The sequence below is a fragment of the Hibiscus syriacus genome, unplaced genomic scaffold (genome assembly GCF_006381635.1).
Source record: "Hibiscus syriacus cultivar Baekdansim isolate YM2019G1 unplaced genomic scaffold, ASM638163v2 tig00110402_pilon, whole genome shotgun sequence".
In the NCBI taxonomy this organism is placed as follows: Eukaryota; Viridiplantae; Streptophyta; class Magnoliopsida; order Malvales; family Malvaceae; genus Hibiscus; species Hibiscus syriacus.
Genome location: NW_024062722.1, coordinates 215,558 through 356,459, shown reverse-complemented (window position 1 = coordinate 356,459; position 140,902 = coordinate 215,558). Strand labels below are relative to the sequence as shown.

The 140,902-nt window shown below is 32.9% G+C and overlaps 13 protein-coding genes across 15 annotated transcripts; 5 read left to right on the top strand and 8 right to left on the bottom strand.

Moving 5' to 3' along the window:
- Nucleotides 1-25,334: 25,334 nt before the first annotated feature.
- Nucleotides 25,335-25,899, top strand: LOC120123674 (cyclin-dependent protein kinase inhibitor SMR6-like). Its single transcript, XM_039142513.1, has one exon. The coding sequence runs from the start codon at nucleotides 25,470-25,472 to the stop codon at nucleotides 25,785-25,787; it is 318 nt and encodes a 105-aa protein (XP_038998444.1). The 5' UTR covers nucleotides 25,335-25,469; the 3' UTR covers nucleotides 25,788-25,899.
- A 3,648-nt stretch (nucleotides 25,900-29,547) lies between these two features.
- On the bottom strand, nucleotides 29,548-30,191 carry LOC120123649 (40S ribosomal protein S17). The gene has a single exon (XM_039142491.1). It carries the CDS (start codon nucleotides 30,111-30,113, stop codon nucleotides 29,685-29,687), a length of 429 nt encoding a protein of 142 aa, XP_038998422.1. The 5' UTR covers nucleotides 30,114-30,191; the 3' UTR covers nucleotides 29,548-29,684.
- A 5,577-nt stretch (nucleotides 30,192-35,768) lies between these two features.
- On the top strand, nucleotides 35,769-36,882 carry LOC120123686 (LOB domain-containing protein 25-like). Its single transcript, XM_039142521.1, has 2 exons — nucleotides 35,769-35,900; nucleotides 36,407-36,882. Exon 2 carries the CDS (start codon nucleotides 36,409-36,411, stop codon nucleotides 36,880-36,882), a length of 474 nt encoding a protein of 157 aa, XP_038998452.1. The 5' UTR covers nucleotides 35,769-35,900; nucleotides 36,407-36,408.
- A 19,724-nt stretch (nucleotides 36,883-56,606) lies between these two features.
- On the top strand, nucleotides 56,607-57,234 carry LOC120123635 (oleosin 16.4 kDa-like). The gene has a single exon (XM_039142482.1). It carries the CDS (start codon nucleotides 56,643-56,645, stop codon nucleotides 57,165-57,167), a length of 525 nt encoding a protein of 174 aa, XP_038998413.1. The 5' UTR covers nucleotides 56,607-56,642; the 3' UTR covers nucleotides 57,168-57,234.
- A 727-nt stretch (nucleotides 57,235-57,961) lies between these two features.
- LOC120123685 (protein RST1-like) lies at nucleotides 57,962-59,877 on the top strand. The gene is made up of 5 exons (XM_039142520.1): nucleotides 57,962-58,303; nucleotides 58,363-58,776; nucleotides 58,862-59,006; nucleotides 59,111-59,220; nucleotides 59,515-59,877. The coding sequence occupies exons 1-5, from the start codon at nucleotides 57,962-57,964 to the stop codon at nucleotides 59,875-59,877; spliced, it is 1,374 nt and encodes a 457-aa protein (XP_038998451.1).
- A 2,102-nt stretch (nucleotides 59,878-61,979) lies between these two features.
- On the bottom strand, nucleotides 61,980-67,741 carry LOC120123562 (zinc finger CCCH domain-containing protein 41-like). 2 transcript variants are annotated; one of them, XM_039142414.1, is made up of 6 exons: nucleotides 67,497-67,741; nucleotides 67,073-67,184; nucleotides 65,263-66,148; nucleotides 63,556-64,800; nucleotides 62,844-63,203; nucleotides 61,980-62,628 (listed from the first exon to the last, which is right to left on the bottom strand). In XM_039142414.1, exons 3-6 carry the CDS (start codon nucleotides 66,034-66,036, stop codon nucleotides 62,164-62,166), a joined length of 2,844 nt encoding a protein of 947 aa, XP_038998345.1. In that variant the 5' UTR covers nucleotides 66,037-66,148; nucleotides 67,073-67,184; nucleotides 67,497-67,741; the 3' UTR covers nucleotides 61,980-62,163. The 2 variants fall into 2 exon arrangements, with proteins under 2 accessions (XP_038998345.1, XP_038998344.1); XM_039142413.1 differs by lacking the exon at nucleotides 67,073-67,184 and having other exon boundaries at nucleotides 65,263-66,121.
- Nucleotides 67,742-70,167: 2,426 nt separating this feature from the next.
- Nucleotides 70,168-76,005, bottom strand: LOC120123668 (DNA (cytosine-5)-methyltransferase DRM1-like). Its single transcript, XM_039142508.1, has 12 exons — nucleotides 75,897-76,005; nucleotides 73,906-73,949; nucleotides 73,683-73,820; nucleotides 73,072-73,171; nucleotides 72,944-72,990; nucleotides 72,699-72,798; nucleotides 72,578-72,624; nucleotides 72,264-72,377; nucleotides 72,085-72,184; nucleotides 71,679-71,770; nucleotides 70,813-71,547; nucleotides 70,168-70,691 (listed from the first exon to the last, which is right to left on the bottom strand). The coding sequence occupies exons 2-12, from the start codon at nucleotides 73,906-73,908 to the stop codon at nucleotides 70,260-70,262; spliced, it is 1,908 nt and encodes a 635-aa protein (XP_038998439.1). The 5' UTR covers nucleotides 73,909-73,949; nucleotides 75,897-76,005; the 3' UTR covers nucleotides 70,168-70,259.
- A 5,034-nt stretch (nucleotides 76,006-81,039) lies between these two features.
- On the bottom strand, nucleotides 81,040-81,579 carry LOC120123684 (serine/threonine-protein kinase BLUS1-like). The gene is made up of 2 exons (XM_039142519.1): nucleotides 81,374-81,579; nucleotides 81,040-81,243 (listed from the first exon to the last, which is right to left on the bottom strand). The coding sequence occupies exons 1-2, from the start codon at nucleotides 81,539-81,541 to the stop codon at nucleotides 81,040-81,042; spliced, it is 372 nt and encodes a 123-aa protein (XP_038998450.1). The 5' UTR covers nucleotides 81,542-81,579.
- Nucleotides 81,580-85,728: 4,149 nt separating this feature from the next.
- Nucleotides 85,729-90,260, top strand: LOC120123561 (carbonic anhydrase 2-like). Its single transcript, XM_039142412.1, has 10 exons — nucleotides 85,729-85,957; nucleotides 86,492-86,553; nucleotides 87,546-87,692; nucleotides 87,778-87,826; nucleotides 88,463-88,579; nucleotides 88,701-88,754; nucleotides 88,952-89,037; nucleotides 89,120-89,225; nucleotides 89,675-89,833; nucleotides 90,068-90,260. The coding sequence occupies exons 1-10, from the start codon at nucleotides 85,772-85,774 to the stop codon at nucleotides 90,107-90,109; spliced, it is 1,008 nt and encodes a 335-aa protein (XP_038998343.1). The 5' UTR covers nucleotides 85,729-85,771; the 3' UTR covers nucleotides 90,110-90,260.
- Nucleotides 90,261-91,244: 984 nt separating this feature from the next.
- Nucleotides 91,245-93,940, bottom strand: LOC120123560 (protein KINESIN LIGHT CHAIN-RELATED 2-like). 2 transcript variants are annotated; one of them, XM_039142410.1, is made up of 2 exons: nucleotides 91,752-93,736; nucleotides 91,245-91,645 (listed from the first exon to the last, which is right to left on the bottom strand). In XM_039142410.1, the coding sequence occupies exons 1-2, from the start codon at nucleotides 93,728-93,730 to the stop codon at nucleotides 91,429-91,431; spliced, it is 2,196 nt and encodes a 731-aa protein (XP_038998341.1). In that variant the 5' UTR covers nucleotides 93,731-93,736; the 3' UTR covers nucleotides 91,245-91,428. The 2 variants fall into 2 exon arrangements, with proteins under 2 accessions (XP_038998341.1, XP_038998342.1); XM_039142411.1 differs by lacking the exon at nucleotides 91,245-91,645 and adding an exon at nucleotides 93,904-93,940 and having other exon boundaries at nucleotides 91,748-93,736.
- A 5,785-nt stretch (nucleotides 93,941-99,725) lies between these two features.
- On the bottom strand, nucleotides 99,726-103,298 carry LOC120123646 (2-methylene-furan-3-one reductase-like). The gene is made up of 4 exons (XM_039142488.1): nucleotides 103,083-103,298; nucleotides 101,548-101,877; nucleotides 100,274-100,433; nucleotides 99,726-99,970 (listed from the first exon to the last, which is right to left on the bottom strand). Exons 1-4 carry the CDS (start codon nucleotides 103,296-103,298, stop codon nucleotides 99,756-99,758), a joined length of 921 nt encoding a protein of 306 aa, XP_038998419.1. The 3' UTR covers nucleotides 99,726-99,755.
- A 9,860-nt stretch (nucleotides 103,299-113,158) lies between these two features.
- On the bottom strand, nucleotides 113,159-117,986 carry LOC120123643 (protein farnesyltransferase subunit beta-like). The gene is made up of 14 exons (XM_039142486.1): nucleotides 117,746-117,986; nucleotides 117,584-117,670; nucleotides 117,381-117,486; nucleotides 116,600-116,635; nucleotides 116,294-116,376; nucleotides 116,167-116,220; nucleotides 115,852-115,903; nucleotides 115,599-115,663; nucleotides 114,976-115,032; nucleotides 114,730-114,802; nucleotides 114,572-114,658; nucleotides 114,321-114,495; nucleotides 114,106-114,233; nucleotides 113,159-113,635 (listed from the first exon to the last, which is right to left on the bottom strand). The coding sequence occupies exons 1-14, from the start codon at nucleotides 117,859-117,861 to the stop codon at nucleotides 113,399-113,401; spliced, it is 1,356 nt and encodes a 451-aa protein (XP_038998417.1). The 5' UTR covers nucleotides 117,862-117,986; the 3' UTR covers nucleotides 113,159-113,398.
- A 2,095-nt stretch (nucleotides 117,987-120,081) lies between these two features.
- Nucleotides 120,082-133,432, bottom strand: LOC120123559 (methyl-CpG-binding domain-containing protein 9-like). The gene is made up of 10 exons (XM_039142409.1): nucleotides 132,894-133,432; nucleotides 130,350-131,064; nucleotides 129,113-130,207; nucleotides 128,294-128,986; nucleotides 127,341-127,646; nucleotides 126,308-126,646; nucleotides 125,513-125,611; nucleotides 124,355-124,786; nucleotides 121,292-123,514; nucleotides 120,082-120,876 (listed from the first exon to the last, which is right to left on the bottom strand). The coding sequence occupies exons 1-10, from the start codon at nucleotides 133,373-133,375 to the stop codon at nucleotides 120,577-120,579; spliced, it is 6,684 nt and encodes a 2,227-aa protein (XP_038998340.1). The 5' UTR covers nucleotides 133,376-133,432; the 3' UTR covers nucleotides 120,082-120,576.
- Nucleotides 133,433-140,902: the final 7,470 nt, after the last annotated feature.

Genomic DNA, 140,902 nt, shown 5'->3' with positions numbered 1-140,902 from the left:
AAATGACATTAATTGAAAGTAAACGAAAATGAAATAACACAAACTGAGATTTCAGAAACTACAATTACATTGTGTTGCTCAACGGTTACTTGATGATAGAAAATATAGACATTTTTTCCTATTGTGGCCTAGGTTTCTACAATGCTCACATCTTTTGTTTTCTTTGGACGTCTCTCAAATATCCATATCACAATGAATTCGAGTGGATTTTGGACGACCTCCCTCCCTCAATAAGGACATATATGGTACAAGCAGAAGTCAATTCTGAACCTCATTTGGTTATTTCTCATTATCTAACGGGGAAACTCAAAGTCATATACCTTAAATACGATTATAAGTCAGTATACAAGATCCACAAAATAGATATAGTCTTGACGGGTATAAGAGCAAGCTACAATGACATGGGAGCATGGATACTTCAGAGCTTGAAAAAACCCACAATCACACCACCTGTCTTGTAGATTAACTCTGAATGAGTTAGCTTCAATCCCTTGAAGAGGTTGTGGCATTTATGAAACACAAAATAATTCATTGGTTTGAGAAAAACTTTTTACAGACATTCTATTTTGATGCAGAAATCCTTTTTTGTAGATCATCAACTAATCTTGGGTGATAAACATGGTTGTTTTGCATCCAAGTTTGAGCTTGTCCCCCGAACATAGCAAAAAGTACTCCCAAACAAAAATACGTCGTTTTAACCAAAATTGTTACTTGTAAATGACGCGCCCCCTTTAAGGTCGAATTGATAGTCTTATCCAAGTTGATTATCATATATCCATATCGATATTCACCATCGTATGCATTTGTCCACATTTCTTTGTTGATGAGGCTGATGTAATTGTATCATTGCTCATTTTTCCTTGCAAATCTTGAGTTATTGACTCAAACGTTTGAGCTAATAGTTCGTATCATGTACGTCAAATGTAGTACTTACTGTTAAGTTCCCATAAAAAATGAAATTGATTGAGAAATGAAATTAGTCATTGTGACACACCCATGCGCACGAGTAATTGACGTTCATCATTCTTCTTAAATTTTCCATGATAGTTTGCGGTAATATGTTGGATACAATACTGATGTTGTACGTGGGATGGTTGCCACATTGGACTCAAAGAGTTCATTGCTACTTTGATCCCAACTCCATGTTCTGAACTGATGCAGATTTTTCCCCTCATGACAACATGTAAGCGCAAGTTTATGAGAAAAAAAGCCCAAGAATATGTATATTCTCCTTCAACAAGGGTAAAAGAATCTGGAAGAATGTTGCGATTATCATATTGGACAACTGCCAATAGTAAAACTTGTTTGTATTTTCAATACAAGAATGTCCCATCAATTTAGACCACGGACTTGCAGTATTTCATAGCACTAATGCATTGTGGGTAAGTCCAAAAAAGCCGGTATAATTAGCATCGATCGTGAAGTACTCGAATGCATGGCAAGTTTCAAAGTCAACTATTGTCCCAAGATTCAATCTATACACTATCCTAAACCAACTTGGTAGCTTGTTGTTAGATGAATCTCACTCGCTGTGAAGTTTTTTAATGTCATTCTACTTTGTCTTCCATGTTTTCCTATAGGAGACGATATACCCATATTGAAACTGTATAGCTGAAATCAACACTACAATAGCTATATGGGAGCTTGCTTTGACCATGAACATGATGGTTTCACAGATAATGTCGGAGTCCAAGTTGTGATGGTCTTGGTTGATCCCTCTAGCACAACATGTATAAGGACTGTTGTATATTATTAGTTCTCATATGTTGTTTTTCATCTTCCTTTTCGATACATGAACCATTTAGTTACATATGTTATCACGTTGGACACTATGACATATATATTTTTTGGTGGTGGATCAGTCGATTATGGAGTGAACAGAATTACGAATGTTGTAATTCTTAATTGCAATCATCACTTCTTATTTGGATGAAAACTCCATTCTGATATATAACTCACCATCATTGACTGATGAGTTAAATCCGTAGTCACCAACATTAGGCATATACGTAAATTCTGGCTCGTACATTGCATCATAGTCATCTTCATATATGTGTGTTGGAGGTTCAGTGTGTACCATATTCTTGGGAACTTCATCTACATCACCATCATCAAAGTACATGTTGAACTGAGGTGATTTTGGCTCAACGAATAGTCCAGTCTCAGTATCATCCGCACCTGACTCACGAAGAGGTTATTCTGAAGGAGATGGGGTTCCTCTGTGATGCTGATATTTAGGTCAAATAAAATGGTAATTGAATGTCTTCTCCTTGAACTTGAAGGCATCGTGCCATACGGGTTTTGAACTGAGTGTTGTGTCGCATACATCTCCACATTTAGGTCGAAGTAGCTCGCAGTTGAATGCCTCCCCCTGAAACTTGAAGGCATCGTGTCAAATGGGTACTGAACAGATTATTGTATTGAGGGCATCTCCATATTGAGGTCAAATAAATTGACATATCTTCCCCTTGAACTGGAAGTGATGTTGCCATACGGATTGTTAGTGGAGCCACCTTGGTAGAGATCGTAATAAGTTATTGATAAATGTCTCCTCATTGAACTTGATGGGATGGTACCAGGATGTGGATTTCCTATTAACGAGTTAAAATCATTACACATTACTTGAGTTGAGTTGTCAACTTAATCATCTTGTTGAGCCAATTCATAGTGAGAGCATAATGACATACCACGAACCGCAAACACTTCAACAAATATGGCATACATTTGTGTAACAACATCTGAATTTTGATTATGAGCATCAACCATCATAGCAACATCGACATCGTTGGAGAGTTTGAATGTTGTATAAGTTAACGAAAATAGTGCAATTGGAAATCTGTATTGAAGTGAGAATAATTTTCTAGTACTTCCAACATGAACCTTCCTTGAAATTTTAGTAATCAATTTCTCAAGAGTGATGTTTATTTTGAAGGATAAGGTGAGAGAATAATTTGATGCGAAGATTAGTTTCATCTTCCCGAATTTCTCAATCATAGTAAATAATATATGAAATACGCCTCATTTTGAGAGTTTGAAAGATTGAAAGTCTTATATCTACAAAAACGAATAATTGTTTCTAATACATGATTATTCTCCTAATTAAATAAATAATATATGAATTAAAATATAAACTAATACTAAAAAAATTAAAAAATATTCACAATAATTTAAATACTCAATTTAATATTGTTACCTTATCAAAAAAATGTCTCGACATATGACCCCGCCTTCCATATTATAACCGTAAAAAGTAATAAAAAATAATTAGTACAATAAAATTTGGTCAAATAAATTAAATGTGAAATAAATATAATATAATTTTAAAAATTGTAATAAATATACTTGATAGAAGAAATTTATAGAAGGAATAATGTGAATGCAATTTTGGTGTGGTTTGATATTTGAATTCGAGGGTATTTATAGGGGAGAGGGATGATTCGTTCAGGATTTAAGCCAGTTGTGGTAATAATATAAGGGGCAATAAGTGAGGGGGAATAATCGAAGACATGTTTCATGATTCGCACCTCCCTAACATGTTAGAAAACCCCGAGAAGGCGCATATTACAACCCGCACTTTTCTACCGTGGTGCCAGCTCGAACAGAACCCCAGGAAGGCGCGCTTCATGATCTGCACCTTCCGCCCATGTCTGCAAGGCGCGTATCCTGAAACGCGTTTTATTATCACCTTGTCAGAATGGATGCTAGATCGATAATATTTAAAGAAAATATGCCTGAAAGATAATTATTGATTGTTTTAGTGATTTTTGAGTAAAAACGTAAACATAACAAGGAAAGGTTTAAAGATTCTCTATTTTGGATTGTTCAGTGTTGCCACCTAAGAAACTCAAGTATCAACCAAAATAAATATAAATAAATGAATGGGTAAACTACGTATTTAGTGTCTAAACTAACAATTTTTAAACCATGCCTAACATAGTTTTTGTTTTGTTTTAGTATCTCATTAAAAACTTAACGGTTAAATTTTTAAAAAATTAAAAGTTTGGGTACTAAAACGGACAAATTGATAATTCAGGTACTAAACGCGTTAAGTTTTCACGACGAAATATTAAAATAAAACAAAAACTAAACGTTAGGTATGATTTTAAAAAAAATATGAAAATTTAAGTGCTAAAACAAATCAAAACTGATATTTTAAATACTAAACACATAATTTACCCTATATGAATCAATAAACAAAAAAAAAGTTTCTTGCTTTAATTCTTGTCTATGCTTTGCTTGGCTGCCCCAACTTTTTTTCTTGTTCTTGTTTTTATAAAAATAAATAAAAAATGGTACAAATGGAAATAAATTTTTTTTATCGCTTATCAGTTAATTTAATAGGATAAAATGAGTTAATTGTTTAAATCTTAATATTATTTATAAAATAAATTGAGTTAAAAAAAGTCATGTTCATAATAAATTTTTGTTACACTCAATATAAAATAATCAGTCAACTATTTAAGTACGAATAATTATAAAAAATTAAATTTTAGACCATTTAAACTTTTTGTATAAACTCCTCTTATAATCATATAAGCTTGGCTTAATATATAAATTAGTTCTTGAAAGTTTGACAATTTTTAGTAACTTTTTATTTCAATTTTTATTTAATAAAATTAGTATATAAATATTAAAAAATTAAAAAATTGAGTTCAGTAAGTGTCATGTTTTAATTTGATTGGTTGTTATAATTTTTTTATTAAAAAATTAACATTGTGTACTTAAAAATAATAAATATATTTTCAATAGGATGAAATTAGAATAGCTCTTTAAAATTAAATTATAATTTTTTTTAGAGAAACTAAATTGAAAATTAGCAATTCTCCAAAGATTTGTCATGGAGAAAGAGGATCAAAACTGAAAGCTTTTTAAATTAGGAAAATTTAATAATCATCTTAAAAATTAGATTAAAAATGAGAAAATTTATCAAATTCAAATATTAATATAAAAAATTAAAGAACAAATTAAAAAAATATGTCATATATAGAATTAAAAGTTGTTTTTATCACTTTAAAAAGTTAAAAAAAACTCCATTAATTATATATTTTGGTAAAGGAACTTGGTCTACCTCAAATTATTATTAATTAATTTTGAAGAAATAAAAGATATTATTATATTAAAAATTAGTATATTGTAACAAGGTATAGAATAATTAAATGTCAATCAATGTAGTCAAGAATAAGATTCTTTCTAAGACAAAAAAATCAAAGGGTAAATTACACGCTTACTCACTGAACTTTACTCTCTCTCCTATTTCACTCATCGTACTTTCAATTTTTTCAATTTGCTCACTGAACTTTAGACATTGAACGTTTTTTGTCACTCGGCCCGTTTACTCAGTAACAGTGTGCCCACGTGGCTTATTTTAATAATAAAACATGCACACGTTTACTCACTGAATTTTACTCTCTATCCTATTTCACTCACTGTACTTTTAATTTTTTTTCAATTTTAATTTAACAACATTATAAATTTAGCGGTCGATTGACAAAAAAATTCAATGTCCAAAGTTCAGTGAGCAAATTAAAAAAAGTAAAAGTACGGTGAGTGAAATAGGAGAGAGAGAGTAAATTTCAGTTAGTAAGCGTGTAATTTACCCAAAATCAAATGTATATTTTATTTATTTAAGTTTTATATTCTTTTATTATATTTAAATAAACACATAATGATAAAATAAACCCTAACATTATCGAGATGATTATTTTAATATTTATTTTTAGAATAATTAACAATTAACGTTTCATTTTAAGACCAAAAAAGTTTCTCTATAAATGTAAATCATTAGCTGACAAATGACTAAAACTCCAAAATAATATTCTTTTTATCTTAAAATGAATCGTTAAGAACTAAAATGCTATAAAAAAAGAATAAGGGTCAAACTGACTATTTGATCTAATATTATGGGCCTTTTTTCTTCAAAATAAAATATCGAAGTTCAAAATACTTAAAAAAAATGTGAACTAAAATAATATTTTGATAAATTGTAAATTTTAAAACTTTTGAGTTTATAATCTCTCTGTAAAATTTTATATGTTTACTCGTATAGGTAACTTTTAAGAGTAAACTACACATTTAGTAAATAAACTATCAGTTTTAATCCTTTTTATTACTTAATCTTTCATTTTTTTTCATAATCATACATAATGTTTAATTTTTGTTTCATTTTAGTACTCCACCGTTTAAAAGTTAAAGTGTTTAGTAACTAAACTATCAATTTTGGTCCGTTTTAGTATCTAAACTTTCATTTTTTTTAAATATTGACATTAAATTTTGAACGGGTATTAAAATAAAACAAAAAGCTAAAATAGATCAAAACTGATAGTTTAAGTACTAAACGCATAATATACCCTAATTTTGGGTAAATTACATTTTTAGTACCTAAACTATCGATTTTGGTCTATTTTAGTACCTAAATTTCCAAAATCATACCTAAAGTTTAGTTTTTGTTTCATTTTAGTACCCTTGTTCAAGTTCAACATTAATTTTTGAGGAAAAAATAGAAGTCTAGGTGCCAAAATGGATAAAAACTAATAGTTTATATACTAAATGCTTTAAGTTTTTAATGACAGGGTACTGAATTGAAACAAAAACTAAACAGTAGATATGATTTTGAAAAAATTAAAAGTTAATCAACCAATAGGTTAAATACTAATAACTAATTTAAAAGATCATTTAATCTAGGAGGGTGAAAAATTAAATGTAATCACATGGGAATTTCACTAAGATTTATGGTTTCTTTTTATTTATTTATTTATTTATGGGAAGGATGAAAACTATTCACATGTTGGCACATGGAGTAGCTGTCATGATATTCCCGTGTACCCCAAGGGTGACATAATCAACACTACCCAAATTATTTTAGGGGCACCCCCTCTCAGTACTTAATTAACGCCCTTAATTAACGGGGGTAAAATAGTATTTTCGTAACTCACCCAAATCCCTTTATTGAAAAAAGGTGATGGAAATCAATACCCTAATCTTTTTGATACCTTAAGATACGTGGGCCCACCCTTCCACGCTGGAGGGTCCCATAATGCTTTTGTAAGGGCATGTGTGGGACCTGATTTGTGGACCTTTCCTGGAATTTTGCTGGGGTATAGGTGGGTATTTAATTATCTAAAGTTAAGTTAGGGTAAATTACCCTATTGGCCACCGAACTATTAAAATAAAGTTAATCTTCTAATCGAACAGTTATACGTGACATGACTCGTGATACCAATGACACGTGATATAATTTCATTGAAAAATTAAATTTATTTTAATTTATTAAAAGTAAGACTAAATTGAGAGAATATGTAAATAATATAAATCAAATATGAGATTATACCAAAGTAGTTAACCGCAGTTAACTCATGGGAATCACAATTAAATAAAAACAAATGCGAGCATATATTATATTTTTTGAAATCAATAAGAAAAATTAGATAAAACACAAACATAAATGATCAATCATGTAGTTAACCCAATATTTTTTTTACAAAATCATCATTAATATACGAATAATAATAATAATAATAATTAACTTCTAAAATTTTATATTCTAATTTATTGATTTTTTTATATTTATCTATTTTATTAATTTTTTCTCTGAATTTTTATCTGTGTCTATCCATATGAAAATTTTGAATCATTAATATATTTATATTCATTTTTAAAAATATTTCTAAATCCACCGTTAAACGTGTTATCATTTTTGTTCTTTTAAATCTTGGAACTATTGTTTAATGGGATAGAATCCGTCGTTTCTTTATTGTAATCCTTTTTCGATAAAATATCTAAATTTTAAGGATTAAAACTGTTATTATACCACACCACAATATCATCTTTATTAAAATTTTAACCGTCAATAATCAAAAGCGAGAAAATGCAATATTAATAACGATCTTATATAGAAGATGATGGCCAAAATATCAAGGGATAACAATATGATGACCAATAAACTAATTTACTCACTAAGTTATACCGGACGTAATGTTATGTATTTATAATTTTATTTGTAAATTATATTAATTATTTTTTAATTATATTCATATAAATGTATTACTTGTAATCATGGTTGTAATGTAAATAATCATTACTTGTTATTAAACAATACATTTTAAGATTATATATTATTTTTTATTCAATGTGTGAATAAATTTTAATTTTATGTAATTATATATAAAATTTATATTTTAGTCCAACTTTATAAAACTGACGTGGATTCTTGGTCATTCACATTTAAATTTTATTATGCATAAATATTATTTTATGTGTTTTTTATTTAAATTTATTCTGATTTAAATTCATATATTTTTAATAATTTATTCTGATTCTAAGTGTATATATAAATTAGCTGACCCTCATTCTCATATGTAATGGGGTAAGGAGGAGGTAGGATAGTAGACTGCCCCTCCGTAGGAGACCTCCGAATTATGAAATACCCTCTGTGGGACTCGATCCCACGACCCTAAGGTTAAGAGCGTTATGCTCTACCAACTGAGCTGGATGGTCATTTCAAAGTGTATAAATATATTAATTATATATATAGTTCTATTTATAAAAGTATTAGTTATATTTACAATTCTAATTGTAAGAACAAAAAATACTTATTTGAACTCTAAAATTATGTATAGTGTTGTCTAATAACTACTTTAATTAATATATTTAAGATATTAATTTATTAAATTTTAAAAAATAATTCATTAATTATATATACTTTTGGGTAAACTATATGGTGATAATATTTCAAAATGAGTCGTTGAATTTAAAAAAAAAATTATAAAATATCATCAATTAATTGATTGTTACAAACATATCATTTTGTGTAAAACGAATATTAATTTTTTTTTAAATTGAAAAGTGGAAGCTACAAAACTATTGCAACAAAGGAGAAGCAACGAAGTCTTGTTCCAACAGGGAAATCACTTCGACTGAAGGAAGGGATTGGCAAATCAGCTCCAGGGCGAATATTAGGGGATGATTCGATTGGGGTTTTTACATGAAAATGTCGGATTGCTCAAATCAATTATCCGATATCATAATTGGTTAATAAAAATGGTAGGATTATTATTAGAGACCTCATTTAGGTTTAGTCCTTTAAGTTCTTTAATTTCATAATTTGACACTTTTAGACTAGAAATCCTTTAATAAACTCACCTAGTAAAAATTAGGATTATAATTGATTGACTGATTGATTGCATATATTTTTAAATATAAGAAAATGTTTACTTATTTAGGGAATCAATAGTATAGTACCCGTCATTACTCTGGGTGCAACCACTGGTGATTCATGTAATAGGTCAACATCCTTTTCAAAACCATTCATTCTTTTAAATCTTGAGATAATGTCCGGTTATTGGGCACAATAATTGATCCCCTACATTTATGCTCGGGGTTAAATATTTTTGGCTTAAATAAACGAACATCATCTTCAAACTTTATATCCATAGTGACTTTTAAATTAAATAAAGTTTGAACTCAAAATTTCCAAATTTCAAAATAGGGTAATTAACTAGGTACCAATTTATGGGCGTTGTGGGGGTACTAACCCTTCCCCACCCGTAACCGACTCCCGAGCCTGATTTCTGGATTTTCGAAGACCCCAAAACTCAGTATTTTGGTAAAATAAAATGTTTTATTATAATCACCCGATTTTTTATGGCGTTACAATCGCACCTTAAATGGTTGGTGGTGACTACTCACATTTCAAAATATTTTCAAAGAAAAACCACTAAGTCGAATTGGTTCAAAAATTTGTGACGACAAAAATTTAAAAGTTTAAGTACCAAAACAAACCAAAACTGATAGATTATGTATTAAATGCATAGTTTACCCCAATTTGTTTGTAACTTTTTGTAACTCATTAACCCATTGGTAGTCTTATTGATAATTTGACTAATTGAGCAACTTTTAGTATATTTTTATCTTATAATTTTAAATATTTTTCTTAATTAGTGTAAATGATTTTCACTTACTTGAATAAAAGTAATTAGGGACAAAATCCATTTTTTGGTTTAAGGGTCAGTTTTACCCCTGTAATAGATCAAATTTATCATTCTCTCATATTGTATCTTTGTATCAATTTAATCATTGAAGTTGCTCAATTGCATCATTCTATAACTCTACCCCTAACTTAAAATCATAAGTTATAATTCTTATAATTTAGGGTTTTAAGTTAGGGGAGGACATAAAATGATACAATTGAACAACTTTGAGTAGGGGTGTTCAAAACCAAGTACCTGGAATTTTCGGGTACTAAAATGTCGGCTCGTGTCCCGGCCCATGACATCTAGGTACCTGTAAGTCGGGTACCTGTAAAACCTGGGTACCTGTATTTTCGGGTCATGGGTACCCGGTTCATAATTTTTTTATATTTAAATTATTATATATATATATATATATATTCTAAAATTTAAAGTTATATAATATCTAATTCACACAAAAAATTAAAAAAAATATATTGCATAATTGAAAAAATATTAAATAAAAAAAAAATATAATTAAATTTCAAATGTTTTGAAGTTAAAATAAATATTTTAAAAAATAGTTTCGAATGTTATTGTGAAATAATTTAATAAATTAAAAATTTAAAACGTTATGGTAACAAATTTTAAGAAATTAAGAATTTATAATGTTAAAGTGAAATAATTTGAAAATTATAAATAAACATTTAATATAAAATAAAAATAATATATATATATATATATATATATAATAAATCAGGTATCGGGTCGACGGATACCCGATTAAGTAATATTTTGTGACCCAGGCCCGACCCGAAAACCCAAAAAATTTAACAGGTCAGGTACTCGACCCGAAAATTTGGGTATTTTCAAAAAAAAATACTTGATATTTTTCAACCGGGTCGATGGATAGTCGAATCGGATATTTTTTAACATTCCTATCTTTCATGACTAGATTAATATTAAAATAAGATAAAGTCAAAATTAATAAATTAGATCAGGACAAAAGTTATCTTTTACAATTTTTTTCATCTTGTAAGGACATCTTGAATTGGGCCCCATTACAGAAATTTATGAAGATCCGACGGTGACAATGGAATTTGGGAAGGGGGTGTTTTGATCATGGCAACCGTCGTCTCGGTCACGATTCCTGATGAAGCCACGTGTAATAATTAGTTGGTCAATGGGACCCAGTGTTGAAGGACATGTTTACAAGTATCATTTTGAGTGTGCAATTTATGCAATCATTCTCTTTCACCTCCCATTCTTTCTAGTAACTTGTGCATTTAGTATTAAACTATCAGTTTTTATCTGTTTCAGTATCTAAATTTTAAATTTTTTAAAATTATACCTAAAGTTTAGTTATTATTTCATTTTAGTACCTATATTCAAAATTTAACGTTAAGTTTTGAAAAATAATTGAAAGATTAAGTTCTAAAACAGACCAAAAATGATAGTTTAGATATTAGACGCGTTAAGTTTTTAATAGCGATGTATTAAAATAAAACAAAAACTAAACATTAAGTATGATTTTGAAATATTGAAAGTTTAGATACTAAGATGGACCAAAACTAATAGTTTAGGTATTAAATGCATAATTTACCCTTGTTTCTATTTACCTCAACAATAGGGATCGATACTAGACCTGAATCATTGGGTTCCGACCAAACCCTATCGGGTCATATTTTTTAAAAATAATTTAGGTTAGGGTCTGGTCGGGTTCGATTTTAAGGTAAAAATTATCCGAACAGACTCGAGCCAAAAATATAATGTTACCTTATATATTTAGGGATAATTGTAACAAGATCCCTCGATATATTAATTTTTCAATTAAATTTATATTTTTATTGAATAGAAGTAATACTTTTTTTTATAAATATATTATTTCAGTTTGGGTTCGATTTTTATCTCAAAAGGACATGTCAAATTGAAGCTGTATAACTTTCGAGTTGGTTCGAATCAAATGTAAGGTATATAATTTTTGGGTCGAGTTGAATTAACTGAAAACTCGATCCAACCTGACCTATGCCCATCATACTCAATAGCCAATGGGAAAAATGTTTTGTATTGATATTACCAGTTGCCCAGTTTATAAAAAAGGGGCAAATTATTGACATGATCACTTTTATTTCATAAATGTTCACTATTAGTCATTAAATTTAAAAGTTAATATTTCGATCACATATAATAATAATTTATAATATTTTGATCAGTAATATTAAATATTATTAATTTGAAGATACGACATATTAATAAATAATTTCAGAAAAGTTATCTTCCCACACAATAATTAATATGACAAGGGACTAGATAACCATGCACTATTAGTCATTGTATGATTTTGTTTTTACATATGCTATAAGATAATGATAATAATCATGCCAATTAAACCATATGTAAATACTTAAGATTTTTATTTTCACGTTGTACGATTGAATCTAGATACGTGATTTTACATTCGTAGATAATTTTTCGATGTTTGAATCTAATTTGTAGTTCTCGATGATCTTTCAATAACTTAATCTTTCATTCGAGTTTTTTGTTGAGATTTTAACCTTTTTCACATATGGTCCTTGATCTAAAATCACTAGTTTTAATGTTATAAGAAAATGTCAAAATTATGTTATTTATTTCACGATAGTTTAAAAAAATTAGGTACTAAAATAGGCCAAACTGGTAGTTTAAGTACTAAATTGTTAAGTTTTTAACGACGTGATACTAGAATAAAACAAAAGCTAACATTAGGTATAATTTTTTTTAAAAAATTAAAAATTTAGATACTAAAATGGGCCAAAACTGATAATTTATATATTAAAATATAATTTACCCAAATCAAATTATAATTCGTTAATAAAAAAGAAAAGGATAAACTACACTTTAGTATCTAAACTGTCAATTTTGATATATTTTAAGGGTCTGTTTGTTTGGTTGTAATTGGTTTTATACAAATTGAATTATGGAAAATGAATTAAATTTCTGGAAAACGTTTTCTAGAAAATGTTTTCCGTAAAATGAATTACATTTTTCTGAAAAACATCTGGAAAACGTTTTACGATGTTTGGAAGATGTTGTTTAAACATTTTTTGCACTAGTTGATGAGTTTTTTAAAAATTATTTATTACAAATATTAAATACAATAAATAATATTATTTATCATAAAATTTAATATTATTATTTTTAAAATATTAAAATAATTTATTTATTATTAAATATTATTTTTATAATTTTATTAATAAAAATATTAATATTGGTATATTTTATTGAAATAAAATATTATAAAATATATTAATTATTTAATAAAGTAATAGTGTTATATTATATTTTAAAAATATTAATTAGTATATTTTAAATATCTTTATTAAAATATTATTAGATTATTAGATTAATATTAAATATATAAATAATATTATTCATTATTAATAATTTAATATTATTATTTCTATGAAATTAATAAATAATATAAATTTTATTAATAATTTATTATATATTATTAAAATAAAAATATAATATCTTATATTATATTATTATAATATAATTGATTATTTTATTATAATATTAAAAATATAATATTATATTATTAGAAATATTAATAAATATATTATAAATATTTTAATATTTAATATTTTGATTAAAATGATATTAAAATATTTTATTAATATTAAATTCATAAAATAAAATTATTTTGAGTATTTTATTATTTGAAGTGAAAAGTTCAAAAAATGACTTACAGAAAATCAGACCGTAAGTCATTTTCCAGAAAACACAAAGGAAATTATGTTGACCAGGAAAATGTTTTACGTTGACCAACCAGATTTTCTCTAACCAAACACTAGAAAACATTTTTCGGAGATCGAATTACGTAAAACAAACAAACCGACATATAGTCCGACTTCTGTGGACGATTGTCAATTGATACTCGCACAAGAGCTCTACCATATGTCATTGCCTTCAAGCAAAACATTTGAATAAATGTATTACTTTAGGTTGTAAATCGTAAGTAAAATACAATAGAAATTGCTTGAGTAGTCACCCTAACTAGTGAATTAATTTCAAGAGATCAACAGGCCTTAAGGTGAATCATATCAGTATCACCATTATGGTTTACAGAGACTACAGCAGGAGAATCAATTTCAGCATAGTGGAGATTAACGTTGGATGCCTCATACAAGGGATTTCCTGGGAAAATACAAAATCACAAGTGTTTGGTGGGCCGGGAATCCCATTTCCGGTAATGTTTTATTATCAATAGTAGATTTTTTGAGGTATATTATCGGGAATGTCATTACCTCCCTTCTTTTAGGTATTGTAACATTACCGGCGTTTTGGATTAAAATACCCTTAAATTTTTATTTTTTTTCAAAAATATCCTTATTCTGTCATTGAATAATAAAAATTCTACGAAGGTTAAATTACAAATTTATCCTTAAATTATTTTAGATTTACAAAAAAAAATCTATAATTAAAATTTTATATGAAGTTCAGGGATTAATTTTTTTTTACCCTTTCATTAAACCTTTTTTATATTTTTAATTTTGTAAAAAAAAATTATATAAATATTATGAATTTAATTTTTTAAAGAAAATATATAAATATTTTACAATTTGTAATATTATACAAATATATAAATAAGGACAATTTGGTCAAATATACATTCCAATAATCTTTTATTCCTTTAACCAAACACGGTAATCTTACATTCCAGCTAAACCAACCAAACACAAAATACAGCATTCCCTGGTAATCTTACATTCCGTGAACCAAACGCACCCTAAGAGTATATTATGTTAACTAATTGCTACATATGTTAGTTCTTGAGCAGGAGATAACAAAAGGTTGTACAAATACCTCAGCAACCCGGAGACAAGAAGCGATCTCTGGCTTGAATGCAAGCAAGATTGTTGCTCTCTTGTGCTTTTATTTTGTCACCATCAATAGAAACAGCATGCTGCGAAACTTCTGTTGCTTCTTCATAATTTCTTAACAAGGAATATATTATGCTTCCTTTGCGGCTCTGACTATCTTTTTGCCCGTGTGACTCTGTCGATGAGGGCAAGATGCTGGATGTGGTGTAGTGGGGAGGAAGAACCCATGTAATTGGAGCTCCGAGTGCCAGTGGAAGATCAGACACCACCAACGGGGGGAGAGACGCATCGTAAGTCCTTGCCTCCATGTGTGTACCAGAAGAAATAAAGTCGCATGAAAATGAAACTGCAATAGTTGTCCTACCAGGAGACCTGGACAAGAGAGATAATTACTCAGTTGAAGAGCAAGTGTAACTAATTAGTTTGGTCGTATAACAAAGATTCTGCTTGCCAGCATAGATTTATAATCACTTCTAGACTAGGAATTTGAATTAAAGTCATGCCAAAATCCATAATTTCCCTAAGCCTTAGATCTTTGCTTTTACCATCAGACATTGATCAAGTAATGATTAAGGGAAAACCAAGAGTGGATGCAAATCATGTCAAAATCAAGCCTTAGATTTATTTTTTGCTTTTACCACCAGACACTGCTATAGCAGTGTTAAAGTGGGAGTACCACCATCAGCAGTGTTAAAAGTGTGGTTTGTCAGGCACATAGCAGACGCTCCAATTGGATGGATTTGGTTTTGTGCTGAATGGAGACATTTTCTTGTGGGTGGACAGGGCCGTGGCTGGGTTTTCGGGGGTCCTGTACAATTTCTTATAAAGGGTCCCTATTTTCTAGATATATTCGATTTCGGGGGAACAATAGTGGCGTTTTTTGACAAACGCCGTGATAGATCCATCTATAATAGCGTTTTATCAATAAATCCGTAATAATAGTGGCGTTTTTTTATAACGTCGCAATAGATCCATCTGTAGTGACGTTTATTGGAGAAACGTCACTATATATATATACTTTTTTGAGGCTTTTTTGGGGCCTGCGTGGTCGCGCAGTTCGTGCCGCCTCAGCCACGGCCATGTGGGCGGATGCTGTTGAATGTTTATATTAACATTTTTTTAATCAGTTGCTCTTACAAGAGCATACATTTGGGTAACTAATATATCATTTATCTGCTGTTCATGGTCATATTAATAGGGTTTAGCCAAAATGGATTCATTGTATTTCGACAGTGGCTTGCATTAGTTCTTTTGGTGAATTTTATCAGTTAAAATTCTATCAAGGTTAAAGCTTAAGGCCGGCTTGCTTTGTCACTGAAACAGTGAAATTTCAGCGTTTGGTTTTCCCGTTCACGGAATGTAAGATTACCAGGGAATAGAATTAATAGGAATGTTGTATTTTGTGTTTGGTTGGTTTAGCAGGAATGTAAAATTACCGTGTATGGTTAAAGGAATAAAAGATTATTGGAATGTATATTTGACCAAATTGTCCTTATTATATATATTTGTATAATATTACAAATTGTAAAATATTTATATATTTTCTTTAAAAAATTAAATTCATAATATTTATATAATTTTTTTACAAAAATTAAAAAATATAAAAAATGTTTAATGAAAGGGTAAAATTTTATTTTAACCCCTGAACTTCATATAAAATTTTAATTATAGACTTTTTTTTTTGTAAATCTAAAATAGTTTAAGGATAAATTTGTAATTTAACATTCGTAGAATTTTTATTATTCAATGACAAAAAAATGATATTTTTGGGAAAAAAAGGGGCATTTTAGTCCAAAACATCGGTAATCCAATAATACTTAATAAAAGGGAGTTAATAACATTCCCGGTAATATACCCAAAAAATTCACTATTAGTAAAATGAGATTCACAGCTAACCAAATGAGGGAATGTAGATTCCATTCCTATGGGAATCTCACATTCCCCCATCCAAACGCCTCCTATTGATTGAGTAATCGCAAACTCTTGTGATGCCAAGATGTTTTGCCCTGCTTTTGAAATTCTGCACACTACATATCCACCACCAGGGCGCTTGAGAAATCATCCTTATCTACAAGTTCCACTATATCATCATCAATGTGCACATGGATATTCATGTAAGCATACTGCAAAGAAGAAGCCCATCAATAGAAAGAATGTGAAAACATGGGTTATACATGGATACATGAGCATACACATCAGAAACCTTTAGAAAACAGGATAAACTGGCGTGTACAAAGATTTATTTTTAAAGCAACACAGTGTCATTTGTTGTCAAAATAGTTTGTGACTTCGTGTGCAGATCTTGTACTTCTAAGATAACCATTAGGCCATTATAAAAAGATCCCACGCATAGGAGGACAAAGATACGCATAAGGAAGCATGTGTCCAATCTTCAGTTGCACTTAGCTTGGCATTTTCATTTTGAAAACGGAGTAAGAGATTACCACGGCAGAAGCCACAAGATTAGGCTTAAGCCCAATACCATAAACTGTCACAACGGCAGTTCCCAGGCCTTTCGGTGATAAAATCAGTTGTAAGCATTGTAAACCAGGTGGTGACTGAGTAACTTCAACTACTGGAGAATCATTCACAACAGCTTCCAAGAAACAGCTCCCTCCAGTTATTGACAAGTTTGCCTAATGGATACAATGATTAAGCACATTATATAAAAATTATAAATGGCCAAAATTCCCAGAAGAAAGAATAAATTGGGAGTAGTTATGCTGGAAAACAAAATCAAACCAACAGGGTTACGTTGAAAATAAATTAGGTACCATTAAACAGCTCCCTCTGCACATTGAGGTACCATTAAACATCACAGTGAGACACAGTCACCAAACATGGTAATAATACTTTAATCTAAAATCTAATTTGCATAATCAACAAATAACGAGGAGCTTGAACAAGGCTCCACATTCTAATAGCCTGAGAAAGAGTGCCATGGCAATTACATAAATGTTGTTAGTAGCACTGTAGACTCTGGCTATTTGACTGATTAGTATGGTAAATGATGAACGAAAAAGAGGCTGATATACTGGGAATCAGGCAGGATGAGATTGCTAATATTAGCAATAATATTACAATAAAGCAAAGATGAAAATTATTTTATACAAAAGTAATTGCCAGTTTGAAGCCTCAGCTATCCATTCCTTTACACCCTTATTGAAGGCCTTGAGAGCAAGCACTGCCCAAGACATTATTTTTTTAAATTACAAAAGTAGCAATGAGCCAATGAGCAAGGGAAACATGGTATCACTCCAACCCAAGGTATTCACTAGTCAGTCATTAGATATGCAAAACCAGAATCCTTGTGTAGCAACTAGCAAGTAGAACATATCGACATATTAATGCAAGTGAATAATTAAATTTACAAAGATGTAAAGTCCAGAAAATGCAAAACCAAGATAGCCGCTGTTACCATGTTGTTACTTGTTAGAGAAATAAAGTATAAGGCAAAAACATAAATTTATTTGCGAGTGATTCATGCTCTTCATTCATCAGACTCCATAACATATATATAAACTATGGGCAAAAATGCATCGAATTTTCTCCAGAAACGCATATCATAATGAGAATGATCAAATCAGCTTCAAAAGCAATGCATACCACATCAATTTCATCAAACTTGTTTCATAATAGTAATGCACATTCAATTGAAATCACCAAATGAATAAAGTGGAGTGATGCTATATTTTTACCTTAACATTAGGATTGATATATAACAAATTGAATTCCGGAGTCACTCTTAGAGTAGAAACAAGCTGCAAAGATTAACATGGCAAAATATTAGAGTAAACTTTTTATACCATGTCAACCCCCCCCCCCCAAACACAAAAAAAAAGCAAGAAAATAACATTTTTCAAAGAAAGGAAGAACCAAGGAGAGCAAGCAAAGCGTGTTTTAGTAGATCATTCACAGCAGGAAAAACGGCAGATAAGTGTTTAATGAATTTTATGTCGACCGTGCAGCTTCTGTAAGAAAATTCTCTGAATGTTCTGGCAATTCAGAATAATAACGATCAGCCGTGGAACTACCAGAGAATCCAGTAACAGTGGCACGGACAATACACTGATACAAAAGCAATTGAAATCTCATTTTGTCCCAACTTAACACATCATGAGAAGAAAGAAATTGCACCAAGTATTGAATGGTTAAGGAATATAAACAAATAGAAGGCTGACCATGTAAATAGTATAAAAGTTCTAAAATAGCAATGATAACACAGACCAGTATTTAACTGTAAACAACGTCTACTGATATATTACAAATACAACAATGAGAAGACTTGAAGCCATGTTAGGAATAATTCGTTAGGCACCAAGAGTACATAATTATCACATGATTGAGGATAAGACACAGAGGATGGAAAAAAACTGAATGAGAAGCAGATGCAAGCTCTGCAGTTAGGTAGTCACCTATTTCTCTAGTTATTCTATGACCTAATATGGAAGAAAGATGCCTCTGACCCGATTCTTGATCAACTGAAGCCAATATTAGATACTTAAATGCTGCAAAAATGTCTTTATCTATATCATCGGCTTCTACTTGAAGCCAGTTTAAATCCATATGCACTTTTTCATGCTAAACAACTTCAAGATATTATAGCAGAGAGATACTACTAATACTTTTTTAGCTGTGGCATCTTTGTATAGTTTAAAGAGTATTATCACAGTTGCCCTACTCGCTTTTTGCTAAACCTCCCCTCCCATTTTGATTGAGACCTGTCACCCCCTTGGCATTTAATCGTCAGATGGCTTTCTACTGTCAACTCATGACAAAGATATTGCTAAACATAACAAAAAAACCTGAGCTAGAAAGTAACAGATCAACATCCGGCAGTACCGATCCCGATTCGTTTCGCAGGACAAGGAACCCAGGCCCATCCCTGAGCATGGGCAAAAGGGACGCTCCCCCAGGCCCCCTCTTGTCCGGGGCCCAAAATTATAAATTCACATATAATTAAAAGATGATAAATTATTTATTTATTACTCATCTATTATTTTATTTATGTTTTGGTCATTTAATTATTTTTTTTTTAAATCATACTTAACGTTACATTTTTTTCTTTTTTTACTATCCACCATTAAAAAAATTAACGGCGAAGTTGATGGAACATTTTTAACTTTTTTTTTACTTTCCACTTAATTATTCTTTTGTTGTTTTTTTTTGACAATATGAAGAATATTACAATCTAACATGTACCCTTTTAAAAGATGACCATATTTGTTTTATGTGAGTAGTTGGGTGTTTAATAAATTTTTTTGATGTTTTCTATTTAAAATTTAATTAATTTATTAAATAGTTTATTAAACGTAATATAAAAACAATTTACAAGTAAATTTATTTAGTTTTTTTGTTCTTACAATTCAATTTTTCTATACTTGTTATTAGGGGCCTAATTTCTATTTTCGCCCCAGGCCACTAAAATTTTAGAAACGGGCATGCAGGAACCTCTCCCAACTAGAATTCGTACCAGTACGATCTAGAATTTACATGCATCAGATGCGTACCAATCGGACAATATCTGGATATTTACAAAGGAAGATCGTCGTAATGCTAGAGTAACTCGGGTGTCATAGTCGTTTCCCGAGCATCAAACAAAGGCAAATTCACCCTATCTTGCTTGATTTCTAGATGAGAATTGAGTTAATATGTTTGTTTTCACTTGTATTTAATACTTATAGCTTATACGAACTTAAAACACATCAGTCCAAACACCCATACCAATTTACAAAAATTGCCCAAAAATCACCGGTATCTATATTGGGCCATCAATATGGATACTCACCCCTTGTGTATCGATACTCAGGTGAGTATCGATACCAAAATCAGATTCGATGTTTTGAAAATTTTCTCGGTACCGACATTCCTATAGGGGTATCGATACTCCCATGAATATCGATACTGGACCCCAATCGAGTATCAATACCCCTTGGTGCCCTTACAAATTGCTTGATTTTTTTCCTTTCACGAAGAACGATATCGGTATTGTTCTTCCAGTATCGATACTGACGAACATGGATGCTCTGTTTTGAGCACGAAATCATGCCCAAAACTCACCCATTGACTCCCCTAAATCCATTAAACATTTTTAGAGTCTTATTTGATGTCTTATAGGTCAAAATGTATCAACTTTCATGCTTGCAAACCACAAATATGAATCTTGTCATGGAAATTATTCTAACATGCACTAAACAAACCATAATGCAAATACAATAAACTACATGTAGTATGGACAAGTCAGAATTGTGTTACTTTGAGCTTAGGTAACTGAAAACGTTCTCAAATCACCTATGGACTAACTTTCCTTGCCTATAGCCTTTGAGTTCTCCCTTGCTCTTGCACTAATTAAGACATAAAAAATGAGTTATAAACTCATTGAAATGCTTGGAACAAAGCTAAAAACTTCTCCTTACCACTCAAACTCCATAACTTGCTAGAACTCAAAGTTCCTTAAATCCCCAATAAAATCCATTTTTGGTTAACTCACCCAAACCTTGCAAATAAGAGCTCAAATCGATCCTTAGGAGGTGTAGGATGTTGTTCTTACCTTAGAATTCACAATGGATACTTAGGTTTCTTAAAACTCCAAGCTTTAGCTTGGCTTGGAAAGGAAAAGGATGAAGAAGAAGAGAGGAAGAAGACAAAGCATGGGATGAAAAAGAGATATGAGAAAAACAGACGTGATATCATCCCATTAATTGGGAAATCAACTTTAATTTGAATTAAGGGATTATTAACCATCCTAGTCCTTCCACATCTTGGTCCAGATTAAAAACACCCTTTTTATGATTTTTTGGGCTCATCACAAGCCCAAATAAAAAGTCACTTGGGTTAAACTCTTCTTGGGTTAAGAGGATTATTCTAAAGTCTAAATCAAATACACCTGAAACTCTTAATCTGTATTTTGGGGTATTACACTACGTTTATAGTGGAGTATTGTTTATCTCGCCCGTGGAGGTAAGTAAGGCTGAACCACGTTAAATATTGTTTTTGTGCATATCTTATTTTATGTTGATATCGTTTTGATTATTTTTTTACTCTCTAATTTTTAACAACATTCCATAATTATTGATATCACTCAACGAGTTCATCTCAAATATCATATTTTGATTGTCCACTTTAGATATATGTCCTATTTCATGAGAAATGAAAGAAACATAAGAATAAAAACATTTTGGTTGTTTCAAAATAATAAGAAAATTCATGAATGAACCTAACATATTAAAATATTAAATATAACTAAGAGTTGTCGTAACATAATGATCGAGAGATTTCAATTATTCACACGGTATCAATAATTACAAGAATAATTATTATTTTTAAAGGTTTTAAGTTCGAACACCAATGACTGCATAAAGTATTTTAACACTCATCGTCAAATTATTTAGAATATTTAAAATATATACTATCGTATGTAAGCACCATAAATTAATTAAAAAAAAATTCAATTATTCATGTACCCGATAAACATGACCCACTATCTTCTTACTCCTATATTTGGTCACTAAAATTTAATTTAATTACTTAACTTTACAATTACTCTTATTTTAATCACTCTAACTTTTAAATTTATTTTTTAATTATATATTAATAAAATAATAATAAAAATGTCATGCCACAAAATTGTTAATAAAATAATTTAAAATGATTAAAATATAAGCAATTTGAAAGTTGAGTAGTTAAATTAAAAAAATTTAAACTTTAACACCAAAATATGAGTGAGAAGATAGTTGAGAGATGAATGATGTAACTTATCCATAAAAATGCGTTGCGGTTAAGTTTTTAATTGTGAGATACTAAAATGAAACAAAAACTAAATATTAGGTATGGTTTTGAAAAATTAAAAGTTTAAGTACTTAAATAAATAAAAGCTGATAGTTTATATACTAATTACGTAATTTATAGTAAATTTTTAAATCCCTTCCGACTAGAGAGGAAACCCTAAAATTCGTATATTTAGAGCCAATTTTCCCGCCAATAAAGAGCCCCCGGGCAGAGCCACCCAAAAAGAGCGGCGGTGAAATCAAAACCGCGTTGAACTTGAAAAAGAAATGTGATGATTGGTCCGTGAAATAAGTAGGGAACAGGCCAGTCACTATTATTTTTATTGGTTTATCGAATCTTCTTGTTCTTAGGGCTCCTTTACACTTTTATGCACATTGGATTCTTTTTTCATCAACTTTGGTTTTTGGACCAAATTTTTCATTTTCTTTTTGTACATTAATTATCTGAATTGTTTGAATGAAGAAAATTTCAAAATCTTGTGAAGTGGTCAACTAATTATTATTATGAATGACAATGGGTAGGGTTAGAGTCGATTTTTGATCAACCGACCCGAAAATTGGATCATCCACTTGAATCCGATTCGATCTTAAAATTTTATATCCTTCATCTGACTCAATATGATTCTATTCGACCCGAAAAATATATATCATCCACCTAAAATCGACCCGACCCGAATTTTTAGAGTATAATATGACTCGATCCAATATAAAATAAAGACTTAATTAATTTTTTTTAAAGAAAATTACATTATTATCCTCGAATTGGGTCGAGTCAGAGTTTTTTCACCCTCTCTGAACCCACATGACCTCACCCCTTAAAAATATGACCCGATCCGACCCGATCCAAACCCAATTTTTTTTTTATGAAGAATCGATCATATTGGATTGGATTAGGTAAGACATCATTAAAAAAATTAAAGGTAATGTTGATGTGTCACCATAAAATAATGCCACGACATTATTGAAAAAACCATGTTAGTAATTCTGTTAATTTTTTAACGATGGGAGATCAAAATAAAACTAAAACTAAACTTTATGTACGATTTTGAAAAAAAAATATTAGGTGACCAAAATAAAACAAAAGTGATAGTTGGATATTAAACATGTAGTTTATCCAACAATTATTAAACTTCTCAAACGATTATAAGATGAGTATCTAATTTATTGAAGAATTATAAAATTTCCTTTAAATTTTATCAAACCATTATAACAATATTACATAAAATTATTAAAATTTATTTATATTTTCACATTGTTGGGGAGCATTTTATAACAATTTAAGAAGTTCAATTGTCAATTAATAACATTTGTTAAATTTGAAATTTATTTATACTTCTATATGGTTATTGATTTAGTGCCATTGTTTGTTTAAAGTGAGGTCTATTTTCGGCATATTTCTTTTGACCGATGTTGGCACCTTGCTCGTTATTCGAGTTTGTGCAGTTACGTTTGATGGTCTATCTACTTTATTATGATTCGTGTTCTTATGTTCTACATTGATTGTATTTAGGGATAGGTATGAGTCGAGTTGGGTCGGGATTTTGGTCCACCCGACCTGACCCGAGAACAATAAATCCTCCACCCGAGATCCGATCCGACCAAAACAAGATTTCACCAGACCCGAACCCGATTCGATATATAACTTAAAAACTCGATCCGACCCAACTTGAAATAATAATAAAAAAAAATATTCAATAAAAACAATGACTTAATTGAAAAAAATTAATATATAGAGAGATATTATTGTAATTATTCCTAAATATATAATTAAAATTATATATTTTTCGGGTCTGGTCGGGTTGGATATTTTTTACCCTAAACCCGACCCGAACATCACATTGGAAAAAACCGATCCGACTCGAACCCGATTTTTTTTTATAAAAAATGTTGGGTTGGGTCGGAACTCGTCGGGTTCAGATCTCATGCCCATCCCTAATTGTATTACATTCTTTGCCAGTCTTGACACGATAGTCGGATTTGCGAGTTCTTTCTGTTTATTGTCGGGTCGGGTCGGAACTCGTCGGGTTCGAATCCCTTGCCCATCCCTAATTGTATTACATTCTTCGCCAGTCTCGTCACGATAGCCGGATTTGCAAGTTCTTTATGTTCATATGTGTGCATGATTTTGCATTGATTTTATCCATGATTGTTTTGATTTGATCTCAAATTTTATTATTGTTAACGTAATATTCCGTTTAGAGAATATAATTTTAACTCGAATAACGACTCCGACCCGATCCGACCCATACATGTGTACGGAACGTCGCCGTGATTGCGCCCTTTATGCCATTACGCCGGTGATTGTGCCCTGACCGTGAGACCAGAAAAATCAATCGTCCAAACAAAAGAAGGGCAAAATCGTAAACTTCCACAAATCTCGGCGGGAAAAAGAGCCGTTGCTCATCAGCCTACCCAAATTTGGCGCCAAAAATAAATAATATTTCCCCTCGGGGTGCCCGTAAATATCCGGGCAGCCACCATTTCTCCCCCTTTAAGAAATCAAAAGCTTGGCTACAATCATCTCTTTCTTGTTTTCCCTCAGTTTTTAAACCTCTTTCCCCAGAAAAGTTTTCTGTTGATTCCCTTGAGAGAAAAAAAAGTCAATCTTTGGGCTCACTTTATTCATACAAAACACCTTTCCCCTTGTTTTTGATCTGTTTTGAGCCATCTTCAGGCTTGGGTTCCGAGAAAAAAACTCAAATCTTCGGGCTCATTTTATTCTTGTTTTTTATCTGTTTCGAGCCATCTTCAAGCTTGAGTTCTGAGAAAAAAACTCAATCTTTGGCTCATTTTATTCGAACAAAACTCCTTTCCCCTTGCTCTGCCTCTGTTTTGAGCCATCTTCAAGCTTGGGTCCTTTTGTTTTTGCATAAAAAATGGGGGTTTCCCAGAAACAGCAGCTGGATGGAGTATTGGATTCCGAAGGGAAGAAATGGATGATCGCCGGAATATCGTTACTAACTTCGTTGAGGCCAATAAACACGAAGCCGAGATCGAAAGAAAGCGAAGAAGAAGACGAAGAAGAAGAGACTTGTTCAACAACTCCGACTTCGAAAGAAGCAAAGATACCAGCGAAATTGGCGTGCCCTTTAGCTCCGAGTAAGCGTAGGCCTACCCTAAGATGCCATTACAATGGAGTTAGGGAGTTCTTCACCCCTCCTGATTTGGAATCTGTATTCAATCTCCGTCTCTGAGTTTGAAGAAATTTGGGGTTTCGTAGGTTAGCCAAAATAGCAGACAAGAGCTCAAGGTGTATAACGATATGATATTTTGTATGATATGGGTAGTGTAGTTTTTCTTTTTCTTTTTATTTAGGGTTCATCAAAATTTCTTGACTATCATACAATCTGAAAGTTTCTTGATTTAGTTCATTGTGTAATGGATTTATGTAACTTGTTTGTGATGCTTGAAGTTTATGAGATTATTGGGTGTATGTTCAAATGAACAAATTTCGTCACTTTTTGAAGGTTACACCTTTAGTAAAACGAAGAATTAACATTAAAAAATTCAAATTTCAGATGAAGTAAAACGAATAATTAACATTAAAAAATCCGAATTTCAAGGTATAAACGTTTCTATCTTGAGTTCTAATTACTTCCGACATTGAATTTTGAAGTCTCTCAAGTCTTTATTGCCATACATAATTTCAATATTGTCAAAGAATCTTTATTGCGATAGAAACTTTGAACTTATTCCAATTTTCTTTCATCTCTCCTTTTGTGACTGTACACAAAAAATACACACACGTCTAGTATACAAAAAGTCTTAAAGTTGCCCAACTATAATGTGAAGTCTGCCTTTGGACATACTAATTTAAAACTAAAGAAAGACAACTTAAAATATAAAAAAAAAAATTACAGGGTAAAGTGTACAAATAGTCTCCAAACTTTTAAGACGCTTATATATTTAGTAATTTAGCTTTTGAAACTTGCAATACAATCATCGAACTTTTCACTAACTTATATTCCTCCACCCAAGCCACGAACTTATCCTCTTCCACCCACGCAGTTCAGAGAACGGTAAAAGAAAAACGTAAGGTTTCATCTGATGATCAAAACGAAAACTGTCTTGGATTTGTAAACCTAACAATTATGAGTACAAAAAGATCATATAATTTCGGGATTTAATCCTTCGTCTGCCGTGAAAACCTTGGGTCCGGCATCAACTCCCGGCGTAATCTCCGGTACTTGTTGCTGCTTTCACTTCTGTACATTTTCGGCTTGTTAATGTGTGTTGGTCCGTTTTCTGGGCTTTTGGGCTATGCTACTGTTCCTGAATCAGTGTACCGTAGCTATGAGAATGACATTGGGATGATATTCGCTTTGATAATTCTTCTGCTCTTCAGGTCTTCTTCTTCTCCTGCATCTTGCTACCTTTTCCTTTACTAGTGAGGTTACTGCTAGTTTTTACTCTAGAAATGGTAGAGATGGTTGCTAGATTTTGGATAAAGGTTAAAGGATCTTAATTTTCATGTTAATGTTGTGTTTTTATGTTAAGTAAAAACTGGGTTTTCTTTCACAATTTTGGCTTATAGTTAGAATGGGTGTTTTTTAAGTCATAATTCTTTTAACTTAAGGGTTGTAATTTGCGTTATTCGATCGGTTTGTCTCTAGTCCTTATTTGGGTGTTCTGTTTTCTAATTGGTTGCTAAGTAGAAATAAGACAGTTTATTTTAAAATTAATTTGCTTCTTGGACAGTCAAAACTGGTACCATATGGAAATTGGTCATGGAATGAGAAAGCAAAGAAGCTTGATGGGGATAAGAAAAGATTTAGAAGCTTGATGGAATGAGAAAGCAAAGAATCTTGATGGAGATAAGAAATTGGTCATGGAAGTTGATTTAGTAAGAAGAAGAAAAAGCTGTCACGTCGAACAGAGAGTTAACGAAGGTAACTATGGGAGGTAACGACAGAAACCTTACTGAAAATGATCTAAAAGTTTGATGATTGTATTGCAAATTTCAAAAGTTAGGTGATCAAAATGCAAGTGCCCCAAAAGTTCGGGAACAATTTATAAACTTTACCCAAAATTATAATATTTTTGATTAAGTGCAATCCAAAATGTCAAACTTTTTAACATTTTTTATTGAATCGGAAATATTATAAATAAGATGAACATTTTCGTTTGTCAATCGAAAATGATATAATGAAGGTTTTACAATTGAAAAATATTAAAAAAATTAACATTTTAGATTGCTCTAATTGAAAATATTATTTTTTTATAACATTTTCGATTGTGTATTTCTTAGACTTTCCCTTTTCCCAGGCTGTTAAATATTCCTATCATATTCATGGATGCCTACGTACATACATACATAAGAAATTTCGATATAGCATTTCAAGTTTACGGTTCATATTCAAACAATTACTTCCATCCATACATGCATGCCTACATACATAAGAAATTTCGATATAGCATTTCAAGTTTATGGTCAAACACAACAGCATAGGACAGACCTGATCCAACACTTGCACCCAAGTACAAGTAACACAAGGTGAAATATGCTTTTGCTAATCTACCAATGCCAGTTCCGGTCCAAGGCCATATAAACACAGAGATACTACACTAAACCACATAATAAATCTTGTAACAAACAATCAGGTTTCGGATCAAAAGTAAAGCGTACAATATTCTTAGCATTATAAGTTCATAATCACTCACACACATACATGCACACAAGATTGGCTTTAAATCGAAGACACATATAGACACACATATAGACACTTCATCTAAGGGCTCGTTTCCAACCTAAAATCTTTAGGGTTCTTCTAAGCACTGTAATCAAACACACACAAGATTAGCTTTAAATCAAAAGCATCTATATACACTATAGCAGACCAACAATGGTTTTCCTGAGCACTAATCTAAGATATATCTATTCAAGCTGCTGGCAAAATAGAATCAGTTTGCATTCTAACACTATTTATCTCATAAAAGACAAATAAGATTTCGGATCAAAGGTCAAGTATACAATTTCTTAGCATTATAAGTTTATAATCACTCACAAATGCATGCATACAAGATTGGCTTTAAATCGAAGATACATATCGACACTTTATTTAAGGGCTTGTTTTCAACCAAAAATCTTTAGGGTTCTCCTATGCATCGTAATCAAACACACACAAGATTAGCTTTAAAACAAAAGCATCTATATACACTATAGCAGACCAACAATGGTTTTCCTGAGCACTAATCTAAGATATATCTATTCAAGCTGCTGGCAAAATAGAATCGGTTTGCATTCTAACACTATTTATCTCATAAAAGACAAATAAGATTTCGGATCAAAGGTCGAGCATACAATTTCTTAGCATTATAAGCTTATAATCACTCACACAAATGCATGCACACAAGATTGGCTTTAAATCGAAGATACATATCGACACTTTATTTAAGGGCTTGTTTTCAACCAAAAATCTTTAGGGTTCTCCTATGCACCGTAATCAAACACACACAAGATTAGCTTTAAAACAAAAGAATCTATATAAACTATAGCAGACCAACAATGCTTTTCCTCAGCACTAATCTAAGATATATCTATTCAAACATCCGGCAGAATCGAATTGGTTTGCATTCTAAGTTCTAACAGCATTTATATACATATTCAAATCCAACCATGATCAAGTAATTCAAAGATCAAAGAAAATAGGATAAAGTATATTACATGTCAGTGTATTGTGTAAAAATGGTATTTTTTATCAACGACCTTCCGAATGTTTCAAAACGATCATTAAATTTATCAAACAGTTACAAAATGATCTTTCAACTTATCAAACTAATGCAAAATAATCCTTCAACTTAACAAAATTCATTGTTAATTTAATATTGCAAGAGGCATTGACAATTAGAAATCGGAATAATCAGAATTGGAAATTCACCATTGCAATCAATCAACAGCTAAATAATGGCAATTATCAAATCCAGAAACTAAAAGTTCCTCATTGCAAACACTTAAAAAATAAAAGTGCATATAAAACTTAATAAATTCCAGTACACTTTAACATAACTAACATTGTTCAACCAAAACAAAACATTAAATCAAAAAACCATAACATAATTAAGGACCCATTGAATTGATGAACACTAACCACTTAAAACCTCCTCCCGGGTCCACCACCACCGCGGCCGAACCCGATTTGGGGAGCAACAGCAACCGGGTCAACCTTAACAAGCCCAGGGATATCAGACATCCCAAGAACCGAAAGCATATCGAGTGTTTCCTTGTCGACCTCGATTTGGTCGACCTTGATAGCCGATTCATCGGGGACGAAATCCATGCGACGCTCACGCTCTTCCTCTTGGAGCTTGAGGGAAATGCCGCGAACGGGTCCCTTCTGGATCCGTTTCATCAGATGGGTGGAGAACCCGGCGATCTTGTTGCGGAGCCTTTTCGACGGGATGATGGCGACTTCTTCGATGATCTTCTTGTTGGTGTGGAAATCCAGGGTCATGCGCGAGTAGTAGCGCTCGATCACCTGACGGGACGATTTCTTCACTGTTTTGGTACGGACGCGGCCCATTGTTTCGGATCTGTTGACGGCTCTACTCGGTGGCTACTGGAGCTTTGCGGGAGTGGCAACAAAATGAAGAGTTAGGGTTTTCTGAGTGAGAAATTATATATATATATATATATATATATATATATATATATATATATATATGGACGAGTAAATTGTTGGGCCCTTTCTCAATTCTAGTGTTAGTGTCCATGGGCTTTGCTTGGAGCAATCAAAGTGTTCTTCCCTAAATGTTTAATATTTTTTAAGAACCCTAAATGTTTAATCTAAAGATAAATTGTGCATTTAGTATTTAAGCTATCAATTTTAGTATCTAAATTTTTACATTTTTTAAAATTATACCTAATTTTTAGTTTTTATTTTATTTTATTTTAGTGCCCCACCACTAAAAATTTACGCGTTTAGTACCTAAACTATCATTTTTGGTCAGTTTTAGTACCTAAGCTTTTTTTCTTTCAAAACTTAACGTTTAATTTTGAATGGGGATACTAAAATAAAATAAAACTAAACTTTAGGTATGATTTCAAAAAATTAAAAGTTTAACTACTAAAACGAACTAAAATTGATAGTTTATGTACTAAATGTATAATTTTCTCTTAATCTAAATATTTATTGATCTTCGTATCATTCTTAAAAATTAAATAAATATTCAAATTTTGTAAAAAAAATCAATTACATTTATTTATCAAATCGTCATCTATCGTAAATTATAATATCAGTATCGTAAATTATCACATCAACATTATAATGATTAATAACGATTTTTGTAGACTAAAGAGTAAGTCTTTTTCAGTGAGACTCATGTAAAACTTATAATAAATATATGTCAATTAAACCTACAAAAATCAACACACCACCCTGCGTCTTGGATGATAGTTCCAAGAGTTAGGTTTTGTTTAGAAATACCTCTCTAATGAGCTTTTCGAACGCAAAAGCATTGTTTTTTTAGCTTCTTAGTTTGAGTCAATAAGCCCGTTTGAAACGTGAATTTTTAATTAAAAATGATTTGTTTGGAATTGTTTATGCGTTTAAAAAAGATTTTTGGGTCAAAAGCACTTTCATAAGCAATCTCAAACGACTCCTCAAAAAATAATCTTCTATCCTCTCTCCCTATTAAAAATGGACTTCTCACCAAATCTCGATGAGGGGGTTATTCTTTTTCCCTAATAACTTACGTGGCGTTCGAATCTCTTAGGGTGTGTTTGGTTGGGGGAATGTGAGATTCTCATGAGAATGGAATCCACATTCCCCGTTTGGTTGGCTGGGAATGTCATTCCCGGTAATCTTACATTATCAATAGTGAATTTTTTTGGGTATATTATCGGGAATGTCATTACCTCCCCTTCCTTAGGTATTGTTGGATTACCGGCGTTTTGGACTAAAATGCCCATAATTTTTTTTTCTTTCAAAAATATTCTTATTCTGTCATTGAATAATAAAAATTCTACGAACGTTAAATTACAAATTTATCCTTAAACTATTTTAGATTTACATAAAAAAGTCTATAATTAAAATTTTATATGAAGTTCAGGGGTTAAAATAAAATTTTACCCTTTCATTAAACCTTTTTATATTTTCAATTTTGTAAAAAAATTATATAAATCTTATGAATTTAATTTTTTTTAAAGAAAATATATAAATATTTTTCAACTTGTTAAAAAAATATATATAATAAGGACAATCTGGTCAAATATATATTCCAATAATCTTTTATTCCTTTAACCAAACATGGTAATCTTACATTCCTGCTAAACCAACCAAACACAAAATACAACATTCCAGTAATCCTATTCCCTGGTAATCTTACATTCCGTGAACCAAACGCATCCTTATAATTAATAATTCTTCATCTAAATCGAAAAGAATGAATTGTAACTGACGCTTATAGTTATCATTCATCTTATTGATCATCAATAACTTGACAAAAAGGCTTGAATAATGCTTGAAGAAAATTTATTTTCCCAAATAGTGCACCCGCCAAATTATTTCTCAAAATAGGGTGAATTCTATAGTGATGCAAGTTTCACAGGTGGATGACGGTGATGCAACTTTGTGGGGGGGGGGAAGACGGGAAATGTGTTGAAGACGCATGGTAATCCTCGGGTCTTCAGTTCAAGTGCTCTTCTAAATACTATGAATCTTTTTTCTCTTAGAAAATCTAATGATTATTCCTTTGATTTAATCCTGAATCTTTCCTTCTATTAATGGCTCTTTTAAACATTCATTGTATATATTATGATTAAAAGAGAATATTATAGAGAAAAGTAGGGATAATATCCGATGTTCAATATAATCATCATGATCGTATATGATATTAGATTGTCACGCGTTAATTAGATTTTCATTATTGTTTGTATCATGATTCACGAGTCAACTCAAGCTACAACCTGTATTGAAATATGATTTAATGCTTACGTCATTTTTTGTACTTTCGATTTATTGTGATCTAGTCGTAAATTTAATTTTGGTGGGTGAATTTTTCAGTACGAATTTTCTGTATAAACAATGATTCGAACTCAAGATCTTACAACAACAACAACAACAAAACCCTATTCACATATGCAATGGAGTAAGGGGGAGGTAGGGTAGTAGGCTACCCCCAACGTCAGGATTGAGAGCAGCTTCCGTGGAAGACCTCCGACAGGAAGAAAATTAAAAATAAAGATAAAATACAATGCATGTATAAATAAATAAATAACTAAATACATAGTTGAAAAGTCTTCCTATGTAGTCTTCAATATGCTCGTCTGTAATGGGGAGTAATCCCTGCAAATAAATCCATGCGTAAAAATCTCGAGTTCATGATGCTCAAGATCTTACTTAACCGATATCAAACTACTTATCACTTGAATTCACCCTATAGGTTGTTTAAAGGATAGGTTTAAACATGATAAGCATCCTTATATTATTCTAATAAAATTTATATTAAATATAAATAATTTTAATTTTGATTTAAATATTAATTTATATATGTAGTATACAATAATTTTACGATATGTTTTCGGGGTTTGACCGGTGTAATGGTTGATCATGTTTTGATATCGATATGGTGTACTTTTTTTCCTCTATTAGGTGCAGTGAAGTTTTTCAATGAGGCTCATGTTGTTGTATTGTTTTATATGATTTGTTCGATTAATATCATACGAAACTCCTCCTTTCAAAAAAATAAAGTAAACTATACGTTTAGTACATAAATTATTATTTTTGTTCATTTTAGTACCTAAACTTTCATTTTTTTAAAATCATACCTAACATTTAGTTTATTTTAATATCTCATCGTTAAAATCTTAACGCGTTTAGTATCTAAACTATCAGTTTTGGTCCATTTTAGTACATAAACTTTCAATTTTTTTTTTCAAAACTTAACATTAAATGTTGAACAAGATACTAAAATAAAACAAAAACTAAAGTTTTTAACGGTTGGGTACTAAAATAAAACAAAAACTAAATTTTAGGTATGATTTTAAAAAAATTAAAAGTTTAGATACTAAAGTGAATCAAAATTGATAGTTTAGATACTAAACACAACTTAACCCAAAATAATAATAATAATGATCGTATTGATGTAAGTCTGGGCAAGTCCAATACCTTTCTTTCACAAATCAAATTCAACATGTTTGGTTATCAAATCTCGTATTGTTTATATATGATTTTTTTTAAGTAGTTAAAAATAAATTTTTAAACATACATTTATTGAGTTGTTGGAGACAATGTTTATACATGTGTCTTGTTAGGGATGGCATGGGTCGGGTTGGGTCGGATTTTTGGTCCACCCGAGAGAACAAGGAATTCTCCACCCGAGATCCGACCCTACCCGACTTGCCCAAAACAAGATTTCACCTGACCTAATATATAACTTAAAAACCTGATCCGACCTGCCCCAAATAATAATAAAAATATTATTTTTATTCAATAAAAACAATGAATTAATTGAAAAAAAATAATATATAGAGGTGTATTATTATAATTATTCCTAAATATAAGGTAAAAATATATTTTTTTTGGGGTCGGATCGGGTATTTTTCACCCTAAACCCGACCATACCCAAACATCACATTTAAAAAATCCGACCGACCCGAATCGAACCTGAATTTAAAAAACGATCCGATCGGGTCGGGTCGGGTTCGGGTCTCATACCCATCCCTATGTGTTGTTGTTGTTGCTCTGCCGAAACCGTGCTCATGCAAACACATTCCTTACAACTGCACATGCCACTTCTTTTTAATGAAATTTATACAATTTTCAATATTTTTTATATTATTTTTATTTCTTTCATTTTGATCCTTGATTACACAAATGTTAAAAATTTCATCCCAAAAATATGCCACATTAACAAAGACGTATCCTACAAAACGTGACTTTTGAAAAGCGCTTCCTATGTGACGCGGTTTAACTAAAAATGGTGATATTTTACTAAATAATTTTTTAGAGTACAAGACCTCGGTAGTAAATGAATTATTGTTATTCCTTGATGTCCTGGGTTTGAGCACCAGGAATGCCAGAGGTGTGAGCGTTCAATGTCAAATGGTTGATAATTATCTTGGAACAGATTGTAAATTATAATTTATCAATAAATTAACAATTTAAAGGTTAATTTAAATATGTTAAAACGTTATTGAATAATTTTAAAATTAGTGTGTATATTTTAGTGGAGATAATAGTAAGGTATAATACAATGAAAATTGAAGATCAATCTTTGGAGGCGATATTGTTGACAATGGTGCAATTAAAAATATGAGAAAATTAAATTATAAGTTTTTTAAATACAAAAATATAATTTCATTATTGTTTTAGCTTAACATTATATAATTGTTGATAACACATACAACCCCAAACATGTATTATAAAAATTCCATGCATAATTTAAACAACAAAATAAAAATATAATAATACATTTAAATTCTAAATCTTAAAATTTAAATCTAAACTCGAAATAATCTCAAACCTCAAAATCATTGAAATACTATACACAATTTAAATATAATAAAGTGCATAATATGAAATAAAAAGGTAATGATAAATTTAAATCTTAAACCCTAAATTTAAAATAACCCAAAACCTTAAAATCACTAACCTAAGGCTTTGTTTGGAGCGCAAAAGCACCGTTTTTCCAATTTATTGAGTCGATAATAACTTTTTAAACGTGAATATTTTTGTTAAAAATAACATGTTTACAAAATTAGCTGACCCTTATTCCCATATGTAATGGGGTAAGGGGATGTAGGATAGTAGGCTGCCCCTAACATCAGGTTGAGAGTAGCTTTCGTGGGAGACCTCCGAATTATGAATTGTCTTCCGTGAGACTCGATCCCACGACCACAAGATTAAAAGCCTTGTGCTCTACCAAATGAGTTGGACAGACAATTAAAAAATAACATGTTTACTATTACTTTTAAGTTTCAAATGAATTTTTCACTAAAAATAATGGATAATTATTCCCCGACAACTCCTAATACAAACAAAAACACATGTTAAACTAACCCTATAAGTACATAGCCAGGGTGATGCTTTTGGAGCCCCATTTATCACACCAATTTGTATCTTTTGCCTTTTTTTCTACTGCTTCCATTGTTTTTTGTCTGAGAGAGAAAATGCCCTTTGGGTCACTTTATTCCTTTTCTTTCCTTACCTTAGTCCTCCATCTTCCTGCAAATTAGGGTTTCCTCTTTAAAAACACCCTCTCCCTGTCATTAACAAACCCTAATCTAAAGGAACTTAATCCTTCTCTGGGTGCACAGTCTTTTTCATTGGGACAAACCTATCAAAGGGGTCAAAAAAACAAAAAAAGAGGTAAGCCGTAAGCCTTTCCCTTATATATAGTCTTTTTTTTCCACTTTAAGGTCTGATCAATCTTCTCCGCTACCAAGAATTTCAAGACAAAATCATTTTTTATTGTGTGTTTCACCTTTTTTGCATGAGAAAACAAAGATCTAACATGTTGGAAGATTGGGAAATTTTAATATATATATATATATATATATACACGAATAAAACTCTTTTTTATCACTGCGGTCCCTGGATAAATTACCGAAAAAGCTGCTTGGCAGGTCAGAGAAAAAGCTAAACTTGTTGAGAAACAAGATGACAGCAGATAGTGTTTTTCTCCAAGAAATTTTGATCTATTTCATAAAGACAATATATATATATACAGACACATATATATATATGTGTGTGTGTGTGTACACTTATAACTTCACAGTGAGAAACTATAATGCTTGATGGATTATGCAATTGATCTCTAGTGAGAAACTATAATGCTTGATGGATTATGCAATTGATCTCTTGTTGCAGAGAAGAAATGGCTTCTTCTTCAAGCTATTCAAGTTCGCCATGTGCAGCCTGCAAGTTCTTGAGGCGAAAATGCATGCCGGACTGTGTTTTCTCACCGTATTTCCCGCCGGAGGAGACTCAGAAATTCGTCAACGTCCACAAGGTGTTCGGTGCAAGCAATGTCAGCAAATTGCTCAACGAAGTCCCGACTTATCAAAGGGAAGACGCCGTGAACTCCCTCGCTTTCGAAGCCGAAGCGAGGCTGAAAGATCCGGTTTACGGCTGCGTGGGAGCGATCTCAGTGCTACAGAGGCAGGTCATTAGGCTCCAAAGGGAATTGGATGCTACCAATGCTAACTTAATCCGATACGTCTACAACGAGATGCCGCCACGGCCGCCACCGCCGCCGCCGGCTGATCAGCAGAGCTATGGGTTTTGTTATCCCTATCAGTGGACTGACCCTAACGAAGACAATGAGGGATCAAACGGTGGGAATATGTAAGCTTGTTGGGTTCATGTATAGTTCTAGTATGTAAACAAAAAAATGATTTGATTGCTCTAGGGTACCTTTTTTACTTTATGGGATTTTGATGACATATCATGGTATTTTATATGATATGTCATTATTCAAATAGCTGGTATTTACATGTTAGTCTCGCTTGTAGGTTATGCTTGGTTTGTTGGAGGTGTTATTTGTTCCTTCCAATCAGGTCTAATGTTATCTAGGGGAGGTCTGAAAGCTTTGTATTTTATAGCGTGATAGTCCCTCGGGGTGTCTTTGTTACCTAGTTAAGAGTACTCTTTTCCTCCACGTATGATTAGGGAGGTTTTTAACGAGGCTTTTAACTTAAATTTAATTCAATTAAAAATATTATTTCTGATAAAAAATAAGCCGGTTAATGTTTTAATATTTAGAAATAACTTCAATGATTTGTTCAAAAAAATAGTATTTAACTCTTGTCAATATTGCTCTTAGCATTTTATTACTTTTGTGTGAAAATGATATCTACATGTGTATATATATATATATAGTAGGATCCTATTACACAATGTAATTTTTTTTTTAGTTTTATACAGATTTAAGATCGTTGGATGAGTGAAAACGGATAATTGAGTTTAAAAGTAGGAAATGTGAAAATGTTTTTTTTCTCAGCAAAATATTTTATTAATAAAGAAAAGACCAAAGTTGTCATTAAAAACCTCCATAATCCTATATGAAGGAAAAAAGTAAAACACATGAAGATGTTTACCAGAGAAAAAAATGAGTTAATCTCAGTCAACTATTTTAACTTATCTAACAACGATCCTAAATCTGTGTAAAACTAAAGACCTATAAATATATATATATATATATATATATATATATATATATATGGTTTTGAATCTACTCACACTGTGTAAAATTCTTTTAGTTTTACATCTTTTTAGGACCGTTGGATTAGGGATGCACAAAGTCAGATTTAAATCCGATCCAGATCGGATAAAAACCGATCCTGTTTTTTCACCTAGCCAAAAAATCGAATTTTAAAAAATCGGTGTCGCAACCGTCTTTCGGTTGTGCCCGGGATTGGGCTTCGACTTAGAAAAATGTGGATTGGAGTCGCCACCGATCATTTATTTAAAAATAAATGGGTTGATCGGATACCCTATTTCTTACCTGATCTGCGTCTTACCAGAAATATATCGGGCTCAGGAGTCGGTTACGGTCAAGGAAGGATTAGCACCCTTGAACCGCCCTTTCGGTACTACGTAATTTCCAGTTGTCTTAATTAAGAAAAATAAAAAGTTAAATTAAAATGTAAAGTTTCGATCCTAATTACTTACCCTTGATTGATTTGAAAATATCCTTTAAAAAAATCGAGAAATGTGTTAGATAAACAAGGTAAAGAAAACAAATAAGATACAAGAGAAAAATAAAATAAATAAGTAAGATAAGAAAAAAAAATAGTAAAGTAATAATTATATATAGTAATATTAGATTTATAAGTAAAATATTAAAGAAATATATATATATATATAATAATAATAAAATATAGTAAAAAAATAAATGAAAATAATTTAATATATATATATATATATATACATATAATAATAATAATAACATGAATAATAAAAATAAATGAATAAAATATCCATATAATAAATAAAGGGACTAATATAGATTTTTAAAAAGTTCTTCCCCTCCTTTAACCGAAAATCAAACCGGTTTTTAAAAATAAGCCTCGGGGTAGATCTAGGTTCGAAACTTCGAAACCCCACCCATTTTGGTCATCGGCGCAACCCACGTTTTGGGTTATTCGAACCAAATCTCAAGAAAAATAACGTGCACATGCAAAGGAAAAAAAAAAGAAAATGCTACCTTTTATTTCCTTTTCGAATCCTTTACAATAGTTTTGCCTTTGTATCTTCCCGTGCTTTCCTCTATGGTTTGTGTGTAAATCGTCTGTAAATCGTGAGTTACAATGGCTATTTATAATGCTTGTGGATCCTATCTTTAGGAATTTAAATCTTAGTATAACTCTATCCTATTTTTAGGAGTTTGAATCCTAGCAAAATGTTATCCTATTTTTAGGAGTTTGAATCCTAAAATTCTATCCTATTTTTAGGAGTTTGAATCCTAGCAGGACGAAAAATGTGTGTTGACAGCTGCCCCTCTTTGCCCATAGTCGTGTAACGGGGATAGGGCAAAGATTAAAAGACACACTTTTCGTTCAATGGAGTTGAAAATTAACTCTGATGTTTCAATAACTCCCTGTCGAATTGAGTTACGGATGACTCCTCCATCGTGAAGTCGAGTTCATCTTGAAATGATATGAAATTAAAGTCGTCGTTCGGAATTTGAATCAGCACGTGGCTTCCCGTTACCCTTCGGTCTTCTTCTCGGTTTAAAGACCTTGGATCGAAATCGAACTCAGAAATCTTCATTGACAGATAGTTTTTTCTTGACTTAAGCTATGCTGTTTGAAAATGGTTGTTTGTCACTAAGGCACGGCTAACCCAGGTCCTCTTCTCGACTTGAAAACCTCGACTGTAACCAAAAAGTAGTGCGATTTATGTGTCATCGAGCTGAATGGAGTCGAACTCGACAATTTTGATGGCAGATAATCCTTCTTTGAGTTGGATATCCTTCGTCATGAAGTTGAAATCCAAGTAAGTAACATTGTTCCAAGTCTAATATCCTCCGTCGTGAAGTTGAAATTGGCTCTGGAACCGGGAAATTGTTTGTTGACAACCAGCCATCCCTTCGTTGTGAAGTTGAACTTGTGTTGTCTCGAGTCCAATATCCTTCGTTGTGAAGTTGAAATTGGCTCTGAGATTGGGAAGTTGTTGTTGACAAGCAGCGGTCCCTTCGTCGTGAAGTTGAACTTGCATTGTCTGGAGTCCAATATCCTTCGCTGTGAAGTTGAAATTGGCTCTGAAATTAGGAAGTTGTTGTTGACAAGCAGCGGTCCCTTCGTCGTGAAGTTGAACTTGCGTTGTCTGAAGTCCAATATCCTTCGTTGTGAAGTTGAAATTGGCTCTGAAATTGAGAAGTTGTTTGTTGACAACCAGCCGTCCCTTCATTGTGAAGTTGAACTTGTGTTGTCTCGAGTGCCACGATATCCTCCGTCGTGGAGCTGAAATCGCGGATGGCCCCTTCGTTGTGAAGTTGAGCCTTGACTTGAATATCCTTCGTCGTGAAGTTGAAATCCAAGTATTGTATGTTGCGGGTGGACACAATTCCCTTCGCCGTGAAGTTGAAACCGTGGAGACCCCTTTATTATAAAGTTTGGCTTCGAGCTAGATATCCTTCGTCGTGAAGTTGAAATCCACTCTCGAGCAAATTGTGTCACTTTGAGTTCAATATCCTTCGCCGCGAAGTTGAAATTGACTCTAGCTAAAACCTAAAAAAGTTATGCATATATGTGATGCTATGGATGCAATGCTCTTAGGTGTGCCTAAAATGCATATGCAACATATGTTATCTTGGGGCTCTGGAGAGACATCTCGATCTCCAGTTGTCTGTCTGGAATCTTGATTCTTGAATCTTCAAATTTTGATCCCTGATCTTGAATTCTTCAAATGTTCAAATCTGATGTGCACATTCTATTTTTGATTTGAGAAATGCTTCTCGACCATCTCAAGTATGTGCCTGAGCTGAGTGTAACGGTTCAGATGATGCTTCAAAAGAAGTTGTCTTGAAAGAGATATAATTCGTTTCAAGGGAAACGATCTCAAAGATATCTGTTGTTTCATGAGAAACGGTCTCAAGGGAAACAAAATTATGTTTTAAGGGAAATAAATTTGAAGATTTTGTGTTTCAAGAGTAACTGTCTCAAGGGAGACAAAATTTGTTTTAGGGGAAATAAATTCAAAGATTTTGTTTCAAGGGAAACTGTCTCAAGATAGACGAAATTTGTTTTAAGAGAAACTGTCTAAAGAGAGACAAAACTTAGTTCCAAAAGAAACTGTCTCAAGGGAGACGAAATTTATTTCAAAGAAAACATATTCAAATATTTTGTTTCAAGGGAAACTGTCTCAAGAGAGACAAAATTTATTTCAAGGGAAACTGTCTCAAGAGAGACAAAATTTTGTTTCAAGGGAAACTATCTCAAGAGAGACGAAATTTATTTCAAGGGAAATGTTTTCAATGTTTATGTTTCAAGAGAAACTGTCTCAAGGGAGACAAAATTTGTTTTAAAAAAGCAATCTCAAGTGAGATAATCATCTGTATTAAATGAGACTGTCTCAAGCGAGACAGAATTTATATTGGAAATGTCGAATCTGAAAATGAATGTCGATCTTTCTATCTGTTGAGTTGGTTGAAGTGTAGCTTCTTGTTGCTGAGCTAAGCAACCGACATCAATCTGTAAAGGTGCTTTTGAATCGAGTATCCTTCGTCTTAAAGTCAAACTTGACTCAAAAGCTGTAAAAATTATGTACGTGGAAAGAAAATGATAGATATGATGCTCTAAAATGTATGCATAAGATGCATGTAACATGAATTGGTTATATTTTATCTCCTGAAAAAGGTCTGATAATTCGCATTAGGATGTTGAATCCCCAAAGATGCCTCAATATCCAAAGATACCCCAAATGTTCCTCATTTCTTGCTTCATCATTGATTCTAAGCATGAGCTTTTTGTTTGAGAGTCACATGTCATTTACCAAGATCCACTCTAGAGAGACTGTCTTGTTTGAAAAAAAAATGTTTTTCTTTCTCTTTTATGAAAATATCAATTAAAAGAGTTTCAAAAAGTGTTTAATCTCAAGTTTTAAAAATATTGCCCCTATCACGGTTTTACAATTGAGACGAATCATAAAACTAGAGTTCATCGGATATCAAATAATTAATTACAATGTTAATCCCTTAATAAATTATAGCTATTCGACAACTGCCAAGATCCAAGCTATCTTTGGGAGATAGTCAAGTAAGGAAAGGATAAAAAGTCTCAGGTTATTGTGTTTGGTCAAAGGTTTGGCATTTGATGCTCAAAGGTTTGGCATTTGATGCTCAAATGTTTGATGGGATAGCCTGCATGCTCCTCTACTGGAAGTGTTCTTCGACTCCCAGTATTCGTGGTCACACTCGGATTGTGCGATATCTTATCAAGGAATTTGTGTGATCGCCTCAGTTGCACAATTTTTATATTCGAGTCGCCTTTTCAGGTTTTCAACTCGAACCCTCCTTTGGTTTCAAGACGCTATTAAGGATGTACGTCTTGAACCCCCCTTTGTTATTTTCCTCTACCATGCATTAATTACATTGTTTTTTGCAAACAAAGATTAATCCTGATGGGCGGGATGAAATCTGAAGATAGTCTCTTCTGTTTAAAAATTCATGTATGATTAGAAGGGACTTTTAAGGCACGTAATGTAGGCCAGAGTTCATGGTTATGAAATAAAAGGATAAATAGGCCCAAACAAGTGTTTCAGGGTGTTGAACCAAGGATCAATTCATTCTGACGCCTTCAATCCTATCTTGCTCAATTTGAATCTGCTCATATGTGTTTCTCTGGATTTTCTCTGGATGTTCCATGATCTTCGAGTAAAGTGATTCAGAGATTCGAGAATGATTGTGCTTGATCAATCTCATAATTTGAAGATTGATGTGCCATTTGTCTTTATGTGCTTTTTGTTTCTCTTTCTTTTTGATTCTTGTTTTTTCCTTTTTTCCTTTTGTTCTTGTTTCTCTTTTTTCTTTGTTTTTTGCTTATTTTCTTTTTTCTTCTTGATTGGATCTTTGCACTTGTCATTTGGTCCACCTCGTGGTATCTCCTTTGGATTGATGTATTCACTCATGTGAGCAGATTTCTTCTATATTGCCCCCCCAGTGTGGAGGGTGATCTTTGGTTAGGGTTGAATCAGAAGAAAAATACTATAGGCTCAAAAGGGGATACAATGAATATATTTTTTTCTCCTGTTGTGAAGGGATAAAGAAAGAAAGTCGTTCATCATTTCATATGTGGAAGTCCTCACAAAAGAGGTATCCCCAGGGGGATAGATTTGCAGGATTAATTCTATTCACATGAAAACAGTGTAATTAATGCATGATATGATTATTTCGAATGAATTGTTTTTTGTTGCTCCTTGCTCCCAACATGTCTCAATGTTCAGGCTCCCCGCGAGATGCCCCAAGTTGTGTCTTTAGAAGAATGCTCATATTCAAATGAACAACTCAATGCCTTGGGTTTTAATGGTAAGAAAAGGTTAATTTTGAGTCTAAAAAGACAATGGTGCGATCTTATTGACTCAAAGAAAGGTACATGCGTATCAAAAAGATAAAGGCAATGTTCAAGAATTTCAAAGGGATGTAATGTCAAAATTTGGTTTTTTGGTAATGGTCATGAGTTATTTTGGGTAAAAAAAATCGAGGTATTTTATTTTAGGGTTTGAGACAGGATAAGAAAGGTCTAATCTTGTCATATGTCAAAAATCTATAATTCTTAAAGAATTAAAAGAATCCTTAATTCATTTAATATTCGAAGAACTAAAGATTAAAATTTGTTCAATTGCTCCACCTTAGAAAGTAGCATAAATTCAATCGTTTAACAGATTAAGTGAAAGATCAAAGACGTGTTCAAACAAAACAATCCTCTAAGTGCAAATGGTATATGTCATGCCCCCTTCTTCGGCAAGTGCCTTACAGGTTTCAGAGGAATATTTGGGGCTTCTTACATGGTAACAGCTAGCAGCTTCAACATCGTGGCCCTTAGGATATGGGGATTCTTTTCTTAGATCATCCTGGCAAGCTTTGTCCTACAATCAGCTGATCAGGCTCCTACTGTTACAATCTTGTTTCCATGTGGTTAAATTCGCTTCATCGAGCCCTTCACGACTTAATTTCATGTTTGTGAAAATGCTTAAAATGTAGATGAAAATACAAAAAGGCAAAAATGCAAAAGCAATGAAATGTTCGAGGCATTGATCCAGAAAAGTGTCCATTATTATAAATAATCCTTATTCAGACAAAAATGTTTTATCTTGTAAGAGACATAAAAACAATAAAAGGTATGTTCGGACTAAATCTTCTAGACATCCATCCGAGATACTTTCTTCCATGACTCGACTGCTTCTTTGATCATCTTCTTATAACTGTCACCGTGATACATAAACTCTGATATAAATAATCCATATGTTGCTGGGACAAACTGATGTGCCCCATACTGTCTAAGTGCCAACAACGGAGCATACCCAACTGTACCTCAAAGTCCAAATAGGGTCATAGTGTCAGAATTCCCACACTTGAAAAGAACATCACTGAGGAACAACCAGGGGGCTCTCCAGGTAATATCCCGGTCCTGAAGATGAGTGAAGACTTTAATCCATTTCTCTTTTGAAGCGCCTTCATGTCCTGTCATGGTGATGAACTCTCTCAAAGGTGAATACGTAGTGCTAAATCTACAGTAGGCAACCCCATTAGTCTTCCAGAAGTGGATGTGAATCCAGACTTGAAGGAACTAAACACATCCAATGAATCTACCTCCGTCAGCTCTTCGGCAATGGTTGAGAGAGCAAAAGGTCTCGGCTGAGATGGTCGGTGCTGGGTTAACTCGTTTCGGAAGTTGCTCAAACAGTTCTACCACGGCTGCGTCAATGCATCCTAAAACCTTCGGAAAGATGATCAAGCCATACAGACCTAGTGCAAAAAGGTATATAGTCTTCCATCATCAGGGTGGTCCTTCATTAGTTCCCTTATGTGGATCCACTCAATCCTTGCCCTTACCTTTGTTTCGGAGTCGGTCAGTCACCCATTTTTCATCACTCCTGCAATCTTAGCCAGTCCGTTCTTGAAAGGCTGACTCTTGATGTGTTTGATGTAGGCTCGCTCCAGTTTAATGCTTTCACAGTGTAATAGTGTAGTATACTCCTCGATGGTAGGTACCATGTCCTCCTGGTTAAAAGTGAAGCAACTGTATCCCAGGTTCCAAAATTGAACCAAGACTCTGATTAAGGGCTCATCGGTCTTAACATGAAGCAAAAGTGCAATGTCACCATACCGCTGACTGAACTTCTGTTTCCGATCATTCTTCCAACTATCTCAGATGTCTCGAAGTTCTTGCACATTATTCTGTTTTAGGCTGATAGAGGCGTAGCTAACTAGCTCTGACATATAGCTTCCTTGAAGACTGTCTCCATTTTCCTTCTGAGTCTTCTCGGACTATAGTCGTACCTCGGGGTTTTTAATCTCTTGTATTACAACACCTTTGTCTATGGATTCAGATTATTCGAGTTTTAACAAACACGTTTTAGTGGATCAATGACCTCTTTTATGATGCAAGTGATAAAATAAAATAAATCTCTATCCCGCATGCTAATCTCAAACAAATCCTAACCGCATATTTGCCTAGTTCGCATGCTTTGAACAGAAAGTAAGGCATGAAATAAAATCAAAGCAGCCTAAGGTTTGGAATGAGGTTTTGGGGTGGGCTCTAATTCTCCATCGTCTCCCGGGTTAGGTTCTAAAAAAACGGTACCCGAGTTCTCCTTGCTGGTGCCCCCTTGGGCTTGCCAGACCCTTAGTCCTAAACCCATCACAAGTTTGTGTGGACTAAGTTAAACTCGAGAGGAAACATTCCCTTATGCCCACACGAAGAATAAATTCACACGAAGGCATAAGGTATATGTATCTCGAAGGCTACTTGCTAGGCCCACACGGTGAATAAATTCACACGAAGGCGTCGCTTTCACCCCCACTTAAAAGGAATTGGAGCTCGGGTATAGAGCCTTAGATGAAAAAAAACTTTGAAGGCTGAAATCACGAGAAAACGATTAGTCCAACTATTTACTCGAAAATATAATCAAAAGTAAGTAAAAAGGATCGGAATATTACCTTAAAATTTAAACTTACTCTTTTCGTTAAAAAGACAACTAGAAATTACCTTAGCCTGACTCACTTACCTGGTCCCCAGCGGAGTCACCAAGCTGTCGCAACCGTCTTTCGGTTATGCCCGGGATTGGGCTTCGACTTAGAAAAATGTGGATTGGAGTCGCCACCGATCATTTATTTAAAAATAAATAGGTTGATCGGATACCCTATTTCTTACCTGATCTGCGTCTTACCAGAAATATGTCGGGCTCGGGAGTCGGTTACGGTCAAGGAAGGATTAGCACCCTTGACTTACCCTTGATTGATTTGAAAATATCTTTAAAAAAATCGAGAAATGTGTTAGATAAACAAGGTAAAGAAAACAAATAAGATACAAGGGAAAAAATAAAAAAAAAATAAATAAGTAAGATAAGAAAAAAAATAGTAAAGTAATATTATATATAGTAATATTAGATTTATAAGTAAAATATTAAAGAATATATATATAATATATATATATAATAATAAAAATATAGTACAAAAATAAATGAAAATAATTTAATATATATATATACATAATAATAATAACATGATAATAAAAAAATAAATATAAATATCCATATAATAAATAAAAGGACTAATATAGATTTTAAAAAGCTCTTCCCCTCCTTAACCGAAAATCAAACCGGTTTTAAAAATAAGCCTCGGGGTAGATCTAGGTTCGAAACTTCGAAACCCCACCCATTTTGGTCATCGGTGCAACCCACATTTTGGGTTATTCGAACCAAATCTCAAGAAAAATAACGTGCACATGCAAAAGAAAAAAAAAGAAGAAAATGCTACCTTTTATTTCCTTTTCGAATCCTTTACAATAGTTTTGCCTTTGTATCTTCCCGTGCTTTCCTCTATGTTTTGTGTGTAAATCGTCTGTAAATCGTGAGTTACAATGGCTATTTATAGTGCTTGTGGATCCTATCTTTCGGAATTTAAATCTTAGTAGAACTCTATCCTATTTTTAGGAGTTTGAATCCTAGCAAAATGTTATCTTTTTTTTAGGAGTTTAAATCCTAAAATTCTATCCTATTTTTAGGAGTTTGAATCCTAGCAGGACGAAAAATGTGTGTTGACAATCGGTTTGGATTCTAATCGGTTTGGAGGGCCGGTTGGTGTAACCGGTTTCGGTTTGAAAATAATCGGTTTTTAAAAAAACTGGTTTTTAATCCGGTAAAAAATCCGCTCCATCCAAATAATCCTTCAAAGCTAGTTTTTTAAACCCCAAACCGGATTTTTTAAGGATAAAAAACCGATTTTTTATCCAATTTTTTTCAAACCGGTTTTTAATCCGGTAAAAAATCCGGTCGTCCAATTTTTTTCCAAACCGATTACACTATCTGGTTTTAAAATATCCGTTCCGGTTTAAAAAAAACCGGTTTTTCCCAAATCCGGTTTCGGATATTTTTTGCACAAAATCGGATATTCGGATTTTTTGTCCACCTCTACGTTGGATAGAGTGAAATCAAAGGCTAAGATTAACTCTTTTTTTCTAATTAATATCTTCTTATTTTTTACTGTTAATCTCAACTTTTAATTTCTCTCATCCTATAATCCTAAAAATGAACTCCCTCCGTCCCATTTTTAATTTCTCTCATCCTATAATCCTATAATCAAAGGCTAAGATAATTTTAAAATATAAATGAAACATTTTTAATGAGACATAAAGAGTATAAAATTAAAAGATTTTTACGTAGTAGAATTGAATCTTCAACAGAAATGAAGAATTCTTCTTTTTATGAAATTTTCAAATCAATTTTACTATCTAATAGCGGGAAATGATCACGTGTAACAGTCTTAATATGCGGTTAAAAAAATGTTATCGGTTTTGTTATTATTTAAATAAAAAAACCGATAAAAAATTATAAGAAATATTATTATTTCTACCGATTTTATTATTATTTGGTATTTTATCGGTTGTTTACAAAACCGATAAAACGCTACTAATTTTATTATTTTTTCTACTGATTTTGTTATTGTTATTTACTTTACCGTAAATATTAAAAAATATTGATGTTTTAGATAAAAATAATAATATTTTAGATAAAATTTTTTATCGATTTTATTATTTAAATAATAACAAATAAATAATACTTTTATTTAATTATATATTAAAGATATCACACCGTGTAAATTCTCCCTAATAACACCACATGAATATAATATGGCACTGTCATAATCTGCAAGCAGGGGTAGGGTACAAGAGGCAGCGCCTAGCCTTGTAGGAAGAGGGTAGGGGTTACTTTCCCGTGTGAGGGGTACGTGAACCTTAGATTGCATGAAAGATATTCTTTTTTAGGTTGGTTTTTGTTTTCCGGTATAACCTACTAATTTAACGTTAAAAAATATAAAAACGAGTATGATTAAAAAGCATAACATTTTAAGATACATCAAACCTAAAATGTGATTTCTCAATAAATATAAAAGGTGATTTTCTTCGTACTATTTTCGGTTCGTAATCGAAAATATTACCTTGTTCCTAACATTTAGATTTAGGTTCGGTGATTATAAAGTAGTATATGTTCTAAATACTCTCAACCATTTGCCAATGAACGCTCAATCACCCTACTGCAACTGTTGGTGCTCGAACCCATGACCTTTAGAAACAACAACGATTCCTTTAATCACATACGTAAATTGGTTCGTGCTTTAAAAAAGTTGGACCATTTCTATTAAAATGACTAAGATTCTTTTATTGACTTTAACAGAAAAATTTGAGTCATTTAAATTTGACCAATTTAGGCTCAAATTTTAGGATTAAAAGTTAGATTGATTTTGAGTTTAGAGAAAATTTGTCTCGCCTGTCTTTCCCTAAAGTAATTATATATATATTTTAAAAATTTATAATAATTTAGAGTGATTATCTTTTAAAATTTTCTTAATTTATTGATAAATTTTGCCGGTATTAATGATTGAATAACAATGCATTATCTATTCAAATATAACTCTCAACTATTCGACATTGAACGTCCATATCCCTGACATCTATGGTGCTCGAACCCGGATCCTCAAGGAATAACAACAATTTCTTTACCACGAATGTCACTTGGATCGTGCTAGTGAGATCAACATTTATTTTTACTATTTAGGCTATTTGATGGATTTATCTCAAAGTAATTATAAAAGCAACTTTTTTATGAATATATATATTATTATTATTAGGTTTTAATAAAAAAAATTAAAAATAGCATATAAGATACTAAAATCATGATATTAATTAAAATTTAACTTAATTTTATATTATTAAATTAAAAAATTATTAATTTTTTTCAACGAAAATATAAAAAATATAAAAATTAAATCATATCGAATCAAAGTTAAGTTTGTAATTTTTTTGACCAAATAAAAATATTTTTAAACTCAAGTAGAGTCGACGTCGTATTTGTGTCGGGCCAAATTTAATTAGATTATTAATAAAAAAAAAGTTCAATTCGATTAACAATCAATTTAGTTTATTAATGGACTAATATGAATCGGATATTGTAGAGCAACATAGACCCCTTATGACAATGACAGTTCTCAACTCAATTTACTCTATTCATAATATGAAATATGAGCACGAATCAAGTGATCTAAATGATTAAGGAATAGGCATGAGCACGAGTCGGGTCGGATTTTCGGTCAACCCGACCTGGAAATATATATCATTCACCCGAAATCTAACTCGACCCGAGTTTAAGAGTAACTTCACCCGACTTTTCGAGATAAACCCAAACCCGACCCAACCCAAAATTGATATATTTATAAAAAAAATACTATTTTTATTCAATAAAAAGAATAAAAATAGGAATCAAATTGATAAAATAATATATAGAAGATTATTATTGTAATTATTCCTAAATATATAATGTAATTTTAGATTATTTTTTAGATCGAAACAAGTAAATTTTACTCTAAATTCAAACCTCACCCGACCCGAACCTAATTTTTTTTAAAAAATTTAAGTCAATTAGATCGAATCAAAACTGATCAGATTTAAATCTCGTACCCATCCCTCGGAAGGACGAAGCATGCGGTGGGAAAGCCGCAAACTCGGAGAAAAGGCAGTAAAGGGGGGGATTGATGTGTATGTTAATAAAAGCAAAGACTAGGCCCAAAGGCTCAGTCTACACTCATCTTTTTCACTTATTAAATCATTCGTTTTCAAGTTAGAATGGGTCACCACACAACCGCCCAAAAAGAGCAAATTTTTTATCCAAGAAAAAGAGAACATAAAGCACGACCAAGAAACTGACCCAAGATGTCCAAAACCAACCTCATTTATGTATGACCAATCTCATTTCTTGATTGATTAGATTTATTAGTAATGAGGGCATTTCATGTCCCCACCTCCCTCTTAAAACATGTCGTATGAATAGGATCTTCATGTTTGTTTATTCTTCTTTTTTTTTTATCACATCTAGTTCCGGTGTTGTGTTATCGTACTGTAACAAAAAATTGTAAAAAGTGTTGGATTAAAATATATAATTATGAATTATAGTTACTATTAAAATTGTATTTATAATTTGATGAAGGACAGAGTCCGTGGTGGAGCCACAACTTGGTCTTTGATTAGTCACTTATTTTACTGATGATGCCCAAACTAAAATTTTCCGTACCCAACTTGAAATCTGAGTTTTCTTCGATTAATTACTTATTTTACTAACGGTGCCCACCCTGAAAAATATTTATGGATCATCCACTGGACAGAGTTGTAACTACATACAATAACGTATTCTTAAATCAGTTATATAAAGGGGTTATTGTCCCCAAGAAATATACAATCTTGTACTTAAGTTAAGGGAATTCTATCTTCTTGAAAGATTACAACCAAAGAAAGATTTAAAGATTTCAACCTATCAATTAGTTCATGTACGTTTCTGCATCGAATATTTTATTATTGATGATTTGACATGATAAGATCCTGGTTGTTTTCGTATTTATTATGATTTGGTTCTTACAAAAAGTTGTTGTTGCTACGAATGTTTCCTTTCGCGTAATTGGTTGCGAAGACACTGTATTATCTTTAGTTTCATCATCAATAGGATTTTCAATAACACTGGCTACAATTTCTTCTAAACTTTGGACCTCTGAACATGTATCATTTTCTACTCGGGTAATTCAGTAGGTTTTAAATTAACAAATTATTAATTTATCGATTAATTAGTACATATTTAAAATAGTAAAATTATGTGATCCCGACATTAATATATAAAGTAGGGTAAACTACGCGTTTAGTATCCAACCTATTAATTTTGGTTTGTTTTAGTGCATAAACTTTTAATTATTTTATAATTATCTATAACATTTAGTTTTTATTTCATTTTAGCACTAGTTGTTAAAAACTTAACGTGTTTAGTACCTAAACTATCAGTTTGGATCCGTTTTAATACTTAAACTTTCAAAAAAAAAATTCAAAACTTAACGTTAAGTTTCAAATATGAGTACTAAAATGAAACAAAAACTAAACGTTAAGCATGATTTTGAAAGAAAATGAAAGTTTATGTACTAAAACATACCAAAATTAATAGTTTAAATACTAAACATGTAGTTTACCCTATTAATTAAAATACTTGGGTTTTATTTTGAGTCCATCTTTATTCCGTTAGATTATTTATTTATTGTTATTTTTAAATAATTTACTGTGATTAAAAGATAATATTTGTTTTGAATCTCTTTTAATCATCGACAATATATATACACCCTACAGATACATTTACTCGTAAGGATTAAAAAATATTATAGGTGAGAGCGGCAATTCCTCCCCAAACTTTGTTGGCGTAATTACCTTTTAAGCAACTGATAGTTTTGAAACTATCGCAACTTAGCCCTTGCCCCTCTCACAATCTTTTGGTATAATTAATTTTTAGGACACTCCTGGTTTTAAAATTAATGAAATGAAACATGGGTCCTAACTTTTGTCTGGTTTGTTTACTTCTTAAGACCTTTGAGTTTTAAAATTTGTGAAATTACGTTTATGATCCTTTAATGTTTATGATTTAGTTACTTTTTAGATCCTATTTGTTTCGAAATTAAATAACTTGCCCCCTTTAGTTCAATCACGGTTTCATCTACGACTGTTCAGATCCAAAATCTCTAGAGAAATACTTCTTAATCACTATGAACTTATGTATACATTTTTTTTCTTTTACCACATATAATTCATTATTAATGATAAAGAAATAAGCTTTAGACCTGCAATAGAACAATAAGATAAACATAGAAAACTTAAAAAGATTAAAAAAGATAGACTTGAAAAGAAGGATAAAGAAAACAATAAGTTTTGATATGGAAGAGGGCCATGCATGATAGTAACCCTTATACTCCTTTTATAGGTTGATTGCAATGACAGACGTTAGAATTTATGTTACGAGGAAAAACTTAAGAAATTATATTAAAAATTTAAGAGTACGTACTTATAAAATTCTAGCAGTGTGAAATTAAATAATTTATGGTTGCTTTGGGATGGTAGGATGACAGTGCGTAGGATGATAGTAACCCTTATACTCCTTTTATAGGTTGATTGCGATAACAGACGTTAGAATTTATGTTACGAGGATAAACTTAAGAAATTATATTAAAAATTTAAGAGTACGTACTTATAAAATTCTAGCAGTGTGAAATTAAATAATTTATGGTTGCTTTGGGATGGTAGGATGACAGTGTGTAGGATGATAGTAACCCTTATACTCCTTTTATAGGTTGATTGCGATGACAAACGTTAAAATTTATGTTACGAGGATAAACTTAAGAAATTATATTAAAAATTTAAGAGTACGTAATTATAAAATTCTAGTTGTGTGAAATTAAATAATTTATGGTTGCTTTGGGATGGTAGGATGACAGTGTGTAGGATGATAGTAACCCTTATACTCCTTTTATAGGTTGATTGCAATGACAGACGTTAGAATTTATGTTACGAGGAAAAACTTAAGAAATTATATTAAAAATTTAAGAGTACGTACTTATAAAATTCTAGTAGTGTGAAATTAAATAATTTATGGTTGCTTTGGGATGGTAGGATGACAGTGTGTAGGATGATAGTAACCCTTATACTCCTTTTATAGGTTGATTGCAATGACAGACGTTAGAATTTATGTTACGAGGAAAAACTTAAGAAATTATATTAAAAATTTAAGAGTACGTACTTATAAAATTCTAGCAGTGTGAAATTAAATAATTTATGGTTGCTTTGGGATGGTAGGATGACAGTGTGTAGGATGATAGTAACCCTTATACTCCTTTTATAGGTTGATTGCGATGACAGACGTTAGAATTTATGTTACGAGGATAAATTTAAGAAATTATATTAAAAATTTAAGAGTACGTAATTATAAAATTCTAGCAGTGTGAAATTAAATAATTTGTATAAAATACAAGAAAAATATCTAAAATATAAGAGAATTTAAAATTTTCGACCATCTTGTTGATGGATAAAGGCAACCCCATAATATACCTTACTTTAAGGGAGTGTTTGGTTCAGGTAATATGGGATTACCGGAGGAATGAAATGTCATTCCCCCGTTTAGGTGGCCAATAATCCTATTTCCCGGTAATCTTTTATTCTCAACAGTGGTATTTTTGGGGTATATTACCGGGAATGTAATTACCCCATTCCCTTAGGTATTGTTATATTACCGACGTTTTGGATAAAAATATACTTAATTTTTTTTCCCAAAAATTTCCTTTTTCTTTCGTTGAATAATAAAAATTCTACGAATGATAAATTATAAATTTATCCTTAAATTATTTTAGATTTACAAAAAAATCCATAATTAGAATTTTATATGAAGTCCAGGGTTAAAATAAAAATTTTACCCTTTCATTAAACCTATTTATCTTTTCAATTTTTTTATAAAAATTATATAAATTTTATGAATTTAAAATTTTTAAAGAAAATATATAAATTAATTATAGTAATATTATAGTAGAATTCAACTTGTTTAAAAAATAAATATATAATAAGGACAATTTGGTAAAATATATATTTCAGTAATCTTTTATTCCTTTAACCAAACACTGTAATCTTACATTCATGCTAAACGAACCAAGCGCAAAATACAACATTCTCAGTAATCTTATTCCCGCCGGTAATCCTATTCCCACTGATAATCTTACATTCCGTGAACCAAACGCAACCTAAAATTCTAAATTTTAAATAAAAATATAATAAAATTGATTCAATTTTTCTAATAAACTTAAACTCTTAGCTTCGATTGTCTTAACCTCTAATTATTTGAAATTCGAAGAAATAAAAGAAATTTAAATTCCCCTATTTAGACCAAGGTAAATCCGACCAAGACAAATAGATTTGCTATCGTATCGTAGGGATAGAGCCAAAATCAAATATTCGAACAGATAAGGTACTTAATTTCAAAATAATAAGCATTTATTATGTATTTAATCTAAAAGTGTAGGGAGACAAAAGTCTAAATTTACTTAAATTTAAATTGATAAAGACCTAAAATGCGATTAAACCAAAACTTTTGAGAGGGGTAACAGTCCCTCCCACTCCACTTATAGCTCCGTCTTTGTGTACCATCACATTCAATCTGAACTTGAATTCCTTTGACTTTGATCTTGTATATTGGTGGTCTATTATTCCCGTCGTATTTAAAAGGATTCGATCTCAAATCCGAAACATCAAACGGAGAAACATAGTCATACCAAAGTAAGAATTCACATTAACATCGATTCAACTGTTCGAACTAATAATCTCAAGATTTTATCGAACACGTCTATTAGGCCACCAATTTTAGGGTGTCAAGTGTCAAAAAAATATAATAATCAGATCAATGAATTTCAATCCCACATCAGACTTGATCATCTGATTTGACTCACTCATTTGACCATGACTCGACCCATTTGACCCAAGTTGTTTGACTCAAATCAAAGAAACCATAAGCCTGCAAGAGAAGGTCATAGAGACTAAGGCCCAATATACTCAATCCAACGTAGAGGCCTGGTAACTTGGATTAATATATCAATTAGGCCCTAAATTTAGTAATTGTTTTTGGTAAAGTACACTAGAGGTCCTTAAATTATGCTCAAATAGTTTCTTAGTTATTCAACTTTTAAAAGTTACAAAGTGAATATTAATTTTTGTCGAACTATTATAAAATAATTATTAAATTTGTCAAATTGTTATAAAATAATCATTGTATTTTATTGGACTTTATAAAATGATCAAATTATTACAAAATAGTCATTAAATGTATCAAATTTCATGATCATTAAAAATATCACGATGGTCGTTTTATAATAATTTAATAATAATTTTATAAAATTTAAAAAGTTAATGATTATTAAAATGTAAGACATTAATAATCTCCTGACTATATGACATTATTTTATCGAGTTTTGCAATTATTAAAAGTTATAAAATAGTCTATTGACTATAGGACGATGCTTTGTTTAGTCTCTCGACTATTAAAAGTTACAAAATGACCACTCAACTATTCATATGTTTCAAACTTATCATTTTTTGTTTAAAAATTGATAACAATTTAAGTTGGACGTTAATTTATTGGTTGATATATGATAATCGATAGAAATTTTGGGATCATATTTTGTCATATGACCTTCAGCAAGTTAACGTGCAACTCAGACTGTCATCAAATTTTGAACATAAAATGACGATTTTAGAACATATAAATAATCGAGTGATTATTTTGTAAAATTTAATAGTCAGGGCTCAACAAAGCAATGCCATATAATTAAGGGATCATTTAGTAACTTTTAATAATCATAGGACTCAACAAAGTAATATCTTCATGCAGGCTATCAATTTGAATTCGAATACGTAAACTCGGTTCATTTAATAATACGAAAACAAAACATAAGATTTTACGTAAATGTAGTGACTGATCTAGAAATTTTTTTAGGGTTGGCATACATATTGTAACAATATAAATTTTTTAAATGAGATTAGTACAAATAAATTTTTAAATGGGATACCGTCTATAAAATAAGTAATTAATATAACAAAGCTTAGATTTCAGGATAGACGCCGTCAGTAATATAAGTAACTAATCGAAGAAAATTCAGATTTCAATGTCTACCCTCATCGATCTGTGCTCCGCCACTGTGTAAAAGGATAAAATTTATTTTAAATTATATGATGTTTAAAATATATAAAATTATAAAATTTAATAAAAATATATAAATTATACAAAAAATTAAATATTTTAAAAGAATACATTCTGTCGTGAATTCAGATATTATAGAATTTTGTAAATTCCCTGTTGTTGTCTTCCCAACCGCAACGTAGTTACGTACGAAAGGAGAAGCGGTGAGATTTCGGTGGGGGAAAAGAAGACCATTGCTATGGATGAAATAAATTTTAATCCATTAATTTGGTAAGTTTTTTAATTTAATCCCTGATTTTTTTTCATATTAGTCATGAACTTATCAATCTTCTTCCTTTTTAGTCATTTTTGGGTTGTGATTAGCAGTAATGGATCGAGGGGACGATGAAGACAGCCGCCCTCTTGAAATTTTAAAATTACCATATATTTTAGATTTTTTATATATTTTTTTATTAAAAATCTATTTTCAGACCCCTGAAATTTTATAAGCTCTTCATTTTTTTAAAATTTTAGAAATTCATCACGAACATAAAATTTTACGTCTGACCCTGATGATCAATATTATACTAAATGCCAGCTGATTAAAGAATATTAAAGACCAAATTGAGAAAATCATAAATCACAGTGTCTAAAAGTTAGTTTATCCCATGTTTTTCCCCCTTGTGTTTTTGTGCAGGAATCAAAAGTGAAACTTGTCTCTCATGCAGAGCCTCAGGTCTCGAAGTCATCCTCCCACGTGTCTCCACAATGCACCTTCGCTTCCATTATAAAATCCCACATCGACCCCATTCTTCCCTCAGTCTATCTTCTACCCTTCATTTGTCGCTTAAAAGACCCTAAAACAAAATTTCATCAATGGCTGACCGTGACCGTGACCGCTCTATCCAGGCCCAAATCCACCCACAGCACCGGTTCGACCAGGTCGTTCGCGGCGGCAATTACTATCAATCCGGCGGAGGACCCTCAACAAGCAAAGTCCTAGCAGCCCTCACCCTCCTTCCCGTAGGTGGAACCCTCCTTGCATTAGCCGGCTTAACCCTAACCGGCACCGTCATCGGCCTAACCGTGGCGACGCCGCTCTTCGTCATCTTCAGCCCGGTTCTCGTCCCGGCCGCCCTCACGATCACAATGGCGGTGTTCGGTTTCTTGTCGTCGGGCGCCCTGGGAGTGATCGGGCTGTCGTCGCTCTCTTACGTGTTTAAACGTTTGAGGCCGGGTACAGGGGGCGAGCAGGTTGACATGGATTGGGCCAAGAGGGGCATGCAAGACCTGGTGGGGTATGCAGGGCAGAAGACCAAGGAAGCCGGGCAGAAGACGAAGGAAGTCGGGCAGAACATCGAGAACAACTACAAGAGCCATGATCAGGGCGTCAGGGCTTAGTGCTTGCATGTAGTAGAATGCACTTAATTACTGTTGTTTTTCATTTTCAAGGGTCAGTTTGTTGTCTTTGTTAATTTGGTGCACGTTGAATCTAGCCTTTGTACCAGGTGTGACATAATGGGTAATAAATAATACTCCTATATGTTATGTATTGTGCTATTTCTTGTGCACTTTCAGAGCTTATATAATTTAAAGACTTTATTTTTAAAAAAAATAGTTAGATAAATATAAAAACAAAAAAACAAAATTTCACGTGAATTTTATTTTATTTTCGATTAACTGTTGTTTACAAGTGGTAGTTTTTGTTTAAAAATAGTTGAAGTTTCACTGAATGAGTGACCTGTCGACGCCGGCCCTGCCGGCGGTTTCTATTCCACCATCTCTTGAACAGTCGGGCTCTCCTCTACCGGCTGAGAGTGTGAGGGCCTCAAAGAAGGGCGAGAATTTGACCAAAGCGCAAAAAACTTCGTTTCATTGGATGGGAACTCCTCGGCAACGGGAGATGTGATTATGGGTGATAATGAGACCAGTGTGGCTGGAGGATCTCGGTTGGGGCAAACGGATGGACAAACTTTGTCATTCGCCGAAGCCCTACTGGGGAAACAGTTGGGACCTCAACATTCTTTTTCAGCCATAGAGGACTTTGATGTGAGTCTCCAGGGAGGGGACGTGGAAGTTGATCGCACGGGCCCTTACCCCACGGTGAAGTTCTCAGATAGGGTTCATGTTGCAATCGATACTACTGTAAATCCCTGTTTCGTTTGATAGCGGCTGAGATTGGCAAAGTTATTAAAATGGATTATAATACAACAGCGGGGGAAAGGGGAAGGTTTGCTCGCCTGGCTGTTACTGTGGATCTTAATAAGCCGCTACTGCCATTTATAAGCATTGACAGCTTTGTCCAAGCAATTAAATATGAAGGACTTGAGAACATATGCTTCCATTGTGGGGTCTATGGCCACTCTCAAAACTTGTGTGGGTTCAGGCAACAAAGTGGAATGGAGAAGAGCGCTGAAAGTTCTGAAGGTCAGGTCCAAATGCCGAATGAATCGGGTTGCAAGGAAGACCTATTTGGACCTTGGATGGTGGCACCGTCGCACAAAAGAAGGCCAAGGAAATCGAGTAATACCGATCAGGTTGGCGAGAAAGAACCAAGAACGAAGATTATTTGCTTTGAACCAAGAACAAAGTGAAGGTGTCTGACATTCCTCGGTTCAGGACGCTGGAGTTAAGTCTCCAATCTTGTCTGCTCAGTCATTTGGCAGACCTGATAAAACTATTCTCGGGTTCAAGGCTGGAGAAATTATTGGATGAATTGAGTAATTACTTTTCTTCCCTTACAACAGACCAAATGCTTGATTCGGAGGAGAAAAGTTCATTACGGAGTTCTTGCTGGAAGTGTCTCGATCAGTGTCTAGATGAAGCAATCTCCGACTCTCTAAAATACATTAAAAATATCGAAAGGTGCATGGAAGTGATTTTTTCTCTTTTACCCTCACCCAAGTCTTCTGCTAATGTGGAAGTGAATCAGTCGAACTTGGTTGAGTGGTCCGAGGCGGTTAGGTGCTTGGCAAAGGCTCGGCAGGGCTGGTTATTGGAATTTCTACATGTGTGAACATTTTCCTTGCAAATTAGTTACTATTATATCCTAAAACACGCTCTTATTTGATCTGTTAACCATTTGTTCATCACAGGTTTCACATTTAAATTCAGGAGATGTCACCTTCGCCGAAGTTCTAAAAAGGATTCAAGCTAAAGCCAAGCTAGTTCGAACTGGTTCCATCCCAATGGCTGAACTGGGAAAATCGAAGTCTTATTTACTGAATTCAGAACCACTTGGTTAGTGTTCTTTTCTACGAAAATAAAATTCTGGCACCTGTAGCAAACATTTGCTTGTAGTCGCAAGGAATCATTCCGACAAACTTACAACATTTTGTATTCAGGTACCTGGGGCGTGCTAATCGAAGTTGTAGCAACTTTACAGCATGTGGAGGGAAGCGTAAAAAGACAATGGCTGGTTGACGCCGTCGGCGTTTCAAGTTATCCTTCCACGGTAGGCACTAATCTCTCGATAAAAATGACCCGATTTACCGCTTCCTCTGCCATGCACATAGGCTCTCTCTATTCAAATCATTCAAGATAGTTGAACCATCTGGTTTAACCAATTGAACTAGAAACCGAAGGTTCAACTGATTCGACCTCTTGTTCGGTTTTGTCGACCATATTTGTTTGGTTCTGGTGGCTTGCCGTTTAGGCTAGTGGATAGAAGGGATGAAGAAAAATAAATTTTGATATCATCTATTCTTCATTGCTGAAATAATTGAAATCCGCATTAATCGACCTGCAGGCACTGCAGTTTATCGGACTTCTATCTGGGTCCTGCTGCAAATACATGCCCCTTCTCATTGCAGATCGATCATATGTTCTGAACGACCTACCGGTTACTCTTACGTCTCTCTTGTCAGACCCGAACTGGGAAGTGATTGCAGAAAGCTTTACTTCTTATCTTTTGACATCGACGGAACGGATTTACAGTTGGGCTATGAAACTATCATCGGATGAGGCATTACCGGGTTCGCAAGCTATCGACGAGAGTGAAAACGGTATGGCTCAGATACTATTGCCTGTTATGCACCTTGCATGTGTTTGCTTGAAACATTACTTGCCTCTAGACAAGCAGCTTAGACTTGCAAACATGGTTGTTGATTAAACAAACATCTCTAGAATCCATTAAAGGTCAAAGCTTAATGTGATTTTGTTGTACAATATTAAAGTTCTCATCTTTTACATCTTCGTCTTTATTATGGACGACATCTTTTGTGCGACACCAGACGGTGTTCCATGGTGTATGCTTTTCGCTGACAATATTATCCTTGTTGTTGAAACAAAAACTGAGCTGAATAATAGACTGGCTGTCTGGAAGACTGCTTTGGAAGAAAAAGGTCTAAGGATCAATATTCAAAAGACAGAGTATTTATGTTCAAACTTCAGTGGGAACCAAAACGATAAAGATGTAGAAGTATGCATAGAAGGACACGTTATCCCCTCAAAGGAATGTTTCAAGTACCTAGGGTCTATGATACATAAAGATGGGATGTATATGATGACGTTGCACATCGTATAAAGGCGGGATGACTAAAGTGGATGGCTGCTATTGGAGTTTTGTGTGACAAGAAGGTGCCTCTAAAACTTAAGGGAAAATTTTATAGAATGACAATAAGACCAGCGCTGCTGTATGGATCAGAATGTTGGACAATCAAGAATGATCACATAAGGATGATGGAGGTCGCAGAAATGAGAATGCTTCGATGGGCATGTGGTAGGACTCTGTGGGACATGACACCAAACTCTGCTATTAGGATGTCCTTGGGGATGGTGTCTGTATCCGAAAAATTGAGGGAGGGAAGACTACGGTATTTTGGGCATGTCCTTAGGCGAAGACCGTTGGATGTGGTTAGGAGGGTAGAGTCGATTACAGTCGATGGTGCCAGAAGGAGAGGACGACCAAGGCGAAAGTGGGAAGACTGCTTGAGATCTGATTTGAAGGATTTAGCCATTACCGAGGACATGACTTCTGATAGGAAAGTATGGAGACTTAAAACCATGGTAGCCGAGTAGTACAGATCACAGACATAAGGTGTAACATCTCTGTCTTCTTTTTAATGCATTTGTAATAATTTCCATGACTTCTATTTTATATGCGTTTATGTAATTAGAATTTATGAAGGTTTAGAACTAGGGTAGCGGAGAAGTGTTGCCTCAGTTTAGGTTGTAACCCATTTGACTTTATTCCTTCTCGTAGCATGCTATCGTTGACTATTGTGTATCATTCTCTTTAGGTTTCCTCTTTTTAAATTTAGTCGGGTCTTACGTTTCTGTCTATATGCAGAGATTTTTACGCAGTGATGTATTTGCAGGGATTACTTCCCATTACAGATGTGCATTTGAAGACTGTATATGAAGATTGTTCAACTATGTATTTATTTATTTATTATACATGCATTGCATTTTATATTTATTTTTAATTTTCTGATTGCCGGAGGTCTTCCACGGAAACTGCTCTCAATCCTGACGTTGGGGCAACCTACTACCCTACCTCCCCTTACCCCATTGCATATGAGAATAGGGTTTTATTGTTGTTGTTTTTTCTTCTTCAACTAATATAATCTACTCATCTTTTGGAAATTATTATAATTAATGTTAATATTTAAGATAAATTACACATTTAGTACTTAAATATCAATTTTGGTCCATTTTAATACCTAAACTTTTAATTTTTTTAAAAATCATACCTAAAGTTTGATATTTGTTTCATTTTAGTTTTTTTTTTCATTTTAGTACTTTAGTTTAAAATTTATCGTTAAGTTTTTAGTAGCGGATACTAAAATAAAATTAAAACTAAAGTTTGATATAATTTTGAAAAAATTAGAAGTTTTAAGTACTAAAATAGACTAAAATTGATATTGTAGGTACTATATATGTAGTTTACCCTAATATCTAAATTAGAAAGATTAAGTATTACCACTAAAGCAAACTGAGATTGTCAGTGTCATATCAATCTACACATTTTTTTTATTTTGAAATTGATACGGTATTATCAATGCCTTGAATTTTAAACATATATTGTAACCAAAACACAGTAATTGTACGTGCAAATATGCCTCAATTATATGTGAAAAATATATATTTATATGCAAATATGAAATTAAAAATGATTAATGAGCTTCAATAACTCTAAATTGACAGAAATAAATCAAAATTGACTAAAATAAAACCTAAACTATAAATTTATCTGAAACTAAACGCAAGCAGTTCAAAAGATTAAAAGAGTTGCACTTTTTTTTTAACATATAATCCCAGTGATGAAACAATACAAAACTAGAGAAAGAAGATGAAATTTCAGCTGACTGTGCGTGAAAGACTCGGGAAAATTAGAGTTTCAACAGATTGAATAATTTATTTACCTGTACAAATCCCAAAAAACGAGTCCCGGTCCTCAACTTGTGTCACCTTTAGGCGACTCTTTCATGCTAGATGTCGGGGATGGACTCCGCTCCGAGGCTTCAGCCGATTCCATATGCTCAACGAAGCTCTCAAGGTCCAATTCCCCGGATTCCCCATTGCCTGAAGCAGCAGCGACTTCTTGGGCAACGCTGCATGCTGATTTTTCTTCTGTCTGGCCATCGGCTTCTAATGGTTCCTCGGGTGTGGAAGATGGAGTTTCTTTGCTATGAGGGTTACTGTTAGATGTAAGCCATTTGAACTGCAAATTGTGTCCTTGCCAGCATTTACCATTTATATAAGCCCTTTCCGCTGATTGGCGAGTGCTGTAAGTTACAAGCGCCGAGCAATTCTTCAATGGCTCTGATCCGGTATTACCGGCATCTTCGTTTTCCAAGTCTTGTAGTTCCACAGAGAAAAGATCTCCACACCGTAAGAAGTGCTCCTTCAAAACAGCAACCTAGTGGACAATCAGACATAAGTTACCTCTCATTGACAACAACAAAGAGGTTTCCTCGAAAAGCATGCAAGAGATTATACTCAAATTTCAATGTGAGAACTTAAAGTTCTCTATTCATTATCAACTGGCTTCATTGCACCTTTGGAGTTATTCATCCGCATAAAATACCAGAGTAAATACAATTCTCAGATGAGGAAAAGGAGAGGGTGACTCACATCTGCAAAACCAGAAGGCAATGGTGGAATAACTCTAAACGCAATTGGTCGGTTGTCCAATTTGTATTTATTCATCGGGAATGGATGCCTAATAAGTGCACACAGATGAGGCTTCCGAGACTGCTGCTTTGAGCTTGTAGATTCCTGCAATGCCATAGAGGTACTAGGTTTTGGACTTTGAGACGCACCATTCTCAGTCAATTTGTTCTTATCTGTCATCCCTATAAAGTATGGTTTTGCTGCAGGAGCACCAGATTCAGAGGAACCAGGAATCGAAGCTTTTGCAGGATCAGCTGCAATACCCACCTTTTGCCTCTTAGCAGCTGGCTCAGTCAGTAGATCTCCCTTGACAACACTGGACTGCAAAAGATTGAAATAGGATCAAATGTTAAACCTACATTTACATTTTAAAACCCTAATTTTCTGTTCCATCATTCTCTTTCTACTCATGTCGGCATGTGTACGTAATCAAACTATTGGAAAATAAAATGCATGCATGTTTGACGACGACGGTTAGGCAAGGCAAATAGCCAACAGTTAAGTTTTTCACATGACTTGGCTACAGAATTATGTACCATTCAACAAGACCATGAAAACATGCAACTTCCAAACCTGATTTCAACACACAGCAATTCTTGTGACCATGTAAAATATACTCGAGAAGTGCATGTTTAGGAAAATTGTATATAAAATTAAAGAAAGTTATTAGTACTTGTTTCTCAAGTTTGTCCAACTGGCGCCAAAAGTTGTTCCGCTTCTGCTCCAGCATTTCCTGCTTCTTGCGTAATTCCTCTTTCATTTGTTCCAGAGCGTCTAACGTTTTCTGCAATGGAGGTGGAGCCTGGGGACCATTCATACTAACAGGTTTAGGCGAGTTCAGAGAAGGCGTATCGGCACAATGGACAACATTACTCTTCTGAGTCTTATAAAAAAAAACATTACTCTTCTGAGCAACAGGAAGAAGATTATCCTTTCCTCTATTAGCAGCAGGTTGAGCTGGAATAGCAGATGCTGTTATACCACGTGGATTTACAGGTACGCCACTGCCACTTTTTATTCCATCAACAGGTATGTTATCCCGATTAGCCCACCAAAGCTTAATAAAACGGTTACCCATTACAGCATCAGGTGCCTTCAAAGCAGCTTCGGCCTCTTCCCTCCTTGAAAACTGGACAAACGCCCGTTCACCATTTAACGGAATGTAAATGTCAATAACCTCTCCGAACTTACGAAAATGAGAAAGAAGAGCCTCTCTTTTGTTGCATTTCTGGGGAATCCCGTTGACAAACAGCGTATGAAGTGCCTTTTGTGTTACTTTTCTGCTACTACGAAAATCAATCCGCGGCTTCAATGAAGAATCCATAACTTTGGAGCCATCATCCTCACTGTTGATCTGTTTGACCTGACAAGAAATGTCTTGAGAGCTGGGAAATGCTCCTTGTTCTTCCTTGGTTTCATTCTCAGGATGGTCCAAGGTTATTGGACCAATTTTGTCTTTTGTGTCTATTCCACTTCTGGAGCTACCAACTCTACCCCCAACAGACAAATTCATGCTCTGTGACCCGGTGCTTCTAATCGTCAATTCATTATCAGCACTATCACGTAAGCAGTCATGAGGACGATCAGAGATGTCATCATTTGGCAACGGTTCTGTTTCATTAGTCTTGGGTGACCGAAGTCCAGTCAGTGCGGCTGATGCTTCTGGGCCATTGTTATTCCACAAGGGTTGATCAGGATCATACAAATCACCATTTGCACTAGTAGAACCAGAATATGCACCATACAAACCTACAGCATCCTCCGTAATTCCAGATTTGTTATTTTTGCCATGTATACCTTTGCTGTTCATCGAAGTGGTTGAAGGAGGAAGGCCTGAAGGTGGTGGCCCCGGGCCAGCAGGTTTTGCCAATATTTGTGCACTTGGAACTGTGACAGGAAGGTTAAACTGTGACAGACTCTGCAAATCGAAAAGAAAATTACCGTCAACTCAGATACACGGGGAATGCTAAATCTATCAAGGTTATAAAAAAGAATTTATGCTGAGCAAGAAACTTTCCTACCAAGGTAATTTGGATTGCAAGCAATAAATATGAGAACATTTCGGAAAATTAGAATATTTAGACTAAAATGTAAGGGCGAGGCTGAGGTTAGTATTGCAGCATATAATGCAAGTATATTGCCAACAAGCATTTAAAAGTTGTTAAAACGGAAAATTTTAGCATTAAAAAAAATTAACACACTGCTCATCATTATACTTTTTGAGGGCACCAAAGAAGGTAAGCTGGATGAACAATCTCCCTAGCTGGTCCTAAGTGAAATTACATTGCCATATGGCATGTATATATTTCCTAAAGGCTCATGGAAAACTGCATAAGCCTCCACATGTCAAAATCAGGATAGACATTAGCAAAATGCATACCTGAACATCTTCCACAACAATACGATTGACACCATGCTCCATTGGGCACATATCTCCTCTTAGACAAAATCCACGCTCTTCAAAATCTCTGCAACATTGGCGAGGAATGGCCATATCCAATGAAGAATTCATCGGCGGCCTGAGCACCCCTTGTAGACCAATAGAATGGAGCGTATCAAGACCACCATTTGGTATTCTTGACATTAGCCCAAAGGCACTCCATGATGGGGCTTGTGCATTTGAAAGATTCAGCAATCCCCTTCCCGCAAAGAGACCCGGAGCAACTGATCCTGGCTGAACCATTTGATAAGAAATATCAACAGAGTTGAACCTAGAATCATGTTGATTCCAAGCGGAGTTATCCCTTCCTCTTCCACGGCCAGGACCACAATCTCCGCTGAACGTTTGGTTTGGCCTAATTCTCTGGTTCAGGTCCAAATGTCCTCGAGGAAGTGATGATAACCCAGGGAATCTTCTATCAAACTTAGGTCTCAAGTCTTTTTCTAGAGGCAAACTGTTAGAATTTTTCCAGGTTTCACCTGCTTGAGATTCATTATGCCCATTTTCAAAGGGTTTATTGCGCTTTCTGTATGGCCTTGTAAATAAAGGATCTGTAGAATCTCTCTCTAAAGGTTGAGAGCATGTATCCCGCCGACGATGCTTATGGTTGCGATCATCATCTTCTTCATCACTAACTTCTTTCTCCTCAGGTTCACTTATGCAATCAGGAGGAGAAATACCACCGAGCTCAGGCGATGAGACTTTCACCTTCATCAGATCCTTTTGAAATAAATAATATATTTGTATCCTTTTACAGCATGCAAAGCACTAAACTCAAACCAAATGAAGCAGTCGTTCCCTAGATAAGAAATTTGGAGGAAAATATCTGAAGAAAGGAAAGAGTTTAGGTAGGTACTAACAGCATCAAACAACATAGAAGAAAGCTTATGCAAAAAGAAAAATTAAATTGCAGATATTAAGGTCATTTACATCACCAGAATGCCCGTAGGAAAAGAAACATGTTAACATTAAAGACAAATAAAAATGTAAAAAAAAAATTACAAGACCAATAAGACAAAGATGTTAAATCCATAAACAAGTAAACCCCATAAACTTATCATTTTACTTCTTTGTTTGATATCATATTTGTCCATCGAGCAGAAAAATCTATTTTTAACATAATTTCTACTGCACTTATTATGATAACCATATGTCCAAATGAATCATATAACCCATAGCCTTTAAAACCATAAATCAATTTAGGGAAGCAAGGCAAATGAGATAGCCTCTATAAACAAGTTGACTATATTTTCAAATGCCTCTGAAGTCGCTCATATTTCCATAACCCGATTTTCTACCCCAGGAGTCAATTAAAGAATATTAAGTTCAAAGCTCACAAACTAAACTTTCATAGCTTTATGATGAGTGGTTTCCATTGGCTCAAATCCAACACTTGAAGTCTATAATTCAAATCCTTCTACCAAAATAACAGAACCAAAACCAAATACGGCTTAGCCTCTATAGTTCGATTCTAAAACAATATTAATTAGTCTCCACAAAGAACATCTCCAACACTACTTTTGTGTTCATTTTATATTTTCTACAAAAGCGTTACTCCTATAAACTACAACGAATAACTTATGTTCAATAAAACCTCCTTTCAAAGGCCGAAAACGCATCTTCACATAAATACCAAAGAACACACCAACTAAACCAAATGCCATGAACAAAAACACCACGAGTATTGCTGCGTTTTTCATGATGCTTAACTTCATAACAGAACTAAAAGTTACAGAATATAATTGAATACCTCTATGGAACTGCTTCTGCACTCTATATCGCTTCAAACCTATCAAAATGACACAACAAAATTCGGGATAACCGATTTCTTTGTTCCTTGAGCATGAATCTTGATTAGTAACCTAGAGACAACAAGCTCAATAGAAACAATTCTTTAGTTAAACTACATTAACGCCGAAAAATACGAAAATCTTACACGCAAATTCAGTCGAAAATCAAGGGGAAAATATAGAAACAAACCCTAATCCGAAAACTATTAAAAATTCGTAAAAAGAAGAGCTCAAATAAAGAAAGTTCATGTGTATCCAATTACATAAATGAAATTTTAATAATTAGGGGAAAAATCAAAACGAAATTAGGAATCTAGGTTTGGCAGAAAAAAAACAATAAGCAATAAATAAAATCTGTACAATAGTAGGCAAAAGGGAACTTACATAATATTCTAGAAGAACGGGACGAACAATGCCTTCGGAGCTATCGTCTGATTCCGGATCCAATACGACCCGACTCGAAAACGAGAGAAGGTAAATTACGATGCGACGGATGGGTATTTCGGGGAGACAGAAAAAAGGCAGGCCGGAGAGACAGAAGGCGGTGAATGGCGTGATCGTAATAAAGTAATAATCCAGGGGGTAGATTTTTAATTCGGACGTTGTTTGTCCCGAAGGGAAAGAGAGAATTGTGAAGGGAAGAAGAAGAACGTGGGACAAAACTTATTTCAGGACGCAGTCGAGAAAGGAATATTTTCGTTTCAAGCCCTTATATTTTTACTCTCATTTGTGTTTGCCCCCAACAAAAAAAAAAACCATTGTTTTTTAAATTCAATGATTAGTGTTTCTCTTCGCCTTCGATGATAACGGGAAAACAAATCGTTCGACTCCGATGAAAATTACCTCCGGATTCAGGAAACAAGAAAAACATTTCAAGTATTTATTACATAATTCAGATCAGATATTCAAGAAGAAAAATAGGGATATGAATCATGCAAATTATGATTTTGGATTATCTAAAACTCTGATAAAATTTAAGTTTTTATAGTTTATACAACCTCTAGGATGAATAATTGTTTATTGTGGGTGAAGCTTATGCGTTTTTAGAACAGTTGGATGAATAAAAATAAACTTTCGATTATAAGACGTTGCTTTGTTGAGTCCCCAACTATAAAAGTTACAAAATGACCTCTGATTATAGGATGCTATTTTATTTAATTCCACGAGTATTAAAAATTACAAAATGACGTTGTAAACATGGACAACCTCGTTCAAATTGGAAAAGACATGTTAAATAAACCGTTGTCGAGGGTCAATATGGAGACCAGAAGGTTTGAAAAAGTTGAAGGAGGAGGAGGAATCATCGTCATCAATAGAGATGCTCTTGTCCAATTTGCTAAGAAGCTCTCCCTGAACAGGAAGCACAGGCTTGCTCCTTAAATCACCTCTGAATTTTCAGAGTAATAAAGCTTTCCTCCCACATAAGGCCATTTCCCTTTTTCTTAATAATGTTGGTGTGTCGGAATAATTGTGAAGATCAGTTTTGATCTTTCTAATAACCGTTGTTGTTGTTGCTGCTGCAATTATGTGATGAAAACCAAGTCTAATGATGAGGTGTTTTTTATTTGATTTGCATATGTTTAGAAGGTTTTTTTAGGGAAACTACATCATATACCATCGGATTTTAGGTGTCATATCGTTTATACCTTTGAACTTTCAATTTCGTCAATTACAGAATTAGACTTTGATTTTCGTTTCAATTATACCACTAGATCGTTAAATCGTTAACAACCGGATCAAAACGACGTCGTATTAGTGAGGTATTTACGCCGACAATCGACATGCCGTTAACGATTTAATGATTCAGTTGTATAATTGAAATGAAAATCAAAATTCAATGCTATAATTGATAAAATTAAAAGTTCAATAGTATAAATTATACAACACATAAAGTTTTATGTTTGGAGGTATATGATGTAGTTTACCCTTTTGTTCATTACTTCTCCAACAAATAATTTATAGGCAAAAGGGTACACAAAGCCTTTGAACTTTTAAAATAAAATCAATATGACTCTTGTACTATTTTTTTCTCCAACTAAAAAAAATTCCTAATGTGACACTCAATGTGATCTTTTGATCAATATTTTTCGTCATTGACTAACGACTCCATCAATTCCTGCTAACGTGGATGCTTTCTCAAATCTGTTACGAAGGGAATACTGCTTATGATTGTTAGTAGAGACGGAAATAATCAGTTTTCAGTTACATGGACAATTGTTAAAAGGGAAGGAAAAGAATAATTAAGATATTTTTACAGTAACTTATGGTTGACTTACAACATCCTAATGGCAAATAACTTATATTAATGTTAGTTAATGACGAAAAACGTTGATCCACATTAAGTTTTTTTTTAGTTGAGGGAGAAAAAATATAAATAATAATTTTAATTATTAAAACTTAAATTTTTATTATATAGATTACGCGATATGACAATAAAAATAACAATAATATTTTTGTCAATTTTTTCATTGAGAAAAATGATTTGATTTCTTTTTAAAAATTTAATAATCAAAATTAATTAAAAAATATATATAAATATTGACTATATTTATCTTTATGATTTATTTTAAAAAATGCATTTGATTGACTAATTACAGCCAAGAGAATCAATTATGATGCAGAAAATGCAAACGTGCAAACGTGCAACCTCGCCCCCAACTTTCAAACTAAAATCAATATCAATACCAACAATCGGTTAGTCTAATAAGATAAGAGATTAAATTTTTTAAACAAGGTTAGAGATTTGAACTCAGACGATTGCGTATGGAGTAAACTAAGTTGAGAAGATCTTCTCAATAATATGTCTATAAAACCCGATTTAAATTAGTCAATCATTTGACAATAAACGCTCATACCCTTACATCCACGGTGCTCAAACTCGGGACCTCAAGAGATGCCAATGAGTCTCTTAATCACTAAGTTCACTTGGTTCACGATCTTAATTGTTTAACTTATTTTTAATAGTCTGAGATGATTATAATGTAATATCGATTCGGAATTTTTTAATCAGTTGACAACGCATACAACCTACAAACACAATTACTCGAATCCACGACCTCTAAGAATAACAATATAAATCAAAAAAATGTTATGTTCAGACAATAATAAACATGCAAGATAAATCCACAAATAACACTTCACATGAAATCATTGAGTCCTTTGCATAAGTCTAACTAAGTCTAGTATTCGACAATAATCGTAGAAGAGAGAAGATTCCTTACCTTCAAGCCCATCCCGGTGATGTCTATTGCTTCCAGCAAGGTTGTTACATGGGCTGCCGCCGACAACAAGGTCGAATCCGCCGTATCTACTCATCAATTGCTCCAACCGATCACCATTCAGTTCTTGCACATCCGGTATATCGATTAGTGTCCCATGCTGATTTGTTTGCTCCCACCAACTCCGAACAATGTTTCTATTCACTTCCGATTTTTCAACCGATACAACGGTCTTCAAAGGTATGCGGAGACGGTGGAGGGCAACCTCCGCGCCGCCAATCCCGGAGAAAAGAGACAGGACATTGATACCACCAGGGTACATGTCCTTTAAGACTGAAAGATGATAAGCCACCGTATCGACCTGAAATGAAATTATTCTATAAGCATAGCACTGCAAGCATATATGGATCATGTATCCTAGAAACCAAAGAGTCACATAAGAACGATCAAATTGATAACGGAAACATTATCGATCGACATACTTGGAACGAATTACCGAGCGATTTAATTCTCTCCGTCCGACTAGATCCTCCGCCTCGTGTATGGTTTTTAGGGAAACCGAGAAGCATTTCGACCTCATCAGGTTCAAGTGGAGCAACCTTGTTCCTTCCAACCCATACTAAATTCCATTTCCTGCACTCATCAAGAACGTACTTCTGGACGTTCAAAGGCGGCTCGTCGTCGTAAGCCTCAAGAGCCTTTCGTATCCTTTCCGTCAATTTGGCACTTGCTGTACATGTTTGTAAGCAGTTCAGCTTCGTTCTTGGGTCCCAGCAAGGCCACCATTTCTTTGTCAATGGAAAAGCTTCATGAATGGTGCGGGGAGGAAACGGAAAAAGAGGAAATCTATTGTCAATGGGCAGATTATGGATATATCCCCTCTTCCGTGCAGCAGCACAAAAATACTTGGAATCGACAAACTCCGGCCCCACATCGTACAAGTACCGCGACATCTCGCTCCAGACGCCTACCGGAGCCATTGCCACGTTCTCATAGTAGAAATAAGGTGGTCCAATAGCATCTTCTGGGAGTGTTCTTTGAGTTATCTGACCTGGTTCGGTAGGAACTCCGAAACCGATCATTGGATTCGGAAGATGAACAACATTATCATCTTCGTTAAGAAGCTTCTTTTCAAGCTTCATCTGCTTCTTTCTTTTCCACAAATCATAGCCCATATTTCGCCTTTTCTTGTAATTGGGGTCATTGCAGAATGACTTCTATTTTGATTGGAAACAATACACAGCAATTTGACATATTTTGTTACTTGAATGCAAATATGAAAGAAAAACTACAAAGATTTACAATGGTTATTTCATGTTTGCATTCTTAGGAAGGGGAAAGAAACTACCTTATCTTCGACTGGAAAAAGTGCATCGGCAGCCTTAGCCATTTGAGCAGCACATATAAAGTCCGTCAACTCCACAATCGATGAGCGCGGACCTACGGTATTTAAAGAGTTAACGTTAAGGTACATCTGAGTGTTAGAACCGCACCCCTTTCAAAAAGGACCAGGATAACACCTCCAAAGTATCACAAACTTCTAAGAGTTATAGGGAGATCCAATCTGGAATTCTGGATAAATTATGTTACCTAGTGTTATCCCAACAACATCAATCAAGTATTCGCTTTCATGTGGTCTTATATTCGAGTTAGGTCCTTCACCTATTACCGATTGGTTTTAGGTTGGTTCTTCACATGGTATGAAGCTTAGGTTGTGTTTTTTAGTTCATCATTCGAAAAAAGAAACCACTCACCACATCTCGCCATGGCTACGGAAGCCTCCACCTCCGAGTAGCCCATTTTCGTCAAGTATAACAGTTTACTCGTCTCATCAAAATCAGGATTTACGATTTCCTAGAACATAGTATTAACATATGGTGACTTTTAGAAATGTTTACGAATCGACCGGACAATACATTTAAAGTCTGGATACCTCAGACTCGGAAGAACTATCGATATCTGTGAAATCATCGAGAAAGCTTCCTTCATAATTGGATGAGTTGTTATCAGAATCAACACGTTGCGCGGGAGCAGACTTTTCAAGAGCCTGCAAATTTTAGACTAACCATTCAATGATATAACAGAGAGAGTAAACAACTGATTCGCAAGACAATCTAACAAATCAGAAAGACACGCTATCGCATCAAAATCAAGATTATTCTTCATGTAAATTGGTTTCTCTCCCACAACAAGAGTATATGCTTCGGAAATAATTTATGCTATAAACCCGGTTCAGGCGTAGCTTACCGAATACGTCAACAGAGTCTCCAGTATCGTATCTGTATTTCCCTCTCCTGAAACAAGCAGGATCATAGATAAAGAAGTTGAGATGAAAAGTGAATGCTAATAAAACAAGAAAGGGACATACCATTTTCTTTAATTGCTTTGATAACCATTTCTTCAGAGAACCCCATCCCTACAAAATGGCCAATCAACTTGGAATTGGAAGAACTAGCCAATGAGCTCGCCTTCGTAAAAGAGAAATGAAGATACAATAAATTTAAGAAATTTAACAGTAAAAATTCTGCCAAGAGCATGTGCTGAAACATTCTCGCATCAGAGTAAATGAAATTAATAAGCATTATTAGAATAGGACATATTGCATTAACTCACAGAGTACTGAAGTAGAGCTTCAAGTATCAAGTTCGAGTTCTCCTCCCCTGGACAGTAGCAAAGCAAGATTATAAGCGAGCTCAAGATTGAAACTTATTCTCCAAGTAGAAAGGACTTAGAAGCTTTACCGTTTTCCTCGATTGCTTTCGCTACAAGTTCCTCGGAGAACCCCATCCCAACAAAATGATCGATTAACTTGGAATTCGTAGAACCTGCGGACGTGCTCACCTTGAGAAGATAAAGATTGATCATGAGTTAGTTGTATAGGAGAGAAGATTGTTTGCAAAAACAGGTATTTGAAGAATAATCAGAGTAGACACCAAATTCAAAAGACTTGAATCTAATGAATGCAACATTTTCATTGCTAAGGCGGCAAATGATGATGTTTCAACTAAGCCGATCAACGATACACCACCAACTAAACAGAATGCCAATTAAAAGTCCGAGCTTCTAATATAAGAAAGAGTTCAGACTTCAGAATAAAGCAGTACATGAGAAGAAGATGCAGAATTACAGAAACCTCTATTAACAAATGTCTTAATGGTCAATGCACCACTTTCTCAACTAGTTCCCATAAGTTGTCATCATCGATTACTATCACTAGCATAATGTGCATTATTTTTTTTAAACTGCAAATGAAAGAAAATTCAATCATAGACAATCCTTATAATCACTAAAAAGAATTCCTCTTAAAATCCAAATTAATACAGCAACTGCAATACTATTTATGAGCATGTACCTCTGTTGTGCCCAAAACAGCTTCCCCATTGGTAAGTGATACTCCTGAGCTAGAGGAGATGCCGTAATTATCGATTTCCAGTTCATCTTCGGTATCCCAGTCAAAATTATCAGCATCACCACCAGAACTATTTCGATCCTACAAAAATTGCAGATATCATGAAAAACCACAAAAATGAAAACGATACAAAAATTTAGAAATAAATAATTGAACTAAACAGTACCATTTCCCTTGAGCTTTAGTACAGCCAAAGAGCAGATTCTTAACCTGATAAAGAAACAAATGAGAACATATCAGAACCTATGTTTAAAACAATTTATCAACTGCCAATCTATGCTCAAGTTAATTCATGCAGCATATATGGAATTTATCATGAAGGAATGAAACCCAATGACTCCTATACAACATTAACAGCAACATGGATGAACCGAAAGGGATTGGCGGGCTTGGATTTTAAGGGTGCAAGGCGCACCGAGGCACAAAAAGACCCCTGGAGCCCAGGCGCAAAGCGCAGGCATGCACCTTTCGTATGCGAGGCGTATATTTTATGCTAAAAAGTTTATAAATCAATTCTAGACAATATCTACACTCATTACCCACCAGTTCACTCATGAAGCACTTAAACTCTTCCCCACACTCTATTCCTTCACCATTACTTGTCTCATCCTCAAGAGTTAAGAGCTATTTCTACAATTCACAAGACCCATTGCTTGTATACGCCTAAATTCATGCATTGTACAGCCTGATTTGTCTGCTAATATATGAATCCTCAAGCCTTGATTTTATGCAGTATATTAATTCTAGATTCATGCAAAACTACTCTTTTTGTGCGGTTTATACAACCAAGATTAATACCTTAATTCCGGCCATTTTATGCAATTTTACACCAGTCGACCTACTCTTTTTGTCTGCTAATATACACCTAGATTCATGCATTATACAGCCTAAAATAATGCCTTAACTCCAGCCATTAATGTGGCTCGTGTATTCACACTTCATTGCTAGATTCATGCATTATATATCCTAGATTAATGTCTTAACACCAGCCATTGGTGTGGCTCGTGTGTTCACACTTTAAAGCAATGAAATGTGTGTAATCTCCTGGCATGAATCAACGCCTTAACTCCTTCCATTAATATGGCCCGTGTAGTCACACATGATTGCTACTTAATATATCTATCCATTTATACTGCTTCAGTTCTCTCCTCTTTCCACTATATTGTCTCCTCTTAGTTTGTTTCTTTAGCTTTCTTTGATGTCTAAACTTTTAATGATCTTCAGTAACTGGTGTTTCTATCCCTTAGGTGGAAGAAGCGTGCGCCCATCGCCTAAAGCCCATAAACGCATGCTTCACATCACTTCCTGCAAAACGCTTCGCTCTAGTCAAGGCGGGCATTCTCTTTATCGCCTCTTTGCACCTCACGCCTAGGCATGCCTATGGCGCATTATTGAAAACCCAACTGACAGGGTTTAGGGTTTAATATTGACTTAAGGGTCACATTTGCCTAGACCAAATTCATCATTTTTATCTCTATTTTCGCATTAATTTACTTCTCAAAATTATTTAATTGTAAGTTAGTGTTTATAGGTAATACGGCTATAATTTAGGATTTAGGGTTTTTAGTTAGGGTTGATGTAATTGAGCAATTTCGAGTGTTAAATTGATAAAAAATACGATAGAGATAAAAAGTGATAAATTAAGTTTACTACATGTGCAAAAGTTACACTTTTGCCTTTAATATTTTATTTCTATATTGATAATCTGATTTTGCCATTAGAGGTATCTAAGTCTTTTTTATTTGACATAGAAACAACCATATCCTAAGTATCATGTGAAAGTTAAAACATCAAAATTAGTACGTAATTCTACAGATAAATAAATTGTTCTGAAAAGGATACTATGCTAAAATCTGATCTATTCTTTCCCGAGAAAACTGAAGCAGAAAAACAAAATTAATCGTTTCTCGGCAACCAAACAGAAAACGTAAAAAGAAACGCGCCAGGTAAACGACTAAGCAGTACAGAGATCAACTGAAACAAACAAACAATAATTTCAGATAGAATCAATATGTTAAAAGAAAAAAAGAAATTAAAACAAACAAAAAAAATCGAATACAATTATATTAATCTGATCCTGAAACATCTAAAAAAAATGCAGTTAAATTCAAACACTTACAAGGAACGGAGAAGTTAAATCATACAAGAAAACATTACCGAAATGAAGATTCTTGTTATTGGCTGTGATTTGTTAAATCATACAGTCTACGCAGGTAAACTTGGCAGCTTTTTATGTTTTCCTCACTAGGGGTAGCACGGAACCATACTGACGCTTAGGGTCTGTTAACAAACTGGCCAATGACTGTCCTTTATATTTGAATTAAATCATATTTAGGGTAAATTACACCGTATGTAAATTAACTATGTTTAAATAATCATTTTGGTCATTAAATTTTTTTAAATTATAAAATGATCATTTTAAAACTTTTAAAATTTTAATAGTCAAAATTTTAATTTCAGCATAATTCAATAATCTGGAATATACTTTATCATTTTTATTATAATATTTGTTATTTTATAATTTTCAGTAATTGGAGTTTTATTATAAATTTAGTAAAGGATCAAATGCAATTAATTGCACTTATATAGTTTACCATCAAAAAATATTTTAAATATGAATTTAGATAATTACCTTATTTAGAAGAGAAAAACTCCAATTAAAATAACTATATTTTTTAATAAAATCTTATATTATTATATAATATTCTTTGTACAACAAAAATTTAGGTCAGGGGTAGCTCACTCAATCCAGGGCCAGGGCATACCTAAGACTCAATTGAGATTTATATAGGAATTTACGGATTGCCCACCAAGAGTACCGGTGGTAGAATTCGAATTTGACCTTACAAGCTCAAATTCTTGAATCTCAACCAATTGTGTCAACACTCGTTGACATATTATTATATTATATATTCATGATAAAATATCAATTACATTAATAGAATTATTATTGTTAAATCTTTAGAATATATATTATCTTATAATTAGATTAATTAAGAATTCATGATATTTAAGAGTAAACAATTATTTATTAATTAAGTCTTAATTTAACTAATATTTTCTTAATATAGTAAATTTTAACATGTTTAAATATAATTATATTTGATTTAGGAGTTGTAATATTTATAAAACGATTTAGATATTATAAAAAAATATTTGAAATATCAGAAAATTATTTATTTTTATATTCATTTTATTTTCCACCTAAGTTTATGTGTATGACATTAACATTTCTCCTCTTTTGTTTAGAGTCCAGAGGACAACAATCACAACATAGATAAAAGAGAAAGCATAGGGTTTGGGGCGTGTTTGGCTAATGAAATTATTGGATTTTAGGTTTATTTTGTTTTTCGATACTAAATTGATTAATACACGAACCAAATCAGTTTAGTGGTCAAAAAAATAATTTTTATTTTTAAATGTCTCGGGTTTGAACACCAATAGCTTTCGCAAGGGTGATTAAGAGTTCATTATTAAATAATTGAGAATATATAAAACATATATTAATTTAAAATCATTTTACCTTAATGAAAAGAAATGACTTATATTTAAAGATTTCTACTAAAATGTAAAAAAAATTATTACTAAAGTAATCATTAAAGATAATAAAAATAACAAAAAAACTAAATCTTTAAATACATTCAATTATTAATATATAATTATTTTTGTTATATTTCTTTAACCAAACACGTAATTATTTTTTCTGAAAAACCACGTGACATTGTCTCCTATACTTTTTCTTTCCTTTTATCATGTCTTGAGATTCTAACTCTAAATAAATAGGGGTAAAAATGTAAAATGAAATAGATGATGAGCTGGATTCTATCATTCATTAAATACTTATTAAAATTTGACACACCTACCTCGATATTATAAATTTAGATATCATCTTTAAAATGTCATAATTAATTAACGGTTGATTTAATAAGATGAAATGTTAAATATTTTAAATAAAATTAAAAGTTTAATTTTAATATTACGAATAGAGAAATTTATAGTATTTAATATAAATTAATTAATCAAGAATTAATAATTATATTAAATAATTATCTTGATTTGTTTTTCGGATATACTTTGAGTATTATGATCGCAAGAAATAAAAGATCCCAATATGCAAAATGAGTAACCCCATTTATGTACTTTATCCTAGTAATAATATGTGTTATTCGATTTCGGGTAAATTATGAGTTTAGTATCTAAACTATCGATTTTGTTTATTTTCATTTTAGTATCTCACCATTCAAAATTTAACAATGCAGTTTTTATGGGTAAATTACATCGTCATCTCTCAACTATCTTCTCGATCCTATTTTAGTACTAAAGATTAGAAATTTTCAGTTAAACTACTCAATTTTTAAATTGTTCATATTTTAATCACTCTAATTTTGTTTATTAATAATTTTTGCGACATGATATTTTTATTATTGTTTTATCAATATATATAATTAAAAATAAAAAAATATGAAAGTTAGAATGATTAAATTAGGAGTAATATAATAGTTAGGTAATTAAATTAAAAAAATAAATTTTAACGACCATAATATGTATAAGAAGATAGTTAAGTGATGAATGATGTAATTTACTCATAAAAAAGGTACCGCGTGCAAATCACCCATTAAACTTTTAACGGCAATATACTAAAATGAAACAAAAACTAAATATTATATTTGATTTTGAAAAAATAAATTTTAGATATTAAAATGGACTAAAACTGACAATTTCGATGCTAAACATGTAATTTACACAATGTATATATATCAAAGCAAGTGCTTTTTGTTGGGCTTAAGTTGGGCCTAATCCAGAAAACCCCAAAGCTCAATTTAATTTACCCAAAAAGAAAAGGTTATAAAAAAGACGAAATAAATCACGAGTTATTTGATATCGATTCGATTAAAGCTTGATTAATACTCAATTTAAAATACTTGATTCAAATTCTTGACGATAATAAAAATAACAAGAAAAACTAAATCTTTAATTAAATTCAGTTATTAATATATAATTATTTTTGTTATATTTCTCTAACCAAACACGTCATTATTTTTTCTGAAAAACCACGTCACATTGTCTCCTATACTTTTTCTTTCCTTTTGTCCTGTCTTGAGATTCTAACTCTAAATAAATAGGGGTAAAAATGTAAAATGAAATAGATGATGAGTTGGATTCCATCTTTCATTAAATATTTACTAAAATTTGACACACCTATTTTAAGTAAAATTTATTTATTTATTTAATTATTTATTTATTATTTTGGTGAAAATATATGATAATTTATTTATGAAGAAATATATGATAATCACTCATCATCTTGAAGCAAAGGCTTTTTGCTTCCGGAATGTAAAAATCATCTTCCACCTCCATGTGTGTGTATGTATATATTTTGCGAAAAAATTCATTAATTTATATAAAAATATAGTTATTAGATGAATGGAGGATTAAAATAAAGGGTAAATTACATGTGTAGTACCTAAATTATCAATTTTAGAATCTAAATTTTTTAAAATCATATCTAACGTTTAGTTTTTATTTCGTTTTAGTACCTCGTCGTTAAAAACTTAATGAGTGATGTGCACGTGACACCTTTTTATGGGTGAATTGCATCATTCATCATTCAACTATCTTCTCACTCCTATTTTGGTCATTAAACTTTAAATTTTTTTAATTTAATTACTTAACTTTCAAATTAATCCTAATTTAAGCACTCTAACGTTCAAATTTATTTGTTATTTTTAATTATATATTAATAAAATAATAATAATAAAATGTCATCTCACAACAATTATTAATAAAATAAATTAGAGTGATTAAAATAGGAGCAATTTGAAAATTGAGTGGTTAAATTGAAATTTTTTAAGCTTTAGTACCAAAATAGGAGTGAGAAGATAATTGGGGGATGAATGATGTAATTTACAAATAAAAGTTACAGTGTCGTTAAATTTTTTAAAGTAAAGTACTAAAATGAAACAAAAACTAAACATTAAATATTATTTTGAAAAAAAGTTAAAAGTTTAGATATTAAACCAAACCAAAACTTATAATTTTAATACTAAACCTATAATTTATGTTAAAATAAAAGGCTTAAGGGTACATAAAGTGCTCAAACTTTAAAAATAATCAATTAGGCACTAAACCTTTTTGTAAACCCAATTATGCCTATGTACTTCAAAATTTTATTAATTCGTCCTTCTTATCGACATTGAATGTTGAATATAATAGTTTCTTTTTATTGGTTGACGTCACATGTCATATCACGATATTTTCATGCGATATTTACATAAATTTATTGGTTTTTAATAGAATTTTAGAATATTATAGATTTTTAATAATTTTGTTTAGAATTTTTTTTATATACAAATGATCAAATTTCACACGACATAACCACAATGTGTAACATGACAACAATATCTTAAAAAAATTATTAAGATTTAATGGTTAAAATGTTAATCTCAATCATTTATTTAAATTTATTTATTAATTATATTTTTATATAAAATTATATGTCCGTCCACAGCTCCTACACGCCTTCCATCGTTTCATACTTGTGTTGGTGCTAATGAGGAATTGTTAACTCCCCAATGGTACGACGAATATGGTAAACATTTTCTTGTAACGCACACATATCATACAAACAAACATATTTATTCGAAAAATTACAAGTCCAATTATAATTCTTGAATCATTTTTCCTACTTTAATTCGATATTGTTAATGTTATGTCTTACTCTAAATCATTTTTCAGGAATCGAATTAATCCTCGGAACTTGTATCGGTCCACGTCGGACACAAAACACTATTAACAGCTCCCGGAGAGACCATACATTACCAAACACTCATCATTGCCACAGGTGCTCAGGTATTCAAACTGATTAAGCTCTTAACATCTAATCGATTTTCAGTATCAATGTGTATGTATGTGCATCTATGTTTGTCGAACGGTAGGCTTTAAAGCTCGGAGAATTCGGAGTGAACGGATCCGAAGCTGAGAACGTACGTTATTTACGAGATTTATCCGACGCGAACAGCCTCGTTAACGTGATGCAATCGTGTACCGGCGGAAGCGCTGTGGTCATTGGTGGCGGGTACCTTTTAAGCTCTTGAATGGCCTGAGGTGTCCAAAGAGCCACTTTGCCTGGAATTTTCACCATCGTGTCTTCCACCATCTCGGTCCATGGGCCTGATGACGTCGTATCAATTTCCAACGGCATAACACCTTCCCAATTTGGACTGTTCACACCCTCACTTTCACCAATGTCAAAAAAACACACATGTTAAACAAAATGGGCAAGTAAGAGACCTTTAGCACCCTAAAATGGAGCAAGGCCATCAAGCTCATGAACAATGTGCCCCCCAGCCATGTATAAGAAGATTTCATTATATGAAGGCAGGACCCCCCCCCCCCCAGCCATGTATGGCATAACAACCCAAAGGTTGTGACCAGAAGCAAATGAACAATGTGCCCGTGGGTGATCAATCAAGCTCATGGTTTGGACCTCTCTTCGAATGCCATCCTGCGTTTTTCAAGAACAGACATCTTATGTTGATACCAACTCTTTATGCCATAGAGTTGTAAGGACTTGCAAGAGAAATGCACAAGTCAAGTCAATCCCCAAGCAATAGATCACGAAATACCATACTTACGACGTCGTTATTGCACTTTTCCAAATCAAGAACCTTGATAGCAACTATCTCATTAAGTGGAATGCATAATGCCCTGTACACAGTGGCACCGACACCTTCTCCAACTTCTTCATATAACTTGTAATCATCTGCATCGACTGGAAATCGTTTCTCCAAAGGATGCTCCATGGCTTATTTTCACAGCATACCATTACCACCCTCCCTCTTTACTCTATGGTCCAATTAACAAAAGCAAACAATCAACTAAAGACTGGACTGTCAATCTATTCCGGAGCTTCTCCCATTCAGGTAGCATATTATTTTCTTTAACATGCAGCAGTATACAAGTTGCGAATGGAGTAAACCGGGTTGGGAGGATCGTCTTCGCCTCTACAGTACCCGATCCGAATTAGTCGGTCAAAAAATCGGATACCGGTGGTTAATTAAAAAAATTCAATTAAAGAGAATCAAACTAGATATTATTTTGTATTCACCCAGATTTATCAACAACAAAAAAAAGATCACATGGGTTTAATTTCTTTTTTAAACGGAAGCAATTAGTCTTTTTTTGTTACAAAAAGTTTAGGTCATGGGTGGCTCTTTCAGTCCATTGTCAGGACATACCTAAGACCCAATTGAGATTTACATAGGAATTTACAGATTATCCACTAAGAGTGTTGGTTGTGGGATTCGAACTTGGCCTTACAAGTTCAAATTTTTTAATCCTAACTTGTACTAACACTCGTTGGCAGACGTAGTTAGTCTTATTAAAATGTGAAAATATCTAAATTATAATAAGGGTTTACAACTATTATCGTAAACTAATTACATAATTTGGATTTTTTTCTTAAAATTTAATTAAATAGAATCAAATAGAGATTGTCTTGTATTCATCTCAGGTTTATCAAAAAGAAAAAAAAAATTAGATTCTATCGGTTTAATTTTAAAAAAACAAGAGGTGAGCCATGTTTTAGAGATAATGCCTTATCCCATGAAACTCTCTCATATTCAACCATCATCTCCTTTCTTCCTCCACCATTGATTTTTTTCTCTTTTAATTTTTTAAAAAAAAAATTATTTCTAAGATTATTATCCCAACCTAATTTCATATCCATACATGTTTTTGTTTTTTTTTAATTTTTTTTATTTTTTTAAAAAATTATTTCTAAGATTATTATCCCAACCTCATTTCCATACATGTTTTTGTTTTTTTATGTATGTAAATTTTATTAAAAGTGATTATGTTAAATCAACAACGGATTATTAGTGAAGCGATAAATTATTTATTTATAAATGATTTTGATTATGTGTTGGAATTAGAAGTAATACAATTTAAGTATTCTATTTAATTATTTGTAAAAGTAAGAAAGATAAAATTAAATTGGGTAAATTACGCATTTAGTACTTAAATGATCAGTTTTATTCCGTTTTAGTACCTAAACTTATTTTTTTTGAAACCCTACTTAAAGTTTAGTATTTGTTTCATTTTAGTACTCAGTTCAAAATTTAAGGTTAATTTTTGAAAAAAAATGAAAATTTAGGTATTAAAACGGATCAAAACTAATAGTTTAGGTACTAAATACGTTAAGTTTTTAACGGTGGGTTACTAAAATAAAAATGAAAATTAAACGTTAGATATGATTTTTAAAATTAAAAGTTTAGATACTAAAACAGATCAAAATTGATAGTTTAGATACTAAATTAATAATTTATCCTAAAATTTTCTACAGAATTATTGATCCATTAACGTATCATACCAAATTCAGTAAAGTAGTTAAATAATAATATAGATATTCATTGTTTTAATTTTTTTTTGATGTGTAGTAACTCATTTTCGTCTACGGTTTTATTTAGTATATATATATATAGTATATAATATATAATTTTTTATAAAATTTTGAAAACATATATATAATATATAGTTTTTAAAATTATATATTATATAGTTTTAAAAAAATATTTATATATATTATATAGTATAGTATTATATATTATATTTTTTTCATTTTCATTTTCATTTTCTTTTTATTTATTTATTTATTTTTATTTTTCTTTCTTTGGTCCAAAATTCCAAGTCCAATAGTCAAAGAGGCCCAGCAGAGAGTCCAACTGGCGGGCAAGCCTGACCCGACCAAGAACACAGCAAACCAACCTGACTCAAGTTTGCCTGACCCAACAAATTAGGATTTTATCTTTTGGATATCAGTGCCGCAGCACCAGATTCGTTGGATCTGAACTAATCCAACGGCCCAGATGGGCCAAATGTTAGGGTTTTAGGTCCGAACGTTCAGGGGGAAACATCGATTAGCCCGAGGACTCTCCGAGAGTACTCGTTCCAATAACAACAACAACACAAATCATTTGGCAAAAAAAAAAAACAAATCAATGTTTCAATTGAAATGAAACTCTAAATCAACCCAAAAACAGTGAGTTCACAAAGCTATAAAATCATGTACATGTAAAGAAAACAACAAGTAAGATTGAGGCAAGACAACATTTGTAACATTCGAAAAAAAACATAAATAAAAAAGGTATTTTTTACCCTTCTCGGCTAGTTTGCATGTGGTTGTGTTTGAAGTTTGTTTTGGTTTTATTTTTTATTCAAAAAGCCAAGGATTGAAGGGGAAGTTTTTTTTTTCCGAATGATTGTTTCTTCAGATCTAACCTTCCCCAAGGCTTTTTTGTATTAAGCCTTAATGAAATGAGAAGACTTAAAATAATATAAAAACAAGTGTCTAAATTAAACTCAAAATTGATTTTTAGTGTTTAAATATTTTTTTAGTTAAAAATAGGTGCATAATGACTTTTTTCGTTACACTTATTGGTGTCTACCGCTAAACAAAACCCGTTAAGTGACACAATCACAATTTTTCTTAAAAAAAATATAAATGTGATATGTGTCACTTAACATTTTTTTAACGGTAGACACCTAAAAATGTAACAGGGAAAATATTATGCACCTATTTTAACAAAAAATTATTTAGACACCAAAAGTTAAATTTAGGTATAATTTAATCACTTAATTTTGTATTAAGCCAAATGAGAATTATATATAAGTGTGTTTGTGTACAGGAATGAAGCTATGTATAATGTAGGAGGGGCCATGACTCTTAAAAGAAATTTTGGGTTTTAATTGTGTTTTAGGTCCTCCTAGTTTTGGAGGTAGACAAATTAAATCTTGATTCCCTTTTTTTCAATATTTTTTTAGATCCTCTTAATTTTCAAATTAGGTTAATTAAATATAAACCTCTCATTTTGTTGGACACAATTGATTTTTAGGTTTCCCTTAGTTTTGAAACTATATAAATTAAACCTTGATCTAGCAATTTTTTTGTTTAAATATTGTTTAGGTCCTTTTAATTTTAAAATTAAACAAATTCGATCATAACCTCTCAATTATTAATTAAATTGATGGATTAACAATTAGACTCTGAGCGGTTCTGGGAGGCAGTCACACCCTTTGAAAATTTTATATTCTCTTATAGTTTAGGTATTTTCTTTGTATTTCATATTGATAATCTAATTTCGTACCCTTTCAATTTTAATATAACTTCTTAAAAGTTGGTACCCTTTGATATAAAACTATTCATTTGTTATTACTAACCATCATTTTATTCTTATATATATATATATATGTGGGGGGAGGACCTAGGCGAGAACGGTGCTCCTTAAAATTTTAAAATTACTATATATTTTAGATTTTTAATGCAACTTTTACTGAAAAATTATTTTCATCCCTTTAGAATTTTATAAGTTCAAGTTTATTTCTCTAACATAAAATCATGAGTGCGTCCTTATATATATATATATATATTTCTACCGTTACTAGTGGCGGAGCCACACACGTGCCCACCTTGAAATTCAAAATTTTTTATTAGCTACTTATTTTATTGATGGTGTTCACCCTGAAATTTTTCATGCCCACCATGAAATTTGAGTTTTCTTTGATTAGTTACTTTTTTTATTGACGGTGTTCACACTAAAATTTTATTTGCACGTACCCCAATTAAAAAATTTATATTGTTAATATATATACATATATATATATATATATCAACCCTAAAAAATATTTCTGAATCTGCCGCTCGCTTACGGTTACAACAACTATTGAGGGAATCCAAGTAAAATGGCAAACTAAGGCCAATAAAATCATGGGTTTAGTATACGTGGAGAAAGGTCGTTGCATGCAAGTCCAACATGCAATAAATAAAAACTGATGGATGAACAAAACAATAATATATATATAAAAAATGAATCTCCAACGTTCAAACCTCATCTACAAGAAGTAGAAGCTCTCGTTCACCAAGCTTTCGCTTTCCTTATCGGTTTCTAAGATTGGAGAAACACATCAAATATGGTATAAAATTCAAGCTATGATGTAAGATTCAAACCACATTGAATCCATCCTTGTTTGTGGCAATGTCGACGGCTTCGGTCAACGGTTGGTGCCTCACCTCCTCCTCCTCTTCCTCCACTCGTCTTTCGGGTCTTCGACGATCGACATTGGGACCGTCCATCGTCGCTAGCCTTAACACTTCCCCTTCTCCTCCCTCACTCATCCAAGACCGCCCGGTTTTCGCTGCGCCTATTCCTTTACTCATCCCGGTATATATCTCTCTCCTCACTTCTTTTTAAAAATTTAAATTATTTTAAAATTTTAAAATAATTTAAAGACATTTTATAATATATTTTAAAATTTTAAAGACATTTTATAATAATTTTTTTTAAAAAAAAGAAATAATAATTTTGTGTAATGGATTGAAATGCATGAATATGGCAGCATTTAAGTAACTTACTATCTGAACCTCTGACACGTGTATGGCGATGATTAACCAGAAGTCGCCAATCAAATGCTCTTCTTTTTGGTTAAATAACGCTTAAGTCCCCCTTTCTATCGACATTCACAATTTAACCTTCATTTAGTGAATAAAGTGGGTTGGTTCTATTTTAGACCCCTCCTTAAAATAAATAATGCAATTCAATCCTTTTAATATAATTTTTTTCCTTTAACCCCACAATTTATATTTTTATTCCGATCCCGGCAAAAGTTTTATGATTTTGTACCGATGTTGATTTTTGATCAAATAACGAGTCGAATTTTAACTTGTAAAAATTATTTGGGGATTTGAAAATCTGCAGAGAGAAGACATAGGAAACAAATCCTATGAGGAGGCCGTTGAAGCTCTCAAGAAACTTCTCAGGTATTGTCTACCTCTAAATAATGTAGTAACTTCCTCATTTATATATATAATTTTTTTAGAGGTTCATAATGCAATTTAATTGTTACAGTAAATTAGAATTTCATGATTTTTAAGGTACTAAAGTAGAAATTATACTAATTTAAAGGTCACTGTCACTTCTCGGCTTTGTCACTGATAAATGGGGTAAATTACACTAATAGTCCCTAACATATTGATACTCTCCTATTTTAGTCACCAAACTATTTTTATTTTTGATAAAAACGCCACTAGTATTACTTTTCATCATATTTTAATCATGGACTGTTAAAATTTAACGGCAATATATTTATATCATATTTTCTATTGACATAATGCCAAAAACTACTATAAATATTTGTATAAATAGTCTTTTTTTATCCTTATTTTTAGAATATTTTGCCCATAATATTTCATTTTAGAGAAAAATTGTCCCTCAACGTTTGTATAAATGATCACTTTGTCCCATATTTTTTTGAATTATTTTGACCTAAACATTTCATCTTATTACACAAAGATTCTTATTTTAGAGTGTTGATCGTTTGTTATAAAATAAAAAAATTATTTGTTAAAGTCAAAATGCTTAAAAAATACTAAAATTATTAGGGTAAACTACAAATTTAACTATCAGTTTTTGTCCATTTTAGTACCTAAACTTTTAATTTTTTCAAAACCATATCTAAGGTTTAATTTTTATTTCATTTAATACACCGCCGTTAAAAACTTAAAGCGTTTAGTATCTAAACTATCAGTTTTGATCTGTTTTAGTACGTTAACATTCAATTTTTCAAAGCTTAACGTTAAATTTTGAACGAGATACTAAAACGAAACAAAAAACTTTAGGTATGATTTTGAAAATTTTAAAAATTTAAATACTAAAATGGATCAAAACTACCCAAATTATTATTTAATCAAATGTTAACAATTTTTTTTTAATTTCATATCGTTTCTCTCTCAATTTGAACATTTGATTGTAGGGAGAAAGAAGTGAAGGGTGAAGCAGCTGGGAGAGTTGATGAAATAACAGCATCGTTAAACGCTACATTATCAGCTGATGGGGTACCAAATGCCTCTGTCGAGACACTGAAAGAAGGATTCATTTACTTCAAGAAAGAAAAATATGAGTAATTCACTCTTCACCCCCATCAATTTTCATCAAATTCTCTTTCGGTTTCATTCAATATCTTGCAAATCTTCCTTGTTTTGCAGTAAGAATCCTGCTTTGTATGGTGAGCTTGCCAAGGGTCAAAGCCCAAAGGTATATCATATTAGCTAGAGGGATCACAGAATAATACAATTTTTTGGATTTTGTAATGCAGTGGGCGGACATGGATGTAAAAAGTCATTGTTGTTTTTGAGTAGTAGATAGATAACGAGTTTGAGACCTTACCTGCATCCGTTCGCCCACTAATGATCCACTATATAAAATTTAGGTTGTTATAAATTTAAGTATAATTTCAAAGATTATTCCGTAAATCTTAAGATTTATAAGATATAACTTATAATTTAACCAAATGCTAGGTATATGCATTTTTAGAATTGAAACCTTCCTTTTTCTCATCTTAAATTTGTGGATATGGACGAGTATAGACAGGTACGAGATGGATGATGGATATTCAGTTAGATACTAGGTGTGGGTATGAATTTGAAAATGTACCCTCTTGGGCGGGCATGGTTTTAAAATTTTATCCGTCATGAATGGTGGGTAGATAGTGGATATGAAAATGTTAGGTGGGTATGGGGACGGGGAAAGGGTATATGCATCTGCCCCGCCTGTTTGCCATCTCTACATATAACGAAAGGTCGAGTTCGAATCCGGGTTCGAATCAGTTTAAGCTCAGGTTATAGATATATATGTTTTGAGTCTAATAAGTGTTTGAATAAATGCTTGCAGTATATGATTGTTGCGTGCTCAGACTCCAGGGTCTGCCCATCTCATGTGCTGGACATGCAACCGGGGGAAGCTTTCGTGGTTCGAAACGTCGCTAATATGGTGCCACCATATGATCAGGTTCCCTTTCAGACCCACTGCTGATACACACACACATACATTTTGATGTTGCGTCTCATATTTCAGTTCATATATGTATTAGAACCATGTTGCTGACTCTTTTGTCCATGTTATATGGCAGACTAAATACGCCGGAATCGGATCCGCTATCGAATATGCAGTTTTGCATCTCAAGGTGAAGTGTTCTATATGACTTTCGAGTTAAAACGGATGGTACATTGCGAGTTTAAGTTGTAGGACATACGTAGAGGTTTAAACCCAGTATTTGTTGCACACTCGTAGGACGAAACCGTAAGACTTTCGAGTTTAAACGGATAATAAATCACGGGTTGCAATCTCATGCCAATGGAAGTGTTGATTTCTTTTATGTAGGTACAAGAGATTGTTGTGATTGGGCACAGTGCCTGTGGTGGAATCAAGGGGCTCATGTCTTTCCCATACGACGGAACCACCTCGACGTAAGGCCTTGAGATTGTTTAAGAAAAATGATGGGTACTATGAAGTAAAATCTAGTCTGATTCGCTTGAGAATTTTTTACAGTGATTTCATAGAAGATTGGGTTAAGATTGGAATGCCTGCTAAGACCAAGGTGCTAGCTGAACATGATAGCGAGCCTTTTGGAGGTCAATGTGCACACTGTGAGAAGGTAAACACCTCGAATCTCGGCTTCGAATTCAAGTATTATTGTAGTTGATTCATATAGTTATCTTTATAAAATGGAATATGATAGACGGGATTCGAAATTGTAAAATTATAAACGAGGAATGGCTCAAGATCACATAGGTTCAATTAGGAACTAGTAGCTCTTTCAGTCTGGCACATTCCCAAGAACTAGGGATTCAATGAACCGAGCAAGAACGGTTCAAGATCACTCGGGCTCAACGGGTAACCAATAGCCCTTTTATCCTGGCACATTGCCAAGAACCAGGGATTCACTGAACCGAAAGAAAACGGTTCAATGGCTTGAAGGTCACATCGGTTTGATTTCCGGTCTGGGGTTTTTTTATTCATGCATTGGTTTGTTCTTTCAATTGTAAATCCACAATTTGGCTATGCTAAACAACTAATGGGGAGCTTTTCATTTATTTTTTTCAGGAAGCAGTGAATGTATCACTTGGCAACCTGCTGAGTTATCCCTTTGTAAGAGATGGATTGGTGAAAAAAACGCTAGCTGTCAAGGGCGGTTACTACGATTTCGTTAATGGAACTTTCGAGCTATGGAGTCTTGAGTTTCAGCTCTCAAACCCTCTCTCTGTATGAAAACACCACCATCTCCATCACCATCATTGACACCATCTTTGTTCCTTAAAAATCATTACAATGCACTTAATGTCTTGTTTCTTAATAAGTTGTTACAATAAATAAATATATCTGAGATAGAGATCACTGAGCCGCCACCGCAACCGCTCCGGTGGCGGCTCTTTTGACCTATGAATTTCTCATTTAAGCATACTTCCATATAACTTTATTCACTGCCATCTTTGTTAGGTAAAAGATGTGGCCACAATACTCCATTGGAAGCTCTACTAGGAACATAAGCTTAAAGATCACCATCACAGCAAAGATGAGGCTTCGAATCTTCAACTGTTTTACCCTCTTTTCTTATGATTTGCTGACATCATAATCTGAATTCTGAACTGAGTTTTGTAGATGAGACAGTTTCAAGAACTTGGATGCTTTTGACTATTTTACTAAATGTTTCAGTTCATGTTCTTTAGCATGGTATCTGGCTATGCAGCTTTTCAGGCTTGAGTTAGAGTAACACCATTCTGCTAAGAATGTTATCGTGCTCGTATCTAATTGCGTGTTGAGCTTAAGTTTCGGGTATAATTACTCCAAAAAAATGAAAAACTTAGGGTAACTTAGCTTCAAATTGCATTCTCAATGGGTCATTTTTGACCCACCATTAAGGAGAGTTGTCTTCTGTCAATGTTAGCTTAGAGATTAGGTAAAATACCTCAAATAGTAAAATATAGTTGGCTTTAGGCTTTATGTTCCTTCCAAGCATGCTCAAGTTTAACTGTTTGATAGAGAAATTCTTCATAAGTCGGCCTCGATTTATGTTATTCGGATTCGGGATTGAATATCGAGTGTCTGCATATATATATATATCTAACATTAGCATGCTCAATCTTTTTCATATATTTAAAGGATCATAACTTCATCTGTGTTTCGTGTCGGACAAAACCCGAATACTTGAATAAAAATGACGAGTCTGAGTATTTTATGACTTCTTTCTTTGGTATTATGCAGAAATCTAAGGTTGATTGCTTGTAGTAAAGGGCAAGGGTCAAGGATGCTCATAAATTACTTTCAAATTTGGCAGATTAGTCAATTCTTTCACTTTCAATCCTATAGACATCAAAACCAACTACAGCCTTGAAAGGCAACTTACCTTTGCAAGTTCCTTTCTCTATTGGTATCCCCAATCAAGAAAATTCTAAGTGGTTACCAACTATAAGCCGATGTGACCCGAGACTCGGGTCGGTGTCGAGTACGAGTATGCATCCGTCCAACACATATACTCGTTCTTTTTACGTATTTTTCATATATTTGAAGGATAATTATGATTATACGTGCGGGACATGACCGTGATTGTGAATCTTTTGAACAGATAAGAGTTCGAGTAACATAGATGACTATCGGAAAATAAAACAATGGAAGTATAAGAAAACAAAATGTCACCATTTCTTTATTATATATGTAAGAGGTTGGAACATACAAATAAGAATGTTACAAAGGAATCTCAACAATTCCATAATCAATGATTGAAACATAAAATTTGCTTTTGACCTTTCAAGAAAAATATTGAAAACCATGTTTTTTTTTTAATATTTGCATCAAGAACATTATGATACTTCAATACCATCATCTTTGATCATCTTAGTGCTGCTGGTGTCAAGAAGGGTCACTAGTGATCTTGATTTCCGGCACCGAACCCGGCCTGCTTCCTTCAATAACTCCCCCAACCTCCGTTTCTCATCGATGACATCTGGATTGGCTGTTCCGAGCTTCTCTTCTCGGATGTCAACAACATAATCCAGAATGTCAATGGCATCGTCCAACCTGTGAAACATAATTGAGCTTGTAAAAACACAAGAAATGTTCTGTAATCGAATCTCGACATCTGCAAAAGCATTTTACATGTCTATAATCGAATCATTGGTATTACCTTCCCATTGCATCATAGGTACCAGCAAGATTGCTATATACCCCTAATGTATCAGGGTGATATGGACCATATTCCTTCTCTAATATGCTCCTTGCTTCTTCGAATAGATCAGCTGCCTCATTTATCGAGTATCTTTGAACGCAGGCAAGCCCCATCTGATTCAGAGCAATCCCGAACAAGGTGGACTTCTTCTCTCCGCTAGCTCGAAACTTTGAAATGGAACTTTTGAAGGTATTGTAGGAATCAGTGTAGCTCCCCATCATGTAATACATGACTCCCATCTGTGCTTCAATACCTGCAATCGTACTTTGTTGGCCTGGGGCCTCACCAAAAATGGTTAAAGCCTTCTTAAGCAGTTTCAGTGCCTGATCTAGTTCATTCATGGATTGATATATAGCTGCAATATCGATGAGGCCACTGGCAATCTCTTCCGGGGGGATTCCGGGGTTTGGCTTTCCATAAATCCGGAGGGAGTTTTCACAATAAGTTCTGGAATCCCTCAGTTTTCCTATCTTGTTGTACAAATCAGCCAAACGAACGAAAACCAGAGCAACTGTTGGATGATTCTCTCCTTTTGCAGACTTATACACCGTGAGTGCTTTCTGATAGGTCAAAACGGCCTCGTCGTACCGAGCCAATGATAAATATGCATCTCCAATGCTGCAATCAATTGAAGCCACATCCAGTTCATGTCCATTGGCTGCCATGGCCATGCTAGCTAAAACGTAGTGCTCAAGAGCTGATTCGTAGTCTCCTTTCGAGTCACAGATGAGTCCCATGAGTCTTCTGTCGGCAGCTTCTTCGATTGAAGCAGGTGCACCATTCTCCCTGTGGATGTCAAGAGCCATTTGACAAATCTTCTCAGCCTCATCAAATTGCAGTGCTTGGACATGTGCTTCAGCTACATATCGACATGTCTCACCGACCCGAGGATCGGTTTCTCCCAGAACTTGTCGTTGTATCTCCAAACCTGCTGTATAGCACAATATTGAATTCTCAATTTGACCCAGCATTGCATATGTATCACCTAGTTGCATGCATCCGGCAAATTTAGCAAGTGCATGAGTTTGGCTATCCTCGATCACTGGAATCTCAATCGAGCGCTCAAGAACCGGAATCGCCTCAGTGTATTGGCCTAAGTTGAAGTATAATGCTGCCAGAACATGCAAAGACATTACGAGCTCGAGACTCGGTTTGCCATCAGCGCATTTCTCAAACGATTTAGTTGCTCGAAGAGCCAACTCAAGGGCCCTCTTCGGATTTTCACCCGAAGACATCATAACCCTTGTCTGTTTTAGCAAAAACGGTCCGAGGTCCGGATTCTCCAATCCATCCACAAAAGAATCCCTAGTCCCATCCTGAAACTTTGCACCATTCAGAGCAATATTCCTCTGTTTCCCCAAAGAGGAAGCTGCATTTCCTTTTCTTGCATTATTCTCCTTTTCAACTGGATTTCTCTCTTGAGAAGATTTGCTCTTGGGACTCGATTTTTCCAATGCTTTGGAATCCGATTGCAACGGATGCCGATGCTTAACATCTCGACTTTGCCCCTTCTTCTTCTTCACAATCTTTTTGTCACCAGCCCCGTTTTGTTGTTTCTTAGAGACCAAGTCATAAACACTTCCCTCTTCTTTCTTCTCCGCAACCACCTCCTTTGTCGTTTCGCAGTCGCCGAAATCCCCAACGAGATGGCGCAATTCGGAATCGATCCTCGATTCCTCGCCGTACGATCCGTAACTGGTCACGGAAGCAGATTGTTCGGAGCTTTGCATCTCGTAGACATTGTGATAAAGCTGCTCAATGGAGGCTTCCATCACCACCCCATCAATGGCTAAATCAACCGAGTCACTGTGTTGGCTCTTTGGACTGAGTCCACTTTCTTCAATGAAACCATCTTCGTAAGCAGTGGAAACTCCACTGTTGAGTTTTGAAACTCCAGTTTCTCCACTCCTCGCATCCATTGCAACTAATCCAGGCATAGCTTTCTTGATAAAATGAAACCAAATTTCAAAAACTATGATTAAACACAAATCAACTCAAATTCATCATTTGTCTAAATGATCAATATACATCAAAATATGAACACCAACCTGAGAAAAAGAAAGATATATACAAGATTTTACAGAGATATAAACATGAAAATGCTCCATACCTTTTATGGCAGCTGTTTTCAAGGAAGAAAACCCGGAATTCTTTTGCAGGAAAGAACAAGGATTAAATGAATGATTTTGCTTTGGGTTTTATATGAAGTAGAAATGGGTTGGTGCCATGTCTTTCTTTCTTTCTGTTGGCTTTATGTATATAATTATATATATGTCAACTTTGTAATGTATACAAGTTTGAACGGGGAATCGTGTATTTTGCGAAAATTATAGGGGGGATATTTGGAATTTCAAATTAAAAATTGTTTAGATTGTTGTAAATATTATATTTATTGGGAATTGGAAGCAATTTAGAAGGCGACTGTTCTCCCACGATGGGCATGGGACTCGAATTCGATAGGTTTTGATCTGATTCGAGTTTTTTGAAAAATATTTCAGAGTCGAGTCGGTTTGGGTCAAGTTTTTTAAAGGTGAAGTTCGGGTCGGTTTAGGTGAAAAATACTTGACTCAACCCAACTCCAAAAATATATATAATTTTATATTATATATTTAAGAATAATTATAATAATATTCATATGAATTGTCCGTCTAGCTCAGTTGGTAGAGCACAAGGCTCTTAACCTTGTGGTCGTGGGATCGAGTCCCATTGAGAGCAATTCATAACGGAAGTCTTTTACGGAAGTTGCTCTCAACCTGGTGTTAAGGACCAGCCTACTAATCTACCTCTCCCTTGCCCAATTACATATAGAAATAGGGTTAGCTAATTTTTTTTTACAATAATATTCATATATATATATATATTTTTCAATTAAATCACTGTTTTTATTGAATAAAAATAATATTTTTATTATTATTTCGGGTCGGGCATGATTAATTTCGGATTTTATCTCAAAAAATAGATCGAATTCAGGTCGAGTGGAGGGTATATATTTTCTAGATCATGTCAAATCAGGTGAAAGATGTAAAATTTTCGAGTTGAGCCGAGTTAGTCGAAACTCGACCCATGCCCATCCTTACTCCCACCTATGTATTTTTCCTTTTCAAGGAATACCAAACATGTCTAAATGAAATATACCGTAAATAAAAAAAAATAAAACAACACTTAAAAATAGGGTAAAGTACAAAAATGATCCCCCAACTCTAGGGTATTACTTTGTTGAGTGCATCAACTATTAAAACTTACAAAATGATCATCCAACTATTTATTATATACCAAAATTGTCATTTTTTGTTAAAAAATAGATGATATTATGAGCTGAACGTTTTAAGTAGCATTTTACAGGAAATTTTAAATATTTTAAGTAGCGTCCAATAATAATATTTTTGATAAAAAAATAATATTTTAGATAATATTATACTATAAATATTAAAAAATAATATTTCTAATAACACTTTTCATTATTTGAATATTAAGTCTGCCTTAACTAGAGATTCTTGTTTCTTTAGATACGCAAGACAAAAGAATTGGCGCGATTGACGGCTTTTAACGGTGAGAGATCTGAGGAAGGGGAAAAACTGGGATGACACGGCGGTGGTAATAGGAAGGGTGAAAGGTCGTTTACTTTTTGCCACGTGGACAGGATGATTACAAGTTCAGAGTGGTGTAAGACTCCACGTGAACCACACCCATCTTCATTATTGCTGTCTCTTGGCGACTGCATTTATTTATTTAGTCTTAATATAAAAATAAATGTTTAAATTATAGTTAAAATTAATTTAGATAAAGTAAACAAATGATCATCGATTATAAAATATTATTCTATTAAGTCTCTCGACTATTAAAAGTTATAGAATGATCCTTCAATTATATAATGTTTTTTGTTAAGTTCATTGACTATTAAAAGTTACTAAATGGTCACTTGACTAACTCGTCCTTTTCTATAAAAATAATGATATTTTTAGTTGAACGTTAACTTGCTGATTGTTATATGAGAAAATATGATCTTAAAATCTCAAAAACTATCATATTTTAGTCATCATGTTAACGTCTAACTTAGACAAACGTTGATTTTTTTAACAAAAAAATGACAAGTTTGAAATATAATAACAGTCGAGTGACCATTTTGTAACTTTTAATAGTCAAGGGACTCAACAAAGCAACACTCTATAGCTGGAGGACATTTTATAACTTTTAATAGTCGAAATACTTAATAAAACAATATCATATAGTCTGAGATCATTTGTATACTCAATTGACTTTTGGTATTTAAAGAATTTTTAATTAAAAATAGACGTCTAATATTTTTTTCAATACACTTTTTAGGCGCATAAGGTTAAAAAAACGTAAGTAACACGTGTCACGTTAAAGTTTTTTAAAAATATTTTTAAAAAATAATTTAAAAAAATAAATGTGAAATGTATCACTTAACGATTTTTTTCGATAAACACCTAAAAGTATAACGGAACAAATATTAGACACCTATTATTAATAAAAAAAATTAGACCAATTTTATATATAATTTAGAAACTTATTTTTACATTAAGCGGTTTATTTATTTTCTAATATCTGTTGTGTGCCTTAAGGAATTGCCCATCCAGCTCAGTTGGTAGAGCACAAGGCTCTTAACCTTGTGGTCGTGGAATCGAGTCCCACGGAGAGCATTTCATAATTCGGAGGTCTAATAACATAAATATTATATAACAACTTGGGATATTTAATTAAGGAGCTTTCTGTATATATGTTTAATTAAAGGAAAATATAAAAAATTATATAGGTAAAAGGATTTGAAAAAATTATAAGTATTAATCGATCTAATGAGTAAATGTAAATTTAGATCCTTAAATAAAATTAAAGGTTCGCCAACGAGTATTGACACAACTGGTCTTGATCTTGTAAGGTCAAGTTCGAATTATACTATCCTCACTCTTAATGGACAATTTGCATGCATGCCCCTGAGCATGGGCAAAGGGGCACTCGCCCAGGGACCCACTTACTAAAGGACTAAAACTATAAAATTATATATAATTAAAAATGATAAATTATATATAATTAAAAATGATAAATTATTTATTTAGTCACTCAATTATTATTTTATTTTCGTTTTAGTCATTCAATTATTATTTTTCTTCAAAATCATACTTAACGTTATAATTTTTTGTTACTCATCATTAAAAAATTAACAGCAATGCTAATGCGATATTTTTAAATTATTTTTTTCACTTCTCACTTATTTATTCTTTAATTCATTTTTTATAATACTTATTATTATAGGTCTAATTTCTACTTTTACCACAGGCCATTAAAATCTTAGAAATGTATTGGGGGAACCATCCCTGACCGAAACTTTTTCATACTAAAAACAATTAAAGGTTTAAATTCTAATGAAGTAAATGAAAAAAAAAACATTAAAAACTCATTTTTTATAATAAACTTTTACAGTATTTAATCGGAAATTATATACCTACGAAAAAAAGAAAAATGAAAGAAATTAAACAAAATCCAATCAAATGATTAGGGAGTTAAAAGGCAAGAATACATCTTAACATTTTGCTCAATATTAAATTAAATATTAATTTATATATCTTATGCCACATTATCATAACTAGAAAATATATTTATTTATGAATCGAATCCAATCAATTTGATTTTTTTATTTTTTTTAATAAAAATGATTTAGTTTGTTAAATTTGAATACAATTCAAAAAACCATTCTATTCCAAAAAAAAAACCATTCAATGAATTTATATATCACCTAGGGGTGTGCATGGGTCGGGTTTGGGTCGGCTCTTGGTCAACCTAACTCGATTCGAAAATATATACCCTCCATCCGAAACTCGATTTGACCCAAGTTTAGGGGTGATTTCACCAGACTTGAATCCGACCCGACTTTTTTTATATAAAACCAAAACCCGACCTAATCTGACCTATATATTTATAAATAATTTTTATTTAATAAAAATAGGGATCTAATTGAAAAAAGAATAGATAGAGGATTATTATTATAATTATTCTTAAATATATAAGATAAATTTAAATTATTTTCGAGTAAAATATTTTTACCCTAAATCCTAAGCCGACCTTACTCGAGCATATCATCTAAAAATCCCAACTCGACCCAACCCAATTTTATTTTTAAAAAAATATGATCCGATCAGATCAGGTCGAATCGAAACTATCAGCTTCGATCCCGTATCCATCTCTAATATACCAAACTTTAATATTTCAAAAAAATATTAATTAAATAATAATTTTAAAAAAAAACATACCTTAACTTTAGGGTCACATCAACCTTATGTAGGGTAATTAGATTCTCTTTAGGTTCTTCAGCAATGATTATCATGACTTTTTTTTTTCCTTTTAAAAGAATATTAATTATATTTTTCGATGAACTTTCTCGTGTATTTGTAAACTATAAACTATTATCCAATTATTTAGACTTTATTAACATGCTCTATGGGATAAAAGCAATTTTAGTCCCTAAATTTACTTTTTTTTATCAATCTAGTCCCTAAATTCATAATTAAGTAAAAATCTAAAACAATGACACACCAACCTCAATTCAACTAGAATTGTCTCATCTTCAACAGCAAATTACAATGACAGCCATCTCTTATTTTTATTTATTTATTAAAAGAATGGAATAATCAACATCAAAAGATGGCAAACCATAATCATCTCACCTCCAAATCCCAAGTACTCAAAATGTATATATATTATGCCTTAGTGCCTACCCTTTATTTGATTTTTTAGGGGTTTAATCGGGATGGACATAAAATTTTATGTTAGGGACGAACTTAAACTTATAAAATTTCAGGAGATGAACTTGAACTCCAAATCCGACGAGTTCAGGTCGGGGTTAGGGCGAAAATACCTAATCCGACCTGGAAAAATATAATTTTATCTTATATATTTAGGAATAATTATAATAATACCTCTCTATATATTATTTTTTTCAATTAAATCACTGTTTTTATTGAATAAAAATATATTTTTTATTATTTTCGGTAGGGTCGGGTCGGGTCAGGTCGGTTTCGGATTTTAGTTCAAAAAGTCAAGTCGGGTGGAGGGTATATATTATGCGGTTCGGGTCGAATTTCGGGTGGAAGAGTCGTTGTTCTCGGGTCGGGTGAACCAAAAATCAAACACAACCCGACCCATGCCCTTCCCTAGTCTAGCGTGATTATAAAATAGGATAAAGTATACAAATGGTCCCTCGATTATAAAGTATTATTTCATTAAGTCCCTTGATTATTAAAGATTATAAAATGATCATTCAACTATAAAAATATTATTTTGTTGAGTCATTCAACTATTAAAAGTTACAAAATGATCACTTGACTATTTATTATGTTTTAAACTTGTCCTTTTTCGTTATTTTTTATTAATCTAGGGTAAATACAAGACAATATCTATTAAAAGATAACTCTCAACCATTTGAAATTAAACGCTCACACCCTTGACATTTCTGGTGCTCAAACTCGGGACCTCAAGGAATAACAACAATTCATTTACCACTGAGGTCGCTCGGTTTGGGTTGTCAAAACACTCTTAACCTATTAATAACGCATACATAATTTATAAATAAAACTGCTCAAACTCAAGATCTATATGAAGAACAACATTATCTTTTACTACCGAGACCACTTAATAAATTCAAAAGATAGATTGTTTAAATTAATAAAACGTTAAAAAAAATAATTAATAATTTAATAAAATGTTTTGACTTTAGTCTCATGATAATAAAATGTTTTTTTTCTCATTTCCTACTATTAATCTCAGACTCAGCCTTTGATTTTCTCTCATCCAACGATCCTAAAAAGATGTATAATCTTTTAATTTTACACAGTGTAATCAGATTCTGCCCATACATGTTTGATACTCAGACTCGAGTCCGAGCAACGTAAACATCGACCCGAGCCACAGAATTGGATGTATGACGATTTTTCCGGTAACTCTTCCGGTTTAGAGATACGAAAAGGCCCGTGGAGTTTGAGAGAAAGGAAATGTGCCTCTTGGATCAATGACAGGCTTCACTTGCCCGTTTTCAAGGAAAGGGTTCAATTTCTCCAGCACAGCCCCACTAGATGTGAGGATGAACCGGAAAGCTGGTTCAACCGGTTCTATTGTAACAACCTTACCACCTTCCTTGACAACCTTCACTGCCCTTTCAGATTGCCCTGTTTTACATTTGCATAAATAAACATGTCTTTTTAACTCGAACTCACTCGAACCGTTGAGCCGAAAGTCATATACTATATAGTCAGGGATGGACCGAAGGGGGACGGGTAGAGCCAGTCTCTCCATGAAAATTTCAAATTCTCATATATTTTAGATATTTTCTTTATGTTTTCTATTGATAATGTATGTTCGTTCTCTAAAATTTTATAAATTTGACCCCTAGCATAAAATCCTACGTCCGTATCCGCATATAATATCGGTATTTCGAAATAGTTAGAGGAAATGAAGGTTTAGAATTGTACCGACTGTATCGTATACTATGTCGAACTTCTCCGGCAAATCTTCGAAGCTGTCTTTGGTGTAATCAATGGCCAAATCAGCACCCAAGCTCTTTAGCAACTCCAGTTTTGCTGAGCTCGAGGTAGCTGCAACTTTGGATGCTCCAAATACATGACTAGTTAGCTGATCCATTCAAATTCTATTAGTATAATTCCACAATTTATCATAGCCAAAAGGCCGAGAAAGGTATTCCAAAAGTATAATTCCAAATATATAGAAAAAAACATGAAGAAAAAAAGCATATCAATATCGAATTCATATCGTTATCCAATACCAACACTTCAGATTACATTAATGGATGTCATTAACATCATACATAGTTACCCAAACTTGATTTGGCCCAAATTATCACCATGTACCTAAAACTAAGAGATCGGGGTGTAAATGAACAATGTGTTCGATGAACTGTTCGTGAACCATTTGTTTTTTAAATTAAATAAACGAGTTTGAGAAATTTTTTTATGCTCATTTAATAAATGAACGAATACGAACATAGACGTATTCAGTTCGTTTATGACCATGTTCAACGTACTTATTAACTTATTTACCTGATTCTCCTTTTGCTTTTATTCTTTTATATTGTAAATATCGGTGAAATTAGAGATTAAATTTAAAACATGATGAACTTTGAGATTAGTAACATAAAACCTAAGGAACTTAAGGATTAAAGATGTAATTTCACCCACAAGTTTAACATATTGACGAATATATAAACAAACATGTTTGAGAATATTAAACAAATTGAATACAAACACTTTCAAAACAAAAGAACGAACACAAATACAACTTTTTCGAAGGCCAATTCATTTACACCCCAACATAAGAGAAAGTAGCTTTTGATTTGCCCCCAAAGAGGTACACTTGTTTATTTGATTCTCGTTTTGCTATTATTATTTTGTATTGTAAATATCGGTGAAGTTAGAGATTAAATTGAACATGTGATGACCTTTAAGACTAGTCACACAAAACTTAAGGAACTGAAGGATTAATGATGTAATTTCACCAAATGCACATATTGACGAATATATAAATGAACATGTTCGAGAATATTAAACATTAAATATGAATACTCTCGAAAATAAACAAACGAACCAGGCCTGGTTCATTTACACCCCCATTTAATCAAACATGTAGACAGCATAAAAAATGAACCAGTTCATTTACACCGCCCAAAGAGGCATTTAATCAAACATGGAGACTGCATAAAAAAAGGAACTTTCAACATAAAGCATGGTACCTGAATAACCATGGTGCCAACTCCACCAGCACCGCCTAAAACAAGGGTAGATTGACCAAAAGATAAGCAGGTTTTCACAAGGCCTTCGTAGCCAGTCCCAATAGCTAAGGGAATGGAAGCAGCTTCAATAAAACCCAGATTTGTTGGTTTTAGAACCAACAGATTCTCTTCTTCTTCAGCAACGGTGTATTCAGCTAAAGCGCCATGTATATTAGGATGATCCAACCCTTTCTCGTTGATGTTCCCATATACTTCATCTCCTTCCTTTAATGCTCTTACTTGGCTGCCCACTCTTACTACCACACCAGCTACATCATATCCTGGAACAATCTGATTCAATATTACCTAAAATTATCAGTTTGAGTCTGTTTTAGTATCTAAATTATCAGTTTTGATTTATTTTAATACGTAAACTTTTAATTTTTTTTTAAAATTATAACTAAAATTTAATTTTTGTTTCATTTTAATAATTCTATTCAAATCTTAGCATTATTTTTTTAAAAGGAAACTTTCGGCAATGAAATGAACCAAAAAAGGAAAGTAAGGTACTAAAACAGATTAAACTGATAGTTTAGTTATTAAAATGAAACAAAAATTAAATGTGTGTATGATTTTGAAAAAAATTAAAAGTTTATGCATTAAAATAGATCAAATTGATAGTTTAGGTACTAAATGCGTAGTTTACTTTATATTTAAAATCAATGGTAAAATATATAAATAGTCAATCGACTATATGACATTGATTTGTTGAGTCACTCGACTATTAAATGTTAGAATATTGTTCATTGATAATAGGATATTGTTTTGTTGAGTCCATCGACTAATAAAAATTATAAAATAGTCGTCCATTTATTTATATATTTTAAATTCATCATTTTTATTAAAACATTGATGGTCGCCTGAGTTGGATTTTAACATCTGAGATATATTAAAATTTGATATTAGAATCATTTGAATTATATAATTGTTTAAGATTTTAGGATCAATGTTATAATATCAAGGTTATAAAGTTAATACTCAGCTCAGGTGACCATCAATTTTTTAACAGAAAAGAACATGTTTAAAACATATGAATAATCATATAATCATTTGTAATTTTTAATAGTTGAGGGACCCAACAAAACATCTTATAGTCGGTAATTATTTTATAACTTTTAATAGTAAATAGATTCAACAAAATAGTATCAAAATAATCTGAGGTGATTATAAGATAATATATATTCGAGATTTTCTTAACATATTAATAATGCACATATCTTGCAAACGTAGTTAAATAGTGACAGAATTAGAGTATTAGTAGGACACTACCCTAATTGTTTTCACTTTAATAACAATTTAAGTCCTTGTGGGTTTAAATATTAAACAAATTAATCCTTAACTCTTAAAACTTGAGTTTAAATATTTGGTAGGTCCTTGTATTTCTTAAATTAAGTAGTTTAATTCCTCTTAGTGTTTGATCTTGATTCCGTGACTTCCGTAGTTAAGACATCGAGGAAAATAGAGATCAGGAAAGGGAAGAGAACGAGGAAATTTACAGGGAGCGGAGAATCGGAATCGATGAACACGCCGAGCATCCTTTTGAAATAAACCTGATTAAGGGCAGCTGCCATAACTTTGATCAAGACCTCATGTTGTTGCAGTTGGGGTACACTATAGTTTGAGCTCAGTTTCAGAACATCAGCAGGATTCCCATGCTGAGAATAGACCCAAGCCTTCTTTGTAGGAGGGATTGAACTGTTCATGCTCTCCATTGTCATAACCAAAAACAAGCATCCTCTCTTGCTGTTTTTGTAACACCCCAACCCGTACCCGACCCGGATACGAGTCTGAGGTGTCACATTGACTTTTCAAACTTTGATTCTTGATAAAATTCAAAGAAAATTTAAATCTTTCATTAAAGTAAAACCGGTTTAGTTACATAAATTGACCACAATACCCAAAATCAATCAGAGCATAATTAATTCAACCAATTAGTACATGCCAACTATACTCAAAATAACCAAAAACATTTAAATTCTCTATTTTCTGATCTGAAATTTTTGTAAGGGAGGTGTTGACATGTCTTACTCTTCTTCGTTTCTCTTCTAGCTTCTGTAACCTACGTGTGAAACAATCACACGCTAAGTCTATGACTTAGTGAGGCATAAAAACTTATAATGCACTTTATAACATATATCAATATATGCATGTTATGTTCTATCATGCTATACCAAATTACATGATTTCCTCATATCATGTAAAATCATATCAGATTAATTACAGTAAATACATACATATACATAACTCATCATTAACAGTTTATCATGTAATCACATACTTTTATGCTGAACCTTTTCAATCAAACACTATACACACACAACATCATATCATTTCTATAACATTTATCATATCACTAACATATATTTGTTTATATCTCTTGATTAGCCCATGTACATATGTGAGAACTATAGATATGTGAGTCTATGGAGGTTGTGCACTAATGTTGTCACCACAGCTCATATAAATGCACCAAAGTGCCACGTAGAATTACACCGTAGTGCCGCATAGAATTGCACCGTAGTGCCATATAATAATGTCCATAAGGACCACATATCATTCCTTAAGAATCATATACATATACTAGGGATCAAGTATGTGTCTCACCAGACTTCACACATGTTCCAAAGAATACATATATGTCCCGAATGACCACATATCATTCCTTAAGAATCATATACATATGCCAAGGATCAAGTATGTGTCTCACCAGACTTCACACATGTTCCAAAGAATACATATATGTTCCGAAGGACCGCATAGACCCTCGACTCTTGGCATGCCAACTATACCCCTAGCTCTCACGACACATAACATGGGCATTGTCATTTATATCATTTCATATTCACACATGTATATTAATTATCTTTTATCACATGTCTGATCTCTTATAATCATGTAATCACATAGCTCATGTCATTTCTTGTAAAATCACATATATCATGTAATACATATAACTTATACACTTTCTCATATGTTCACATGGTTCACATCACATGAATCATATCTTTTCATATAGTTTATGTTTTATTCTCTTATATTCCCATACATGTAATACATATCAGGCATGGTTACACAACTCCTTTCGATATAACTTGCATGTACCTATATTCTTTTTCATATACTCACATAGTCATATAGTATAATATTTCATATAACCTCATGAAACAACTCACATGGATACATACTCAAATACTCATAGTTATATCACTTAAATTATTCATATTACCTAATCCATGATCATAGCTTCTATCACCAAGTCACTTATCTAATCTCTTATTCTCATATGTTCATATTTATCATACAACACATAAGTTTTATTGCATATTTATATCTTATTCCTACATCACTAATTCATAATATAATTTACATCATATCATCTACCTTATTCTGTATTTCTTAGTATACACTTACATTACCTAACCTACATTATACTTATAAACCTGAATATATTACTTCTATTATTTCTTTTATATACAATTTAATCTATTTACTTAATTCAATTCCGTACAACTCCTATAATCATTTCATATCACTCCATAGCTTCTATTATACAACTAATGTATCATAATTTTATTTAAGCATATGAATCTTTCTCCTCTATCTTATCTTATATGCTCATAGTATCACTGAAGTTCAAGTCTCCTAGTTAATATATTATTTATGTAACCTTTGCTTACTTATTTCATATCCTTTCTCATAAACTCACTTTTACCATATTCTCATATTATTACTTAAATTATCTCATAACATGTATTCACGTAGTAATATTTCATTTATATATATGTATATATCAAAGATCTTATCACATAACTTATCTTTTATATTCATATAATTTATTATCATATCATATGGTTTATATCATCATAACATATCACATATTCACATCAACCATATAATACATATATATAATAACATGTCAACACATATAAATCATACACATATATATTTCTATTTATGAATTCATGCATTTTACTATAGAAATAGACTTGTCGCAAGTCTTATTTTCATTTAACATCATATAATACTAATATGCACTCACCTGACCTCACTAGTCCATTCCAATCTCTTATCTTCCCTTTTTATCGATCTTACTTGTCAATAATTCCGGAACTCGTTTAGGCTCTGAATCTACATAATTATACATTTTAAGACAATTATTAGATACCTACACCTTGTAATTTGATACTAGCAACTTAAACGAACTTATTAAACCAATATTTATAATTTCCTTTTAGGGGGGAATCGGTTCCCTCCTGTGGGAGAATCGGTTCCCCTATGAGATTCTGGAATTTCTGGTTCGTTTGAGGGGGTATAGGTTCCCCTTGAATGGGTACCGATTCCCCTTGCCCAAAAATCACATTTTGAGCTCGAAAATCACTTCATTTTCAGCTCAACACTTCATACTTCACTCCCTTTAATATTCCTAACTTTCATACACATACTTAAACCAATAAATTTTCATTCAATATCTCTTCAACTTAAAAATTCACTCTTCCACATAGCATTCAAGAATCATACCAATTTTTCCATGTTATCCAAAATTAATTCTAACACTTATAACTTCTTACTCTTCCATATGACAAGTCAAATTCAACTTTAAAATCTATTAACTCTTTCTATTTCACTAATTCACTTAAAAACTCTTCATATTTAATCCTTCATAACTCATCCATTTTGAAGTTTCAACCTACTTTAATCTCTAAATAATCTTTCTTAGCACCCCAAGAATCAAAACTAAGCTTAAAACTCAAGAATTAACCAACTGAAATTAAACTTACCTTTGCCATGGATCTTACGGGAAGATAGGAGGAAGGAGATAACCCAAGCTCCAGATCTTTCTTTTCTTCTCACCCTTTCCACGATTTTATCACCTTAAAAGAAAGATAAAAATCTTTCTGATCAAATGACCATTTTACCCTTTATTTCCTTTAATAATTACTAAATAACCTTCATCATATATTTCCAATAATCATTGAATTATTTCATTCTTCTACTTTAGTCACCAAATTCTGAAACTTTTCAATTTAGTCACTAACCCGGTATTGCGGATGTTACAAATCTCCCCTCCTTTTTAAGAAAATTCGTCATCGAATTTTCACTGAACATTTTGATAAAACATATCTTCTAATGTTCTCATGTTGCTTCATTTACTTACTCTTTCTTGTCATCATCAGGAAACGTACTTTTCAATCCTTTAACTTTTCAATTACCTTTTTCCTTTATACATTCATATCATGTCACTTATCATTTAAACAACAACCAGCAACTTCAATCCATTTTCATCAATCAACATCATAAATCCATCTCTAATTACCTTATAATAATAACCAAATTCATTTTCCATCATTATTTAACCAAGAACACGACCTTAAATCTTCTTTAAATATGATTCAACATACACTTTATAAAATCTTTTCACCTCACCAATCACTCTTTTCTCACTTGTATATCCAAAATTATCACCTACACTTCCATATAACCTTTATCGTGTCTGATCCTTTAACTCAATCCCATTTCATTTCTTTATTCCATTCTTCCTTTATTTATTCCTTATACACAAATCATATATTTCCTTTCATGTTCACATACTCTTGTCTTATCACCTATATTCATCGCTATATACCAATCTTCATTGCATCCTCATAACTTTGATAACCTATTTCTTATACAGAACTTTGTTTTTATCATTTCTTATACTTGTATTTTCATTTTTTAAAATTCCATGCAAATACTTGTCTCATTTTCTACATCATAGATATCTGATCAGAATACCCAACTATATTCAGATTCACATCATAATTGATTAACTCAACTTTACATTTTCTTCCAATCTTATAACTCTATCACTTTTACTCTGATAGTTAATCAATAACATCTGTCCAATCTAGAACACAAACCCTAATCAACCAATCACATACATCCTTTCCAATCGAAATTATCTCAAAATTCGTTTACTTAACTTGTCAATTTCACCTCCATTCTCATACATCCTATAATTTCCGTTGTTCAACTAAACATTCTGACTTACTTTGTCTTATAAACTGATCATCGATATACCCATTCCTAAACTCTTCTTATCAATCCTCAGCTTTACTCAAATATACAAATCCTTATTCCCTTTACTATACCACAGTACTATGATCCAAATATACAATTGTATCCAGATCCATTTCATATTTGGTTGTCTTATCATGACAACATCTCAAAATATTAAATTCTATACCTTTTCCATCACATAATCTGGTTAGCCAACGCTAACTCTTTCCATCCAAAATACAAACCCTTATTCTATCCACATTCTTATTAATACACAGTACTATTCCTTTATTTCAAACTCATTAACTCTGACTGTATATATCTTATACGCTTGTCACTGATGCACTTATTCTCAAACTCTCCACAAATTCTAACCACATCCTTAGATCTTTTAACGTCCTTATGGTGACACTTGCTCACCATATTCTATCTTATTCACTTTATAACAAAACTTCTTCGTATCACTTTTTCGATTCGAAATAGTGAGAACCTTTTATAACTATTCGAATATGATTTCAATTTCTGAAATCAACCTTTAATCTTATAAGACACTTTCTGAGGTTTCTGCTCTTCATCCTGCCTGGCCAGGGCAGGTGAATTGCTATCACCATCAGATTTGTTAGCTATCGATTCACTTTGTCATTTCTTATAATCACATTTCTATTGTATTCTATTAAACTTATTCTATCAGCAAGACAACATATTCCTTACAATTTCAGATCAGAATTTTTTTTTCTATTTTGTTGGCATGTATACATTATACGACACTCTAGACTCCGGTTTATGCCGAGAATCGACTAAACCGTAGCTCTGATACCATTAAATGTAACACCCCAACCCGTACCCGACCCGGATACGAGTCTGAGGTGTCACATTGACTTTTCAAACTTTGATTCTTGATAAAATTCAAAGAAAATTTAAACCTTTCATTAAAGTAAAAGCGGTTTAGTTATATAAATTAACCACAATACCCAAAATCAATCAGAGCATAATTAATTCAACCAATTAGTACATGCCAACTATACTCAAAATAACCAAAAACATTTAAATTCTCTATTTTCTGATTTGAAATTTTATTAAGGGAGGTGATGACCTGTCTTACTCTTCTTCGTTTCTCTTCTAGCTTCTGTAACCTACGTGTGAAACAATCACACGCTAAGTCTATGACTTAGTGAGGCATAAAAACTTATAATGCACTTTATAACATATATCAATACATACATGTTACGTTTTATCATGCTATACCAAATTACATGATTTCCCCATATCATGTAAAATCATATCAGATTAATTACAGTAAATACATACACATAACTCATCATTAACAGTTTATCATGTAATCACATACTTTTATGCTGAACCTTTTCAATCAAACACTATACACACACAACATCATATCATTTCTATAACATTTATCATATCACTAACATATATTTGTTTATATCTCTTGATTAGCCCATGTACATATGTGAGAACTATAGATATGTGAGTCTATGGAGGTTGTGCACTAATGTTGTCACCACAGCTCATATAAATGCACCAAAGTGCCACGTAGAATTACACCGTAGTGCCGCATAGAATTGCACCGTAGTGCCATATAATAATGTCCATAAGGACCACATATCATTCCTTAAGAATCATATACATATACTAGGGATCAAGTATGTGTCTCACCAGACTTCACACATGTTCCAAAGAATACATATATGTCCCGAAGGACCACATATCATTCCTTAAGAATCATATACATATGCCAAGGATCAAGTATGTGTCTCACCAGACTTCACACATGTTCCAAAGAATATATATATGTCCCGAAGGACCGCGTAGACCCTCGACTCTTGGCATGCCAACTATACCCCTAACTCTCATGACACATAACATGGGCATTGTCATTTATATCATTTCATATTCACACATGTATATTAATTATCTTTTATCACATGTCTGATCTCTTATAATCATGTAATCACATAGCTCATGTCATTTCTTGTAAAATCACATATATCATGTAATACATATAACTTATACACTTTCTCATATGTTCACATGGTTCACATCACATGAATCATATCTTTTCATATAGTTTATGTTTTATTCTCTTATATTCCCATACATGTAATACATATCAGGCATGGTTACACAACTCCTTTCGATATAACTTGCATGTACCTATATTCTTTTTCATATACTCACATAGTCATATAGTATAATATTTCATATAACCTCATGAAACAACTCACATGGATACATACTCAAATACTCATAGTTATATATCACTTAAATTATTCATATTTACCTAATCCATGGTCATATAGCTTCTATCACCAAGTCACTTATCTAATCTCTTATTCTCATATGTTCATATTTATCATATAACACATAAGTTTTATTACATATTTATATCTTATTCCTACATCACTAATTCATAATATAATTTACATCATATCATCTACCTTATTCTGTATTTCTTAGTATGCACTTACATTACCTAACCTACATTATACTTATAAACCTGAATATATTACTTCTATTATTTCTTTTATATACAATTTAATCTATTTACTTAATTCAATTCCGTACAACTCCTATAATCATTTCATATCACTCCATAGCTTCTATTATACAACTAATGTATCATAATTTTATTTAAGCATATGAATCTTTCTCCTCTATCTTATCTTATATGCTCATAGTATCACTGAAGTTCAAGTCTCTTAGTTAATATATTATTTATGTAACCTTTGCTTACTTAGTTCATATCCTTTCTCATAAACTCACTTTTACCATATTCTCATATTATTACTTAAATTATCTCATAACATGTATTCACGTAGTAATATTTCATTTATATATATGTATATATCAAATATCTTATCACATAACTTATCTTTTATATTCATATAATTTATTATCATATCATATGGTTTATATCATCATAACATATCACATATTCACATCAACCATATAATACATATATATAATAACATGTCAACACATATAAATCATACACATATATACTTCTATTTATGAATTCATGCATTTTACTATGGAAATAGACTTGTCGCAAGTCTTATTACCATTTAACATCATATAATACTAATATGCACTCACCTGGCCTCACTAGTCCATTCCAATATCTTATCTTCCCTTTTTATCGATCTTACTTGTCAATGATTCCGAAACTCGTTTAGGCTCTGAATCTACATAATTATACATTTTTAAGACAATTATTAGATACCTACACCTTGTAATTTGATACTAGCAACTTAAACGAACTTATTAAACCAATATTTATACTTTCCTTTTAGGGGGAATCGGTTCCCTCCTGTGGGGGAATCGGTTCCCCTATGAGATTCTGGAATTTCTGGTTCGTTTGAGGGGGTATCGGTTCCCCTTGAATGGGTACCGATTCCCCTTGCCCAAAAATCACATTTTGAGCTCGAAAATCACTTCATTTTCAGCTCAACACTTCATACTTCACTCCCTTTAATATTCCTAACTTTCATACACATACTTAAACCAATAAATTTTCATTTAATATCTCTTCAACTTAAAAATTCGCTCTTCCACATAGCATTCAAGAATCATACCAATTTTTCCATGTTATCCAAAATTAATTCTAACACTTATAACTTCTTACTCTTCCACATGACAAGTCAAATTCAACTTCAAAATCTATTAACTCTTTCTATTTCACTAATTCACTTAAAAACTCTTCATATTTAATCCTTCATAACTCATCCATTTTGAAGTTTCAACCTACTTTAATCTCTAAATAATCTTTCTTAGCACCCCAAGAATCAAAACTAAGCTTAAAACTCAAGAATTAACCAACTGAAATTAAACTTACCTTTGCCATGGATCTTACGGGAAGATAGGAGGAAAGAGATAACCCAAGCTCCAGATATTTCTTTTCTTCTCACCCTTTCCACGATTTTATCACCTTAAAAGAAAGATAAAAATCTTTCTGGTCAAATGACCATTTTACCCTTTATTTCCTTTAATAATTACTAAATAACCTTCATCATATATTTCCAATAATCATTGAATTATTTCATTCTTCTACTTTAGTAACCAAATTCTGAAACTTTTCAATTTAGTCACTAACCCGGTATTGCGGATGTTACAGTTTTAATCCCTACCCATAGGAATATATAGAGATAGGGATGGATTGAAGGGACGGGTAGGACTTTCGTCCCCTTAAAATTTAAAATTATCATGTATTTTAGATTTTTTTATGTTTTTTCTATCGAAAATCTATTTTTGCTCATATAAAATTTTATAAGTTCGCCTCCTAAATTTGTAAAAGTTCATCCTTTAACATAAAAGTATACATTCATCCATGTATATAGAGAGTTTGATCTCAATCTCTCAATATATGGGTTAAAATCCACTTACATCCAATGTAAATTAAGAGCTTTATACTTTTTTGGGACTGTTGGATTGAGGAAAATCAAAGGTTGAGATTAACTCTTTATTTTTTTTCTTCAGTGAATAACTTCTCATTTTCTACTATTAATCATAACATTCGATTTCTCTCATCCAATGATCCTTAAAAAAAGTGTAAAACTCTTAGTTTTATACTAGGTGTAAGCGAATATTGCCTCTCTCTTTCTCTCTCTCTCTCTCTCTCTCTCTCTCTCTCTCTCTCTCTCTCTCTCTCTCTCTCTCTCTCTCTCTCTCTCTCTCTCTCTCTCTCTCTCTCTCTCTATATATATATATATATATATATATTAGATGTCATTGAAGTATACTCAAATGATTGTTTGTTACTCAAAATTTTATCGAGTCATTACAAAACCTTCATTAATGTTTTTGAATTTTTAAATTTATTATAAAAATATGATTATTTTGTAATAATCTAATAAATTTAATCATCATTCATAATTTTTAGAAGTTTAATGAAAGAAATAATTATTTAATATAATTTAGTGTTATTTTATATATTTTATTAAAAAAAATTCGTTTAACTAATTTCTATATATTCTATATTCTATAATTTATGCTTTGATTAGATTTGTGTAAGAGAGGGAGCAGTTGGAGAGTCAATCACTAGGGCTGCTAGGAGAATATGATATTTTGGAATAAAATTTGTTAATTAAATAATTAAAATTTAAAATGATAAAGTGATTATAAATATTAATATACACTTACGAAACAATTGTTTAAACCTAAGACTTCAAATAATAATATTTCTTTAATCACTTATGGCCATCCAATGAATTCAAAACTAAGGAAAAATTCAATGAACATGTCTCATAATATTAAATTATTTTGAAAATCATTTAAATTAATTTATTTTTTAACTTCTAACATGATTTCGAAAATTTCCTACATACATTTTACAACAATGCTAAATTGAAGCCACAATTTATAGGATTTTTTTTTTGCCCTCCTTGTTCGCACCGACTAATCCGAACCGACCTGCTTCGTCCTCCTGACTTTAGTGGGTAGATCTCCCAATAAAGATTTTCTGCACATACAAGTACTTGAACCCGAGACCTTACTTAAATGATATTAAACTACTTATCACTTGAACTAATCTCGTCGATTCTATTTATAGGAATTCAAATACAATTGCATTGCATCCATGATTTTGCTACATACATAATCCAAAGTTTTGATTCACCGGATTCTTTAGAACCCTAAAACTCGGAGGAATCGATCTCGATGCCGGTACCTCCATTCATTTCCGGGTGTTCGGTAAAGCATCAATAGACAGTCGATTACATGCCATAAGTTATTACGAACCCTCAAATCCTGGAAAATATGCTTAGGAACTCGTGTAGAACTCATGTGCTTCCTGGTAGCGATCTAATACAACATTATAGAGGGGGTGGATTGGTTCCAGGAGATTCGAATACGGACCTAACACGGCATGAGGCAACGGCGGAGCATCCTCATCTTCCAACCAGCTACGTTGACACACAGAAAGGCCGCTTAAACAGTAACATGTGTGGTAATGGTCTCTAGACTTGCCGGGTTTGTCTCTCAGTCCACCATTCAGGTCCTGATTTCACAACAGCAGGTTGATTCCATGTTCAAGGACATAAGTTTTGACAAAATAGAAAGGGGAAAATATGCCATAAAGTCCCTACATCAATGAAGTTTCGGATTTAGTCCTTGCACTTGAAGAGCTAAAATTAAATTTGTTTAAAATCATAGTCCAATCGTCGACAAAACTAGTATTTTTTCCAAAGCTCACGTAAATATACCAACTTTGGAAGGAAATCATTGCAAACTCAGTAAGCATATCATAAAGCAAACAAAATTTTTACAAAAATACTAACGATGTCGACGATTGGACTAGAATTTTTAAATAAAAAATAAGAGGATTTAAGTTTTACCTTTTTAAGCAAGGGGACTAAATCTCAAAGTTCTCCAAAATATCTCAAAGTTCTCCAAAATACAAGAACTAATGACATATTTTGACACCACTTTGAAACCTTAATTGAACCAAATTATGTTTGAACAACGAACCTGTGAGCATAAAAGAATGTATTGCTGCAAGGCCAAGCTGTTAAAAAGGGGATTCACTTTTGCATGCCCTTTGCTAGAATTATGACCGATATCGGCAACATTAACTCGGGACGACGTATCATGGTGATCTGCCAAATATAAATAAATAAATAAAAAGCTATATTAAAATAAAGATTTCATGAATTACAAGGAATACAGGAAAAAGAGAAGCAAACCTTTCTGAGAATGGCTGTCATCTTGAGATAAATCCTTGTTCAAACCTTCTTCTGTAGCATCTGATGATGCGGTAGTTCGTGGGCTTTCCGGATCGCTATCTTCTCCATCTCCCAATGGTATTGATCTTTCTCCTTTAGTAGAATTTAATCTTTTTATCAATGCAAATATTCCTCCCTGGCCAATTCCCTCAGTTATATTTATTTCAACTCGTTCGAAACCTGAATGAGATCTAATAAAAATAGAATGTCACCTGCCAGAAAGAGTAACAACCATCAACCAGTTTATTAGTTCTGCCCTGAAATCCACCCTCTACTCCTTGTCGGAAAACCACCCAATCCTACACAAGAAAATGTTATCATTGTTAGTTTGAAGAAAGGTAATTAAGGAGATACAGTGAGATGGTCTTACAATTAAGCTAGACAAATCCAGACGATCGACCTCGTTGATTAGAATCATTGTAGCCAACCCACAAAAGGTGTACCTGACAAACAAATTAACAGAACTTTAGGAGGCTTTCTCATACGGGAGACCGTCAATTACAAAGCAATATGTACTAATATGGTATCCATGAAGAAGTAAACAAAGAATCAAATTTCAAGGAAAGGTATGAAATTTATAATTTAAGAGAACAGGTGAGAAGAGAGCAGAACATACCCCCCATGAGCTTCAGAACCAGGTTCCCCAGAAATGCCACCTTCATAAGTCTGGCAACTTCAAAAGAATGGAAAAAAAAACTACTTCAGTCGCATGGATGAGAAAATAGGAATCAAGACACAGCTCATGTAAACATTAAGAATATGCACTCAAACAAAGGCCAATGCATTGCATGATATTATTTAATATATATGACAAAGACCAAGTCCAGCGACGTCATTGATGAAGAGCGATAACGGACACTAAGGGCTTTCTTTTTCTTTTTGGTACTTAAGGATGTGAGCGATGGACCCTGTAACTGAAACAAAGTGCCCAACAAGGTTCTGGTCTCTCTTTGCATTCTTAAAGATTTTAAGACCACAACTCACTGATTCTTTCCCGACATGTTCTGATAAAACAGTGGTACTGGAGAACGAGGAATGACTTCCAACCTTGAAGCACCTAAGATGAGGGTTTTTTTATGCATGCCACATCCAATAAAAGCTCTCTCTAGCAGAAAGAAAACATAGAAAACAGACATTGATAACAATGAAACCTAAAACAAATTTAATACGAAAAGTAGGGAATACAAATTAGGTGCCTTAAATAACTACCACAAAGCAAAGTGAAAGCCAGGTACTGACCTTAAGATGTAATTTCCAACATTTTGAACAAGTTTATCATCCAAAATATTCAGCAGACTTGCAACCTGGTCAAGAAAAGATGGCTGGCTCATCTCAAAGGCAGAATAACCTTGAAAACAGTGGCATATAATTTATAAACAGAAACTGATAAGATATATGCAACCCAAATGGAACAATAGACCTATGATAAATAGTGGATTTTTCCATACAAAACAGTGATAATTTTAACTTTTCAGCATCACTGCACACTTACTGAGATGGCTGTATAACATGCCCGAACATCAATTTCTCCACCATCATGCATTCTGCAAAAGAAATTATCAAGAATGCTTAAAATTGCAATCTAAACACTTGTTTCGAGGAAAAAGATAGGAAAGAGTTGTATTTTTCTCATAGCAAGAACTTGACATCATATACTTGAATGTAAGCAGATTCAACTATAAAGAACATTAACCTCCAAATACAGAGTCATTCTTAGCAAAGCAACTTCAAAGAAAAATGTAAATTACAAGAAATCTGTTAGAAGGTGGTTTCGAACTTTAAAAAAAGATTCACAAATGTGTCAAACCTGAATCCCCCACTTGCATCTTTCATTTGCTGCATAAACGAGTATAGTTTTTCTCTGAAGGAAATTGTAAATTTCTGTTAAATAACTTTCAATAAAAACTTCAAATTCAATTGTTTGAATAGACAACCTATTAACTGATGACAACGCTTTGTCACCACCCAAAGTAACAAGTGAATTGACTGCAGCGTATGTTGTTGCAAGATGAGGCATCTGGAAAAATAAATTAAAAATTGATCAGTTTCCTCGTATACAATTAAAATCAGTACAGCTTCAAAGGCAGTAACTAGTAAGAGGAAACCCACACAAAATAACATTGAATGTTTCATGTAAATAAGAATCAATCAAACATAGGCCACCACCATTTATTACTGTTTAACATACAGGAAGATGGTACGTTAGAAGTTAACAATGATAATATCCCAAATTTACTTGCCTGTCCGGGTCCACCACCATAACCACCATTAGGATCCTGTCAGAAATAAGAACAAATACGCAAAGGAGTATCAGATAACCATTCAAAGAAAATGAAGAAAGATAGAAACTGAAGTCGGATGGTGGTCAAGCACCAAAGCTAGCTGGCTATGTTTTACTCAGACTCAGGTGTGAGTGTTGGATAATGTCATACATTTATTGCCTAAACGGGTATGGTCAAGTTGTTTTTGCAGGACCCTATAGGTCATATTCTCATACACATGCATCAGACATGAATTTCAGATATGGGTATGAAGTGTTGGAGCCACATACCTAGCTGTGCCCAATGGGGCTCAAGCACAAAGCTCTAAGCTTGTAAAACATGGAGTAGAGCACAAGCACAAGAGCAAATCAATCAATGTACATAAGCACAAAACTTACCTTAAATAATGCATTTCTCCCAATTAAGGCAACCATATATTCAACCAAGAAAAGTACTATGTGATAACATATCGAAATAGAAATAAATCAATGAAACCATAAAGCAGAATAAATGCAATCATCTACACTCTTGCTTTAATCTGTCAACTAATAACGACAACATACTAAGAATATCCCAATTCATTGCGATCAGCCATGTGAATCATAGTGAATATCTGTGCCGTGTTTATGACCAGATCCTACTAACTCAGTAACATCAATCATTCTTCCAACCATTTTTTTCCACATAAAATGATGTTCTATTAGAATTGATATTATCACATTTAAATATGAATAATTCAAAATTTCATAAACTTTACTACCTCACAACGGCTAAGAAAATCAATAGTATTGTCTTCCAATTCAGGATCTACAAACTCGTCCATTAAAGCAATCGAATGAAGTATCCAATAGCAAATCCAAGGGCGACTACAAATAAAATGATCAACTTTTATTTAAGAAAAAAGAAGAAAAGTGTTCTGATTTTAATTAATTAAAGCAGTGATTAAAAAACTTATATTTTTACTTAGCATCTAATACGCAGAATGAAGGACCGAGTTGTTTTAATCCATTTGTCAAGTACTCCACATGATTTTCTCGTTGAAGCTCCAACCTATCAAAACAAGTCGAATATAAATCCCAAATAAGATTAAAAAAATAACTTAAAATTAGGGATTTAGGGATTTACATGAAGGATTGGGAACTGGGAGGCATGTTGTAGAACGTTTTGAATAAGCTGAAGACCTGTTGCTCAACCAATAGCTGATCGCGCTGAGTTACAGTTGGACTCGTTAACGATTCCATGGTTTAAAAATCGCCGCCGATTAACAGTGGACTGAGAGACTGAGTTGGCAACTCGGTTTCTTTGCAGAGAAAGAAAATGGAAATAAAAATAAAAGAAGTGAGGGAATTTAACTGTCTGGTAACATAAATAAGGTTGAATTTTAATCCGATCTAATTACTGAAAAACATAAAAATATATATATATAATATAGAGAATCTTTTATAAAAATTAATCCTAAAATATAAATACAATAAAATACAGGGTAAATTACATAAATGATTCTCGATTATAGGATATTACTTTATTAAGTACCTTCATTATTAAAAGTTACAAAATAATCCTTCGATTATAGAATGAAGTTTTGTTGAGTCTCTCGACTATTAAAAGTTACAAAATAGTCTCCCGACTATTTATTATGTTCAAACTCGTCTTTTTCTGTTTAAATATCGATGATATTTCGAGCTAAACTCTAACCTATTGACCGTGATATGATAAAATTTGATCGTAGAATCTTAAACGACTGTTATATCTTATTCACCATGTTAACATACAGCTTAAACAATCACCAATTTTTAACAAAAAAGGACGATTTTAGAACATAATGAATAGTCGAGTGACTATTTTATAACTTTTAATAATCGATGAACTTAATAAAACAATATTTTATAGTTAGAGGACTATTTTGTAATTTTTAATAGTTTAGGAATTTAATAAAACAATACACTATAATTAGGACCATTTGGTGTACTTTACCCTAAAATATATATCAAAAAGAAAAATTTGAATCAAAGATATACACAACAAATATTCAAAATAAAATAAAAATTTATATATTTTTAACTTTCTAATTTTACATGCATCATACTATTATTTGTAATAAATATTAAAAAAAATAAAACCACAATAAAGAAACAAAAGAAAATAAATAAATCCACTCATGTAATTATGTCCAAAAGAAATGACCATTTTAAAATAATTCTATTATTTCACCTCATAAAATTATAAATAGTTGATATACTACATATTAAAAATATAAGATAATCTTAAGTACTTAAACTTATTAATATTTTACTAAATCAAATTCTTTATATACCATTATTATGTAATAATTTTAACCAAAAATGGTCAAATACTTAAAAATTTGAGGGAAATTACATTCCTATCATTTTAACAAAAAAAAAAGTTACTGTTAGTAATGAATTATTGTTGTTAGAGAAAAATGATGACTAACTGAGAATACAATTATAGAAGAGATTATTTTTCGGATAATGATTTTTTTCGCGAATCAAACTCGAACCCTTTTCGGGTTATTGCAATAACCACCTGACTATCTATGTAATTACTTTAAACTTGCAACCTCACAAGAGATCTTCAAAATACTTTACATGCATGGATGGACCGAGGGGTCAAGTGAGGGCAATTATCTCCTGAAATTTTAAAATTATTATATATTTTAGATTTTTTATATGTATTTTCTCTTTAAAATTTATTTTCACCCCTAAAATTTTATAAGTTCAAATTCACCCCCTAGAATTTTAAAAGTTCAAGTTCGTCTCCCCTAACATAAAATCTTACATCGGTTCCTGTTTACATGTACCCATAATATGCATTTGAAGAAGAAAAAATAACTTGCAGAATATGATTTTTAAGTTGTTTCAACATCTATTATCAAACTATCGGCTATAGCCGCTTTGTTGATGCATTAGCAACCCTAAAAATTAGGTTTGAAGGCCGAATCAAACCAGACAAGTCCCGCCAGAAACAACCAAATACCCCGCCCCCCCGCCCCCGCCTTCAAAAAGCGGCAAAGAACGGAAGAGCTAAGAGGAACAAAAAGGAAGATGTTAACTAGGATAGTAGCGGAGATTAAGTCGATTGAAGTTCAAACAAAAAGAAACAGGGTGGAACATGAAATTACCTGTCTCTATGAGCCAGGGTGGAGTATCGACGTTTCCTACAAGCATTTAACTCCATGATCCACTGATGTTCCTACACGGAAAAGGCTACGAAAGCAGATAAGGCATCAAAATTCAATGGAAACAGTTGGCCAATTATGTACAGCATTTAGAAGTACGATATGATGATCGGGGCAATATGCAGATAGCACCAACGGCTGTCAACCAGAAACTGTGCCAGCTTTATAAAGCTCAAAAATATAACGGGACATAGAAAGAGAAGGCAAGAATATTTCATTCTTCAAAGGAGCTCTGGTGCATTGGATACCAGATAAAAAGAACAAAAGGGTAACAGAGAGCAAGAAAGAGACGTATAAAAAATGAAATATCGTCTACACATGCTCTACTTCAACCATTTTTTTTCTTTTTCTTTTTACACTAATTCATGTTGTATAAGCATATAATCTCTCTTTCTCCCATATTGCCCTCATGCTTTCCAAGAAAGAAGCCGCAAAGATGCAGCAGAAATCACTCCAAAATTGGATGCATATTCTCACTTGTCAATCGGTCCTCTGGAACTTCCAACACCATAGGCATTTCCATGAATTCTGGTTTCGAATCAAAGCATCCAAGTTAGCATGTTAGCCTTATCAATATATACACGGGGTGTTGACATCAGAACACTAAGGTCCAGACAGTCGGGGCAATCCCAAACCAACATTTTGGTTCTGACTCTGGTATCTTTGTTGACATATTCCTGCTACCAGTTTCCCTTGCCACAGGGATCAAGTTTAACTGAAATAAGATCTTCTCGGATTTGAAACTCCTATTTCAAAAAGATCAGCCTTCTGGTTCCTTCCTTTTCTTACCAGTCTTCCGGCTCACTTTGCACTTCTCTGGCAGATTCGAGTCGGAGAGCGGCTTTGGAGCTGGGATGCTGCTGAGCTTCAAACGGTCAATAGAATGGAACTCAGGTGACTTTTCATAAACAATAATGGCGTCAAGGGAGTATATACGTAGGGCAAGAGAAGACATGGTGGAAACTTTTGCAGCTGCAGATAGAGATGACCAATACCACCACTCATTCCTCAAGTACTCGGTCTTAATCATGTCCTCAAATGCAATTGTTGCTTGGACCATCTGGAAAGACGAGAATATCATATCCAATGCCACCAAATAGAAGTTAAGAAATGAAACAGAACTTCAAAGCAAAAAAATACCTTCTATATCTGTTCTAAAAGAAAAAGACTAATCTAAGGAACCATTTATTCAGGACATGCACCATGAAATTAATGGGCCATGACTAGATTAACTAGAAATAGCAAAGTGAAAATGTCAGTTGAGAGAAAACTAACATTACATCAGATAAAACCTAATCAAACAACCTGCAGTCAGCAAACCCAACCAAATACGAGATGCTCCATGAGGATCATGAAAGAATTAGTTAGTGCTCATACTTTAAGATAAGCAAAATGAGGCCAGTGATGATGAATAATAGTTACAATTTACAAAAATAATAATTGGTATAAGAAAGCTCAAAGGGGTTGAGACAAACCTCATATATTGTTTCTGCCGACTTAACAAATGAATGCCAGGCCCATCTCCTTTCCATGCATGCCCTTGACGGTCTCAAAGCTTCTTCAGAGAGTGCAGCATACATATCAAATAAATTTATCTTTAGTTGCTGCAAAAGCTGTGAAGCCTTACCAACTACAGGCCTTAACGAAGATTGAGGAACCACACAGCAGCGACCTTTACCCAGTTCAGGAGAATACTTATCTGCAGGAGAGATTCTATCCCTTTGTTCCGAACATCTCAAAGCAGGTCTTCTGTTTTTTTGCATTTTAATATCATTTGCAACAGACCTTTTGAAAGAACCGGAAAAGCCTTCTTTGACTCCATTGCCCACACTCCAGTTTCCTAGTGATAAACCAGGTCTCTTAGCAGCCTTCACCTCATCCCCTAAACCCTCTATTTTTTGGTGTGGAGGAACAATCAATAGGGTAGGATCACCAACAAAATGTGGAACAGATGAGACAAATGACGGAACCCCATCTGAACTGATAAGACCAATTTCCTGCACCAATTCTTTATTAGAATCTCTAGTTACAAATTTAGTGCTGATTTCTTCAAAGTCATAAGGGCAAACTACTCCAACAGTTTGAAATTTGGTCAACCTTGAACTCATCTCCAAATGCCCACCTTTGGAATTTTCATCAATTTCCATGTCAACAGTACAACCTACCCGGTTACCATCAGATTTCATATCCCCTTTTCTTTTCAAAGAATCACTGACTGACTTACCCTTGTCATTAGCAGGAGGATCCAGAGTGCATTTGCCATCATTATGATCCTCGAAATCAACATCAGTTGAAAATGTTTTGTGGCAGGAGATGCAATGATTTCTGGAGGGCCAAACAGGCTCCAAGCATTTACACCTGTACACTTTATCTTCAATAATTACTTCTGCTTTTTTTCCATGATTCTTCACAGATTCAGTTATTTCTGACTCAAGGCAGGGACCATACTTCTTCTCCAGCAACATTGCTGCCTTGGTAACAAGAAAACTAGGAACCAAAGCTTTATCAGAAATATCAGACAATGAAAATGCGGCTTGGCACTCATCTTGAACTTCTCTTCTCATTTTTTGGTAATTCTGGAATTTTAGCTTCTGGCAAATAGCCTCTTTCAGCTCTTTTTCTTTTGGGTCTTTATCATTCAACCAATTAATGAGTCCTTCAATTTCTGCATCTGACTGATATGTAACCCATGTTGGACCAGCTGAAACTGCATCTTTAGCATTATACACAAATGGACAGGATGCCTTTGAACCCTGTGCTTTAATACTGGTATCTCTGGTGGCAGAGGTAAAATTCCAGTCAACTGAAGTGCTGTGGCTCCGTACCTCATTGCCCAGAAAATTTCTCCTCTTATGCAATACCAAACTTCCATCAACAATAACCTGAGGATTTCCACCTGGCATGGCTGAAATCCAGTACAATCGGCCAGAAGAATCATTTCCCAAAAACTCCTTCCGAATAGCTAATTTTAAAAGTTGTGATTCCAAACTTGTAATTAAGTCCTGCTGATGTTGAATATCACTCTTGATAGTGCTCAGCTCAATATGGCGAGACTGTGACTCGTTCTCAGCAACAGAGGAAGATTGCTTTGCAGCATGCAGGCTTGTGGCATCAGATGACTGGCACTGTCCATTACAATCTGAAGGAGATGATGGAGAAACCAAATCTGTTCCCTCAGACTCTTCCAACTTACCATGGAAATTTGTTTCTTTCCTTGAGTCATCAATTTCTTGGGGCAAAGGATTTGATACAGGCAACTCACTTGTTCTAGAGGATTTATCACTTTTTTCAGACAATACTTTGCTCCCATCCACAATGGCTTGTTCACCCTTTAACTGAGCCTCAGTATCCATTGGATTGAAGCATTGGCCGTTACTGGTAAAACTTTTCTCCATACGAGTACCTGATGCATATTTATTTGAATCATTAAGGTCAGAACCACCCTCCTCACCATCTGATGAAAGCCGATCACCATCATCTTTTACACCATCTCCAAATGCATTAATCATGCTTGTATCAAATTTTGAAGCTCTGGCAGCAATGAAGTCTTCCTTAGATTTAAGATTTTTCCATTCTGCATATGCAGAACGTAATTTCTGATGCAACTCAAATGTTGTTTCAGCACAACGTTCAAGATGTTGACGGATAAGAGCAGAGTTAAGTAATTCATCACACAAAAACTTGAGCAAGAAGGTTCTCTGCACCAGAATAAAAATGTTGTTAATTTGTGAAATAAACAGAGAGCTCAAGGTCAGCGTGCATAATGTGAAAGAACCAAAAACTTGTTAGCATAAGACATCCTCCTTTCCTACATCATTGAAACCATTTGCCATCAATACAATAACCTTTAGTTATACTAGACAGCAAAATGTAAATTAATTAACCAAAGAATAATTTCTGAAAGCACCATTTTGTTTATGACATGGAAATTCTTAACCCTCAAAGAAGAAAAGTTACGATCAATTACTCGATGTCATTTTTTTTTGGTTGCCTAAGCATCTTCCCATATTCACATGATAACCATTTCCTTTTCCTATACTCGATTACACCTATCAAAAGTTATGGCTGACATTACCATGCTCCAGTAAGGAGATGCAAGGATTTGATCTTATTACTACATAAATGTACAAAAGTAACTTCTTTCACCAAGGAACAGAACTACAAGAAACAAATAATGAAAAATGCAGGATATGATGGAAATTTTTAGTCAAATCCAAGCCTAAACAAAAGTAGGGGTCAAATTCCAGGTAACATACCCAAAAAAGGAAGAGGAAAAGCATGCATCATAAGTGCAAACTAATAATGCGATGGTAAATTATAAGTGATTCCAGAGGATGCAAGGAATGCAATATATCACCAATTCACTATACAACAATTATATCTAAAATAGCCGCCACAAATGCATTTCCATTCAAGGTTATGTACAACTAGCAAGAATACGATAGCTGTTGTTTTATCATGAAATATAGCAAAAGGAAAACAATAAGAAAAATTCAGTGAGTTAATTCACAGCTGCCAAGCAAAGTTCATAGACAAACCTCATCTACACTAAACTGCCAATACTCTTTTTCGTACATCACAGCTGCTAAATGTGCAAGTGCTTCTAAATAACCACGGGTAACCTCACCCTGATACTTTTTACCTCTCCTTTGGATGATAACATGTGAAGGTTGCGAAGCATCTTGAACAATACGCATGCCAACACAAGCAGGGCAATACCAGTTCCCCTCAGGAATCCTTGCCAGTGGAGGACTCAAGCAATATGTATGATACTCAGCATCACAAGTGTCGCACAAAAGAACACTATCATCATCTTTGTCAATACCACATACTTTGCAAACACCCTCGTCCCAAGGCGCTTTAGGGATATCATTTGTTGAAGCAAGTATGTTATTTATTTCCTTCTTCGTCTCGGCATTAAAGCAATCCAATTTAGCATATTCTGCGAATTTCTGAACTAGGACAAGCACCTACAACAAAAAATAAATAATTAATATACCACCAAAACTGAGTCAAGATGCAAAACAAGCAAAACAAATGGAGGAATGGCCACAAAGAATTAGAATACATGGAAAATCATTTATAATTGATTTCAGGCACCAAATGGCTGTTGTTAACTAACTCATGAAATAAACTAACAAGAATACTTCAAACCTTATTTTGTTTTAAGAATATAGATGATGAAAAATTTAGTGATAATTCTTCAAGATCATATCCTACTGGGTATCAAATTCCTGAACACCTGGTTTGAACAACCTTTTTATGCAAGTCAGACAAAACACGAGAATACAATCACAGAGCACAATGTCTCTGGACCATACCCATTTGAATGGAACTGTTAGTGTAACTGAGAGACACCTCAATCATATGTTTATTGTACTGATATGAGAATAATCTTATTGTCAATCTTCAAAATTAAGAATAATATGTTTGACACATAGTTTTATCTTATACATGTGAGTAAATTGGAAGAAGGATTTACTTTAAGTTCAATTTAAAAGGATCTAACTAAGAACACCATGTTAATTCACAAAAATGAAGAAAATAATGGTACACCATCATCATTTATAAAAGTTTCATCCGTAAGTGGCACATAATTCATAGTACAAAAAAATTTAGGCATTTACTGACCAGTTAATTATAAATAAAAAATTACTTCAAAAGAAATAGTATGAAAAAGGAAGGAACTAACGAACCTCTTCTTCATACAAGGACTCAAAGTTTTGGGATAGTGACTCAGCCAAGTCAACTAAATCTGGCTGATCGGTAAAAGCAGAACGAACATTACTCCATAACTGCCAAGCAAAAGAAACAACAATCAGATGGAGTATTACATCTGCACAGTATAAAACTGAGAAAGGCAGTCAATCTCTAAAGATGTACATAACAACTGGATTAAAAGTTCAGAAGAAATGTGCTGAAACCGAGAGAAGCACAAGGATAATTAGTAATACAGTCCCCCACCCCCAAAACAAATAAATAAATAAATAAATAAATAAATAAACAAACAGATAATAGCAACAATAGTGGCATGCATCAAAGCATTGAGACTATGAGTCAAGCAAAATTTAAGGCTTACAATCAAAAGAAAAGACAAACCAGGCACAAGAGCAAGCAACTACAGTCTACAGCATTGTGAAAACAATAGTTAAGCGTCCTAAATTCCTAAGGTTTATATTTCATTCCCAACATATAAACCCATGAAAAAATGCAGAAAATAAACTCAAAAGCCACAGTTAAGAGAATTTCACTATATTTAACCTATATTCATTCATGCACAAAGTCTAAAACCTCCAATATTTTACTAATCATAGCATCATAAAATGCTGCTGAATAAACAAGTGACAACGGATATATCAAAAGAAAAAGTCAGATGGAAAAAGGAAAGTTGTTTGCAACAAAAACCGTGCAAGGGAGTCAGAAGAAACAAAAGATTTAGAGAAGTTACAACAGAAAACAATTAAGCAATAGGAGACAAATAAAACACAGACCTCACGAACATCCTCAAGAAAAGCTTTGTGTGATCCACCATAGGCTCCGACTGCCAATCTCAAATCAATAGTCCTAAAATCCAGCGGACGGGACACCATGGCAGGAGGTCCAAGGAGCCCCTCATCATCATTATCACTGGAATTCATTAGCTTTCTTCCCAACAAGTTGCAGAAGACCTTTGAATCATCAGCAACAGCAGCACGACGTAATATGATGCGACATTGTTTCATGATAACATCAGATACAGATAAGACAATCTTCTTTTTACTAGTTTCTTTGTCAGATTTTTTTGTTGAACATTCATTCTGAACATCTGCTAGCACCGAAAGAACAGCTTTCTGTGTTCAATGAAAAATAGAGTTCTTCAGAATCATATTTGCTACTACATATAGAAAACTCTGAAAGAAAGAACAAGTAGAAAAGAGAGACATGAAAAGTATAACATAGAAAGAAAAAATGTTAACAATCAATTCAAAGAAAGAACATTTAAGCTCAAAGATTATGTGATTTCTTTTTTATGCATTCTAATACTCAAAATCAACACTAACAATACTTCTGCTTAAAGTTAATTAACTTCTAATGAAAACCGAAATACACAATAAAATATATATACAAACGAAGAGATTTAAGGGTACGTTAGAGTTATTTAAGTATCACTCCCTTTATTCTAACTAAAACTTTATCCAAATGAGGAGAGAGTTTCCCCTTCCCTTCCACACTTTCCCTTCCCTCCCCTTGATCCAAACATGGTGAAAGTTCATTATATTTGAAAGGGCAGGTTAGAACAATCAAAATATGGAATTCCTAATATATAAAGACACAAGACATTGCAGTACAACACAATCAATAAATATGGTACAGACTCCTGCTGTCCTGCATCAGACAAGCTTATATATAAATCAAAAAAAAAATGTGAAGTGGTCTGTTCTGCCTCCACTCTCCAGCAGCATTTAGGTCTATGTAACCAAACCAACCCAACCCACCCCACACGATACAACAGGCTTTCAAAAAAAAAAATACGAAGACCTTTACCTTTGTTGGTCCTGATGCATTGCCCTTATAAACTTCCTTACTGATTGAATGTAGCAATTTTTCCTTGGCCCACTCTGGAGGATCTTTTTCCAAAGCCTCATGCACACACTTTCTGATTCTGGTTCCAACATTTGTTGGCAGCTTTTTGACAGGTTCCAGCAACTTTGCCCACTCTGGAATATCACCACCATTAACAAAATTCTTTTCACAAGCAACATTTTGACCAGCCCCTTCATCTTCTATAGTCAGAACATCACTTTTTCTGTTCAAAGAACAAAAAATTCTCTTTGTAGCCTCTGCAAGCAACTGAAGTTCAAACCAGTTAATCAATAGTTAAAGACATTATCTTCTTCTGAACCCATGAATGCAATGATCATTGCAAAACACAAAATTAACTAGAACCAAGAACTAATTTCCTGCATACACCTCCACCAAAAAATAGGCTTCAACACATCTATATTAATTGGTCATATATGCTCAAGGGGCAAAAAACTTGAACATTAAAACAAAAGCTGCACCACAAAAGCAAACACCAAGAAAAGTGCTAAGATGAACACATACAACGATTCCTTATGAAAGGTTTTCTAAGCTTTTTTCACCATTTTGAGTCAACAAAATTATCGTCTTCTGAACCCATGAATGCAATGATCAGTGCGAGACACAAAATTAACTAGAACCAAGAACTAATTCCCTGCATACAGTTCCACCAATGAATAGGCTTCAAGACATCTATATTATTTGATCATATATGCTCAAGAGGCAAAGACACTTGAACATTAAAACAAAAGTTGCACCAGAGAAGCAAACACCCAGAGAAGTGCCAAGATGCAGACATAGAACATTTCCTCATGAAAGATTTTCTAAACTTTTAAATATTTTCACCATTTTGACTAAGCAATATCCCTAAAAGAAGGGTTTATAGAAAAAATACTAACAACTATAACCAAACTTACAAGCGCGTCTGCTTCCATCCCAGCCACCCCAGTAAGTGAACCGCAAAGCACCCCACCATCACCTTGTAAGCAACGAAACACTTTAGCACTCTCACGGGCAGTGATTTCTGCTGAGTCAAGATTTCCATCCATAGATAAGAAAGACAATATGTATCTTCTAGCTAACTCAGGCCAGGTCAACTCATTAATTGGGAGCACACTGAGCTTAACCTTTTTGGAAGGAGCTGTACTATCTATATCTTTCTTCCTCCCCCTTTTAGATATGGACTCGCCAGAATCAAAATTTGGATCAACAAGTGCAGCAACCTTTGAATGCAGCTCACTTATTAACACCGCTAACAGTGAGAAGTGAACCTTTGTCAATGTCACACCAAAGCATCTTCTGTAACTAAGAGGTGCAAGCCTGGCCCGGTCAGCTTCCATCATTTCTCCTGTTTCCGTCTGTATAAATGGATGTGGGTTTTCAGTAGAATTTTCCATACAGGAATCGCCACTTGGTGATACATTTTTTTCATCCATACTGTCAATTCTGGATAAACTCAGTACATCAGATCCTTGGTTTTCACAGCCAAATTTATGAAAGAAATTTGAGTGATTAGACCAGGGATTTATAAGCTCCTGTTCAAGTTCATTGGCTAAAAAAATCTCCTGCAAACCCATTACTTCACCAAAGCGCCATAATAACTCCCACACCTGAGTATATAAGCATAAAAAATATAATTAAGATCCTCATATACAGAATAAAAAAATGATCATATACAAGAAATTCTACTCTAAATAGAATACATATTGATTTCCTCAACTAAAAAACATGAATACCTGATGAAAGTCACCAAAAAGTTCAGGAGGAAGTCTCAAGCAAAATGGCTTTCCTGCAGGAGGACCACGGTCATCAACCAACCGAGGCTTTTTAGACTTTCCAAATAAACCATCCAATCCTTCTTCTCCCTCACATTCAAGACCATCTGGTGTTCTAATCTTCAGGAGACCATTTCTGATTGTTAAGGATCCTGAATAAGAACTTCTTTTCCTCAAAGGTTCATATCGGGAACAGGCCTCGACACCAGGAAGCTCTTCGATGATTTCTTGTATAAATTCTGCATCCAGACCAAATCTTTCCTGTTCCAGCCATTTTGTCAGTTCCTCAGTCCAAGTCTCCAGCTCATTAGCCTGATACTCAAAAGGAAGGGAGAGAGAGACTGGGAAGCCACAAAATTTAGCTAACGGAGCAAGTGTCTCTTTATACTTTCCATCCATCATATCCCAGTATGATGACCCAGTTTCCTTTCCTGCATGCTTACAGGAAAACTTCAGAGCACCTTTTCTTTTACTTATCTCAGAGCAGGCATCAATTAATTTCTGTGATATTATTCTCCATGCATCAGAAAATGAATGCTCTTCCACTGAAATTTCACCAATTTCATCTATTAACTTATCTCCCGATTTTTCACACATTAAACCTGCTTCAAGTTGGGATTCGTCACTGTGCTGACCGATGAATGTTTCCTTAGAGCTACTTTTCAAAGAAGTCAAGATATCATTTTCCATAGGTGGGCAAGGATCTGTAAGGATCCTTTGAATACTGTCATCATCATCGAACTCATTGTTATTAAAATAACCAGCATCACCTTCATTATTATGACTAGAAGTTTGTTCAATTTTGGGCATGAAAAGGACAGTTGACCTAATTGGAAGGGGCATTGCAGAGCACAAACGCCTTCTGATCTTGAAAATAGGTCCAGAATCACCACCGTCTAAAACTTCACATGTAAAAAGGGACCCAGTGATCTTATCATGCCAACAACACTTATAACCTATAGGAAATATCAAACTAGCATCATGATATGAAGGTCTTGTGTCAACAACCCCCAGACAAAGAACAAAAAAATCTTCAAACTGCAAAGGAAGCCCATCCTGCAGGGATATAAAGAAGAAGAAGAAAATCAGAACACTCAATCTAGAACACTTAGATTTCACAAACACAAAATAACAATATGAAAGAAAGGATATTAGCCACATACGAATAAGAAAATATAAAATTAACAAGTCTCCTTACATTCATTTGTTCAGATCCAGAGCTACTCTTATCATCTTGCATTGCTTCAGTAATTTTCATGATACAAGATTTATTGGCAAGCTTTTCCACAATTTGACTATCACATGGAAATCCTTTATAATATCCACTAATCAAACTTCCCTTATTTTCAGGAAATCCACCAGAAATTTTAAACCTAGTTGACTTCCTTTTTCTTGGTAGATGCAATCTTTCCAGATGAGAACCCCCCTCATGTTTTGTTTCAGCATCCATAGGGTTGTAGCTCGACACCAACCCAAGATAAGAAGCAACCTCAGCCACTGAGCCAAATGTTTTCCCATCAGGAGCGCAATAAACTGCATGCAGATCACAGCCACTCGTTGAATGTTTTAGCTCCACTCGCCAACCTTCCTCCAGGACCCCATGTCTTTCTGAAACAAATTCTCTAAGAGCCTGCAAAAATACGTCACTCGGATTCCGAGTTGGAAATCTAATAGTTGTACTATTACTATTCTTCGGCATCCTAAGTGGAGAATCCAAATCTACCTCATCAAAACTTCTATCTCTAGTTCGCATACGATGCATTATATCTTCAAAACCTATTTTAACTGCATGTGTCACAATCCTAGGAGCTTTTTGAGAGCCAAATCCATTACCCGAAAACAAGGAATTCATATATGTCAAGGGGGCGCCTAATCCCTTGCCAACAAAAGAATTGTCACCAGGCATGTGCTGTCTGGAACCAAGACATATGTTAACCAGTGATCATATATAAAAACATAAAATTCTATAGATCTTTAAAATTTAAAATAAATAAATGAAGTTATACAGACATGGTGAATCAAAGAAGAAAAAAGTACCAAACTCATGAAAGAATAGGACCTGCATACTAGCAGATAAACGAGCAGGAGACAAACCATTGAACACACAACTTTCATAGCACAGGAAGCATGAATCAAACAAGAAAATTACAAAGGTAATTTCCCACAAATCCAAGCTGACAAAAACTGATGTTGAAAATAGTTAATCGTCCATTTAGAGTTTGAGTGTCATAATAAAGTTCCACAAGAAAGCATAGTCTATGAATCAAGAAACAATCTACTAGAAATGAAAAGGCATAATAAGGAAGTTAGCACCATTATAACAGTTCTCGAATAAATGGGTTAAAGACTATTGAGCAGCAATATCATAGAGAGAATATAAATGTGATACAGGCGGTGAAGTTGGCAGCACTAGAGCAGCTCAGGAAGAAACAGAGAAAGACAACAAGGACACAGTTTCAAGGAATAAACAGGTAAAGACAACTGGTACACCATGTCAAGGAAAAAAAAAAACACTAATAGCAGTAGAATGCTGCAACAAGCTTGGATTATATGGAACTTCATAAGCAAGAAGGCTTTGAATGAAAGAGAAAATATTATCTTTTGGTAACACTTTCTAAGTTCCAACCATGTGAGCTAACACTGCATGAGAAAGTTGTGGCATCGACTAACAAGGCAATTCCAACATAGTCACTAACCTAAAGCTACAGCAATATGGCATAAATTATACATCTTTGCATGATCAAAATTAACTAAAAAGAGAGCAGCATAACTCTTCACATGCCAAAACAGCAACTTAAAATTGAAAGGAAAACAATTTTTAAACAAGGGACACAAAAACGATAACATAACAGCAGTACCACAGTTTTGAGGGCAATGGCAACTAATTCAACTTCAATTCCTAAAATTTTCAATTCATGAAAGAGGACTAGTCATCTTAAATCATTAGTTAAAATACGAAATAGCTATATTCTCCATCCTGATCAGGCATTCGCTAGTAATCTTTCGAGATTTCAGGAAAAAATCATAAGTAAAATAGTAGTAAAATCAAAATTCAGGAAAAAGTTACAAGCAACCAAAAGGCTTAAAACAGTGGTAAAATATACATCATCCAACCAGTCACGAAATAGCTATATTCTCCATCCATGATCAAGCATTGGCTAGGAATCTTTCGAGATTTCAGGAAAAATCATAAGTAAAATAGTAGAACAATCAAATTTCAGGAAAAAGTTACAAGCAACCAAAAGGCTAAAAACATTGGTAAAATCTACGTCATAAAACCAGTCAAACTACATTAACTGATCAGCTTCAAAAACTATCAAGTACCATCAAAATATGTATGATTAGAGTCATGCACACAGCCTGCCTAAACATCCTGACCCTATCCAACAGTAACATACACTACATCATGAATGCAAATAATCTGCCTGTCAAATGCAATTCATTTCAACTAACCCTCATCATATTCAATCAATTAGCTCTGATTTGCTTTTTTTTAAATGCCTAACAAACTTAACCCAGCTACAAATTAAACACATTTTAACTCTTTGAGCTAGAGAACACTAGAATTAAATCAAGCAACCCAATATCTAACATCCTCAAGAACAACATTTCAAATATACTACAGTCATAAGTCATAACTACACAGTTAGCATTAATGCAGGATAAGAGGACTTACGAAGCATCGATTAAAAACTAAAAAGCCTAAAATCACGTTCAAAATATTTTAAGCTTTAAGTCTTACCTCATTAACTCCCGCATCTCATCACCTTCCCCATCACCATCACTTGGCGGGGAAGCATTGATATCAAGAACAAGTTTTTTGGCCTTAAACCCGAGCGGCCACCGCTTACTCCTTACTCCGCGGCCAACGCACACTCCGCAAACCCACTCCTCCCCCGCGGAAAACGACCCGGAAGCCCCCGAGCATGCAAGATGAAACCCTCGCTCACAGCCGTCACAAACAACAACTCTTCCTCCTCCGGCCATCGGTGCCGGCAACCCACACGCACCACACTGTTCCCTCTCGTTCCCAATGGGAACACCGGCGGGCTCACCTAGAGCCGGGTCAGCATTCTCGTGGATAGCCCGAACTACGGAGAACGAATCGGGTTCGGCGGATTCGGGTAGGTTTTCGGTGAATGAAGAAGAAGGGATCTCGTTTAGATCGATGCCGAGAGGTGAACGAGTCTCGGGCTTTGAATCGTTCGAATCGGAGAGTTCCATTTTTGAGGTTTTTTTTATCCGAGTCGGGGTTTTTTGAATAACAAATACATTTTTTCCTTTTTTTTTCCGCCTAATGAAGGGAAAGTTAAATTAGAGAGAAATGTATAAATATTTATATTCGGATAGGGAGAAAAAGTACGGTACTCACTCTACCAGGGTGACACGTGGAATGTGGATCTAAAGGGTGTTTTAGTTAAGGAAGAAGAGGTGGAGTTAGTTGGGGTACTTGTCTGGTCCCAAGTCAAATAGTTTTGACTTTGGTTATTTCCTTTTGGCTTAATTATAAAACAAGTGCTCAAACTATATCATTTTTCTTAAATTGGTATCTAAATTTTTTTGAATCATCCATTGCCTAACGTTACCACTTTAGGTTTACGGGTAGTGACTTTCATTAACTTTCTCCGTTAAGTGATACATGTCAAATTCTAGTAATTTTGAATTTTTTAAAAAATTAAAAATATTATTATATTTATAAAAAAATATTTACCACAACAAAGGTTCTCCAACCGAACACCGATATGCAATTTCCCCAGAACTGCATCCATAAGGACTTACTCTAAACACACAACAAAGGTTTCACCCTAAGGGTGTACCTTGGGGCCTATGGGCCTACCCAAGGGTCTTCTTAGGTCTGTAAGGATTTACCAGCTTGATCAGAGCTGAACTTCTGTACTCCAGAATCCTACCCATACAATATCCAGTAGAAATCAGATTGAGTAGTAACTTTAATATCAAAATCATGATCCGGTAGAATGTTGTAAAAATGGCAATATAGTTATTTAAATCACATAAATGCCCTTCATCTGTACACCAAAATACAATCCTCATACTAAGGGAGTACCTTGGGGCCTTAGAGCCAACCCAAGAAATACCTTAGGTCTGTAAGGAATTACCAGCTTGATCAAAGTTGAACCTCTATACTCCAGCCTGCCCAGATAGTGACCCAATAAAACAGTTTAAGTAGTAACCAGTAGATTCTATGATCTATAAATCAGGAACGATTATATTTTCCAGTGAAAATAGGTAACTAGAGAGCACATATCAGGTAGTCATAGTTCATAAACAGTAAATCAAAATATCAAACAGTTAAAAGATTTAGTAAAACAGTAAATTCAGTAAATTACATTTCAGGACAGATAAAATAATCATATAATACATAGGGAACACACTATAGGATCCAATTATTCTCTGAAGGTACTTGGTATTTATCAGGTAGGAAACCACGAAACTTTTGTAATTTGATAAATTTTCATAAATGAGATCCCTTTAAAAAAGGGTTCAATAGCTAACAAATTTATCAGTCATTCATAAAACGATACATCAGGATCATCTAGTGTTTGGATATATATAAAGGGTATTTAATAATTGTTGTATCATAATTACTTAAGATTCGAATATTCCAGGGGTGATTCCATCAATCAAATTCATAATGGTATTATAGTCATTTGATTCCTAAGAAATTTGATAAATGAGTTTAATACGGGTATACAATGATTTATAAAATTACAGATTTCAAACATCTTAACAGGTTTCCAATTTCAATCGCATTGAACAAATCCCGGCAAAGACAACACTTATCAAGTATGTAGGTAGAGAAAATATAACATCCTCAATACCGGGTTAGTGATTAAATGGTAAAATTTCAGAATTTGGGGATAAAAGTAGGATAGTTGAAAGTTCAATTATTTAGATATGAATAATTCCTTATTGGATTAGATGAAGGGTATAATGGTAATTTCACAATAATTTTTTTTTATTCCTCCTTTATATAGGATATAACACGTGGAAATGAATGGAGAAAGGTTCCAATTTCCAGAGTTCTCTTCTTCTCCTTTCTTCTTCACATGTGGAAGCCAAGAACAAAGGTGAGATTTCTTATTAGTTGGTTTTTAGTTGAAATTAAGCTTGGGTTTTAATCATAAGATGATACTTACACTTAAGGAAAGCTTAAGTTATCTTAAAACTATAAGATGAAAAAGATAATATGGATCAAAGATTGGAGTTTTTAAGTGAAAATTTGAATAAGAATGTTTAAATGAATTTAGATGATGAATTTGACTTGTCATCTATGAGAATGAGAAGCTATAAGTGTTAGAATTAAGTTTGAGTAACATGGAAAATTTGGTGTGATTATTGATTTCTATATAGAGAATAGAATTTTGAGGTTTAAGATGAAATAAATGGGTATAAATTAGTTTAAGTATGTATATATGAGTTAAGAATATTAAAGGAAGTGAAATAGGAAGTGTGGAGCTAAAAATGAAGTGATTTTCGAGCTCAAAACATGATTTCTGGGCTAGGGGAATCGGTACCCATTCAATGAGAATCGGTACCCATTCAATGGGAATCGGTACCCATTCAATGGGAATCAATACCCCCCTCAACCAAACCAGAAATTCCAGAATGTCATAGGGGAACTAATTCCCCCACAGTAGGGAACCGATTCCCCCTCTAAAGGAAAGTTGTGAATATTGGTTTAATAGGTTCGTTTAAGTTGCTAATATCCAATTACAAGGTGTAGATATCTAATAATTGCCTTAAAATGTACATTTATGTAGATTCTAAGCGTAAAGTAATTCCGGAATATTTGGCAAGTAAGATCGATCAAGGAAAAGATAAGAGATCAGTATTGACTAGTGAGGCCAAGTGAGTGCGTATTATTATAATATACGTATTGTATATGGAAATTGGACTTGCGACAAGTCTGTTTCCAATATGATTGTAGGAGTAGAAGTATGATTATGTTTGATATTGTGTGAATATGTTTTGTTCGTATTATATGTTATGTGGTATGAATTTATATGATATGTGTTATATGACAATGATTTATGTATTATAGGAAAATTGTTATATGAGCTATATGAACATGGGATATAAGTTATAGGATCACAAATTATGTAAAGTAATCACGACTTATGTGTTAACAAGAGAAAGTGACATAAAATATGGAACAAAATATAAATTACCTGATTTAGATATAAGGGAATTGGTGGAATCAACTTAAGGGATTAAATAAAATGTGAGATAAGTTAAATAACATTGACCTATAGAATAATATGAGATTAATATTAATATATATATATATATATATATTAGGAGATATTGATAGAACTGGTTATAGGGATATGTAAGATCAATTATATGGTAAAGATCTATGAAGCTATAGGAAGATATTATAGGAGCTTTTGATGATAATTTATTCGAAGACTTGCATATGTGATAAGTATGTGAAACTGAATTAGGCAAATATGTGTAAAGGTTATATATATAAATAGAAACATAAATGAGATAAGTAAGTAATGATATGATCAATTATGGGAAATTGTGCATTAGAGTTATAAGATTTATGGAGAATGGAGGAAAACTAGATAAGACTGAACTATAAAAGGAACCGAGAATAATATATCACTTAGGAGATTTGGATATAAAGAGATGATATGCACATAGAATATAAAATACATGTTTATAAATATGACATAGGTTATGTGTTATATGATAAATATGAATACATGAGAATAAGAGATAAAATAAGTGACTTTGTGATGGAAGCTATATGACCATGAATGATGTGAATTGTAACATCCCCAGCCCGTACCCGACCCAGATACGAGTCTGAGGTGTCACATTGACTTTTCAAACTTGGACTCAAGACAAAAACTCGAGAAAATTTAAAAATTTCATTAAAGTCACAACGGTTTGTTTAACTCAATCAATTAGTACATACTAACTATATTCAATATACAGAATACATCTAATTCAAGACATCTTTTCTGATCTGATCTTCGGTAAGAAGTAACTGACCGGTCTTGCTCCTATTCACTTTTCTTCTAGCTTTCCGGAACCTACGTGTGAAACACTCACACGCTAAGTTGATGACTTAGTGAGGCATAAAAACATATAACCACTACTAATGCATTCATAATCTATACTTATTATATCATACAAAATCATACATTCTATCATGCAACCACTATCCACTTGTACACACACATCATTCACATATTCTTATAACATGTTTCATAGCACAAAACATGTAAATCATATGTAAGGAATTTATTATTATCTCTTTATTAGTCTTATTTTCGTTCTTTATCTTTTTGTCATATGTTCTTGCATCAATTCCTCTTAACCAAGCTATATTCACATCATCATATCACATATCACTTCACACCATAAAGATTACAAACCAATCACATACTATTATGCAAGGTTCTTTTATATTATTTCCTTTATTAGCCCATGTACACATGTGAGAACCATATATATGTGAGTCTATAGAGGTTGTGCACTAATGCTGTCACCACAGCTCGTATAATTGCACCGAAGTGCCACGTAGAATTGCACCGAAGTGCCGCGTAGAATTGTACCATAGTGCCATATAATAATGTCCATAAGGACCACATATCATTCCTTAAGAATCATATACATATACTAGGGATCAAGTACGTGTCTCACAAGACTTCACACATGTTCCAAACAATATATACATGTCCCGAAGGACCGCGTAGTCCCTCGACTCTTGGCATGCCAACTATACCCCTAGCTCTCAAGACACATAACATGGGCACTGTCTTTTATATCCTTGCACATATTCATGTAAACATATCACATATTCATATAAGCTCGTAGCTTCATTCACACATACATGTAATCACGTAGTTCATGTAAATTCTCGTATGATTTCATATTCATATAATCTCGTAATTCACTTACACATAGCACATTTTCATGTAATTCACATATATCCCTTAGCTTATATCTCTTGATAATTTAATCATAACTTCTTATAACATATCTCATAGTCATGTCTTCCTATATTCATTTCATCACAAAGGCTCATAGTTTCTGGTCATATTATTCACATTCTCTGACTTATCTCTTATGATATGGTAATCACTACACTTATTTCATATAACTTATTGTCGAATAATTCACATACAAACACCTAGATCACTTTCACATAGCTTATATAAGTTTCCTGAATCCTTTCATATTACTTGATAACGTATATCATATAGGTATATGATAACTTATCTCATTTCATCCACTTTATGCTTTATTTCTTTATATTCCCTTAGATTATATAACTTATGTCGTATTTCTAAACATATATATTACACTTAATCATATTTTATTTATATACTACTTTAATCCATTTAATTAATTCAATTTCATACATTTCTTATAACCTTTTCATATAACCCCATAGATCTTTAGCATATAATTTATCATATATATATACATATCAGCGCTTTATATTCAAGTTCCCTAATAGATATATTATTCTCATTCCATTCTATAATTCAATCTTATTTAGTTTCCTCAATTCTCATTAAATCAAATAACTCTATTTTACTAATTCTCAAAACCATGCATTTCACAGTCTTATATTTCATTATCTTATTACTTATATTTATTCTCCTATGATTCTTCATAAACCTCTATTTCCATTTCCCTACATCTCTTGACTTATCTTCTATATTCATATAATTTCATAACTTATTTGATATTCTCTCATTAACACTTAATAATGTGTGTACATAAACCACATAGCACATACAAAACATATCAATTCATATAATCAAGCATACATACACTCATATTCAACTCATGCCTTTAATCATGAATTCATATGTAACTCTTCAGGAAATAGACTCATCGCAAGTCTTCTTCCCATCACCCATCATATACTATTGAATATGCATTCACCTGGCCTCACTAGTCAATTCCAATCTCTTATCTTTCCCTTTGATCGATCTTACTTGACAATGATTCCGAAACTCGTTCAGGCTCTGAATCTACATAATTATACATTTTCAAGACAATTATTAGATACCTACATCCTGTAATTCGATACTAATAACTTAAATGAACTTAATAAATCAATATTCATTTCTTCCTTTAGGGGGGGTATCGGTTCCCCCATGACATTCTGTAAATTCTGGTTTGTTTGAGGGGGTATCGGTTCCCCTTGAATGGGTATCGATTCCCCTAGCCCAAAAATCACATTTTTCAGCACGAAAATTACTTCCTTTCCTCTCAAACACTTCATATATCATCCCCTTTCTTATTCTTAACTTACATATACATGCTTAAACTCATTACTACTCATTCAATACATCTTTAACTTCAAAATTTAATCCTCTACATAGAATTCAAGAATCATACCAATTTTTCCATGTTACCCAAACTTAATTCTAACACTTCTAGCTTCTTATTCTCATAGATGACAAGCCAAATTCAACTTACAATTTGAGTAATGAACTCTATTCCAAAATTTCATTCAAAAACTCTTAATCTTTAATCTCTCCTAATTCAATCATCCTTTGTTTTTAAGATGATTTAAGCTTTCCTAAAGCTTAATTATCATCCAATAATCATAACCAAATCCTAAATTCAGCTAAATATCAACTAACAAAAGATCTTACCTTTGTTTATGGCTTCACGGTGGAAAAGAAGAGAATGAAGAAGAGAAGTCTGGAACTCTCTCATATTTCCTACGTTTTATAATACTAAAAAAGGGAAGATAAAAATCTTTCCCATGAATAGACCATTTTGCCCCTTTAGTTCATTCATCTTTGCTATTTAATCCAATATTAAAATTTTTTACTTAACTCCTGAGGCTTTTAATTTATTTCTAAATTGAGCACAAAACTTTCAAAATTTGTAATTTAGTCACTGACCCTGATTTGGGATGTTACAAATCTCCCCTCCTTTAAAGAAAATTCATCCTCGAATTTTCATTGCATGCCTTTATAATATCATGTCTTCTAATATTTTCATGTTGCTTCCCTTAATATTTCCTGCTACCGCTAGCAAGTTACCATTTCCCATACTCAATTCTTCATATACGTCCACATCTTTATAAGTCCATATAATATTATTCATTATATAGACAGTAACCCCAAATCCTTAATCCTCACTATAATAGATCAATTGATCTTTTCCATCATTCTCTATGTGCTTTGCACATAAATCAAGTTTTTGCTCATTTCTTAATCCTTGTATGTATTACTATACACACAATCTTTTCATATAACCCTTACTTATTTGTTCAAAGAATAATCACCCATTCTCATTCTTCTAATAATTGAAAATTGTATTATTTCAATATCAAACTTATAACTTATATCTCAATATACCTCTTGTCTTACTTGATCATTTAATCTCAATCTTTGTCTTTTCCTATCCCTTTATTCTTTCATTCATTCCAAAATCAAAATCTCCTTATAACATAGATCACATCTTCTTTTCAGGCTCTCATACTCTTTTCATATCGTTTATACTTATCCCTGATTACTGATCTTCATCGCATCTTCATAACTTTGATAATCCACTTTACTTATACAGAACCTCATTCTTTACCATCTCTTGTACTTGTATTTTCTTCCTCAAAGCTCCTTTTTAAACATACAAATACTTATTTCCTTATCTACATCATATCTATATGATCAAAACCATATCCAAATCCACATCATACTTGATTAACTTAACTTTATATTTTCTTCAAATCTTATAACTTTATTA

Excerpts from the sequence above, each read along its gene's own strand:
- LOC120123674 (XM_039142513.1), top strand. The coding sequence starts at position 25,470 with ATGGGGGTTTCCCAGAAACAGCAGCTGGATGGAGTATTGGATTCCGAA.
- LOC120123649 (XM_039142491.1), bottom strand. The coding sequence starts at position 30,113 with ATGGGCCGCGTCCGTACCAAAACAGTGAAGAAATCGTCCCGTCAGGTG.
- LOC120123686 (XM_039142521.1), top strand. The coding sequence starts at position 36,409 with ATGGCTTCTTCTTCAAGCTATTCAAGTTCGCCATGTGCAGCCTGCAAG.
- LOC120123635 (XM_039142482.1), top strand. The coding sequence starts at position 56,643 with ATGGCTGACCGTGACCGTGACCGCTCTATCCAGGCCCAAATCCACCCA.
- LOC120123685 (XM_039142520.1), top strand. The coding sequence starts at position 57,962 with ATGGATTATAATACAACAGCGGGGGAAAGGGGAAGGTTTGCTCGCCTG. Across the intron at positions 58,777-58,861 it reads GGTTATTGGAATTTCTACAT|GTTTCACATTTAAATTCAGG; the intron begins GTGTGAACATTT and ends TGTTCATCACAG. Across the intron at positions 59,007-59,110 it reads ACTGAATTCAGAACCACTTG|GTACCTGGGGCGTGCTAATC; the intron begins GTTAGTGTTCTT and ends TTTTGTATTCAG.
- LOC120123562 (XM_039142414.1), bottom strand. The coding sequence starts at position 66,036 with ATGAAGGTGAAAGTCTCATCGCCTGAGCTCGGTGGTATTTCTCCTCCT. Across the intron at positions 63,204-63,555 it reads TGGACAAACTTGAGAAACAA|TCCAGTGTTGTCAAGGGAGA; the intron begins GTACTAATAACT and ends AATCTTTTGCAG. Across the intron at positions 62,629-62,843 it reads TGCCTTCTGGTTTTGCAGAT|GTTGCTGTTTTGAAGGAGCA; the intron begins GTGAGTCACCCT and ends ATTGTCCACTAG.
- LOC120123668 (XM_039142508.1), bottom strand. Across the intron at positions 73,172-73,682 it reads CTGTTTTGGGCACAACAGAG|GTGAGCACGTCCGCAGGTTC; the intron begins GTACATGCTCAT and ends TATCTTCTCAAG. Across the intron at positions 72,378-72,577 it reads AGACTCTGTTGACGTATTCG|GCTCTTGAAAAGTCTGCTCC; the intron begins GTAAGCTACGCC and ends TAAAATTTGCAG.
- LOC120123684 (XM_039142519.1), bottom strand. The coding sequence starts at position 81,541 with ATGGAGCATCCTTTGGAGAAACGATTTCCAGTCGATGCAGATGATTAC. Across the intron at positions 81,244-81,373 it reads AAAAGTGCAATAACGACGTC|GATGGCATTCGAAGAGAGGT; the intron begins GTAAGTATGGTA and ends TGAAAAACGCAG.
- LOC120123561 (XM_039142412.1), top strand. The coding sequence starts at position 85,772 with ATGTCGACGGCTTCGGTCAACGGTTGGTGCCTCACCTCCTCCTCCTCT. Across the intron at positions 87,693-87,777 it reads TTCAAGAAAGAAAAATATGA|TAAGAATCCTGCTTTGTATG; the intron begins GTAATTCACTCT and ends CTTGTTTTGCAG. Across the intron at positions 89,226-89,674 it reads AATGTGCACACTGTGAGAAG|GAAGCAGTGAATGTATCACT; the intron begins GTAAACACCTCG and ends TATTTTTTTCAG.
- LOC120123560 (XM_039142410.1), bottom strand. The coding sequence starts at position 93,730 with ATGCCTGGATTAGTTGCAATGGATGCGAGGAGTGGAGAAACTGGAGTT. Across the intron at positions 91,646-91,751 it reads ACCTATGATGCAATGGGAAG|GTTGGACGATGCCATTGACA; the intron begins GTAATACCAATG and ends TATGTTTCACAG.
- LOC120123646 (XM_039142488.1), bottom strand. The coding sequence starts at position 103,298 with ATGGAGAGCATGAACAGTTCAATCCCTCCTACAAAGAAGGCTTGGGTC. Across the intron at positions 101,878-103,082 it reads ATTCCGATTCTCCGCTCCCT|ATTGTTCCAGGATATGATGT; the intron begins GTAAATTTCCTC and ends ATATTGAATCAG. Across the intron at positions 99,971-100,273 it reads CATAGTATACGATACAGTCG|GGCAATCTGAAAGGGCAGTG; the intron begins GTACAATTCTAA and ends AATGTAAAACAG.
- LOC120123643 (XM_039142486.1), bottom strand. The coding sequence starts at position 117,861 with ATGGAATCGTTAACGAGTCCAACTGTAACTCAGCGCGATCAGCTATTG. Across the intron at positions 116,221-116,293 it reads GCGTTGTCATCAGTTAATAG|AGAAAAACTATACTCGTTTA; the intron begins GTTGTCTATTCA and ends AATTTCCTTCAG. Across the intron at positions 113,636-114,105 it reads ACATTCTTTTATGCTCACAG|GACCTGAATGGTGGACTGAG; the intron begins GTTCGTTGTTCA and ends TTGTGAAATCAG.
- LOC120123559 (XM_039142409.1), bottom strand. The coding sequence starts at position 133,375 with ATGGAACTCTCCGATTCGAACGATTCAAAGCCCGAGACTCGTTCACCT. Across the intron at positions 130,208-130,349 it reads CTGGATCTGAACAAATGAAT|GATGGGCTTCCTTTGCAGTT; the intron begins GTAAGGAGACTT and ends ATATCCCTGCAG. Across the intron at positions 128,987-129,112 it reads TTTTTGGTGACTTTCATCAG|GTGTGGGAGTTATTATGGCG; the intron begins GTATTCATGTTT and ends TTATATACTCAG.